Genomic DNA, 142,240 nt, shown 5'->3' on the forward strand with positions numbered 1-142,240 from the left:
TAAGTGACAACGAATTACACATTTTATTTAAGAGCGGGCACAAGGAACAGTGCAATTCCCTATAGACTAATGGTGCATTTCTCCTCACAGACAGCCAATTAAATATTTAATCAGCACAATAGCCGGTTAAGTATTGTATATGGACATAAATACAACCCAATACATTTCCACGCCACATTAAGCTGAAGCTTGTAGACACTTGTCTCCCCAGCATCAGGCACGACAGCTCGGTCAATGCATCCTTCGAAAGCAGATTCTATTTATTTTCTGTCGTATTAAGTAGGCATCATTTCTATCCTGTCCCAGCCAAGTGTATTAACTCTTCTGCAGCACCGTATGAATAATCTGCATCAAATTGTGGATTAGGGGAAGATTACCGCCTTCCTGCTCAGCAGCTCTCTGTGAGCTGACTGCAAATTTCCACGAATAATTTCTCTTTGGGTCGCATCCTGGAGCTGTAGCAGCGGCTGGAGGGCCATTGTGCTCCGCGCTCCTCAGATGCTTTAGAAGAGATGGAAGATTTAGCAATTAAAGACACAAGCTAGAGAAAAAGGGGAAAGAAAAGAATTCTGCTTCTCCTCCTTTAATGGAGAGGTCTGAGGTTAAAAAGATATTCAAAATCAGGTTTTCAGACAGGGCATTGCCACAGGGAGGGAGGGACGGGGCTTACAGCACCCTCCAGGGCCTCACTGGAGCACTCAGCATGGGCTCTGGGCTGCGGCCGTGGGCACGCGTGGGGTTCCCTATGGACAGCAGAGCTGGCCCCAAAGGAGGGCAGTGCTGGATCCGTGCGTGCAGGGCTGCGCCCAGTGGGGTGTACAGAGAGGGAAACATTCATTCCATTTTCCTACCGTCTCGGAGATGTATTCGTTCCACAAGTGTCTTCTTTTGGGCTTGATTTCTATTCAGCTTGCTTTCAGCCTCCACTTCCCAAGCTCTCATCTGCTCGATTATAACTGTAAGAATAAATCTATTTACAGTGCATTGTTGCAAAATGAATCAATAAACCCAAAGCAAACACAAGGCCAAGTCCTCAACAGCTCGAGCAGGCGGTTTTGTGTCTGCTGCAGCGGGTGCTGCCTCCCGCACCCCCCTGTGTTTCTCAGGTAAGTGCCGTTTGCAAACGCAAGGGTCCTTCCCGGTACAGAAAGTTAAGCGTGATGGATTATTGACAGCTGATTTTCTTTTCTGGCTTCTGAGCAACTTCAGATACGAGTCAAAACCCTCTTCTCAATTCTGCAAGCCATGGTGATCGGTGCTGGTAAAGCGACGAGAGGAATATGAGCCCCCGCTTGCAGACATAAACTGCTCTTGGAAGAGGGGTCTTTGCTTGATTTTAAGACGAGCACGTCACACAGGGCATGCTTTGATACAGCATCTAAACACAGCAGAGACTGAGCAAGAATGGGATGAGGTGTCAGACAGCATCTTCCCTGTTCAAAGCATTTCTAGGGCTTTGCAAAGCACCGAGACAGCGTAATGCAGGCAGGGGGGAGCGGACGCCAACTGCCCCGCGCTAGGACGGAGCTCCCAAACACCAGGGACCATTTAACTAGAGGGGCACCGGGGTAAATCCTGCAAAGTGTTGCTGTAAAAAGAGGCTTTTCAAGGTTTGTGGACCGCCCTTTGGAGAGCTAGAGGCTGAAAGGGTGGTGTGTAGGGAAAGATCAAACTATGGGAGGTACACCAGGTTTTGGTTAATTTTGCCTATCTTAGAATAGTTTCTGTAGCAATCTGTTATGTTACATAAAGGTTTGGGGAAAGTGATGGCTGCACAGCTTGCTGAAGACTGACAAACAGGCTGGGCACCCCAGCACCATCCTGGCCCGTGACCAGGCTGATGGGCTTGGCCAGGCTGAGCAGGTTCACACCTTCCCAGTGAGCTGTGGTGGCCAGCCGGGGCCGTGATAACAGGCTTCATGACCTCACGGTGCTTTAATCTAACATGGTATTTCATCCTCAGCCAGACTATGAGCATGCTTGTGCTGATTACATCATCTCGGCTGAAGCATAGTGAGGCTTTAAGCCACATGAATGCCCTCGGTGATGTGCCTGTTGCTTTAATTACAACCTGAATTTCATCAAAGGTTAATTTGATCCTAGACATGGGGAGCGACAGAGCTGGGAATCTGCCTCCAAGTACCCCCAGCCACCCCCATCAGCTTCCTGCTAATAAATCTCCTTCCATTAGGAAATGACAGGCAAGTGCTAAGGGTGACTTCCACTTTTCTATCTCTGTTGCTCTTAGTTCAACCTCTGCAACAGCTGCCAGGCGCCATAAATCACCGAGCACAATCCTGGAGCTGGGGATCACTGTCTTGTAAAACAAATATCTTCCAGATTTTCTAGTGTCTGATGCTGGTTACAAACTGTTGGTTGTTGGGTTCTTCCTCCTCTCTTCCATTTATTTCCCAGCCCCGTGTCTCTGCTACTCCTTGTCTGCTATATATCTCCCGTTTATTGTTATTTCTTTCCTCCCTTTGTTTTAATAACTCTTTTAGTGTGGATTCTTGTAAAAACAGCTGCTCTAGCCAGTAAAAAAAAAAAAAAAAAGAATATCTGGAAACAGATGCCCTGGCATTGCTTCAGCTGTAATCTGCTAGATTTATAATTCCTCTTCGGTTCAATATTGATTCAGAATAAAGCAACTCAAAACGCACTGGCAGCTCACAGCTTTTTGTAGTCGTCTTCTATCTTTCTTCTCTGCCATGACATTTCTTTTCTCTTCATCCACACAACTAAAACATACGAAGGAACAAATGAATGCAAGCTGATGAGAGACACCCAGGTGCCTGTAGAGCAGAGGGTTTATGTCTGGGGAAGCTCAAAGGAATGTTGTCATCTGCTTTTTTTATTGTTTTAATTTCGTTCCTCTTGTCTAGCATTATCTACCTCCTCTCAGCATCCCCCCTTAAGTCACTTCCCTGCGTTTTAGGGACTTACAGAGTCCCTGAGGCTCACACGGAGGTGGTGGCAGCCCGGCAGCCCTGGGATGGGGCACAGTACCTGCCGTGGGATGCGGTTGTGCCTGTCCCCCTCGGGTTCTGGGTATGGGAGCCTGGGGGCTGGGCACTGCGGCTCCTTCTCAGCCCGTCTGCCGCTGAATGGCTGTGCAGCGGTTAGCGAGTCCCTGGACATCATGTAGAAATGGAAATAATAGCATTTCCCTTTGGAAAAGTACCTTGAGAGCCCTCAGAGAAGGGCAGAAGAAAGTTATTTAGCACACTTCTTTCAGGTCTGAAAAAAGCCATTTATGACATTTAGGATGCATGTACTAAATAGACAGCTTATACCCCCACCGACAGGCACAGGCACCAGGAGTCCCTGCAGCCTGCCTGTATGTGGCTCGAGGGCCATACCATCCATCCACCAGCATGCAGATTTCTTCTGACTTACCCCATGCCAATGAGACTGCACCTAAGTGCAGAGCAGAAGGCTTGTTTGGAGCGTAAAAGAGGAATCTGCTCCTTTGAACACTTTCCCGCACCTCAGACAGTGCCATCTCTCTCTTACATCTCAGTTTCTCTCAGGGCTATTTGGTTTGAATGGTTTGGACTATTTATGCCTGACTCTTCTCTTCCAAGCCCAATCCCCCTTTGCTTCCTCCTGACAAAGCTCTGCCAGCCCCACAAGCTGTGTCTTCCCGGCAGAGCTCTCATTTGGGTACCGTAAATTAGACTATTGATTTCTTCTTCAGCAGAGGAGGTAGCCTGGGCTCTCTTTAGCTTGTGAAACCCCAGGTGGTCTCCAGTTATCACATCTCACCCAGATACAGTACCACCTGCACTCTCCACGTCCAGCGTAGCCTTTTGGGTTCCCCCCAGGTTTGTCCTCGGGCTCCCCCTGCCCCCCCAGCTGCCTTTGCCTCCAGGAAGATGGGACCAGCTCAAGGGCAGCACATGAAGCCCAGCAGGTGGGCTTGGTGCTTACCTACAGCCAGGCACTAAGAGGCACAAATTTAGGAAGTGGAAGTAAAGGATCAGTCCTACAATATGGTGAGAAACATCGCTCCTAGCAGAGCTACACTGCTGCAGGGCATTTGACTTGGGGAAACAAGCTCCAGCCCTCCCCACCAACAGCCAGGCTGGCTGTCTCAGGCAAAAAGTTCACTGATTCCACAGGCTCTGCCATGTGTCAGCCTGGGGCTGGGAAATCCTCAAGCGATCATTTACATCTCTGTGCCTGGGACAGCGGAGATGCTCCTAGAGATGCTCCCAAAGGCTCTACATCAGCAGAAAAGCTGCTCTTCGTGCTGTCTGCCCATGCACTGGGGTGTCCTGTCCTCCCCCCACATGGGACCCCATGCTGGGGTGGGTGATTTTTCCAGCAGGCAGGAGGGATGGGAAGGCGCATGGTTTTAGCAAGCTCAAAAGCCATCTTTGGCATGATGGTCCAACCTGGAATATGTGCTACCCGGGGGAAAATGTCACAGGCAGGGATGGCTTTCTGTACCAAGAGTCCCTGCAGTCCCCAGCCAAACGTCAGACAGAGCCTGCTGTAACCAAACAGCAGGCATCTCCCGCTCTCTGCACCGTCTGCAGCCCAGCAGAGCACACAGGCGATCCAGGAAAGTCATCAGAGAACAGCAACAGTGAAATAACCGAGTGCTTCCCCCAAAGCATCTTGGGGGGTAGACATGGTTGTGTGTCTGGGGGCGCACCAGTGCATCAGCGTATTTTGAACACATAGTTGTGTGACACCAGGAATGCCTCCTGGCTCTGTACTCAGTCTCGACAACAGTGGTGGGTTTTGCAGCTTCAGTGTATCGCATTTCCTTTGCCACACCCTCCTTCCCGTCCGAACAGCCCCAGGATTGAGCCTATATGTGAGGTCCGAGGTCCCCCTACTTTGGGAGGGGGAGAAAGGTGGGGTCCATCACCTGTCTGAGGTTTGTCACAGCGTCCTTGAAATCTGCTTGTCCAAAATGACTGGGATTTAACAAATTGGCAATCTCTGAGGGGAAAAAAAAAAGTTCTTTTGAAGCATTTCCAAACAGCTCTGTGGTCACCGTATTTTTCTTTCAAGAACTGATGTGTTGGCAGAGATGCACTCTGCATGCGTGGTCCTCTGGGGTGGCCCCTCTCTCCTGTGTCCCTCCCTCCTCTCTAACTCATTTCCATCGTTATTCCCTGCTGCAGTCCGTCACCGTTGCTCTGGCTGTTAGTTACACTGACAGTCGGCATTTCCAGGAATGCGCAAGCAGGCAGTCTTTCCTACACGGTCCCCGATGTTGATGGCAGGGACCAGCCGCATCCCAGCCTGGGGAGGGACCGGGTCCCACGGGGAGCGGGGCAGCATAGGGAGGGCTGCTCCGCCCCGACAGCCACCATGCCAGGAGCTGGCAGACCTGCTGCCAACCGATCTGGGGTCGTCCTAATTTGATTATTTGTCATCTGCCTTGAGGGTGCTGGAGGACGATGTACTCAGCCAAGACACGCACATGGGTTCATGACAGAGATTCATTAGGCTTATTGCATAACCTGTTAGACACAGTTATGAGAGCAAGTGGCTCTGACACAGCTCTCTAGGAAGATTTGCAGTCGCACTGCTCTTTCTCAGTCTGTCTTTATTTATTTATGGGAGGGAAGGGGGAGCTGGACATGACAGTGGCTGCAGAAACAGCCTGCGTAAGTCCATAGGACAGTCCATGCTGCTGTAATCCTGGTGTGAGGAGCAGGGAAACGTGATTTCCCAGCTGAGAGCATCTCTTCTCCAGTGCTGGACACATTTACTGTGTGTTTGTGAGGTCCTGCTTTGTCGGCAGCAGGTAGAACACCCTCCAGAAGAAGGAAAGGCAGATCTCTCTGGCTCTGTGTTGGCAGGAGTGAGCAGTGCTGGGTCTCTGCTGGCAGCTGGTGGGCACCCAGGGCGGCTCTCGAACCTGATAAATCACAGCAATTCTTCTCCCCTTCTCGGACTGCCCAGCAGCAAAGCAAGATGCTGCTCCCTGAACTCTGGTTCACCCGGTTCCTCCCTCCCTCACTCTCCTGGGCAAACCCACGTGTCAGCTCCAGGCTGAAATCTGGGAGTCCCGGAATTGACCTTTTTTTTTTTCCCAGTTTCCAACAAATTAAGCAAGCAACCACCAGACCTGCAGCTGGGCATGCTGGGGTACAGCAGACCGTGAACACTTCCTCTTTACCTCTACCTTGTTAATAGGGGGACCCCTGATACCACCCCTCCGACCCCAGCTCGCTGTGCCGGTGACCACACAGCTCAAGCCAAGGGACTTTTGTAGCTGTTATTTCCCCTCTTCGTCATACAGGCAGGGCTCAGCCTCAGGTCTCCCTGGAAGGATGAATTTTCCTGACGCCTTTGAAGCTTTTAGGTGTGTTTCCCAGGAGGGAGAGTCTGGGGGAACCCCATGGGAAGTGCTCTGTCTTGCAGTGCTATGTACTGCAAGATGATGGTTATTAGCACACTCGAAGAAGCTGCCAGTTATCTTTCATCCTGCTGTATCCCCTGGGAATAAGGCAGAAACCTCTGCACAGCACCTTGTTCAACAGGCTCGAGTCTTAACCATGGGGTCCTTTGGGCTTATGAATTACAAATTAACCATGGGGCTGCTCAATTACGAATCCTCAGCAATAGCAACAGCGATGTGATGCGATAACCATAGCCTGGGATGCCTCTGGTGTCTTGTGTCAGCCCTGCAGACTCACCTTCTGAGAAACACGGGTATGGGACAAGTGGAATTTTGCTTCCCAGGCTTCCCTCAAAGGCAGATTCAACCCTCCTCCCTTCCCACCCCCACCCCAGCTCCCTGCTGGTGCCTCCATGTCCTCTCCCTGCAGAAGGAGCCGGGGAGGGCAGGCAGATTGCCAGCACTGAGAGCTTGTCACAGCCAGTTTTCCTGACGGTCCCAGGTTAATCACTGCCTTGCACGCAGGCAGCCACTTAAGGTTGTTCTTTGCTGCCCCAGGAGACTCGTGACCAGCTGGGCTGCCTCACAGGGCAGGAGGAGGGGAAGGAGGAGGAGGATGGTGGGAGGGATGGACTGCAGACTGCGGGAGGGGGGAGAAGGAAGGATGTTTGGAACCTTCGGGATGAAGGCAGCACTCTGCATGCTGAGCTTCAGCTCTCCAAGTGCAAACATCTGGTGCAAGCGAGTCACCGCAGCATCTTTTGTAGTCAAAGAAGGGAAAAACACCTCCAAAGGAGCGTCTGGCTGATAGAAACGCCTGTCAGGACGAGGCCTTCCAGGGAGACAACTGCCTCTTCATTAACCTCCAGATAGTCTGTGTGTACTGCCATATAGTAGAGTTAAAGAATAATGGGATTTCAGTTGAACTACAAGGTTCAGCTGATGGGAGGGGAGCTGTACAATCCCTTACACAATGCCTTTGTGTGTTTCAGAGGCCAGAAGTGTTAGCAGATTCTGAAGCAATCTGTGATATTGATAGAGAGAATGAGAGAAACCCTGGGGACACTGGGCAGGAGAAAGGAAACAGGAGGGTATCTATCCAAAGCTCCAGCTTTACACTATGTGTTCACCTCTAAAAGATAAAAAAATGGGAAAATACAACGAACAGGTGCGCAACTCCACCACTGACTGACGGCTACCTGGAGCCATGCGGCAGCCTGGAGCTGTGAAGCTACTTGGAGATGCGGAGGGCAACGCCTTTGAGACACAGCAGAGATGCTGACCTGAGCCAGTACAACTCACCCCCGCGGGCCTGAGCAGCAAGTTCCCAGTGGCACAGAGCCCTCGGCTCTCACGGTGCATCACCATGGGTCAGCACCACAACGCCGGCAGATGCCTGCCCGCCCAATCTCATCCTCTTGTCCCATCCCGCACCGCATCTGCCTTGCTTTTCTGCTTCTCAAGTGCTCTTTTTTCCACGTTTCTTTTTAGAGACAGAAAATAAAGAACAAAGGACCGGGTTGCCTTCTGGCTCTTGAACACAAGAGCCTTTGGAGAGGACCTATTTTAAGAAAGGAGAGCCTTCCCCCCCAACTGGAAAAGTGGCTCAGCAAGGGCAGGCTCAGTGCCGTGCTCTCCAGTTGGGCACTTGAGACACCTGCTAGCAGCCACTTCAGCCGCCAAATACTCATCCGGCAGCAGCAGAAACCAATGTCTGCAAGACGTGCTCCACCAGGATGCATGGGGAAGGTGGGGAGATTCATATCCTGGGGAGAAGCCCCCACCACACACCCCCTGCACTGGCTCACTGCTGGGTTGGCAGCAATGCCATCTTCTCCCTGAGGTGGGGCACCCCATGGGCAATGGGCAAGGGCACCTGCCAGGTGGCTCGGATCCCCTTCAAGGCTGAACATCTCACACTTTCAGTCCATGGGGCTGGAGAAGCAGAGGGTTCCCATGAGAAGAGCTGCCAGGCTCCCCTCACAGCTGGCAATCACTTTTTTGTTCAGTATGAAAAATCCTGAAGCTGATTTTATGTCTGATGCAGAAAGCAGAGCAGGATCCCGCAAAGGCCATTTGGCACATCTCACTCCGTGCTTAGCCCCAGGGACACATCTCACTTTGGAAAGCCCCGACATGTCCACTCCAGCCTTGCCTGGCAGGTCATTCTCTGCTTTTTTGATTCTCCACTTGGGAAGGTGCTTCTTGACATCTGTTCTGAATTTCATTCTCCTCTATTTACATTTTATTGCCCTTGCTCCTCTCCCCTTGGTGGGTCTGAGTGCAGTAACTCAAGATGATATTATCCGTATTGCTTAAGTTTTTATGCACTTCACTTAAATTTTCTCATAACCAGCTTTATTTTTCCCTTTCTCCTGGCTGTCTTCAGCATTAGGTATTTTAGTGCTGTGTTAAGCATCTTTATCCTTCTTTCCCCTTTCTGTAAGGCTATTTTTTAATGGTGTAAGCAGAGTTTATCACACTTAACAAATGACCTGGTAAAGGAGAGCTTGAGTACATAAGTGTTCTTGATACACTGCAGATCCACCCTGAAGAAGACCTCGGACTCAAGCGATGCTCCTCTAATTCCAGAGTGCATTCAGCATCCTCCAGGCTCAGCTCAGTGATGCACAAACTACTCATGTTCATAGGAAAGCAGCAAACTTCCCTCAAAATCAGTTCTGCGTTGCTCTCATATGTGCACTGGAGAATCTGCTTTAAGTTCCTCCTTACTAAAACCATGCGAGCCCATGGTGAGCCCATTTCGAAAGCCGATACCTGTTCCAAGCACCAACGGCTGTTATGAGAACAGTCAGCAAAGTGAGGCTGAAGGCTAAGATGTTCAAAGCTGCCTTAATTATTAGAGCGTGAGCTTCCAAGTCCCTCGAGAAGCACAGAAAACGTTGGCCTCAAAATTCACGGTATGCTCAGAGAAGCGGGAGCCAGGGAGTTTTGGGGACATCTTGACTGCAGTCTGCCTGGCTGGCTCCGCCGGACTTGGAATCAGTCCGATTCATTGCAGCAGTTCTGAATTCAGAGCAGAGGGAGCAGACAAGGCTCATTGCCTATTCTAGCCAGAGAGACTGCAACAAGAGTTGCGGTTTTCATTTTTTAAAAAAATAAGGTTACTTGAGTAGACGGCCAGGAATAGACCCTCTGTCTCCTCATCCCCAAAGTGAGCCCCGCTGATAATTATGCACAAATTGTCAGCGCTGCTTTGGGAAACCAGCACTAGGACTAAAGCAGCCTGATATGGCTTCGTGCAAGGCTTTGCCTGGAGAATCAGGGTCCTCAACGACCACCAAAGCCTGGAGGCAAGAGCAGGGACCATTCAGTCCCTGCAAAGTGCAGCAAGGGCTTTTTCTCCTCCACCACTAATGGTCCTGCTGGTCAGACAGCCGGGCACAGAGGTGGGCAAGGGATTCGGGTTGCTCCTGAGAAAAAGCACGTTCCAATGCAAAGCAAATCTCTGGATATGTCGGTGCAACCGTTTGCAATGTGTAATGGATGAGGCTCACATCCCTCCTTGCTTCACGCTCTGTTCCAGTATTTATCCTCCCAGCAAACCACTGCTGCCTCGTCTTCCAGGACTGTGCTTCAACTTAGACATCAGCAATTTCCCCTGCCACAGGCAATCAGTGAAATTACCCACCTGATTTAAGGCCAGGGGAGTTAAAAGAGTGTTACACTCTGGGAAACTCTTCCAATTGTTTGGTTGCTTTTGCACCTCTCCAGGCTCCAGACAGACCTGGCTGCTCCCTTCACTTTGCACGAGGCTGGAGAAGCAACCGCTGGCGATGGCACCACTTTCGAAGCAAGGCACTGAGCATCCTCAACCAGCATCCAGCTTCAGCTGCCTTCTCTCGTCCCACACTGCTGGGCTCTGTTTGTCCAAAGTAAATGCAGGCAGATTTCCCTGTTGACTGTGGAGATTTTGGTTGCTCAGGTGGATCCACTAGGAATATCAGCATTTTTATTTATTTTTCTGCTAAAAGCGGTGCATAGGTCTGTCCTACACAGATAAATGCCCAGGTCAGTCACACCACAGATAGCTCCCTATTTTGCTTCCTGGCCAGGGGACAAGACTTCATGGATGTTGGTGCTGTCTCTCCATCCCTGGGAGGGATGAGGAAAGAGCTGGATGCCTCCTGCAGTGCCAGTGCTTGCAATTTCTTTTTAAAAGCCTGTAATCATCCTCACTTCTGTGAGCTATTCAAGCATTTGCATTGTTTCACAGCATCTCAAGTGCTGTCTGGAAGCAGCTCCAGGTTTCGGAGGAGCCCAGCAGGATCGCTGTGGGGGTCTGTGCTGGCAGGCACCCCACTGCTGAGCAGCAGAGGAGGGCTGTGCTCCTGCCAACAGGTGAGCCGGTTCCTGGGCATTGCCTTTTATTGGGAAAGAAAAAGGGGGAAAAAAACCCAACAAATCAATTCTGTTCACATGAGATTTGGGTTGAACTTCAACCAATAAACACTGAAGGATAAAGAAATGCTGTGGAAAAAAAAGTCCTGTTGTGACACAGCCACGGCTGAGCTTCATTCATTTTTTAAAGATTGTTTTTCCTTTACTCCTCCTGGTTAAAAATGAGATTTGCAGAAAAGAGAAAGCATCACCAGCATACAAACATCTATCCAAAAACCCACCCAAAGGATAAGTGGAGGAGTTGACTTTCCCTACAGGTGCAGCCATTTGACACAGGGCACAGTGTGGAAATGGAGACCTGGACCGGAGTTTCCCACTCCATCCCCCGTAGTGGCAACATGTACCTGCAGCATCTGTGAACCCAAGAAAAAACTAACAGGCTCTGTGTGGTATTTTGGTTCCCATTACCCCATTGGTATTAGAGGCAGATATGCCATCCCTCCAGCAGTATTTTCTCCCCCATGCCGTTAGGCTGGCACAGCAGCTGGGGGCATGGAAAACCGGGTCTTGTCTCACTCATGACCACTTAGCAGGAGAGAGAGGATCCCATAACTGCTTAGCTGTCTTGCGGGGATGCAAAGGACCTACTGCTTTCCATTGCCCACCCCTGCAGGCGTCCCAAGGTCAGAATCCACCCCTTCACACGAGTCAGTCCTTGCCCTGAGGAGCTGCAGCCAACGGACACCAGAAGGCAGGAGAGCACTGATTCCCTACGTCTTTGCCATGTCGTTTCCATGCTGTCATGCCATCCGTGGGCTTTATCCCAGGAACTCCTGTCACATCCACTCCCGTGAGCATTTTGCAATGCTCTCTTCCCCTCTCCCAGCATCTGCTGACCAAATCCCTCTGGTCACCTCTGCCTTCATCCAAGGCTTCATGATGCCACTACCCACTTTTTCTGCACTCTGCCCTGCAGCATCTCAACACACGAGCTGCAAACCGGGCAACCCAGGTCACTAGCAAAGAGAGCTTCCAAATGGGAATTGAGCTGCTATTAATTTATCCTATATTTGTTTTGAAAAGATGCCTGGGGAAGGTACATCATTTCCCTTTCCAGTTAGAGGCTTAACAGCCACAGGCTTTCTTCTTTCTCAGAAACATAAATCCGTGTTTATTTTGCATGTACCCAATTACTACCCAAGGCATTGCATTCAACAGGCCAAAATCAGAGCTCCATCTCCACCAAAACACTTCAGGAGAAAGAGAAGAGGGAGAAATGCCGGACCTTTAATAGAAGAAACACATCTATTTATTTGGGACCAAGGCAGCTGCATGGGGTATAAATTATTTTAGTGGGTAACCCTAACAGGATTCACTTCTTACAGTGGGAAGGAAAGACCTGGAGCATCCATTTCCAGTGTGATCAACGAGGAGCAGCCACACTTCAATTGCTATGACGCTCTTCAGAGGGTTTGATCATTCAGGATGCTCTGAAATACAAAATACTGATCTACCTGCAGCACCAGCCATATTCTGTTCCCAGTTAAAATTTGTGTAACTCTGCCGAAGTCAATTTACGAGGCAAACATTTAATTTAGCAAGCAGGCTCACAATCCTAAATTTAAACATATGTCAAGCCAGCTAGTAGCTTTGTTTTAATTAACTCTCAAACTTTGTGGCTGTCATTTCTTTATATAAATGAGGATATTCTGCCAAGGGCAGACTGTAATCCTATGTGCATACCTATGAAACCGCCTGCTATTTCACAACCACTTTTTGAAGAGCTCTTGCAGAGACAAGGGGATGTGGATGTTATTATAAGGGTCCATATGGCAGTACGCTGGCACTGCAGTATTAAATCAGAGGTATTGTACCTTTCCAGCCTAGATTCTCACAGTACCAGGTAACGTATATGTAGCTTTATTGTTGTACAATTTTAGTGGCTATGCATTATTCAACAGCGGCCAAAGCCTCTGCGCTGCCAGAGATGATTCAGTGATGATAAAGGGAATACGTTTGGCTCTAAAGGCAGAAGCAAAGGGATTTCATGGGTCGGTATCTTCTCCATCCATGGTGGAATCATGGAATCATTAACATTTCTAGTAAGGAAATCAGCTGGTGACAAATTCTCATCGATAATTAAAATGAAAGTACAAGCTGTCTTAACATGTAGTTAGACTTAGGAACTGTAACCTGCTCTCTAAATTAAATGCTTTCCTTGATAATTTGGCTCTCACAGCAGGCACTGAAATCTGCTGGAAGATGCCATCTAGTGGGTTATGGAAGTTTATTTAAGTTTAAATCCGCTTGCTGGTGTGGGGTGAGGGTGGCAAGAACCGCAAATGCTGGAGCGTGTAACGGTTTTCATAGACTTTCTGTTGTTGCTATTCCAGGAAATAAAAATTTCCCTGCGGGGTTTTACATTGGAAGAGACCTAATATTTACTTTGCCAGTCCCCCCAGCAGGGCACTGGGTTGTCACAGCTTTGCTATTGACATTAGCGGAGCCCACGGCTGGTCCACTGGCCGGGCATCTTCCTAATCGCCAGGGCTGTTTGCTCTTCATTTGAGAAACGAATCCACTCCTCATTTTTGGAAAAGCTGTACCGCTGTTCTTAAAGAAAAGCACCACCCTGTGCCTATAAATTATCTAGTTTACGGTACGGTAGAAGCCACTTAATTGGTACCCGAGTGAACAACGCTCCTTGCTAACGGGAGCCGTCGCCGGGGAGTTGATTTGGAGCCATCCCGCCTGCGGTACGGCCAGGCGAGGGCACGGATGGCATCTCCAGCCACGGAGCGCTGTGGACGGCAGCCTTGTCCCCCAGCTGCCGTGTGTCCGTGGGGCGAGCTGCAGCCGTCTGGGGAGCCCCCGCACCCCTCCAGGCTGCTCTGCTCCCCCCTGCCCCAGCAAGGTCCAGACCCTGCTCCGCGTTTAACCCCGGGCCCAGATTCCTTCTCCCCGTTCCCTCTCGCCGGTCTCCGGTGCCGGCCCCGTGCCGACGCGCTCCATGCCTTGCACGCCGCCTCTTTTCAGGGAGAGCGGTAACGAGCGCTGCGCGCCCGGCCGGACCCAGCCCCGGGGGCCACGGCTCAGCGGCCGCGGGTGCTGCCGCCGGGCTGCCAACGCCGAGCCCCTCCGAAGCGATTCAGCACCCCACCGACGGCCGGCTCGGAGCCCGCTCCCCGCCCGCTCCCACCCGGGTGCCCGCCGGTGCCACGGCATCCTTCGCGAGTGGTTATTAGGGGGTCATTAGGGAGAGTCATTAGTGGGCAGTGAGCGGGGGTGGGGAGTGGGGCGCGGGCTCGGCGGGGCGGGGCCGCCCTCCGGCGGCGGTGGGCGGGGCCGCAGAGGCCACGCCTCCCCCGCGCGCGGAGCAGAGCGGAAGTGCCGGAGTTGCCGCCCGCCGCTGCCGCCGCGCGCGCCGGGGAAAGTTGGTCTCCCTCAGGGCGGCGGCGGGGGCGGCCGGGCCGCGCTCCCTCTCTCCCTCCCTTCTCCTCCTCCGTTTCCTCCTCCCCGGCGGCGGCTCCGATGCGGCGGAAGCAGAAGCGGTTGCTGCAGGCGGTGGCGCTGGTGCTGGTCGCCCTCGTCTTCTTACCCAACGTGGGGCTCTGGTCCCTGTACCGCGAGCGGCAGCTGGAGGGCGGCGGGGCGGCCGGCGGGGAGGGGGCCGCCGCCGCGGGGCCGCCGGGGGCAGCGGCCGGCGAAGCGCCGGTGAGTGGTGGCAGAGGGTGGGGGGACACAGGGTGTGGGGTCTGAGCGGTCCCCTGTGTGCGTGGCGGGGGAGGCGGCAGCCGCTGGGTGAGGGACGCGGGGCGAGTGGGGCTGCGGGGTGGCTCCCGTGGGAGTGGGGGCAGCCGCCTTCGCGTGAGGTGAGGGCAGAGAGGGGGGGCGTAGGGGATGGGTGCGTCCTGCTCCCTTGTCACAAGAGGGAAGTCTCGGCAGTGGCTGTGGGGGGAGGCGAGAAGCAGCAGCCGCCGCCGTTATAGAGGAGGCGGTGAGGGAGAGGAGTGCAAGAGGTGGGCTCCTGTGCCCCTGAGGAAGGAGCTGCTTTTCTTTAGCCTGTGTCTAGGTTGGAGGGGGAACACGAGGGCTTTCTTGGCAGTTTGTGGATGCGAGGACCCGAGGGTCTGCTTGCCTTTTCTGGCTGAGCTTGGTATGGGAATAATGCAAGGTCTTGTCTCCTTGCTCCGAGGAGTAAGGAAGGGGAGCTTGTCCCATCCTTGCATAGAAAAGGACAGTAATTCTGTCTCCCGAGGGTGCACCTTTTAGTCCCATTTCTCTTTACCTGCCTTGGAAAGGTACAGGGAATGAGCATCACCTGTTACCTCTGGGTCCCCACAGAGCCTAAGGCAAGGGCTAGCAGAAAGTACCAGGTGGAGCTTGAAGATCATGTCTGTATACTGATCCTCCTTTGGGAAAAGAGCAGTGGATAACTCTTCCTGAGAGAGGCAGAGGATGCCTGCTGGATACGTGGCCTGACGATATTGCAGCACATGACTGCATTCCTTTCTTGTCCCACTGGTGTAGTAGTAAATTTAACAGACAAACCCTTCTGCTTATTGTGCGAGACAGGAAGGGTAGATCACCCAAATTAGACGTTTGGAAGCTGGGTTCAGCTGCATTTACTTTTGGCTATGTAATTGCTTTATCCTCTTCTGGGTTTGGCTTTGTACCGTTAAGAATGCTTGGGACTTGAAAGCTTGAAATATCAGTGTGTAACTATCAGTTCAGCTGCCGCCCTACAAGGCTCTGCTTGTTTAAAACCACTTAAAACTCTTAGTTGTCTAAATCTTTCCCTCCTTGGAGACTTGGCACTGTGACTGCACTGTAAAGGTGGAGAAACCTACTGTGGCAATTTCTGCTCTGAGGGAGAGAAGGCTCTCAAAAAGAGCTGTAGTCAAACTGAGGCTGAGCTCTTCCTGCCCAGAAGAAATATTTTTTCAAATTCAGGCATTTAGTGCAAGTTTAGGTATAACCATGATCACATCCTGGTAATGTCCCATGCCGGTGGGGAAAGGGGTCAGCTGCTACCTGCCATAACACATAAATTTGTAGCTGATCCTCAAACCTGCGCAGAAATCCCTTTAAAGTACACAGTGAGCGTTACGTGCCTGGAGCTCCTGATGTTACTGCCTTATGCTTGTGTTTCTGTTGGATGCAGGAAATCTATTTTGCATGACTGCCAAAAATCGAGCCCTGTAGTCCGCTGCTCCATACCTTCACATTGTATGGTGTTATGGCAAAATGAAGACGTGTAAAATCATGTGTCTTCCAGAGGTTATGAAGAGAAAGTAGTAACTATTCTTAGGAGGCTTCAAAGTTCCTTGTTGGAGGTAGCAGTTAATTCTGGTTAAATCTGTAAGAGCTGAAAAGACAATGACATTGTCATTGATATTTTTGTTCTTCCAAAACCATCCTTGTCGTGTGGGCTTTGGGTAGCTGTAAGCCAGGCAGTTCCTATGGTGCAGTGCATCCCTGCTGGTTTCTGTGTATGTTGAGTATTCTCGGTATTTAGATATCCTGTATTGCCTGTGTTGTACAGAATGTTGACTCTATTTTTCTTTATGTCTCTTTAAAGTATGGCAGCTGTCAGTAAATTGAGACCTGCTTTTACTTTGATGGTATGTTGAGCTGGGCAGGAAACATCTGTGCAGCTTACAGGAGAATTTGCAATAAAACCTTTCTGTGCTGGTGTAAATCAGTTACTGGGTTTTAGGCTGAAGGCTTCATCTTCCGGTTTAATTAACATGGAGTTACAGGCTGCAGTGGGTCTGTGAGTGAAGATATAATTGTATCATATGCCCACTTTTTGAATGATTAGGCCCTAAAATGATAGCTCCTGTTACACTGAGCAAGGAAAAACATACCCTAAAGGACAACTGCCTATCTTGATAAAAATAGTTTCAGATGAAGCAGAATAAAGACAAACCAAATGTTTTGGGTTTTTTACTGTTGTCATAGAGTTATCTGCCAGCTGACTGCAGAGAGTTTTTTGGGCATCCTCAGATTCAATGGTTACAGCCTCTCTTCCTTGGTCCTGATGAGCATTCATGGGTTTTGTACTTACTAATCAACTTCCAGCTTGTAAATGAATATGCTGTTTGTCTGCTTGTTCATGAAGCCATTTGGAAGAGCTGACTACTTAATACCAAAACTCTAGATGATAGGAGGCTATATCATAAAAATGATATTCATAGCAGTCAGAAAGGATTTTCTTCTGTTTCTGGCTGTAATTTGCCTTTTTGTGCAGGCTAATCTTTGAATTGAGGACATTTCAGATGTGATACAGAATTGAGCTTTTCAATGAAATCTCTGTCCAGGCTCATTCTTTCTCTTTAAATGGTGTCTGCTGTTTCAATCAGTAATTTTATCTTACAGAGTAACAGCAAAAGGGGGGAAAAGGGTTTTAAGAAACAGCTGAATTAAAGCTATAAAGCAATTCCTAGAACATAGATTTGTGATGGCAAGATTTGGAAGTTTAAAACCTGCTAGGAGTTTGTTTTGTTGTCTGTCTTGTGCTGCATGTTACTTTCAAAATGGCAATGTATCAGTGTAGGTGATTTTTACCTTATTTAATCTTTCTAGTGCCTGAAACAAACATGTCAGAAAATTAAGCAATTGGAACCCATGTAAATATTATGCTAAATGGTTTCTGCAGAAGTGCCTAGGCAGCTAATTGCTTCTGTATTTACATGTTCAGGGGAAACATTATGGTGGCTGAAAATAACGTATTGCTTTAATAAATTGGATTAGGTCTGTGTTCTTTGCTTCTGCCTTTGGGTTTGTTCTTCTGCAGCTCTGTTGGGTGCTTCTTGCTCCGTAGAGAAGGGATGGCCTTAAGTTATCAAGGTCTTGGCCTCAAGGTCGTGCTGCAGATCTCTTTAGAAAAGCTGATGCATTGAGTTCCTCTTCACTACAGCTGCATGCTCAGAAGTGTCCTTTATCAGTGTGTATCTACAGTCACTCAGCACATGATATGAACTAGGATGTCCTTTTTTCATGGTGTGTGTAACGGGTTTGGCTAGTGTCGTGGCTTTACATGGGGACAATAGTATCGAGGTACTGAAGTATTTCTGCTGACAGCGAAGCTATTAGCTTAGAAGCTTCTTATACTTCGTGATTGTACCTTTTTGCTCACCAGTATGTGTGTATTGGTGTGCTCATGTAATGCAGATTGACTCTTGTGTAGTTCATCTTTTTCTTTTTTTAACAACTATCCAATAAATAAAAAACATATGATATGTAGGTGTGGGGGTAGGAAAAAGCAAGAGAAATGCAGCTATTCCTTTTGTCTTGTGATTCTCCACTGTCTACTTCAGGCTACTGGGCATCCTCAGCTGAAACTGCGGAGTGGTCCTGCAGTACATAAACCAAAGATGAGTTAGTTTGTGGGCTAGTGGTTTATGCTTGGGCTAATACAAGTATTTACGTGATTTCTAATACTCTGCACAGATACTACTCTGTACTTGTCTGGTCAGGCTTGGAGACCTGCACTCTGCGTGACACCTGCTGTTACGGGAATGTGCCATTTGAACTCTGAGAGATATTAAGCTTGAACATCTTTCTTTGAATTACCGACTAAAAGCATTGTGGCAAATTAGCTGCCTTTCATTGCATACATTTTTATCTGATATGATGCTTTATGGAGTCACCCTGTAGCTTGTTGTAGTAGTAATTTGTGCTCTATAAATTCACTTGCGAGCATGATGGAAGTATATAAATCACATAGGTGATTGTGTGGTGCCCTCTGCTGCCAGCCAGCTGGATTGAAGGGGATGTACCTGCCTGCTGGTACGTTGTGAATGAGAAACCAACTGCGAACTTGGGATTGAAAAATGGTTTGTGAGAATGGTCGTCTTGAAAGTTTGAGGTCATAAACTTTGCCTTTAGTGCAATTAAGCTTAAAGTTTCCAGCCAGTATTACTGAAAATGTAGCCTTAATGATGAGCTGAGTGGGGAGCGATGCTGTGCTGCCTTCCAGGCTGCTGCTGGCATCCTCCTCAGCAGACAAAGATGATCGGCTTTGCCATTCTGACCTGAGGGCAGCTATGAAGCTGTCAGGGATTGTCGGCTTCATGTTGCAGTTGGCAAAAGCTAGTAAGGAAGAGGGTGGTTTAGCAGACTCTGTGCTGCCAAGGCTGGGGAGGGAGGAGAAGGGCTTGGGAAGAGTGAGAGGAAAACCTTTCTGCTCTCTGCCAGCCAGAGGGAAATAGAACAACTGACTTGACTTCTGAGGCAGATTTCTTTGGCATTTGGACTGGCCATGCCTTAGATCTTGCTACTGCTGTTGAACTTTAGGGCTTGGTTCCTCACAGACCTCTTGGAGACTGCTGTGTTGGCAGTTGCATTTGTTAGTCGCTGATACAAAAGCAAACTTTGAAAAGCTTATTGTGATAAGCATTGTGTAAAACAGTTGGCTTCTGAGGACTGAAGTGCAAGGGCTAGAGCTGAACAAACCTGGTTTAATTCAGTGACTAATTTCCAGTATGGACTACTCTAAAGTTGATCACTTCAGTGTTTGTGGAACAGGTTTTCCTGGACCAGATAAGTGTGGACTGTACTTCTGATTAGCAAAGTGAGATGAAGTGAACATGAAGTGGCTAAACCATCTCACAACTATGAAGTGCAAAGTAAAATTTGGAAAAGATTCTTATTAAGAAACTGGAGCTTTCAGTGATCTTCACTCAGGATCTTCTTATTTCTTCTGGTGATCTTCGTGGCAGCATGGAGCTGAATGAACAAATGGGCTGTATTCTAGGTCTCCTATGCTGTGTGAAAATAAAAGGTTTATTATATTTGCTGATCTTTAGGGGAAGCTATCTCTATCATAGAGCGGGTGCTTCTGTTATTGGACAAGTAGTTCTGTGTTTTGCCATTCAAACATGCTCATTATGCAGTTCTTAATAGCTGCAATGGTTACCTTTCTTTGTGGAAGGAAGAATTAAGCAGGAAAACCTTTTGGGTCCTGACATCTGGACTACTTTTTAGGTCACTGGTGAAAACCATGATCGTACAGTGATCTCCAGAGCTGTGTGAACATGGATCAAAATCATGAGAGACTGCAAGATTTATGAGCAACTATAGTTACAAATTTCCTGGCAGATAACTGCCATGTATTTGACTAAGTGGACTGAAAAACTAAGGGAAAGTTTCTTACCACCAGTGAGGAGTGTTGGTGAAATTAGGGAGAAAAATGCTATGCTATAAACCAGGGTTTGTTATACAGTATCATACATCATTCCACTCCCTGTTTAAATACAGTTACAAGCATCGCTATCAAAATACAAAGAACTGCAGTTAATATTCCTGTCACTCTTGTATTTGCTTCCTTGTGGAGCCAGCCTTACTTATATTGCATAAAAACAATAACTTAAACTTTGAGGAAATTGTTATCCTGGTGTAAAAGCAATCTGCACACTGCTCCTGTTTCTTTGCAACCTTTTCCTATACCATGTGACACAGGCAGGTAGCCTTCAGCTTCCTTATGGAAAGTAAAGAGTTGTTGGGGTGCGTTAGGGGTTTGAAGAAGGTATTCCACTGTGTGCCTGAAATATCACTAGAAAAATTCATTTTGATACCTGCTTGCTTGGTATCACGTTGACTTTAGCAGAACTGTTGTTGGTAGGTTGCAGAAATTCGTTTTGATACCTGCTTGCTTGGTATCACGTTGACTTTAGCAGAACTGTTGTTGGTAGGTTGCAGAAATTCGTTTTGATACCTGCTTGCTTGGTATCATGTTGACTTTAGCAGAACTGTTGTTGGTAGGTTTTTATGGAGTGTGCCTTAACTGGAGTGCACTGTGCTGAGTTTCATGGTACTTCAGGATGGTGTGAATGCTTATGTAAAGAAAGCTGCTGTGATATTTACCATCAGAGGACTCTGTTTCTCTCTAGTGTCCATCATACTTCATGTGTTCCATCCTGTTAACTCTGTAGAGTAACCTGAGTTACACTGCTTTAAGTTGTGTGATAGCACCATGAATAATGTGTGACACTGTAGACACGGGGATAGAGATGACTTCAGTGACTTTGTACACATGAAATGTTTTAAGTAACCTGAGTGTATGTGTAGATCTTCTCCTGGATCACCTTTACTAGAAAACTGGAAAGCAATGGATTAAAAACTGGCTATTCTGATGGGATATACTGCAATGGCAAGCAGGCATTTATGATTATTTAAATAATCATTCATTTAAATATTAAAAGTTACTTAAATCAGACTGAGGTAGATTAGGTTAAAGATGAATAGGTTTTTTTTTTTGTTAACCTTATATCTATCTGTTCCTATTCTGGAATCAAATCGGGAATAGCCTTTCTGCCCTATATTTGCACTTTGTCTTGACCTGAGCTAATGTCTGTGGACAGAATGGTTTTGGTCAGTCCTAGTGCAGTTTGGCCACCCACATATTCTTTCTAGATACAACTTGGCCTGGGATTCCTCTGCTTCTAGAGAGAAGTATAAAAGACACTCTGACTTGACTTCAGGTCCCAGATTGTTTGCAAAACTGATAGCTGTCGGTGGGGATTTTTAGCAGTTAACAGAAAGTGTGAATCTGTTTATCCGATGTCACAGACTCCTGAACAAATCCTGATGCTCGAGTCACTTTCAGTATAACAGCATGATGCTTTATTTCCAAATCCAGGGATAATAGCCCCCCCTTTCTAATTTTAAATTTTTATGTTTTACTTTTGGACTGCCTTTCATCTTGTTTGTGATGAATAAACTTTCAAATTCTCCGTTATCTCTTTTAGACTTTACTTGTGGTTTTTACCTTCAGATCTGACATGCTGCTCATGACTTCTTACAACCTAGAGAGCTAGGAAGTGTTACTGGTCCTGCTTTATTCAACATGAAGTACAACCTCTCAGTGGTAATGGTATCTTTTCTATCAGTGTAACCCAAACTTGTGGTGGTATTTCCTGTGTTTTGTGTTACCCTGGCTAGATGATGGATAGGTAACAAGGATGGGAGTGTTTATCTACGCAGCTTTGTTAAGAATATAAGTAGTACTGGATATCAAATTATGGCTGACTTGTCAGACTGTGCCTCTTTTGTGAGATTTAAAGGGTCTGGCAAACCAACTGAAGAAAGCTACAGATAAGTAAATCAATATGTAGCACAGTAAGTTGCCAGGCAGCCTTCCTTTTCAAATGCCTGGGTAGAAGAGTAACTTCTACTGTGTCTGGGAGCTGCTGGCAGCTTGGCATCCAAAGTCCTGTGCACCCCCTAAAATATAAGAAATATGTCACTTGACATGTCGTCTTATTGTTCATAAACTTGATAAAGCTTTAAATCGCAGCTTCAAAGAAGGGAGGTCTACCATTTCTTGGTCCTTAAGTTGGCTTTTCTTTCTAAATAATTAGCTCTTTTCTCTGCCCTTTTACAGTTCCTCTATTTTCTCTAATCTTAGCTCCAGGGTTAAAAGAGAGCTCTCTAGAGCATATATCTATAATTAAGGCTTTTTAACCACAGTTACAGTGGAGTATAAGCAATGTTCCAGTGTTGCAGATACCCAGGGCGAAAACTTGCTTCAGTAGAAAAACTGTTGATGTTGTTATGACTGAACTCTGTTATCCCAGTCATGGAGTTTCCCCTGATACTGCTTCATGCCTTCACATTTTGATGTTATCTTTCTAAGGTTGATATCCATTCATGGCATATATTCTGTAGCTCACAAGAATAAAAATATTTATTCTGCCTGTCACTTTCTTGGAAACACAGGCTGCCAGCTATTGGTAGTAGCATCCCTCATGAGTATATTCAGAAAGCTTGAGGAAATGTCATCCAGCTCGTTTCTGAGGTCTGACTTCTTTGGGTCTTACTGTAACTCTGTCCTGGCATCTGAACTAAAACATAGCTTTCATTAACTGTACTGGTAGTTAGTGGTGTTCAGCAGACTTTCCTCTTTTTTGTAGGTCATAATATAAACACATGAACATGTTGCCACCAGCTTGAGTCAGGGATGAAATTCCTTGCTTAGTCTAGGTATTCTCAGAGGACTTACAACTACAGTGGACAAGAGTGCACTTGGAGGCAATGACTAAACAGTAGCCGATGGCTTAAAATTTGCACCTTACAAAACTTGGTTTATATTACTATATCCTTTGCTTTTCTGTACTACTGAGTCAAACTGAAATGATAAGTAGTTTAAACATACTGAAGGTTTAAAATGGAAACCCTGTTTTAAGCGAGTTGGTGTAACTCTTGTATTACAATTCTTTCCTTGGCCAGAAATAGAAAGCAAAGGAAGGGGAGGAGGGTGGAGTCAGCAAGGGCTTGAATGCATAGCACCTCCCAGTCTGGTGGAGAAGTTCAGTCTTAACGTTTATTTGGTCACTGTATCTTTCAGTCTCAACTCCTTATTAATTTTTGAACTGTAATACTTTTTTCTTCCCAATTAGCACAGTAAGTAGCAGAAAGCAACTTCTAAAAACTGTCTTTCAAAACAGTGAATGCCGGCGTCTTTCCCTGTAAAGCTGAGCATTTCTTCTGCTGCAAGGTAACAAATTTCTGTTCAAAGTGTCTCCCCTTAATGCTAATATGTATTTTTCACATGTATGTCATGTGTAGCTGATGTAGCAGTGACCTGACATGTTTCCCTGATGTAGCTTTCAAATAGAGAACTTGGCCCATTCTGTGTGGTTGTGGTTCACAAGGTGGCTGCTGAAGTCAAGCTTCCAAAAGGCGTTTCAGTGTATTTTTTTAAATGCACAGAAACTGCAGCTGTTTACTGAAATAATGACCAACCAAGGGTTAAAATGTTGAAGGGTGATTTTCCAGGTACAAATATTTGAACGTGTGTCTTAAACTTGGATGTCTGTAAATGAACTCTGTCTTCCTGCTGTAGAGCTATTTGGTAATAAAAATAAAGGATTTGCAGAATAACAGTAAATCAGTCTGTCTCCTGCATGGACTTTCTGGATGCATGAAATCTTCGTTCTGTTTGACTACTCTCCCTTTCCAAAAATCTGATTAGAATCCCATTTTGTCTTTGTTAGTCAAAGTCTGGTGATGTTTTAGGGCTTTATCAGATCTTATCTGGAAACATTGTCAGCTGTCCCTCCTACACACACAGCTGCTTTGCTTCTGCCCTCTTGAACAACTGTTTTTACAAGATTAAGTTGTTATGAAAAGTTCTGCTCTGCTTGATCTCTAAAGCCTGAAATCGCTTGCAGTTATGTGTGCAAGGTAAGGTGACTTTTCAAAGGGAAGTCATCCTTTTCTCCATCTTTGCATATGATTATTCAGAAGATCTAAAATTTAAAACCTCTAGTAGACAGTCTTGTTTTTTCTCAGTGGAAGATCGTGTAGCTTGTCTTTGTATAAGTTACCTTTACTTGCGTTCACATTCATTTGGGAAGTTATCCAGTTCATGACACTAGCAACAAAACAAATTTTCTCCATGATGGAAAGAGGTAGGTTTTTTCTTGAGCTTACCTAACATTTCTCAGCCTTCAGATGAAGTCCAAAGAAAAAAAAATTCACAGACTAGTAAGCATGAGCTGCTGCTTAATAAATAGAACAGGTGAAACAGAGTTTGAGTGTTCTTAATATTTAGACCAAAGTTTTCAAAGATGTCTTAGAGTGTGATGTTCCTTTGAAAAAGTAAGAGTCTCAGTGACTTTGATCTAGGGTATGATACAAAAATAGCCACATAACCAGGTCTGGCATCCCATAAGACTTTTTTTTGTTTTCTTTTTTTATATTATTATTTTTAAAAGAGCAAGTAGCTTCCTCACTTCTTCTCAGACTGACTTTAATCTTAACTTGCTTCCTTGAAAGTGGCTCTCTTTAGAGACTGTACTTTCAGCTCAGATAAGTAAAAGCAAAATACATTCCCTCACTAAAGAAAATCAGAACCCCAAAAGCTAGATAAAATACAGACATAAGTATGTTGTAAAGGGCTTCAGTTAGGCAAGTAAGTTATTTCCTGTAACATTACAGAAGGTCACTTAAATTTAGCCCAACTGTCAGTTCATGTTAGCCACTACATAACAGGATTATTCTGGATCTCAAAAAGAAGTGAACCCTGTGATTATCTTCTGTCTTCTCATTTATCTTCCAGGTGGCCTGTTGCCAGGGTTTAGTGTGTGATAGCCAAGTAATAAGGAATAACCCTTTTTTTCCACTCCTGTGTATGTTATTTTTGCTGATCCACCAAATGTTCTGGACTGCACTTTCCTGATTCTCAGCCTGTGGTTTACTGTGTTGGAAATATCTAAAACTCTTGTTGATGTTTTACTGTTGCATGCTGCCTAATTTTTTGTGTGTGTCTGTTTTGGAATCTGATTCAAGGTACTAATTTAGCCTGGGGGAAAAAAAATCTCCCTTCAGAAAACCAGCATCTGTTCCCAGGTCTTGTTCACAGCAGCAAGGAAGTTATATTGGTACAATTAAAGTGCTTGGAATTAGACTTCTCAAAATTATTTTGCTTGCCTGGTTTCTGAGGGCATGGAAGTAAGCTGCAAAAACATCTGCAAAGAATTGGAAGACCTGGGATTTTGATATGGAAACTGGCAGAAGGGTATCTGTGGAGATCAGAGGACTATCCAAGTTATCACTGTTGCCATTTTCCTGCTATTGCTGCCGATTCTTTAGAAGTGTGGTTCTTTCCCCATTCTGCCCCAGACTGTTTCTGATCTTCAGATATGGGTTGTGTGCTTTGCAGGCAGGGATGTGGAAGTGTTATCTGCAACGTGTGAAGGTCCTACTTGTGTTGTCCTTGATTTTTGATTGCCGCAGAGTATCTGTGTATAAAAGATAATAGGTTTTCTTTCACCATGGTAGCGTATTTTCTGCAAATAGGAACTTGAGCCAGCTGATTACAGCAAAGGAGTCCTTGGCAAAGCAATTACAAACTAAGAAGAAAGTGTTTCAAACCTCAATCTGTGCCAAGACCCTTTTCCTTGCATTTTGGCCAAAGCTGTTATCAGCATAAAATAATACTGGTTACCACGGGTGAAAGGCCTAAGCTTTGGAAACAAGTGATGTCTTGTGGTTTTCCAAGTGCTGATATTTTTATAATAAGAGGCTGTTCATACTACAAATGCATCTGAGAAGCTGTAAATTGATGCACATGAACAGAGAGCACTGGTGTTGCCGATTAAACTAGCAGGGAATTTTCAGTCGTGTAAAAGAACTCAAAATATTGGCTTAACCCGAAATTGTTAAGTGAAATATAAAACTACAGATTTTCTCTCTGGATATTTGAAAACAATAACAAGTCATCTGAAAATGTGTTTTTTAAAATTATTTCTAGAGGGTATGAGTTTTCAAGCCTAATGCAGAGAAGTCTATTTTTATAGTCCTTGAAAACAAAACCTGACAGACCATATTTGCCAGCACTTATATTGCTCTGGTGACAGTGCTGCTTTTTAAAGCATGCCAGAGGAAATGCTCTGTGCTGGAGCATATGTCAGTGATTAGTGGGACCAGTGCTGCAGGATAAAGTGGAGAAATATGGTTGTGTGTAGAAAAAGCTGAATGGACAGAACATGAGAAATGTAGCAGTTTATGGATTAGTTTTACAGTAGGAATGGAAAATAGTTATTTTTAGGGTTATCTGGAAGATATGTGTCAGTTACATACAAATCAGTTGATGTTTAACTGTGAGGACAACTGGTGCTTTTCTCTGTGTATTTTCCTTAATTTCTTCATTTACAAACCTGTTTGCCCTTCCTATCTCTCACTGTTTATACAATGCAGGTATTTGCATGCTTTGTTTTATGGCAGAGTGAACTGAAAGCCTGAGGAAGTGAGACTTCAGTACCCAACTCTTTTTGTGGATTTAGGCCGAAGTGGATTTAAGGGCTTGGGCGGAGAGTGATCCTCAGAAACCAGTCGATCCTCTCCAGACCTGACATCTAGATCCAGAGTTCTTGCCAGTCAAGCCCCCGGGGTGCATGCTCACAGTTTTGCTTCTGAGTCACTGTTGTTGCTGCTTTCTCCTCCCTAAAGCCCAGCAGCCATCCTTAGCATTGACCACCTCTTGTCAAGGACGCTGAGTCAGAGCACACCTCTCAGACCTGAGTTCTGCACGAGCTGTGTGGGACTCTGGGTACTTGCATTTGAAGCCCTGGGGTGGATGGGAGAGGAGGACAGTGCCCTGCTACCCTTCCACAAGGATTGTTGATGGCTTTTACTCAAGAGTTCCAGTGCATGAGCTCCAGCACTCCATCAACTTTGCCTCCCTGCTTTGACCGTGCAAAATAACCCATTCTCTGTTTGAGAAGAGCAGCTCAAGCATGAAAACGTGCAAACAGGTACAAGCATTTGATTCTTAGGCGATACAGAGGCAACCTCGTACGCAAGGGCCGCGTACCTGAGACCTGGAGAAATCAGAGGTCAAATGTCTGTCTTACCCAGTTGTTTTGAATTTGATCCTGAAGGTGCCTACAGACCTTAACTCAAGGACACACCCCCCAGTGCGGGAATAGCAAAGCTGGAAGTTGAGTAGCAAGATGCACAGCATTGCAATATCAGTTTCTTGTGGATTTAGCCCTTGACATCATAGATGTAGTCGTCACTCAAGTGCTGTAAAAGATGTTCTCCTGCCTTGAGCCCTATCTTCCTATCTTGTCAGTTATGTTGGAGTATGCCAGAAATTTTTTACTGAATATAAATGAGAGCAAAATGAAAATGCTCAGCTCCCTTTATCACAATTGACATCTGTATTTGAACTTTGCCAGTATTTGTTTATGAAAACTGCTTGTTTTCCCCTCTGAAATATTTTTGTCAGAGCAGCTCAATACAACTTGGGTTAAGGGAAGTCACAAGAGGTTAGAGAATCCCTGAAAACTAGAAAAAAGAACGTATTAGACTGTTGCATGGCATTACCCTACTAGTATCAAAATTAGACTGCTACTTTTTGTACAGTAGACATTTGGTTATTAATATTTAAAGAAATAATGCAAGAAGCCAAGCTATTTCCAATTAAATCCAAGTCAAGAAATAATCGTCTTGAGCTCACTACCACTGTGACTTACCTGTCTTACGCTTTTCTGTGTAGACTTTTTTTTCCTCACATTTAAGAATTTTTAAAGCTGCTTTAGGTCTGATTTTTGCTAGTCTGTAAAGTTCTTGCTTTTGAGTAACTCTTGAGATAATTAGAAAAACAGAATTAAATTCTTTGGACCTTTTAGGGAAAAGTGATAGCTTCATGACGATTGATTTGTACTTCTATAGCACACAGGAGGCCCAGTCAGAAATCTGCAAGGAGAAAGTAAAACACCCAAAGGAATACTGCTTCCCATAAAGTAACATCAACTGAAAGTAAATTTACTTTCCTTCCATAAAGTTCCTCTATAGAAAATTCCTTGAAAATGAGATTGTTTGCTGGTCCTTGTACTGAAAAAAGCAGCTTCTCATCAGTGCAATAATTTGGTCTTTTGATGTGTGGTGTCTCCTTAGATTTTTTTGATGGCTTCATACTTGAATCTGACTCAGGCATGAGATTCTGGATCCAGTATGTTCTTCCTTAGCTTGTCAGAGCTGTGAAAGGATCTGACTTTGAAACCTTGATTATTTTTAATCTCTTTTTAATTCTTTAAAACTGTTAAAGGTCTAAACATTTAAGAGGAGCACTGGCTTACCTCATTTGTGAGTCACACCTTCACAATAACAGGATGTCTTCGGCAAAATGTTTTCAACCTCATTGAAGTTGGATCCATTAGTAATGGGTTCATGTGGGTTTTTGGCTGCATCTGCAGGTGCAGTCTGGGGTTTTTTTGCAGAAATATGTGTACAAGTGGCACTTTGAAAAGCTGGTGTTTCTGGGTAGCAAAGGAAAGGCAATGGCTCTGACTGGAAGATCTGCAGTGAGACACGGAGTTCATACCTCCTCTTCTGGTGGAAGCTTATTGAAAACTGTCTGTGTATCTTGCTTGTGAAGTGTCCTGACGCACTGTTAAGGTAAACTTGTGCATAGCACCCAGTGATCTCCTCTCTTCAGGAGGTGGAAAAGAAGACCAAAGAAATTTTTTTTTCCGTTCTATTTATAAACTTTGTCAGCCTAACGTGAATTAGTTTGGGCATGTGTTCAGTGCTGCTGGATTATGCAGTTAGGATTCTGTTCTGGCTTCCTAAATGAGAACAATGTGTAACACATCACCATTCAGCATGTGCATAATCTGTTCTTGGTTGTATGCTGTGCACAGTTAGCAAGAAGGGTTAGGAATTAAATAAAGAGGAGATCAGTTCATATACCTGCATCTTGTTTGAAATCACAGGGTACAAAGCTTCTAAAGCCTCTAAAAACTCTCAACGGCTCCTCAGAAGAGGAAGCTGGTTGGCAGAGGAGACCCTGAGAGCTGCTTGGTTATATAGAATACTCTTAAAATTTAATGAAATACAATCAAACATTTTAATTGTATGTCTGGGCTTATGAATTTAATGTTGACTTTAGCAATTCTGCTTGGTACCTAATGGGGCTAAACTCTTTGTGTAACAATGAATCTCCTCCAAAAGATCTTAATCTTAAGAAATAGTAATACTTGAAAAAGCAGGGAGGGAGAGACAGCAGTTGTAAATATATCCCCTGGTTTCTTGAAGCTCCTCAAGTTTTAAGTTTCTTCTGTGGTTCAAAGCAATCTTGGCTTTAGCTTATGTTATGAAAATTTCCTCCTTACTAGTCTGCAGAATAGCTTGGGCAACCTACAGTGAGTATGCAAGAGATTACTGTGATCTGCAGCCAAAATGGTGGAAGCATTAAACAATGCTCCTTAGCAAAAGAACTGCAGAACAGCTTTCCAAAGGGATTTCTTGTAGCTCAACTAGTAGCCACAAATGCTGGCTTGTGTCCCTGGAACACTGAATGTTTGAGAAATGGCACAGTTTGCAGCAGGAGTTAGTCAAGATTTAGCTTAGGTACATCCATGCCACATAATGCTGTACCATCAGTTAGTGCTGCAATATTACATGTTTTTACTTTGCTGTTGGCTTCTGCTTTTACCAACTCTGAGAGGTGACAATAAGAGAACACAAGGAATGCTGCCGAGCCATTTATCCTCTGACTGCTGCACATGAGATCTTCATAATTCATCTGTTTGGGATTGAAAGGGTAGGCAGGGAATGTTGTGTTATTCCTTGGATAGTCAAACTGTTACAGTTTTTCTCTTACACCTTTCGTGTATAGCTGTGTGCCCAGTCTGAACTGAGATGCTACTTTAGTGATTCTTCCTCTTCCTGGTGGTTTATGTTCAAGCCCAACATAGGCCAGTAAGAGAACTGATGTAGTTCTTGCCAGTTGCATATTCCCTGACCACAGGAGAGTCGCTCACTGTTCCCGTTGCCACCTGCATAGACTGATGTGGGAATGAGACCGAATGTGCTTCTCTGGAGCAGTGGACTTCAAGGAGAAGAGGAAGTAAATGTCCATTTCTTCATCTTGTCCTCGGACAACATCCCATCCCAAACCCAGCTCACAGAATGGACTGCACTGGGCAAAACACTTGGCACTAACTCTAGCAAGAGTGACAATTTGGTAGTACTAGACAGTTGGCATCCCATGGATCTGACACAGTGCTTGACATAACTATTAATCTATGTTAACGGCATTGCCTGAATGGCCTTAATTTTTCATCGTGGAGTCAGCAAGGTGGATGCTTCAAGTCTGTGGGACTGAATGTGCCCGCCCAAGGGCACAGCTCAAAGGTGGGAGCCGTGTTCTGGTGCAGCAGGTTAACGTGCAGCTGACGCAGGAAGTGCTTGCACTAACGTGACAGTCTTGGAGGTGATGGATTGTGTGTCCTCTCTTGCTTTCATGTGTAAGAATAGCTCTGGTTTCTCTAGTGGTCTACAGCTTGAGATTGAAAGAAAAAGTCTATCATGTAAACACTTATGTATACATAACAAACTGTAAATGTGAAGGTGTTTTGCTATCTTCCAGTGTAATAGACCATCTAGAAACAGAGTGGTGTTGGTTGGATGGGCAGCTTTCAGAAAGAAAGGTGTCTCTGCTGTGGCTTTTGCTGCTCCATCTTTGAGTTTCTATCGCTAGAAGGAGACCTGCTGTACTTTGGAAAGGTTATAGTTGAAAGAAGTCATAAAACAGCACCCCAGCAGGGCATAAACTCTTCAAAGTAATCTCTTGGGAACTGCACGTACTTGATAGACATTTCAAGGCATAATCCTTCTCTAAAGAGTAAAGGAAAGTTCATTGGTATCCAGACAAAGACCCTTTGGCAATCTGGACTTGACTTAGATGTCTACTGCTTGCTTGTGGGTGAGGAAGTACTGTCTGAGCTGTGGATATAAGGTGCTATGCAACATATTTCAGTAGTGCTTAAGCTCCCTTGACCTACTTTGCTTGCTTTTTTACCAGAGCACAGATTAGCAGTGGCTTGCTAGTGTAAAAGTAAGCAGCAATTAATTCTTGTAAGTCAAGTCCTGTATGACGGTAACTTGGGTAATGCCATCTTTTTGGAAAAAAAATGGAGCAAACTCCTCTACTGAGTGTGTTAAAGGATAGGCAGGAGTGATCCTGGTGCCAAATACTGACATGGCAGGCAAATTGCGTGGTAAGACTTGGATGGTGCTACTTCTGACTGCTGCTTTCCCTCTATGAGTCACAACTGATCTCAGCTCTTAGCCAGAGCAAGCGTCCTTGGAGGCCTTAACGCATTCCACAGGATTCCAGATTGTTCTGAAAATGCTTTCTAAATGCTGTCTTAATTAAAGATTTCTTTAAGTCAGAATTAAGTTATTAAAATGTTCCAGGCATTTTCTAGAAGTCTTTGAAAGCTGACTGTACATTCCTTTCAAAGTTGATCTACTGCCTGTTATGGGTTACAAAGTAATATTGTGCTGCTTGTAGGTTACAGATAAGTTCAAGTAAGTGTATGTTTTTGGTGGGGTTATTTTAATTGCAGCAGTTTGCCTTTTTGTGAACTGACACTGCCATTGAGTCACTCTTTAGGATTTTGCAATTGTGCAGTCGTGGTCCTTTAGCAGTAATGGAAAAAAAAGTCTAGTATTCCTGGGAGGGCATTTCCAAAATCCCTAGGTATGTCAGACTAGATAGTGCTGCATAAGACAACAGACTAACAGCCATCTAAAATGCTTTTGTTTTGTTTTGCAGAACCTGTGGCTGCTTCTAAAATACTGGGTAATCATACATGATAGGTTTTGTACTTCACAGAAAAATTGCGTTGTGTGGAGTTGTTGGCAGCTCACACAGCGGTGGTGCTGCAAGTGTTTATGCTGTTTAGGTATTACAAGTGCTTAAGAGATGTGCCTTTAAACACAAGTTGCACTGTCATGGGTATGTCCCTACCAAGATCTGTGACAAGAGGTGGTTCTCTGCCACTAAAATAGTGATTAGAGCTTCAAACCTAGACCATGTCATGACTTCTTTAGATATGCATACCAACATGGATTGAGTGTTTCTATTGGACTGTGCTCCCGTTTTGGGTTTTTAATTAGAGTTTTAGGATTTTAAAGGCATACTCCAACTAGCTGTATTCTGTGTATCTAATGGAAAAGGCAGTGTATTGGAGGGAAGCGAATTTCTGTAACAGTAAATCATAGAATTGTTAAGGTTGGAAAAGACCTCTAAGATCATGAAGTCCAACCATCAACCCACCACCACCATGCTTACTAAACTGTGTCCCAAAGTGCCACGTCTACACATTTTTTTGAACGCTTCCAGGGATGGTGACTCCACCACCTTTCTGGGCAGCCTGTTCCAATGCTTGAAAGCAGACTTCTAAGCTTAAAAGGTGTGTTTGTAAGAGCTGTGGATCTGCTCTCTTTCCAAATTCATTTTCTTCATAAATTATATTCTTCCTTGCATTTTACAGGTAGTTTGGAGGAGCTAGTGGCTTCAGTAGAGTTGTCACCCTTTCCTGGTGAGTGCAGTTAACTTCTGCAGATGATATTCCATCTTTCCTTACTCAACCAGCGTTAGGAAAACTTGGCCGTTGGCTCAAAAATGAAGTCAATGCAGAGTTCTCATTCTGAGCTTGCAGTTGGCCTTTGACATTTTGGAACCTTGTCGGTTCATGTTGCTTCTGCTGGGACACACGAGCAGCTATGAAACCGCTTATCAAGTTGATGTTCAGATTCTGACTGGAAACTGCAAGAGCATGTCAGACTAGAACTCAGCCCGAAAACAAATGTGTGGTTATAGAGAGCGCTATTGTCATGTACATAATCCCAAATTTTTTTACAATAAGTGAAATGTTAATTCTTTTCTATTTGCTTTGCAATCTTCTGATACATCAAAAGCCATGTAATTATCCTTATTAAAGGTTCTGCAATGGGAATGGATGATTGTCTCTGTATTTGCTGCGCAATTACTGTTAAGTAACAGGGAAGCCTGGTAAGTGGTCAGTCAGCAAAAGCATTACTGGGAAACCATGGGGCTATTTAGCGCTTAAAAGCTGAAGACAAATTTTGAAGTGTCTTCTGTGATCTGAAAGAAGGATGGGAGGTAGTGCTTACAAACTTTGCGCTGAGATCAGAGACTAAGCAGCAAAGGCAGTAAGTGAGTGCATTAATCTATGGGGCTGAGAAAAACATTTTTTCCTAAGAGAACAAAGTATGACAGGGCTGTTTATCTCCTTTAAGTTTCCCAGGAGATGTGAACCCAAAATATGTTGGGCTCAGCCTCTTTATCACTCTACTAGATAATTTCTTTGTAAAACATCTTATGCAGAGAGGTCAGTTTTCTAGCACCAGCCTTGCTCCTCTGTGTCTGCTCTGTTCTTGAAAGCATTTTGCAGATTTGCCTGGCTTGAGAGAGGTGTTTCCTTCAGAGCAGCGTGGGTAAAAAAAGGTTTATTGCTGCTTGCGTTAAAGACATGGCAATAACATAGTTGTGTGACAGTTGCTTCTCTCTGACCCACAAAACAACGTATATTAGGAAGGTGTGGTTGGAGAAGGTTTACATAGTTTTTGGACCCCTTCACTGCAATCTGAAGCGCATATTATGTGTTTATTCAGGGCATTTCCACTTGCAGTATATCATTCTCTGTTCTCTCACTCTGGATCTGGTTGGTGGACTGTACTCAGGGGTGTGGGGTTCTTTGCTCACAGACCATGAGGCTGTGCTGAATATTTGCTACTTAAGTTGGACACGCCTGCCTGCCTGTTGGGCAAGTTGTTTCAGTTGGCTTCAACCTTCCCATACAGGAATGTCTGTTTGGCCCATAGGAACAGCTGAAATAGCTGGTTTTCCAGAATGTTCTGCTTCAGTTGTCTCTAAAGCCAAAGCTACGGAAAGCTTTTTAACACAGTAATTTGGCGTGAGCAAATGCAAAGTTAGGCAAAGCACGTGTAGCTGGTGGCAGCTGAAGGCTTGTATAGAAGCGGTCCATAAAGGAAGGGAGAGGCTTGCCAGCGTGCCCTATGAGCAGCTGGTTGCATGCACAGTGGTGACACTTTGCCCTTGTTGTATTGCTGGGAGCGAGTCCGCAGCCCTGTAAGTCTCAGCTATACCTGTGATCCAAGTTGTTGTGCTTCTCCAGCCAGTGTTTGTGTACCTTATATCTATGCTTATTTATATAGCTCAAGAACCTTTGGAGCAGGAAAACACTATCACTTTGTTTGAATGACTTTTGTTTGGAGGGAATGGAAGACCTGGGTCAAAATTGAGTTTCTGACTGGATTAAAATCTCTGCTCTCATTCACTTCATTTAAAGTAGTAAGCTGCTGTTTATCTGAGATGGAGTTTAAATTTAAAAACCACAATGTAAATTGCTCAGGAAGGGATATCATTTTGTGTACCCACAGTGGTGGTTTCCTGTGATTGTTTTATCCAGGTTACTTATTTCTAGGTGGAGGAGTGAAGGGAGGTATTCTGGGCATGGCAAATTTATGATAACTTCTGAACCTTACACCTCTTACCAGAAAGATTTTGGATGTTTGACTGGTACAATCAAAACCAGCTGGCTTATGGGAATTTGAAGGGGGTTTTTTTAAAGCATTTTTTAAAAAACCCAAGAAGTCCAATTAGTAGAATTCAATTCATAGGAGTTTAAAAATTAATGGTAAGTTACCTTATAAAATATAGATCACTTGAGACTGAACTAAGAGCAGGCATATGGGTTTGATTTTTTTTTTTCTTCAAACACTGGCATGGTACTGAGGCCAGACAACTTTATTTTCCTGATGCATTATAACCAGCTGCAGATGTTTTAGACATTATCGCTTCTAAATGGGCTTTGACAAATGTCTCCTGAAAGCCAGCAGCTCTAAGTATTACATGCAGTCTATTCTGAGGAAATGTTGAAAATAAAGTTTTAGGAATTAAACGTTCAATGTCTGACTCAAGAAAATTTACTTTCTGTCCCTGTCAGGGGATTTGCTAGCTGAAAACATTCTTTTGCAAGACGTGCACAGATGTTAGGACACATACAGAGACTGGAATAAATATAGCCATGGATGGTCTTGCATGATATGTTATTTACTGGCCCTCTATTGCTAATACTGAAAGGTGGATGCTTGTTTGAAAGGGTACTTTGACATATATCTAAATGCTGAATTGAAATTTATAACAAGTATGCAACTTTTCAGCATTAAGGCAAAAAAAAAATTGAAGTATGTATTTGAACATACGGAAATGTGGTTTGTGCATCAGTGACAACAGCATGGCCCTTTACTACAGAGACCTTTGTGATAGTTCAGTTACTCTGTAAAGGATTAAAGAACTTTAAACGAAGATCTTTTTGTGCTTTTTGTCTTTGCTGCATAGCTTTGAATTGAATGCTTGCCCAGAAGGGCATCTTCATATATGTATGTGTGTATGTATGTATTAGAATATGTTGCTTGCATGTTCAAATGTATGGCTTTGAAGTGGGGGACTATATGATTATTGTCATGGTAATTGCATCAGGTGTCCTTGATTTCCAAAATTGAGACAGCTTGATTCATCACTACATAAACCATTCACTCATTTTTCCATACCCTGAGAGAGGTTGGGAAAATATCTGTGCTTTGCTGTAGACACCTCCTTAAAATGTGATTCAGCGTGCAGCACCCTGAGTTCTCAGTTTGGTCACTGCAGGAGAGAGAGGAGGCTGTGCACCTAAAGGCTGAATGCTCAAAACTAGGTAGTGGAAGTACCCCCTTAGGCAGGGATGTGCCAAACAGGCAATACATCTGATAAGAATTGTTTATATGTTAGCAGTTTGTCAAGTAATGGTAGTTCTAACAGTTTGAAATTGTTGGGGGGTTTGCCAAAAATCTTTATAGAGAGTTTTAAAGGGAAATGGGGATTACTTACGTGTTATTGATAGCTTTTTGGTAAAATCGGACCTTTTTTGGTAAAAAGGTATTTCAGAACAAGATATATACCTTTGTATATAAAGGTTAACGATGCATCTAGTTTGTACCATACCAGGTAACCAAAGGGAATATCCTTGCCTGTCTGTGTTACCCCTAAAGAGCCTTCGTCCAGCTTTGGACCAGTTTAATATAAGCCAGCTTGTGTTCATTGAAATCCCTAGAGTCTGCCTGGCACTGTGGAGCAATTCCAAGAGAAGATTAGAGATGGCAAGCATCAATGGGTAACTACTTGAGCAGGGACCTGCATGCTTTGCCTGATGGGACATGGCGCGCTGCCCTGCAGCGGGGAGCCGAATCAAGCAAATGCAAGTCTAATGATTTGGATTTTGCTACTGCACATTAGTGTTTAAAACTGCTTAGATATAATCCTCCTAGCAAATCTCTCCATGCTTTGAGATGGCAAACATTCACTGCTGCACACTGATTTTTTTTAAGTATGAACTGGTTATACTGAATTATTGTGCAGCTGAACAAAGGCACTCACTGATGCCTGTCAAAGAGAAGTTTTCGTGTCTGATTCTGTTTGTACAGGAGCATAAAATGGTTCTTTGTATCGATGGGCTATAACAAATGAAACATTCAGCCAAAGGTTGATTTTGATACTTCTCAGTTGTGTAGTGACTCTGGAAAATGTATATATCAAATACTTGGGGGGGGGGTGGGGGGGGGGGGGCGGTGATTCTACTAAGTTGTTGTAGAGTTACTGGTTGCATGTGTTTAGTTGAACATGTTTTCTTGTCTTACAAATTATTGTTAAGAAAGTTTGTTGAAGATTGCTGTTCATAGTAAGAGTATTTTCTTAGTCATTGCTCACCTGAGCCACAAAGAAGTTTTTTTCCCCAGACACCCAGGATGTTTCCACTACCGCTACAGCTTGCTCTGATTTCTTGTCATGACTTCTTCAGAAAAATCTCGAAGATATTATGTGCCCCTCAGCTGCAGCCATCTTAACGTACTTAATGCTCAGAGGTTCCGTTCTCTGTACTGTGTATGGAGCCCAAAGTCCTTGCATTTCTGATTAGAAGACAAGCCACAGTTCATTTTCTGAGACATCAATCAAAAGAATGCAGGATTTTTATGCAGCACTCGAAAGATTGATCTGAATACCTGGAAGTCTGTAGTAGCTATGAACTTTGGCTTGCATCTTACAAGGAAAAGAAAATGATCCTACCTTTAATGGAAAGTAGCAGAAAGTTGGCTTCTATTTAACTTTAAGGAATTTGGGGTGGTTTCTCCTCCCTGTGGTCGAAGTGGAATATCTTGGCTTTTCCAAAACAACTGCTGCTTTTTGAAAATACGCTTAAAGAAATTGTGGAGGTTTAAGTATTTGATTTTCCCACATCACCACCCTGTACTATAGTTTCTTCATACCTTCCCTTCTTGGATAAACTGTTTAGCTTACTGTAATGAGAGCTGCTACATAAATTGTTCCAGACAGACTAGTTCTTACTGAGAATGAAGGATTAAGTGATGAAGGCTTTTAACTACATGAGCATTGGGGGGTTTTTTGCATGCAGTGATCTTTCTGAAGCTTGCAAAGGAGATTACTTTAACAGACTGGTGTTGCAGTGGAGTCATTGTTTAATCAGGATCTTCTTTGGCTGTCACCGAGATTAAAATGTTAGCATGGGCTTGATGCAGTTCTGAAAACTAAAGCAAGTGCCTGGTTCAAGTTTTATATGGGGAAGGTGGTTTAAATTGCAGCAACCAATTAGATTCACCTGTCTGGAGATATTAATAAGCAACCAAAAATGTGTTGAATTTCCCACCTACTAGTAAGCATTTATTGATTCCTTTAAGGCTGGCACTGAGGTTCCCCTTTTTTTTTTTTTTTTTACATAAGTAGCTTTCTATTTTGAAAGGTCTTTAACCTCTGTAGTTCAGTAAGCCTGAAGGTTGGGGGAGAGTGGAGATCAATGCGTGTTCTGTATAAGGGGGTATGACAGTGTGAATTTGAGTTTGAGTGGTAGAGATAGAAAGACGAATAGTATATTAATTGCTTGAATATGCTCTCCTGCCTGACAAATAGTGATCCAGTAACCAAACAGTGTGTGCTACAGAAGGCTTTGACACGAGTTGTCTCAGCCATAGAGGTGATCTGATGCTCATTTTGCAGTTTACTTCCCCCTCCATTGTGCTGGTATGGCTCTGGATGGGGACCTACTGTAAACTAGATTGATGAGATGAGCTGGATTTGAAACAAGAGAAGAGCCTTTTAACCGAGCTTAGCTCCCAAAGATGATGAGTATAGCATAGCGGTGTAATTCAGCAAACTGTTTTTGCTGAGGTGTGTAGAGGAAAGAGGCAAGGATTTACTTCAGACTGTGGACAAAAGTGTCAGGATCTATCAGTCTAAGATTAGTTTTGCTTCAAAGTACATAGCAACCTTGATTTTGTTTTGTTATGAAAATTGAAAGTAATTCTGCTAAATTGCATGCATTAAGAATCTTATTTTTTACTTTTGGCATGATTGACATCTCATCCTTACAGTAAGTGTTATGGTCCTTCCTCCTCCTAATGTAATTTGTGAAAATCCAGTCCTACGTAGGCTGCTTCTGAGCAGCTGTCCTAAATGGGATTACTGAAATGTTGACATTTATCTGAGCTTTTTACTTTTATAATTCATAATAGCCAACTGCTCTGGCTTATGCTTTTTGGGATGGTGAACTTGTCTTGCCTCTTTGCCCAGTGGAAATACATAAATATTTCCTAATCTGGGAGCATCATATGAACACTTAAATCTTGAAGTCTCTTTGCTTGTTACTTAAAGTTTCAAGAGATGTTCTTAGAAGTAAAAAGGACTAGTTCACTTAACATGTGGCCTCTAAAGTATTTTATAACATGAGACATGGGAAAATAGGTCTAGTTGAAGGCATCTGTGAAGTGATACTGGAGACAAGTAAAAGCTTGAGGAGAGGTGAAAGTATTTCATTGCTCTGTATGCACGTTGAAGTGAATTTAGATGCATCTGAAAGACCACTCTATTGCTATGCAATACCAAGGCTGACTTTTAGTATGTGTTATATATGAATTATGAAGTGATCTGAGTCCATATTCAGTGTGCATCTCTTAATAGCATAAAATTATTCAAAGTTGAGTTGTTTCCTAGCATTAAATGCCTGGCATATTTATAGATTCTCTTGCCTTTCAGGCAAAGGTGGTAACTTTCACATGTAGCATTTTACTTGCATTTTATATTGCCTTAAAATATGTAGCTTGTCTCCTAGCAGTCTTGCATGTGCTGACATCCAAAGCTAGAACTGTATCTATTTAATGGATTTAGTTTGGGATTCTTGGACAAAAAAAGCTTGCCATGTAGCATCATTTTCCGTGATCTTATGGGGAGAGATTGCTCACAGGTTTAGGTGTGGCTGACTTTGGGCTGAATCATCTATCTACTTTTTTACTGCTAGTTTTGATAATCAGCATGGTGTTTTGTTTTGGTTTTTTTTTTTTCCTGAAGCTTGATAACCAGCCTTCCTCTTGCAGTTCCACTTTTACTTAAAAAGTCATCTTTCTTACCACAGCCTTTATCTTCCATGCATCTTTTCCCTAAGAGTAGCACTGCGGAGATGACGTTTTCCACAACAGGTTAGTTGATTAAATGTTATGACAAATTACAGCTACTTGAAAGCAGTTGCTGTTGTCTTTAATTTTACAGTGTCAGGTTACTCTGTTTTAAGTAAGTGCCAAAACTCTCCATCTCCCTTTTGTAGAGGTCACTATACGTGGCTGACCTGTAAACGTGTCATCCCCGTGTGTCCTCTCCTTTGTGGCGGCGAGAACAGATGTTGCTGCCTACCAAAAGATGCTTCAGGCACTTGCTGCAGGAGATGGTCACCAGGCTGTCAAAAGCAATCTTTATGGGCAGGCTGGTCTTTCACAAGGAGATGTGTTTACAGAGCATGAAATTAACATTTTTGCACAGAGGCAAATAATTGCTTACAACGGAGGCTTTAGTGGCAGATTTGAAGCTCGAATGATTATTAGTAAGGTCAGATGGAGCACACAGTGATGTCCACCTCCTGAGCAAAGTCATTCAGGACTTTTTAGCTGTTCATTTATGCTGAAAGGTTTTACGATGTTGTAATGTTCATGCCTTGAGCTTGTCACTTTTGATAAAAACTTGTAATAAGCTGCGTTGCTGTATCTGTATATGTGGTATGATTCCTTCAAAATCATTCTTGAATGGAAAATTATTTTTTGACTTGCAGAAAAAGGGGCGAAACCCCTTTCCCATTATCTTAGTCTTGAGTTGTTATCTAGTAGTACCCTAGCAATGGCAGGGTTTTTAAGAGACTTTGCAGGAAGTGCCTGTGAAACAGGTCTTTGTCCCAGTCAAAAGGGATCTCTGAAAGCTTTTTGTGGTCAGGAGATGGGGCTAAAGGGCCAATAGGTCTCGGATGATGTTGGCCACCCTAAGCTGCTGTGGTTAATGCTCTCACTCATCAGGTCAGGGCTTTTTCTTGAGCAGTGATGAAAAACTGTTTCCGAAGAATGGATATTGGCAAAATTAATCAGATTGATTCCTCACGTATGACACGGATCAAGTCTTGAACTTCAGTCTTTTACGGTAATAAGACCAGTTCATCATCACTAATTGCATCTCTTCATTCCCAGTTTCCTCAGCCTGCTTACTCCCTCAAGGTGACTTCCCCACTCAACAGATGTGCATGTCTGACAGAACATGTAAAAACCACTGAGCTTGAAGTAGATGAACTTTTTGTAAAGGAAATTCTGTCCCATTGCAATTAACCACATCACGGAATTTAGTAGGTCTGACTAATGTTAAATGTGTCTACTTAAGTAGCTTTTCCTCTCTGCACGCCACAGTTGTAAATGGTGCTTAAGGCTTGGAGCACTCCATTTTCAAAATGTTCGTGCTTCTTTGGGAAGGGGGGAAAAAGGTAATCAACATCACAAAGGCCATTCAGAAAATCTTTTTAAAATGCTGCATGTTACACCCATGATCTTCCCGTTGCTTTTCTGTAGGACAGCATTCTTTGGTGGCGGTGGGACTTATTGCTTATTTCATGTTGTGCTGAACAGCCCTAACCACAACACCTTTCAGTAGTTACCCTTGTCTGTACTGAAAGCCAGTGCACGTAGCTCTTAAAAGGAACATCACCTGAATACTCCCTGGAACAACTGTCCTCATGTTCTGGGAACACCCAAAATCTAGGATACAGGATATGTCTCACTCCCTGCTCCTATTAAAAGAAGGCTTTAAAATAGTTTAAGCTACTTCTCTACAAGACTAAACAGAGACTCACATTCAAAATTCCTCCAAAGAGGTGAAACAGAGCTCAGTGTTTCTGCGTGCTTTGTGTAAGCTGTGCAGTAGCACTGCTTTGCCAGCACTGTTTTTGCCATGAGGTGTTACACCATAAATTTTCAGAGGACACAAGAGAGATCGTGCATACAATGAATTACTCGGATGCTCTGTAACAAGACCTGCTAATAGCCTACCCTCTTTGAAACAGTCCTAGCAATGTGAACTTTTTTTTGCCTGTTTAATAAGACTTGGTAAAACAAACACCTAACCAAATGCAAGGAGTTCGTATCGGTCATCCTCTGGTGTATCTTATGTACAACCATGCATTTTATTTATGGATTTTTCTTTTTTTGTCAATGTTTAAACAGTATTCTTTAATATGAAGACTCATAAAATACTAGATATAATGTGTTCAAGTCAAATTGGGTACTTTATTCTGGTACGACAAGCTTCAAAAGCTCTATTTCAGAGAATGTCCTGCCATGCAGCAATTTTTCTCAATCCCATGGAGCTTCATTATAGCGAGGTCAGACTATGCGCCTTAGAGAAGAGAATTTATATTTTATCATAGGGCTAACTGCTATGCTCTTGTAATGACCCTGAAGGACAGTAAATGCTCCAAATAATTCAGTTTATTTGGAATATAGTTCTACTGTGCTACAGGAGCTAGAGTAGATCTAGCAAAGTAGAAAATGTTTTAGTATCTTTTAATGTGATTCCTACTGGATGGTTGTGAGACTGTTAAGCTGCCATAGTCCTCACTTATTTTAAACTTCCAGAAAGTGGACAGTGAAGATTGCTGGGATTCAATGTTTTCAGTGTACTGTCAAGGGAGAGACCTCCCTGAAGACTCTTGTGGTAAAATAAGATTCCTCAAAGTCTAATTGCCTCTTGGCCCAAGATGGAACATACTAGTTTCTCATGCAGTTGAAATGCCTCCTCCATAATTTCCTGTGTTGTACTTTTAATTTCATGTCTTTCCATTTTCTTCTTTGTAGCAGTGTGGAAAAGTGTGAGGACTACTTGTAATACTTGCCCCTCCTTTCTGCCCAGTCACCTCTGCCCTAGTCAGTTACTGCGCATTTTTCTGTGTATGATGTTTCTGTAAATATCTCAGAGTGAAACTTGCTTTTTTCTAACAGTAGGACATGGATTCATACAGTCTGTGATCTGTCATCACCCAGAAATGATAAAACAGCTGCTGATCAGCTGCATCAGAAGTCACTCAAGTCTTGTGTTTGTACAGTTAATGCCTTCTTTACTCACCTTTTGAATTGTATCCGTTATTTTTTATGCTTTCTTCTATCAGGACTGCTTTTGAATTTTAATCTTGTTCTCCACTTAGCTGGCAACATCAGCAGATTTAACAAGCATGCTTTTCATTCCAGTATTGAAATCGATAGATAATTTTACAGGGTCTGGAAGGATTCTGATAAAGATCGTTTTGACACATGACCTGAATGTTTGCATCAAAATGTGTAAGTTTTGATTAGATTAGAGTGAATTCCCACTTGAATATTAACAATAACAAGACTTGGTATACTCAGGTTGGCGTCAGTGAGTGGAGTGATGCATCTCTTCTCTCTCCTGTCTACCCAGTTCTTAGCTGTCCCAGAAAGAAGCTGCTTGTTTCTTAGTTTTCAATCCTGACGCTGCTGTAGTTAGTAGCAGTTTGTCACTCTTAAGGTGACACCTAAAAGTGATTTGTCACCTTTTAGGCATGTACAATGTTTTGGTATCTGCATTCCCAGCCCTGCTCTTCCTCAATTCCCTAGGAGTGTTTGTCATCTTTCAGTTCTTGGAAATCTCATCTGTCTTCCACAGGCACTTGGACATAATGAGACTGTCAAGCAGCTTCTTCCCTGACCCAATCAATTTATCTTACCAGTTTCTATTTTTTTCTCTGTTCTGCCCTCTTGCTATGCTGGCACTATGAGTGATCTGGTAGTTTCTTGCCATATTACAACTTGCAGCTGCCCATGTCAAGTGGTGATCACTACTAGAGAGCTTCTCTAGGAGGGACCACCATACCTACGCAGGATCTAGCCTCTAGATTCAACATTTCAGCGTAGATTACTTGATCCTTTCCTGGCCTTGGGTCAGCCTCATCTCAGCCCAGGGTGAAGGCGTGGACAATTAAAAGCCTTGGGATGGCATAAAGATGCGTGGCGTGAACTTCATGCTGTATTCAGAAGGGGTAGAAGCAGACCTCTTGAGCAACTTGCATAGGAGAGAAGTATTAAAGCTGGGAAGTGTGATCAGATGGCACATGCAGTACACACGAGTACTGCAGGGAGTTCTGCCAATGCTTTCCTTGTGGAGGGAGGAGTGGCGAAAGGATGGTAGACGCTCTCTTGATGGGTGTGCGTACTTGGCACTTCAGCTTTTAACTGGTGAGAAGTGTCTATCTGTTATTGTAAATGCAATTTATTTTTAAGGTGCCCAGAACTTTGCATGGGATAACCTTCCCCATATGGTTCCATGGTGGGGTTTTAGTCCTTGATCTTGTGATGTGCATGTTCTGCAAGTCATCTTTGCAACTCATCAGTGGTGACTTGGTTTCCTAGAAGAGATTGAAGACTGAAGTTGGGATTTTTGTGCTCGGCTTTTTCTTCCCAGTGGAATAATGCAGCTTGTGCCTGGACTCAAGGAGCGGCTCGTGCTTCCTGATGAGAAGAACTGCTTACAGGAACACCGTAACGGTACAAGAGTCTCCTACGGCTCTTACCCAGCTGCTCTGCACTGCAGTGTACAGCAGGACTGCTCCTCACCGTTGAGGGCAGTAATTCTGTGTGCTGCCTTCTGTACAAGGAGAATCTGGAGATGCAAACAAAGCACAAGTACATCAAATAAACTGACAGCATAAACAAGGGGAAATTGGAGATAGCATGGCTCAAATGTTTTTGAGTAACTGGGGTAATAGCAGTAAGTTTGATTTTGAGAGGAGTGAGATTAATCCTGGCATAGATTTGTGTGCTTGCTGTTGCTGGGTGCAATGTACTAGTTGTCTGAGCAGCAGTTAAATAACTTCTTGGGAAGAAGAGAGGTGTTAAATGTTGCTTTTTAGTGCTGATGTTTTCAGTTTAACATAGCACTGTCAAGAAGCATCAAGTCTGCCAGGAAGTTGGTAGAGAATTTACTTTAAAATCCTTAAAATAGCTACAAGGAAAATAGTGGTATTCTGTTGCTGAAAACCAGAAAAATGTGGGTTTGCTGCATTGCTGCTAACAAAAAGCTGTGCTAAGATGGATACTAACAGTGTGAATCAGGAAGAAAAGCAAAAGGTAGGCTCCTTCAGAGCACCACCTGAAGTAATAGTAAATGTTTAATTGAAAACAATTATTTTTATTTTTTTCATAAACCAAAGCTGTGACAGTGATTGTTTTGGGTACTGTTGGTGGCTTAGTGAGTGGAAGGCGAGTGAGCAGTGTCAGCACTGAAGGTATGGAGTGAAGAGTGTGGAAAATAAAATAGAAAAATGCTTGTGATTCTCATTGCTTTATTTGAGTTAGCAGGAACTGCTTTGTTCAAGTGATGTTTAAGTATTACATGAGCATGGTATTGTTCCTGGTAGCAGGAGATAGATAACTTGGGGGGGAAAAGTAGTCTCTGAAAATACCTGTAAGCATCTTGATGTCTTAAGTTCTCCTTAGAATCCTTTTGGCCTGGGTCTTTATTCAGCAGGGGAGGGGTGTGGGGGGGGGTCCTGTCACCCAGCCACGCTTCCAGAGACAGTTTATTGTTAGACTGCAGCTGTGATCCGCTGAGCAAGATGAGCTGGTGTAGTGTGTCCGGGGATTATTTCCTGTACTAGCAGGTGAATGCCACTGGTAGGTGATTTGACATCTTCTGGTTTGGGGTCTGACTTTTTGGCAGATGAGGTGGTCGTTCTCGGTTAGATTGTGCCTCCTTTTGAATTTCTGATAGGAGATATTTCTATAATTTTGTGTGTAACTCCTAATGATGGATAAGGGCTCAAGAAAAAAGCTAAAATACAGATTTTTATTTTTTCCCCAAGTATCTTTCAAAATTCATTAGGGAAAAAGCAATTTATAAGCTTGATATGCGGCTTGCTATGAGAAGCACTCTGTCTGCTGACATAAACCACAAAATCTCAGTACCTGGCACACAACTAAATGGGAATTATGTTTCTCATTCCAGTTTTTGAGTCATATGTCACATAGTTTTGTTTGGATTGAATGTAGTTTTCAATAGCAGTAAATGTTGGGGTATTTTTACCTTTTTGGAGCCTTTCAGAACAGTGGCATTAACTTTTCTGAATCCAGTGTACTCTGCATGCTGACAAATCTTTTGCCCCCCACCAGGGCATCAAACTTCTGTAATGTGCCCTTGAATTTTGCTTGCAAAAGTTTGGCATCAGCCCAGTTTCTGTGAAGAAAGGTAAATACCTGATCTACGCTGCCAGCTGTTGCGAAGACTGCCACAGCTCTGCAAGGCTTATGGATACCTTGCAGTGCTCTACTTGCTTTTCCGGGCAAAATCCAGCTCACTTCTGCTTACTGTTATGAACTATCACTGTTGGCAAGCTTTCAAACTGCCTTGCTCATCTTACCTCAGGAAACATGTTTTAATGCAGTCTCTTGTCTTACTTGTGCCTTTCTCTATCGCAAAGTACAAGGCATCCTGGTTGTATAGTTTGCACATTGGTAAGTCCCAAAATTGAATGGTTTTCTCTTGATTTGACTGTCTCTATGAAAAATACTTAGACTACTTTCTTTGGGTGTCTAGCAGGTAGGTTTTGTCCTGTCCTTGCTTCAAAGATTGTTGGAGCATTAGCAACCATCTCTTTGGTTTGTTTCTTTTATACCAGCTTATAGCAGGAGTTGTACCAGAGTTTCCCAAGGACCCAGTGCCCATCCAAGTAGATGACTATTGTTATAGTTCTTTCATCATTCAAACAGTTACAAGTGCTGTAACTTTTTTTGTAAACTGAACAAAATCAAATTTGGGGTTACACGTTTGCCAGGTCCACCTACGTGCAGCACCAAGCCCAGTTGTAATTTTGTATTGGTTCTCTGAGTGCTGTGAATTTCACTGCTGTGTAGTATTTCTGTGTTGAGGATATATGGGATGTTTGTTGTGGTGTGTCTTTAATGAGATTTCTGCTAGTATGATATATGGTTTGATTCTCTGCTAGTATTCAAAATATTTGGAAGTTGTGTTCATCTGAGCAGTCCTTGATTGGCTTAACATTCCTATAATCTGATCAGGAGTTTATAGCTCAAGTACAGGGAATTCATGGAAATGATGGAATTAATAGGTTTGTGTCCTGCATTTTTATTAAGTCTTAATGCAGATTATTCAAGTGTTTCTGCATATGCAGCATAATTTAACTGGTAAGTCAGATTTCAGAAACAGTGCTCTGAAGTGTGTCTTTATAGGAAACCACTACAGCTTGTGTGCCGTTTGCTCCTGTTAAATGGAGCGTGGATATATGCAGACATCTGGAGGGTTCTGCTTCAAATGTCCGTTTCTCAAATTGATCTCCAAACCAGCTTGTTCACTCTTCTTTCTTCCTTTGACTATAAAGCTTCTTGTATTTAAAACAGCTTCAGATAGCACTAAATGCTGCGAACGACAAAGTACATCTCTGTGGATTTCATACCCATAGCTTCTGCCAGAAGTTGCAGTCAAGAACCAGCTCTTGGACACATGATAAAATACGTGCATGTTGGTTCCTTGGGAGAGCTCACCTAGTTTTAAGTTTCTAGAAAGCATGTAAAGCAGGAAGGGAAGGTGGGAGGGGTGGGAAGTCTTTCATCCCATTTGGAATGGCAATTCAGAGATGACTTTTGCCTACATCTTTGTCCGTCGTGTATTTGCTGTCAAAGCCCCTCCTGGCTGTCGTACCTCGCGCAGGGTGAGTAATGGTTTGTGTCTCCCGTCTTGACTGGAGGGTAGCCCAGGGAGTGACATCTTGTTTGGGAATTTTATAACGTGTTGCTGTATGTTAAAACAAGGTCAGAGAATTGTGCTTATTGCTTGAGGGGGAATATGAGGAGGTTTCTGATGCAACTTAATGCCTGCAGGAGCTTATTCCACAGCTTTGAGCAGATCCCTGAGACATGCTACTATGTGGGAAATTGAGCATTTCTGTAGATGGGAAGGGCTGTAAGCGTTTCAGTGGACAGAAGAGATGAGAAAGGTGTTGTGGGCAAATTAAAGCAACAAGTCTTGTTCTGAAGTCTAAAACTAGGCCAGCTGGGGTTTTAACAGCTGAAAGAAAAGTCTAAGAGTGAAACTGCTGTGCTATCACAAGGTGTGCTAAAAGCCGGGGAAGAACTCGCTGCTTGGTGCTCTGCGCTGACTTTGGAAAGGTGCTGTGCATTTGGAGGCCTGGATTGAATTAGTCAAACAGTAAGTTTAGAACAGCAAACACTGCAAGACCGTAATATTATTTCTAAGGGGAAGTGAAGAACAGAGTGTAAGGTGTTTGGTAGAGATCGATGACTAAGCTAGATATCATATCGCTGTCCTCAGCGGCTGTCTTTAGACTTTAATTGGCTGATGAACCAGGACTTTTTGCTAGATAAAATTTGGTTTATGCTAAGGGATTTTTCAGCAATTGAGGTTGAATAAAACTTGTTAAGAAATTTAAAGAGGGAGGGGGGAAGTTTCAGTTCAAGTGAGTACTGTTCTAGCACTTTATACAAAAAGCTTTGCATTAAAAAGTAGTCAGCTAAAATTGGGTAATGCTTAAGCAGTAGGCTGTCCTGTCCAAGAAGGAGCTGCATACCTGGTGTTTTGCAAGGAACATATTTCTTTCGTATCTCTACAAGCAGTTACCGAGTGTCCCTGGGTGTTCTGCAGAAAAGGCTCTGCTTTGTGTCTGTCACACTGATCCATTCGGCTGGGTCTGGTCCAGCTGTGGTTTAGTTAGCTGACAGGGGGTGAGGGCTGATCCAGGAGTGCCCACAGTATTTGTGTCTCTACTTTCTGAAGGAAGCAGGCAGGTTATTTCCATACCCCAAAGTATAGCTTTCTCAAAAGCACAAATCTGAACATGTGGATTTCAATATTACTGGTGTTTCAGGTGGGAAAGAGGAGCGTGATGGCCAAATAGTAGCATCCTGCAGGAAATTTCGGTCTGGTTTGAACCTGTTGCTTGGATCTGAGTCACAACGCAGCTGTGAAGATGTACTTGGCTTTTTTGTCTTTGAAAACATTAAATCATTCCACATGATGTGCTGCCATTTAGTCCTGTGTTGCCTTTTAATAGTTCCTGAAATGTTGAAGGTATGGATTATGTTAATGTAGCTTTTAAATTTTTGATGGACTGAAATAGCTTCAAAAATTAACCTTTTGAAAACACTTGGGTAGATTGCACGACAGGCTTTTAGCAGATTTCTTTTTCTAGTAGTATGCTATCTCCTGTTCCAGTAAATGAAGAGCTTTGAGGTTATGCTCAGCTTCTGACCCAGAGTGAATGCCTCCAGCTGATGTTGGAGATACTTTTATTTTTCATTAGATCATTTGAAAATCTCAGCTGTTTTCATGCCAGTACAAAGGATGGAGGCTGTTTGTGCTGCGTGGGTGTTGTACCAATTTGTTGTTCAACACATGCTAATAGATCTCTGACAAACCAAAAAAGAATTTGATTTCTTCATGGTGCAGTAAGACTTGATACCTATTTATGAAAGAGTTACCTACATTTAGCGTGGATGGTCCCACAATCGTTAAAACCTGGACTTCTCGCTGCAGTGAGAGGGAGGATTCATCCTGGTTTCTGCCAGACCTGGTTTCTTGCACATTTCTTGCCTTCCGAAACCCCTTGGATACTCTAGGTTTTGGAAGGCTGAAGAGGAGCTGCCTATAGAAGTTTCTTATTTCTGCTTTGCTGTGGCACACGTCGTGACAACTGGGTTGTACCCAAAGCGCACGCTCTTGAGTCTTCCACTGAATTCACCTAATAGGTGAGGAATGGTTTCTATTTGCTCTGTCTTTTCCTGTTGTTTTTCTGGATTGTTTTGTCATCTTTGGCATCTTGCTGTAGCATATAAATGCAGGATATACTTGCTGAGGTGCTGGGATAAATGAAGAGACTTGGGATAGAACAGGTGGCCCCCTTTAGTACTATCTCCAAAGATCATAGCTTCTTGGGTCTGATCATGGCTCCTTGGCTTAAAAAAAAAAAAAGTTTGAATAGGGTTTGAGATCTGTACAGCATTGATTAGCATATGCACTTCAGCAAGTCTTTTTTCCTTGTGTACAGGAAACTCTTGGCTTATGTCTCCATCCACCCTTCTTTTATTCTGGCTGGAGCCAGGCGCACTAAATAGTGATTAAACAAAAGATTAAAATTCCATTTTTGTGCATTTGGCGTTTGAATGCTGATCAATTGCTTTGGCGACGTGTTAAGTAACAGCATGGTAGACAACAGAAGGGGCTTATTTACAGCAATCTGTCTAAATCCATTTTCAATGTATTGCTTAATATGCCTTTCTACTTTAATTCATTTTCAGTTTTTAAAAAATGAAGGGTGGAAACAGGCAGGAGATTAGCTAAAGATATTGCTGGAGACGTAATCACTCCTTAGTGGTAAACAAATTCCATTTCTTAAGGAAAATAAAATGTGCTTGAGCTGAAATAGAACTTACGGGCTTGCTGTAGGAGTTAATGGATAAAATTCAATGGCTTGTGCACTTACATAGCTTGACTAGATGATCATAATGAACCCTTCATGCTTTGAAATCTCCTTTTTGCATTGCTGTTTACAACTGACCATTTCCAGAAGGAAGAGATTTTTGCAAAATAAGAAGCTAAGGTAAAGCAAAACAGAAAATTGCAAAGGCTATATAGCCTTGCTGACCTGTTTTATAGGGACAGAAATCCAGATCTGTAATGCCAATTTACCCTAACAGCGCAGCACTGATAGCTGCAATGTTCAAACAATGGTCACTGTGTTCCACAGTTAAAATGCAGATAAGGGGTGATGTGTTGATGCAGTTTAGACAAAAATGTTATGCCTCCTGCTATGCAGTTAGAATTAATGAGAAATTAGGGTAAAAGTGGAAATTGACATGAAATACAGCATTACAGGTAAGACATAGCTCCCTGCAAATGAGATGCTTGTTTAATAGTTAAAGCAGTAGTCAGTCCTAGGAAACTTGCTGTGTTTTGCAGATTGCTTGGATATCACAGTCTAGAGCGTCTGTTGAAGGGGTATCATCAAGTTATGTAATTTGCATAATTGAGTCAAATCCCATGCAGCATCCCTGAAGGAAGCCACTAAAAAAAGCAACATTCTGGTCCCTGTGTGCTGTGTCTGGATTTCTAGAGCTCAGACATCTTTTACAAAGAAGAAAAAAAAAAGAAAAGGGAAAAATAAGAAGCTTCTAAAATAATATCGATGTCTGCGACCTGCCCATTTTCATACTGAGAGAGACTTTGAGTGTGTATATGCATATCTTCCCTCTGCCCATGATGGTATGCTGCCCGCAACTTTACACACTGCCTTGCTAATAGCGATGACATGAACATAAAAATTGCAGTTGAGGGAAGGAAGGCAATGTTTTATTGTTCACACTGACTTTTTTTGGTAGTCTGCTGAAATTAAGTTGGTCTTGAAAGTGTGATTCTTAACAAGAAATATGATGCTAATCAGCCTGCCGCAGCTACACCTTCCCTTAGGGGCTGTGCGTGTCGCAGGTGCTGGCAAGGTCACTGAAGCAAAGACACTGATATTAATTTTCTAGCACTGAAAGTCAGTTCAAAATTAATGTTCAGGCGTTATTGACAGAACTTGTTGGTGGCTCACAGCACACTTCTCAGATATGGTGTTTTAATAGTGACCTGCAAAACCAATGCAAGCATTGCGTGTTTGCTTGCAAGGGATGTAGTTAGAAATATTCTGACCTCCTAACATTTACTCAAGTTGAATTAAATTTAATGAAGCATTTCTGAATTGGATTGATGAATGTAACTTCTGTGCCCAAGACCAAAAAAGCTCCAGAATGCAGCATGTCTGCCATGACCATCTGCAGCTATGTCTACCCTTCAAGATTTTAAAAGCCACTTAGAGAGGTATGTCGATCCAAAAGAGATCAATGTCGTGTTTATCTTGTGCAAATCTCGTTTGGCTCTAGTTGTACAGGGTAGTAACATTATGAGCACTGCAGGCAGAGGAACAGATAATGAGTCACCCTACACAGTCCTCATTTTACTTTGCTGGTGCCAAAATGAAGAAAAGCCAGTCCTTGTAAGTCTCCAAGACAGAGAGCTGTACAGGCCCTGTTCCTCAGGACTTAAGGATCAATAACTCTTATTCTGTGTGCCTCCAAAGTCCTACACTCGAGCTCAGAAAGGTTTAAATAACTGATGCGTGTATTCCATATTTTCCCCTCTTGCTTAATCTAAAGTTTACAAATTACTGAAGTTTTTCTCTTGACGTGCGTGGCCTTGATAGGGTTTAGCTTGTACAGCTCAAAGACATTTTCGTGTGTAAATTTATTTGGGATTGAGAGAAGTAACACATCTATCTACTAGACTTTCTGCTGTCCACCTGCCTCATTTGAGCTCTACATAGTACAGTGGCAGTCTCTGTGACTTCTTTTTTCCTTTGTTTAACAGCACTGGAGGATGGTGTGCTACTGCCTGCTTTCACTCAGTATCATAGCGATTAAATTGCTTGCATCAGGTTGTTGCTTGCTCTGAGGGTATTTAAACGCATGTTGCTGAGTCCTCTGAAGAATGACTTGAAGCTGTGTAGAAAATTTACTTCCCTGTTCACATTATCCTGTATGGAGTGCACAAACACAAGGGTGACTCCAGCGCAGAGCCTGGGGGTGCTCACCCTGAGCAGGGATGGCTGTAACTGCTTTTTAATGACTTTTAGGTTGCTGCTTGGCCTGATGAGCATTGGCTGCTTCGGTGGTACAGCTTTGTAATGGCTTGAGATGCCCCTCCTGAATCAGCTGATAGCCCAGTGGTGTGGCTTCCTTCTGGAGGATGCTGGAGGTGTTGGTGTGAATCCCTTGGGGTACACTTTGAACTCATCTCCCATCTCCTGAGGGCTGTTGTGGAGGGCAGCTCAAGATCCATCATCTTAGCATATTTCAGAAGGAGAGCATCCACACAGTTACCTGCAGCAGTGAACGGGTGTCTTTTAAGGGACAATTTCAGACTAGAGTTGAGATGGAAGGTGGGTTCCTCTGCAATTCTGCTTTAAGTTGCCTGAGTCCCAAGGAGTCATGAGATTTAAAACACTCTTACCAGTGTCCTGTTAGGCAGTTTGGATGTCTTTTTGCTGGTGGGTGTCCTTTTTCCTCTTTTTCCCCAGCGTGTCTGACTTCCCCTGGTCACCTGGTAGGGACTTGGCACAGGGTGCTGGGTTACCATGTGCAGAGTGGGTGTCGTGAGGCTCAGAGTTGTACTATTTCTCCTTTTAGATCTAGTCCCTAGACACTGTTACAATGCTCTTCTCTTCAGTGGTGGGTGGATTTCTGGTGTAACTGCTGGGAAGGGGTTTACATATGTTGAATGGCTGCAAATGGCAGAATGGGTAGTGGTGTTGTAAATGATCCTCCTGGTGTGCTTATTCAGTCCAGAGTGCTATAAACAAGAGAGACTTAAAATATTGATGTTTCAGACTTGCCAGTTGTTCCTGTGCCCAGTATGACACTTGTGCTCAAGCTTAGCGCTCAGAAAGTTGGCAAAACTCTCCTGGCAAGGAGACGCTCTGATCTGCGAGAGCTTTCCAGGGCTTTTCCTGGCAGGGGAGTATCCTGGAGAGGAAACTGGCCGGTGAGTAGGCCTGGCAAAGCAGGGATCTTGCAAAACAGAGGCAAAAATTTCACAGAGCAACAGCGTGCTCTGTGGGTTATTTAGTGGGGATGATCAGGCGGGCAGCATGTTGTCTGAATAGTTAGAAACCACTATGGTGGGCCAGACAAGTAGACATGCTGGACTGTTGCAGTAGCACAGGGTGGCTGCTTCATGGTGCTGAAAATTTGATCCATTTTACACCAAAAATAACCAAGCGGCCACTTCTACTGTCTGTCACATAGCTGTCATCCAGACCTGCTCACATTGTGATGTGAGGTAGTGAAAGTCAGGCATAGTTTTCATAAAGTATTTGTGTGAACATTTGGTCGGACAGAGCCACGGGTAGATGCTGGAGCTGGGTTTGCCTGTGCCTCGCCCAGGCCGTGCCCTGGCTCACCACACCCTGAGGAAGCATCTCAAACCATCTCTGCGTGCACCCTCTATGCAAAAGCAGCAGCAACCTCCTGCAGTGCAGCAAACATGAGGTTTCTGACTGGTGTTGGCATATACCCTGTATGTTTTTCAAGATGCTCTTGTGATCACACTGCTGACATCAGTGTCAGATTGACCCAAGGACTAGGTGCACGCTTCATTTTCCCCAGAAGTGCTGTTGTCCACTGCGTTCAGTTTGCGCTCCCAGTGCTTTCTTACATGTTTGGTTCCTGGCTCACACGTTCATCTTGACACTTAGAGGTACTTTCTCATTATCAGCAGGTAGAAATTCACATGAGAACAGTGGTATTTAATGGATGGCTTGAAAACCACAAGGCAGTTTAAGCAATTTAGTTTGATATTTATATCTGATGAGTTCAGGGGTGGTTAGAAGCCCCCCCCAGAAGAGGGGAGAGTGGTTCTTCACCACAGCTCTGCTGCTCTGGAGCTGCGCTTGCCTGTTCCTGCGTGATGGGAATCGGTGAGGCTTTTGCAGTGCCTCTCATGAAACCTCTGTCCCTCAGCAAATGCAAGTCTTCAACACATGTAGTCAGAAGTGAACTGAAGACATTGGATTGCTGGTGGTGATCTTCATTTTATGTTCTCATATGTGCAGAGTGAAATTCAGGAAGGTACACTCCCAGTTTCTGTGTAACTGTCCTTTTCTGGCAGTTGTCTGGTTTTCAGCAGTTATTCACATCCTGTAGTGTGGTCATGCTCTTCCTGTGCCACCCTGAGAATTCCTCTCCCTCCATCTTCCTGCATCATAAATATTTTTCATAGAATATTCTTGTTAGCTCCAGGTAGCACAAGTGGAAGTTCCTTTATACTTGTTCACGTCATGAACCAGCTGCGTGACTGACTTGTCCATCTTGAATGCCCATCAGCTCTTCTTCAGTGAAAATAAAATTAAATTGCAGGGAGCAGGGAGGGGAATGCTCTGAGTATTGATATTAGTTAATTGAAATGTGTAACTGAGTGTCTGGTTTCATGGATGAAACTTGATTTCTGCCAGGTATGTTACCATCTACAAAACGTCTTGTCAGATAGTCGAGAAGCTGAGTATAAATCATTTTATGATCCTTGATTGAAAGGATCTAGAATAATTCAAAATCTCTTACATGGAAAAAAAAAAATCCAAGCCCACAAATAAGTTCTAATAGTTCACAGGCCAGCTTTTAAATCAGACTGAGCTCTATTAGTTTTAGACCACTGGTTTATTATACTTTGGCACGGTAATGCAACCAGCACAACGCAAGGTTTTCATGCAGTTCCTTTGCTAAGAGTTACCATCTGTAACAGAGCAGGCGAAGCAGAGCAGGCACCTGCATTTGGCCGCTCTTGTTCACTTTGACATCTTAGCTGAAACCTGTCTTCACTGATGGCTTTGTAAGCTAATACACAGGGCTCTGAGCTGGAGTGGAAAAGCACCAGCAAGTGTTCCCTTCCTGCTGACTCTTGTAGAAGAGGGGTGATGTGATGGGGATAATCTGCTAAACCTTCACAGTAGGGTTCACCAGAGCTCATCTGTCAAACTGCAGTGAGGTGACCTCCGTCAGGCTGAAGTCTAGTGTCTTGGAATAGCAAGTGAAACGTCCAAATGTCCTATTTTCCCAAGACAAATTTAAGCATGAAAATAAAGAGTTCGTAATTTAACTAGTCAGGCAAATGATGTCTGTGTCCCAGATGCCAAAGATGCCTGATAACCCTGCAAGGTTACTATGCCAACCGTTGCTTTTTGGTGGTTATTTGGTTTGATTGACCCATTAGTGAGACTTTAAACCTCTTGCCCTCCAGGGAGGGAAGCTTTTTTTTTTTCCTTTCTAGGAAGTTCTAGCGTGTGGAGTTCTCTCTGCAGTCACAAGAAATTAAAAGGGAAAAACCTTTAAGTTCTTTGTGTAACTATTTCTGCAATAATAATGCTACAAATGACTTGCACTTATACTCTACCAGCATATTACAACATAATTGAAAACTCATTCTCAGAGAAGATGTTCTCTTCTTGACCCTAAACCCTGCTTAAATATATCATATCTATATTTCCCTTGGATTTGGGGGATGTCAGTGTTTGAGATGTATCATGGTTTTCTTTCCACACACCATAGTCTCTTTGATCCTGAATTCACCCTATCTTTCATTCGCTAACTTGTTCCCAAAGCACTCATTGCTTTTGAATTTCAGGAACAACATCATGAAAAGAGGAGCTCTAATTGGGTTCAGCGCAGGCTCATGCCTTATGTAAAATTTGCTTTTAAGTTGAGCAGCAAGACTTTTAATAAATGACCTTTTAAATCTTATTTTGATTTTATTCAGGTATAGTAGTGTGCTCGTTAATAATGATCCTGCAATAGGTCTCCCATTACAGCTTTATTGTTAATTAAATAGGATGTAAGATGTATTGGATGTTTTCAAAATGAAAATGGGGGGTTTTAATAGATTCCCTGATTAAGAATACTGGTCTGCATACATGATGGTGCCCTGAAAAAAAAAAATAAAAAAATCACTTAACACTATAGATAAAGTACTGTTCTGAGGCAAGCAAAACTGGCTTCCTCCCTCACCCCTTTCAGAGTAAAAACTATTTGTGATGGCCTTACCTTAAGGAGGATATTTAATCTCCCCTTACAGGAAGGGAAGGCTTTTAGGGAAAGGTTTCACATGTTGTCTATTTAATATATCTAATCTTTTGTTTAAAAGGCATCATACGTGAGACAAAAGAAGGACCCTTACTTTGGTGATGGAGAAAGGAAAAAGGACTGGCATAACAAAGAAGCTATAAGGAGGGACTCTGAGCGTGTAGGTATGTAAGATTACTATAAAAATGTTTTAATACAAATTGTAATTTAGTTTATTTGGTAGGCTGAGTGCAGAACAGCATGCTCAACTTCAGGGTCAAGAACGATGTTCTTGCCATGGTGCAACAGTTACTGTGTGTTAATCCCAGTTAAACTCTCTTCCCCCAACTTCACAATAACAATTTTTTCAACCAGGTGAAAATGTTGGTAACATCTTGGTATTTTTAGGATAGGTGCAGTATTGATTTTTAAAAAGTTTACCAAAAAATGTGTGCCTGTACCTCTCCCAAAGGTGGGAGATCCAGAAAGGAAGAGGAGAGATAAGAAAAATGTTCTACATCATAACACTCATGCAAGTTTTATTCCATAGTTCTGGATTTTATCTTGAATCACATAAAAGGGCCCATTTTGAACATCACAGCTTTACACTGGTGTGTCTGCAAGGGCTCTACCTCCTCTGTGCAAGAGCTCAGGTTGTTAAATATACATATCCATCTGTGCTGAAAAACAACAGCGATGAGGTATTCAAACCATATGTATTCTTCCTGCAGTGAAACAAAAAAACATTCTGTAGATCCTCCCCAGCGTTGCCATAGCCCCTTCATCTGTTTCTGATGTTGGAAGGAAGACATTTAACTTCCACAGTTTGCACAGCTGAGTGGTTTGTAGCAAAACTGCTTATGAAATAAAATTGTTATGTTGACATGGTTGACCCAGTGCTAAATATGACATAGAGCACAAAACTAATGAAGGGATTTTTCAAAGGTCTGTAAGATGACTGCTCTCCTTTTGATATATGGATTAGTTTCTGGTCAGTTAAGCACCAATTAGTAGTAATGATGCATGTTTACTTTCTGTCTGTAGGAAATGGAGAACAGGGAAAACCTTACCCAATGACTGACGCAGAGCGAGTGGACCAGGCATACAGGGAAAATGGCTTTAATATCTTTGTGAGTGATAAAATTTCTCTGAATCGTTCCCTTCCAGACATCAGACATCCAAAGTGAGTATATAGCTTGCATTTCTACGAGTGAAAGCCCTAAATTACCACTTCTGCAGGAGTGTGCTCTCTTTTTGTTATTACGGACTCTCATACCTTTGTTCATCAAACATAGTCCTTTCACAGCTGGGTCCTGCTGTCTCCTTATTAAAGGACAGTGTATAGTAATTACAATCGGAAATAGAGGAAACCAAATCTGGGAAACAAGTCCCCTTTTGATTCCAGAAGATTTAAAATTACTGGAAAAGTACAACCCTGCGCAGAAGAGATCTTGAACTTCACCCAGAGGTGGCTCCTTCCTTCACCTCTTGCAACATGACAGCTCAGTTCCTGAGCCCACTGATGTAGCCAACAACTTCTAGCAATTAATAAGGTGGAGCTATTTCTTTCTGTAGTGGAAACTGATGTAAATATTGGACTCGGTTGACAAATGCCCTAAGTGATGACTTTGTCACTAAACACTCTGTCAGTTCTTATGTTGGCTGCTAGCTGGAAATGGCCATGAAATGCTCAGGAGCAGAACAAGATTTGAGTAGCTCCACTCAACTATGTATGAAGAGTTTTGTTAGAAATCCTTCTGATTTATGAATTAGTTTTAGACATCTTCCTCATAAAAACCTCATCAGGGTTTACGAGTAGAAACTAGTTCCAATTGAATGCTGGCTTTTGAGTTCATCTATTTTTGGACATTATTCCTTAGGATGGTGTCAAACTGGATTTTATGCAAGCCAGAAGGAGTTTTTCATTAGCAAAAGTGCTTCACTTAAGTCTTAACCCTTGTTTATACAAAGCAAAGAGGTTTTTAAATATTATCTGTGCAGTTCTTAATCTGAAAGCATTGTTAGACTTTTGAATGAAAGCTTGTTTTGTGTAAAGCCATTTTTATCACAATTTCGTGAATCTGAATTCAACATCTACTTTATTCATTAAATATTATTTCCAGAAGTCGGGCTTTATAATTTGTTAGATGCACATTTGAGAGATTACCTCTTCAGCTGTCACAGCAAACTAATCAAATACACTGGCTTGACACCCTTTCTCAATATATACTCATAAACCAGAGTAGTGAGTATAGCTCCATAAATATTTTAGGCATGCAGCTGAAATGTTTAAACATAGAGATAAATCGGGTAACTGAAGATGCTTGTTGATCAGCCTGTACTCAAGTTCTAGGAAATACAGTTTGAGTTTGCTAACCTAAATTATGCCTGGTTTCCACTTACAGAGGATGCCATGACCTCTGAGAATTTAAACTTCAGACAATGCCAGTATTTCCTCTTCTGAGGATTTAATAATTACCTCATGTTCCCCATTGTTTCCCAAAGTGGCTGACTCCTCATTGATAATCCTGCTCTTTAAACTTTTTTAAAATGTGAAACTTCTAACTCCAGTCCCCAGTGAAAATTAATAAGTGACTGGGTCACCAACACCTTAAGCTGTGATTAATGAGACTGCTGTAGCTGGTTTGCTTATTGCTTGACACATCCTTTTCCCCCAGTGTAGTGAGCCAGCCAGAAGGACCTTGACAGGTTTGAGGGATGGGCCCGTGTGAACTTCATAAAGTTCAACAAGGCCAAGAGCAAGCTCCTGCACATGGATCAGGGCAATCTCAAGGACAGATATGGGCTGGGCAGAGAATGGATTGAGAGCAGCCCCGAGGAGAAGGACTTGAGGGTGGATGAGAAGCTCAACGTGACCCAGCAATGTGTGCTTGCAGCCCAGAAAGACAACTGTATCAAAACCAGTATGACCAACAGGTCAAAGGAGGTGATTCTCTGCCTCTGCTCTGGTGAGACCCCACCTGGAGTACTGCATCCAGCTTTGGGGTCCCCAGTAAAAGAAAGACATGGAGCTGTTGGAGTGAGTCCAGAGGAGGCCACAAAGGTGATGAGAGGGCTGGAGCACCTCTCCTGTGCAGACAGGCTGAGAGAGTTGGGGTTGTTCAGCCTGGAGAAGACTCTGGGGAGACTTTACAGCACCTTCCAGTACATAAAAGGGCCTGCAGGAAAGCTGGAGAGGGGCTGTTTACAAGAGCATGGAGTGATAGGACAAGGGGTGATGGCCTTAAGCTGAAGGAGGGGAGATTTAGATGAGATATTAGGAAGAAATTCTTCTCTATGAGGGTGGAGAGGCACTGGAACAGGTTGCCCAGAGAAGCTGTGGAAGCCCCCTCCCTGGAAGTGTTCAAGGCCAGGTCGGATGGGGCTCTGGGCAATCTGGTCTAGTGGAGGGTGTCCCTGCCCATGGCAGCAGGGGTGGAACTAGATGATATTTAAGGTCCCTTCCAACCCAAACTATTCTGTGATTCTATGATAATTGCAAAAGTCTCAAGGAGAGGATAAACAGTGTGTATGTGGGTGCTAGGATTAGCTGGGCAAGGAGTGGGGTTATATATAATGGAGATTTGCAGTAAAGGAATTCATGACTGAAAAGGTCTCTTGTGCATTCCCTGTGCCTACTAAAAAAGATATCCTTGAAATGGTATGGTTTGTGTTATTTGGGAGCTTGATGAAGGAGATTTATAACAAAGTTTGGCTGAGACGAAGTCCATAAAGAGCATTATAGAAAGAAGTGAGCTGTGTTTTAGAGCACTTACTTTACCTGGCTGTTTACACATGGTAAGAGATAATAGAGACTTTGTTGTTTGGAGATGTGCCTGCAGACAGCGGGGAATGTGAGAAGAACTGGGGAAAAATGCAGCATCTATCCTGTCCTAAGCTTTGGGGCCACAGTTGGGGTTCTCCCCACCGCTGGCCTGAGTGGGGAAGGACAAAGCAGCAGCAAATGTGTTTGCTCACTTCTGAGATGGTTTGTGTGAACCTTTATATACCAAATAGTGTCACCTCTGCTTTCTGTTACTCATGGGAATCGAGGGGTTGAGGGAGGGCATGTACTGGATCTACCTGGTGCAAGCATACAGTTGTTTGTTTCAACAGTTGTGTCTTCCCCTGCTAACATTTCCTTTAAGTGCTTCTGGGTTTTTTTAATATTAAATACTAATTTTGCAGGTCTTGTAAAGCAATTGTAGATGTGGTAGCTGGAGGGAAACAATTTCTCTCCATGCTTAATGGTTAAACTTAATAGCTAAAGTTTGCCACTTGTTAAAGTTAGAAAATGAGAATTCCAGTTTAAGAAGAGTGAGAGATTTGGGGGCTCTTGTTTCATATTGGAACAGAATTATAGCTAGTAGCTATCTCGGAAGAAGGTTAAGATTGTAGTGCCAAGGATGGGATGAAAGCAGTCCATGCAGCTTTATTTTGCATTTTGCATCTGTTCATTGCAGCCATAGCCTGCAAGCTCTTGGCAGAACCCCAAGACAATTCATTAGACCCAGAATAAGCTACTGTCCTTTCATGCAGGCACCGCAGTCACTTCCTGTAATCACAGATTTATTGAGCTTGTATAACATAGGTGCATCCTCCTCCCTTCCCTGGGAAAGGTACCAGGAAAAAGCTGCCACTGCCAGAGCTGCTTTCATTCCCATCTGCCCTTCCTGGGAACAGGGAGGGAATTACCTGCGTGCAGGCACTGCATTGTGCCCGTAGTGAAAGCCTCACCAAGTGCCTGGGAGGAGGGAGCCTGCACGTCAGCTCTGGCGCACGCTGTGCGGGAGGTCCGGCATTGTGGCAGGGCAGGGAGCGGACTATGGCCTCCCATCCATGGAAGTGCGAAGAGGGCAGCCTGCCCTGCTGGCAATGTCATTAATAAATTCTAAAAATCTCTGTTCACGTAGCCACCTCTGTTTTGCACTGGACATGTGGTGTTCTGGGAATGAAATCGATTTTTGTCCTCTACTGAACAGTTCCTGGATATTTTTTAACTACAATTGTTTATTGTATGGCCTTAGATCTTACCTGTTCAACAATGTTTAAAGTCTACTGTTAGGGCCACGCCTGCAGGAAAATAAACACTGCACTGCTTGCTGCAGTTTGACTTTTCTTCATAGAACTACCTTGAAAACACTCCACAAGGCAAGAGAGCATTACCCCTATTACAAAATTAAGAAGGTTAATGCTGTGGAGAAATACCCCCAAATTCAAGGGGCCCATATGGGGACTCTGCAGAGCTGACTCTCCAGCCTTACCCAAGTTCTGCAGTGCTTTGTGTTCAAAGCCCAGCTTTCTTGCCTTCTGTCTGCAGAACTGATCCCAGGTGTCAAACTAGACCTGCTGAAAAATGAAGACGACAAGATTGATTGGTTAGGAAAAATATGATTTGAATAATTTGTCCAGCATGACAAAGGAAGCCTTTGGTAGGGGTTGGCAGTTGATATATTGCTGAAGGAGGTGGGTTTGTTTATGTAGCAGTTCTTACCATGCAATTATTCGGTCTCTTCTATCTATCGTTCACAAAAGCTTGAACTTCTGGGACTGTTTAGGGAAGGTGCTGTCATACAAAATCCTTACTTCTGCACATTTCATTAAAAATTTTTGGATGGCAGTTAAACATATGATTAGAGTGATTTGCTTCTCTGAAAACGAGGAGTAAGCAAGCTAAGCCAATGTACTGATAGTGCCTAGAACAGATACATTCAACTTCTGACACAGCTTTGTAGAAACTCCTCCTCCTCATGATCTTTGAGGTGTAAGGACAGGAAAAACAAGTATTTTTGAGAATTCTGTATCCTAAGTTACACCTGCAGTTTCAGCACCTAATAGATCCCTCTGTGTCACTAAGTGTCACTTACTGGCCATGAACAGTCCCCACTTCATATAGAATGGTGTTGTTTTGGCCAGGTAGACTAGGTCAGGTCAACACTGGCTTGATAAGTGGGGCTTTTTCAGGCACTTTGCATCAATTTGACGAGTAAAGAATGAACCAAGTTACTTAATGGTAATTAATATGGAAGTGCTGGTGTTTTTTGGCACTGCCTTTTAACCTTCCTCTATCTATGTCCAGCTGCAAGAATAAGCTATACCTGGAGAAGCTTCCAAACACTAGCGTGATAATACCGTTCCACAACGAAGGATGGTCCTCTCTCCTCCGGACAGTGCACAGCGTCCTAAACCGCTCCCCTCCTGAGCTGATAGCAGAGATAGTGCTGGTGGATGACTTCAGTGACAGAGGTACGATAATTCGTATGTAACGCTCCACCTATGTTTACCTACCTACGGGATCAGTGAACTTGCAAATATGTGTATAATGAGGTTTTTTGCTTGCCAGCAGCAGAGCTCTGGTGAACCTTGCTTCAGTACATTTGAAAGGCCAAAAGTCTAGCAAAAAACCTCATGTTCCATGTTCAGTTTGTGCTGGTTTAGCTGCTGATGGCATGGGCTGGCCTGTGTTTTGGACAATGAATAAATAGGGAAGCTGGATTTAATATCCTGCTAAGGGCCTATGTAGTCCTTAACATTTAACCTCAGGGTTAAATATCTGATGTTTGGAATACAAAAAAAACCCAACCAAACAAAAAAACACCAAGAATAGCTCACTCCTCATGTTCTGCTTTTTTTTCTTTCTAGACACAGAAAATGGTAAAAGAAGTCTTGATAAAAGGTTTCCGTCTTGGACTGCCTATGATTTGGCTTTTCTCCTGAATCTTGTGCTCCTGAAAAGTAGAACTGCAACATCCAAAACTTTGACTGCTCTCACTTGCTGACTTGCTTGCAACTACACTTTTTATTTTGTACTGCATTGCCAGGAGCAGTTATTTTGGATTGGGTTTAAGTGCTACATGCAAAGACGTATAGTCAGTGGCATAACGCATCACCACAAATGGAATAACTGCTTGTAATTGCAGCAGCAATATGTAGATGTAGTTGCTGAATTTGCTTGTTCTGTAGCAGAAAGGCAAGGGATCTTTTTCTCTCAACCATTTAAATGCTATGTGATATAAATCAAGCTAGACTTTGTCTTGTAGTTTGTACTCCTGCTATGGTGGAAAAGGCAATTAAGTGAAGGAGGAATGAATGCCTCTATCATGTAGACACTGCATAGTTCGGAAGATCGCATGGGAAGTTCTCTGAAGGAGTTGGTGTTCTCCTGTGTTGAAGAGGATAGAATGACTTTAAAGGGGTATGATCAGATCTAGCAACTCTATTTTCTCCTTTAAAATTACTTAGACTATTTAGTTTTATGAGCTGCAGAGTTCAAGAGTTCTACCACTGAAATTACTCAACTGGGGGAACAGAGCTCTCTACCAGATACTAAAGGATACACCTCCAAAAGTCTGACACACAGGAAGCTCCTAAAATGAGCTTGGAAACAAGCTTGTGAGTATTTGGTGTTCTGACCTATACTGACTTTCAAATAAGCACTACCCAACAGCTATAGTATTTGTTCTAAAGTACCTCTCTAATTAGTTTGCAAGCAAGGCATGCTGGTTTGAACAAATCAATGTTATATGAAATAAGTATTTCTTTAGAGGATTTTCAGACTAAGCTGGGGAGAAAAAAAACACCACCCTCCTAACAAGGTCTCTTTATTGCTACTCAGTCTAGAAGCAAATTAGACAAGCTCATGCTGTAACCACAGCTGAATTGTACAAACAAGTTTCTTTGGAGAGAAGTGGAAGTAATGAAATCTGGTTTCCTGTGGGTCTATTTTCCTTGTTCTCTAGATGTGCCCTTCTGACCAGGCGAAAGAGAGCACTCTGGCTCTCCCGCCCCTGCTCCTCATCAGTCTGTACACGTGCTGTTTGTCTGGCTCATTCTTGCTCTGTTCCACCTGCCTCTGATAAGATGCAAGCTCTTCTCTGTCAGTCATCCATCTTTCATACAAAGGTTGCAAGAAGTAGCTGAGATTAATTTGTGCACAGCATCTCTCCGTATAAGACTAGTGGTGTTGGACAGTGAGCTAAATTGTCAAGGGAAGAGAACAGCACACAGGCAAAGAAACTGCTAATAAAAACTGGTTTTTTTCCAACTGGTGTTTTCCTGCTAGCTCAGTTGATCTATGCGTGTTGGGACAGTTACTGGTTAGGATGAAACACTTTTCCTTTGCTACTGTCAGTTCTGTATTTGTACTGTAGCGTTTCCTGCTGGCTACTGCACCTTTTCCAGCAGTCAGCGTTCCTCCTTAACCATGCTGGGCTTGACTTCCACATCTATCCTTGGGTTTAAATAGATCCTCAGTCCTTAGAAGGATCCTAAACGCGTGATCCTCGACTTGAAAGGCTGCTGGTTACAAGTTTCTGGTTTTAATTTATCCATTGTATGTATTTAAAAAAACCCCCCAACAAACACTTCAACCCAATGCCTGAGAATTGATAATGTAACATGTCAAACAGAACTGCATGAAGGAACGGAGGGTCTAGGAAAAACTTTTACTTCCCATGTTGTATGTTTGAAGAGGGTGCATTCTTGGATTTGGACTGTTAAGCCACTGCTCTGGTTATCTGTTTCTCATGATTAAATTGGGCAGCTGATAAAAACCCTGTGTCCAAGCTGATGATCGTCACTGCTGTGCCACAGAACCAATGAGCAGTAAAAAGAATGAGGAAAGATTTCTTGATTTTCTTTGAAAATCATAAATGATTAGTCCTCTGTATTGTCTGCAAGGTGGAATGCTGTGCTTGTTTCAAACACTAGTCTCATAAATTTGTAATGGAAGCTTTCTTCTAAAACTACAGAATCACTGTTGGACACAGTGATAGTAGAGGCCACATTTGAGATCAGAGAGGCATAGTATGAACAGTAAATGTCAGCTTCTTCCCAAAGAGATCAGTAAACAGTCATCATAAACTCCAGTGAAAAGCAAAAGATGAAAAGGATAATCGCTCAATAAAAATCTATTATTAATTTTTTTTATCGAGAGGTTACCCTTACAAGATAAAATATCAGATATATTCTGCTGTATCTCATGATGGCCTTTCACTTGAGGGTTGTCTAAACAGACCTCTAGCACTTCAATAACTCTTTAAAAAGACTAACCTTGAAGAACTTGGCTTTCCCTGGCAAGGAGACTATATCCCTCTCGCTAGCATGTCTTGTGTACTGACCTGCGTTGGGGTTAAACATGCTGGACTTTGCCGAGCTGCCCTTGAGGTTCTCTTAGAGTTGCGCTCTCATTCTGCTATTGCACTGATTTCTGAGGTGGTGATGATAGTGCAAATCCATTGGCCTCTTTCATCTGTGTGTCTCATACACAGATAATCTTTGCTTCGCATAAGTAAAGAGGACTTTGCTAATAATAGAAATAGTAAGTATGGAAACCTGGCTCTTGCACACATCAGTGTTTTTTCTGACAGATGTTACTTCATATGTTTTTCATTGGTTTTTAAGCTTGGGAGTGAGGAATTTTTGATGTGACTATGAGGATGGTTTTGAGGAGTTGGTTGGTGGCTGCTGTGGTCTGCAGCATACCTGAGAGGCAGCTGTGTGGCTTTGCATTATTGGAGCTCTTGGACAGATGAATCATCATCTGGAAGTGTCAACAGCCATTTATTTCTTAATTTATTTGAGAGACAATTCTATGACCTTTAGCAATAAACATTTTTCAACCAAAAAAGGCTGTCCTGATGACAGCAAATCTTAACAGCGAGCAGCAAAAGCTTTGAGTTGTGTTTTTTAAATGTTTTCTTTGCTTTGTATTTGAAAAATCAAAATGTGCTGGAACAACTTGCTGGTTGGAATTTTATTTTTTGTATGCCTGTAATATAATGCAAATGACCAAAATCCAGCCTTACTTCAAACAAATTTAGTGCTGGATTCCACATCAGCTGTAGTGTCCTGGGAAAGGCTTCCACTCAGTGGGATCAGTCTAATGCAGTACAGTGGTAGCATCCGGTTTGCCTTGAGCTGCGGTCCATGTTCTCACCTCCAGCAGCTGTCTTTGCTGACACTTGAACCTTTCTTTATGGGGATTCCCTTGTTAGGTTGAGCTAGTTTAAAAGGAGCTGCTTTCCAGCATGGTCACACCAAAGTAAATATTGAGGGGATGTTTTTCACTCTAACAGTCTCTAGTATCAGCATGACATTGCCAGTAAGACTGTGATAGCTTATGCTTTTTCCCCTCACAAACTTACTTGGGATGCTTGTGATGTAAGGACTTTCTTCTCCTGATCATAAGCATTTCAAAACAATTGTAGGGATTTAATGTGTGGAAGAATATAGGTTATATTGAAGAGGGAGACACACCCATTTAGCAGACTTGGAGAATCAGAATTAACCTGCCCAGTGTTGTGTGCCTCATCCTGCGTTGCTACCGAGAACTGCTAAAGACCCAAAGACTGACCTCCTCAGATTAACCTCAGCTATTTCAGGGTGGTCCAGAATAACGCCTACCCTTCTGGGTAAGCGGAAATCAGAATGCAATACATGTGAATTATGACTTTAGAATTCCTCATCATAAAAACGCTTAGCTGTGGCAGTCCTGTGTGGATTTGTGGCTTCACTTTTAATTTCTATAGCTATTCTTTAGTCCTGATCTCAGTTAAATTAAGCCTTTTCATATGCTGGCTTGCAGGGTACTAATTATATCCCTCTGAGCTTGTTGTTACCAGAATGGCCCTAAGTAAACTAAAATGCTTTTTTCATGTATATCAGTTTTCTCCTGGGGGCTGTCAGATGTGAAATTTGTTTGCTTTTTGATTATTTAATTACAATGCTGCTGAGTGGTAATGGGTTCCATTATATCATAGAAATGGGAAGAGAGGAAGAGAAGTTGAAATGCAGGTCAGTTTGTAATACTGCAGGGTTTTGTATTGGCTCTGATGGCATTTTATTATTGATAGCAGGTGACTAATAATAGACAGGCAGTTCATGATTCTTCAGGGTCTGCTTCAGTCCCTAGACCTACAGTGTGAATCTGACTGTGGTTGTGAGAAATCAAGCCGTTCATCTTTAGTGACTGCCTTGTACAAAAAGGATGCTGGTCTCCATCTAATTCTTGTAGCTTGTGGACACCTCTGCTGTGTATAAGCTATCTCTAAGTGTGCATAAACAAATGTAAAACTGTTCTCTGTCTCTTGCTAGATAAATGAACAGCCTTAAGCTGAAGGAGCAGAGGATAGCACATTTTCTCTTTGCAGGGTGCTTGCCTAAATGTTCTTTGCTTTTCACCTGATAGATATTTGGTAGCTCTGTACAGCAGTGGGACATCAAGTATATACTACTGCTGGGTGAAAGGCAGAAGTCAAACTCTCCTCTCTTCTGTCCATTTTGGAGATGAGATCTCTTTCAGGTGGGGGCTGGACTGGAACACATAGAGAATCACAAATAGTCGAAGTTGGAGTGGATGTCTGGAGATCACCTAACCCAACCCCTCGGCTCAGCTACAGTAGTTTTCTCAAGATTTTATTCACTCAAGTTTTGAAAATCTCCAAGGATGGAGACTCCATAATGTCTCTGGGGAACCTGTTCTGCTGTTCAGTCACTCTTACAGTAACTTAGTTTGAAAAAAAAAAAATAAAAGTTCTCATGTTTAAGCAGTATTTCCTGTACTTCAATTTGTACCCAAAGACGCCCAGGTCCTCTTCTGCAAAGCTCCTTTCCAGCTGCTGGGTCCCCAGTCAGTATTGGCGCACGAGGTTACTCCTCCCTAGGTGCAGGAATTTGCGTTTCCCTTTGTTGAACTTCACAAGGTTCCTGTTGACCCATTTCTTTTGTCAAAGTCCTCCCAGGCTTGTATCATCCACAAACCTTCTGAGTGCGCACTCAGTCCCGTCATCCAGGTCTTGAATGAAGATGTGCAGTGGTATTAGCCCTGATGTTGGCCCCTGGGGTGCACAGCTAGTGATAGTCCAGGCCTCCAGCTTGGCTTTGTACTGCTGATCACAACCCTTAGAGCTCAGCTGGTTTTCTGTCTACCTCGCTGTCTGCTTATCTAGGCCAGATTTCCTCAATTTGTCCATGAGGAGTTATAGGGAGGCAGTGTTGAAAGTCAAGATGCCTTTTATAGGTAAGAAAAACTTAAGAATGAGGGATTCCAAACATATCAGAAGAGTAGATCTAATAAAGTGGGCATCCTGTATGCCCCAATGCCTTAGTTCCCTTGTCAAGTCACCAAAAGATATAACTGTTTAGGGAACACTAATACCTCTGAAACTTAAAGTAATTTTTTGCATTTGTGTGTTTATCTGGAACAAACTGGCATCGTGTATTTTTTCAGCCCTTCCTTTATTGTAAAACATGGTAAGGTTTTTACCTTTTCACCCTTTGCAGCAATCAAAAATTTTGAATTATTCAAGACATTGTAAACTTACTGTATGCTAGAAGGCTGTGACTTAATTGCTGAATATCGTTTAAAAGAAACATCTTGCCGTGTACTTGGGCTAACTATGTGCAGAGAGGAAAATGTACGTGCCACACAGGTGGTTCAGAAATATTTTGAGTATATCTTATTTTATGGCTTAGCTTGACAGAATCAGTGATTGTGGCTAAGTGCTTAAATTTCATGTAAAAGTCACGTTTCAGCATTGTTATTTGCATATTGACTGACAGCCTGTTCTTACTCATTTTAAGACTACTTTTGTATAAATGACAGTGTTTTAGAACAAGTGTTGTCCCTTGTTGAAGAATAAGAACCACAGCGTCAGTCATCTATAAAGCATGCGTTATAGGCAAAGCACTGTGATACAGTAATAAAGTTGAATGTGGCAGCGCTGAAAATATACTGCAGTCTCCAAACATCAGAATTGTTCTGGAAGTGTTAACCCAGCTGGGCTGTCTGCCTTACGGCATTGTGTGCCTGTATGGTGGCAGTACATGAAGACTTAACATCCTTCTTGCAGTAACCAGTCAAAATCTGCACCTGTGACCGGGAGGCAGTAACAGTTTCAGCTGAAGTACTTGAATATATTTAACCCAATATGACAGTGACATTTGCAAAGTCAACCTTCTGGCTTTTAGCTTAAACACGGTATATTTTAGGATGTGGTTATCCCAGAGGCATGCATACTTGGCTATTTTTGATTTTGAGGAGAAAATTTTGTTACAAGCAAGGTGTATGGGATCTCATTTTCCCTTGGCGGGGGTCATTAGGGAGATTCTGGATTTCAGCTTTGTCTGTCTTCCAAGACTACCATGTTTCCTCCAGCCTTATTTTAATTTCTGAAAATTATATCTATTTGGGAGTCCTGAAAAAATTTATTTGTTCGGCCATTTTTAGATTTTTCTTATTCTTTCCCCACTTTTACTCAATTTTTTCTTAGTTGTGTGTTTGCAGCAGGACTTTGTACTTTAAGAATTCGAGCTACTCTTTGACGTTTGGGAGACAGCGAAACGTTACAAGCCCAGGCTCTGGCACATGGCCACTGCTCATCTTTGAAAGGCAGCAAGAGGCTTTTAGGCCTTTTAATAAAGGAGTCCAAGGAGTGTTTTCCCCAAGCAGTGTCATCTCAGCCTTTGGTCTTGACCAACATTTTCCCTTTTGTTTGCTCTCTCCCCTCATGTAGGGCTGGTCATCTTCCTTTGTGCCCATGTGCTGTCTCCATGCCATCCTGTGGCTTCCTTGAACGTTTACTGGCAGGGGAGTCTCGGAGCCTATCCATTCACTGAATGTCAGAGAGCGCCGCAACCAAATCCCTGTTTTCCCCTTTAAAGATAAATCCCTGTGACTTTTTAAATCTGTCTTTATATTGCAGTACAAGTAATCCTGGAGGGAGATGTATGGGATAATCTGAATGGAAAAACAAATGTGTGTAAGGCTACTTGGCCGAACCACATGCAGCATAATTTGGTCTGAAGGGCAGAAGTCACTAAGTAGTGTACTGAAGGGGAAGGCAAGGAGTGATTAATGTGTCATTTGGTGCAGCATCAGGTATGTAGCAAATACAACTCTGTTCTATTAACCACATCTGTCAGGCCTTAATTGAAATAAATCATGTTCTTAGTCTCTGAAATAGAAAAGGGTTTAATACTTGAATTCTTTTTGATCTTTAAATGGAACAGTAAAGGATTTATGCAGCTAAAGATATTATCTTTTCATCTAGGCACATGCATTGTAAAAGTTTTTTCTCTTAAATGTGCTATAGTGCATCTGGTTAGTACATCTCTGAATATGGAGTGACTGTGCTTAGGACAAAGTGGTGAAAGCCTTTCTTACTGAATTTTGAATATGATTCTTTTAAAGCTTTTTACCTTAACATATTTACAAAAAAAGAAAAAGCTACGCTTTTCTTAGGCACCTACAGTTTTCCCACAACCTTTTATTAAATATTGCTTTCAAGGTCTCTTGTAGAAGTTGTGGTAACTATTGTCTTAACTGATAAAAGGATTATTTTTGTAAATTAAGTCACAGAATAAAGAGGTAGGGTTTTTTCCTTGTTAGAATCCATTGCAGACCATCTCAGGTCTGTTTAGATTCTCATAAGGGCTTTGAAGTAACTGTCAGCGAGATCTCACTTGGGTAAGTGGAAGAAGGTTGATCCTTCTATGTGGAGAGACTTGGAAGTCTGACAAAACAAATACACGCTTTCATTAGATGAAATTGTCTGTCATAAAACATACTCATTTTGAGATTTAGAGAAACAGATATCAGGTTCTTGGTGATGCTCAGTTTGTGGGCCTGGTCATTTGTCTGCTGATTTAACACTACCAGCTGTGTAAAGTCACAGTTGAGCAGTTCTCAGGCTACTGTCAAGTTCTAAGATTTTCACTATTAAAATGCTTCTGACAGAAGCCAATACCAATGTAATTTTTCCGTGTAGAATGTGACTTGGCTTTGGTGACTATCACTGATTCTGGTAGTGACACAAATATTATGAAGTGAAATGGGCTTCAAAGTTAGTTAAGTGGTTGTGACCTACAGTCTAGATGTGATGTTTGTTCCCCAAACTCCGGTGTGACTTAGATAGCACAGCAGAGCATTTCTACTGGTGTAGGAGTGAATTTGTGAACTCACCAACACACTGTTCGGTAGTAAGCACCAAATGGAGTGAAGCAATAAAATAAAACCTGTTGCAGATGTCCAGTTTTTGGCTTATGCAGAGTCATTTGTTGTTCTCCATTTCCGACAATGTCTTGTGGGTGTGGGATACTTCAGACAACTGTTAGTGACAGAGCTTGCTTTGGATCCATAGTGAAATGGGGATGGGATTCGATTTTGTTTTCCTTTTTTGAGTATTCATTTTTAATGCATCTTTCAACACCATTTCTGTACTTGTGTATACCTTTCAAAAAGGGATATCTAAAACCTGCATTGTTCATTAGACAATGGCTGGAGAGTATTAAAAATATATTCTCTAGTGTTTCAAGGGACCTGAGGGCCCATTGTAGTTGTTTACTTCAGCTTTTTTTGTGACAGCCTAAATTAACTAACCAGTTTACTTTTCATCATCTTGTATTTATTACTCTAAGATCAGTTGCTATGGCTGAAAGATTCTTCTAGAAAGGAGATAAGGTGGCTTTAAAAGGTCCGGTTTACTATGACCTCTTTCTTGGCTAATTATTGTGTAGTGAAGGATGTCTGGCAAACTAAAGCTTAAAAAAATAATTGAGGAGCAGGGTTTCCATTACAGCTCATTAAATAACTCTAACTGCATTGCTTGCTACTAAGAAACCCTATGCATGCACCTTCTATTAGTGGAATTTTGCAGGAAAACAAGCTTTTTATTCTCCTCACCTTGAAGTACATGTCCTCGTCTGCTAGGAGTCAAAAATCTAGATATCTGCCAGCTGCAGTGCAAATCAGCATTTTAATGCTTTACAGCTGCTTCTGTATAGAAGTTAATTAGAAATGTGATTCAAACACCCTCTGCCAGTACTCATATATGATGTCTGTTATTGGTAATCATATTTTCTGCTATTTAAGCATGTATTTTGGGTGGTATTGACAAAGCAGCTGTTCCTACATAGGGACTTTGATAAAGGTGGAAACTTCTTCACTTGGAGAAAATTGGCAGGTAACACTACTGCAATTTAAAAATAAAAGTGGATAATCTAAACCACATTCCTTTTCTCCATAGTTTTAATTGCAGTGATATTTTCTTAGTAAAGAAATGCCACCCATTCTCTTCCTATAGCATCTATTCATAAATGTCATGAGGACCACTGTTGCCTACTACCCACAAGAAAAGTATGCTTTGATGTCTCCAGTGAAGACAGCAGTTTACCATGCTGAACAGTGGAAGCCGAGGCTCAAGATTTAAAAGCAGAGTACCTTCAGCTATTGGTACTACCCTCTCTCATCCAGCTAGAATAAACGTGTCAGTCGAGAACAATATTGCCTGTGAGAGGGTTTAGTTTTGCTATCAGTACAGCCGTGAACAGTCTTGGGTTTGTGCTTCAGGATTTAATAGATTTATTGACCTTTCTGGCAGATGTCACTTATTGTGATAGTTGCATTTCTTGCCAATGAAGTAAACAAGAGCATTGGGAACTGATGGTGAAGATGTCTAGAAGAAGAGTAAAGTCTGAGTTTGTAAAATAAACTTCTAACATGCCAGAGTTTTTTTTTTTTTTTACTACAAGTCAAATGCGTCTGTATTTTTCCTGCAGCTGTATTGGTAATTTTTTCATTTGCCAAATACTTCATTTTCTGTTCTCTGACATACTGACTACAAGACAAACGTGTTTTTGCTTTGTCGTTCATGGTTATTAATGTATGAGCATTATTGTAGTAATGAAGGATTATCAGTTAGTTTTCCAGTATTCCATATGTCTGCAACCCCAGACCAAAAATGTTGTAGGTCTGTGCTGTTAATTTTAGGCTTCGCAGTTGTTCTTTCTCACTTAAACACCTGAGATCAAAGCCTTTGGACTCCAAAGGAATATGTTCCTACCAAATCAAAGCAACTTTCAGGTGGATTACATCTTGGACCTAATGAGACAAAAGTACGGAGTAGAGTTTTCTGTTAATTCTTGTACTCTTTCTGGAATCCTTCCTTTTTTGTTGATTTGCACAGAGCAAATACTTTCAGGCCAAGAAGCTCTTTGAACATGAGTACTGCTGATAAAGGCAAAGCTGAATCTCTGAGGATTGGTTTGTTATGGGTTGGTATTTTTATTTTTTTGCTTTTTTTCCCCAGCAAAACTCAGTGACTTTTAAGGCTTTAATCTCGCAGCTTTGATATGTTCCAAAATGTTTCAGCATGAAATTTCCAAACTTTTCATCTGCCTGCATCTCACCAAATGATGACAAGTTTTGTCTTGCTGTCCGTCATAGGCTTTAGGTTTGTGTCATGATATACTATGCAGTATATCACTATCAACAGTGAATGTATACTAACACGCTCACCAGAAGCAGACACAGCTAACCCCTCTAGCACAGCAGCTTGTTCTGGCTCAGTCTGTGTGCACCCACTATGTTCTGAAGCCTGCGGGTTGCAGAGGAGTCCTGTTCAATTAGGTTTGTTCTGTCCTGTGAGCAAACTTCTGAAATGCTTTTGCACCCCTGCTTGTCTCTCCAGTGCTCAGAAGGCGGACGACGATGTAGATTAAAGGCCATTAAAGACTAATCTGGTCTCTCAATTTTTAAGTCTAGTATGGAAAGTGGAGTATAAATTCGCAGGATCCTGAACCACTGTGTGGTGTGTGTATTACCCTCAGACTGCTGGGAGTGATGATGCCATTGGTATGGTGGCTTGTCTTAATGTTTTTCAGTGGTTTTGCTTGCCCGTATAGTGTTTATCAATTTAGTAGAAGAGTGTTAGCATTGAGCAGCAGTGCAGACATTCCCTTGGTTAAACAACTGGATAATCAAAAACACTTATTTGGCCTTAAGATGAGGGCACGGATTCCCCAGATTGAAGGCAGTATTTGGGACAGTAATGCCCTTCCTGCTAGTCACCATGGCTACATCAAGCTTGAGCTGAATATTAAGTGTGCTGCAAGGAGTTCACTCCTGTTTCAGCGACTACACAGGCAAAAAACTGCAGCTAGTTTGTACGTCAGCAAAGCAGTCTCTCTGATGTTAAAAGCAATCAACAAGGAAATCTGAGAGTCCCCAAATCACCTCTTTAGATCAAATGTAGTCAACCGAAGAGGAAAAAACCTAAGTGGGTGCTTTAATCTTGATACATATTTGATGAAATAGGAAGGGAGAAGAGTAAACTAGAATGACTGTTCCCCCTGGGAAAGATGGGTTATGGCACAGGAGGAAAAATTGATATTGTGGGTTGATCAGGGAGTTAGTACACAGGACTTAAGAACTGATGCATACACCACAGGTTGGCTTCACTGCTCCCCTCGAACAAAAGGTGCTTAAACCTTACAGCATGAAGGAAGGATGAGTAAATGGGTTTTTCTGGATTCCCTCAGGAAGAAACAGTTGAAAAAGACTTCCTTTACAAATGAAACTTTCCTGAAAGATTAAGAGGTTACGCTGTAGCTAAGATGATTATTCCCTGTGTATTTCCCTGCTTTGGAAATGCAGCCTACTAAACTTTCCCTAGGGTCTAGGTGTATTTATATGCTAATGCCAGTAAATGTGAATTTTCTTATTTTAAGATTACACCTTTGTCTCTGCGTTCAGTACTTGTATCTCCTGAAGCCATAACTGCTCAGGGTCTGGATGTCTTCTGTAGGGTGGAAGAAACTATGAGAAAGTTCCCTTTGCAGATTCGGGAAGTAATTGCTGATAGAGGCAAGGCAGCAGAAGTTTATGCACTTGAGTTTATCGAAGCACACAGCACAGGCTTGCACAAGTGGTCTTTGCCACAGCAACTTGCAGACAAGCTTATTTCTTAGGCCTCACACTTCCATTTGTGTGCACTTTATTGTACCTAAAATGGAAGCTTGGTTTTAAAACATTTGGAAGGAGAGCATAGTCAATAAGATTACCAGAAACCTCACTCTTTTAATCTTTGTTACAATCTAACCAGTGACAACTGCTGTATTAGCAAGTGGAGTGGTACACTTTCAGGTATTGTCCCATGCACAGAAACCCTTTTCCCTCCCCAGTTTTTGTTTCTAAAGATGTGCTGAGACCTGACAGTGATGCAGGATGGGCAGTGGAAACTAGGCCCCCTCCTCGTTAAGAGTCTACCACAGAACTGTAATGAGTGAAGCAACAGATATTAATTTTCTCCCTTCCCAAGGCCTTTTCTTCTTTGTTTGTAAGAAGATTCAGCTTGGAAAGCTGTGATCAGCTTAATCAGTTTGCTGTTACTGGGACTAGTGTTCACAGTACAATTTATTAAATCAGTTTATTATCCTCCCAACCAACTTCAGTGATCAGAGGGTGAAAACATTGAAAGAAAATTAAAACTAGTGTAAGTGCTGCCTGTTTGGATAACAGCACATTTTGCTATTTAAAAGGATTACTCATCTGCACCAAAACAGAGAGAGAAGTTAATTTCAATGATGTAGAGCTTTCTATTTCAGGGAGGCCTGGCTTGTACATTGTGATAGATTCAGGAAGAAGTATAATCCATTCTTAAATTGTTAAACAGCACATTAGGGCTGAGTATCTAAGTAAAGATGAATGGATTAATTTGTAATCTTAAACAAGCATGTCTGCATGTGGGAGGGTAGGACGGGAGGCTGGGATAACCTGTAAACAACTGCCAGATGAACAGTTGTACTTCAGGTTTTGGTGGTTGGAAAGTAGCCAAAATAACCTGCAGGAAGGGAAACCAGCCCTGTGTGCTTAGAAGGGAATTCTGCAGATCCTCCAGTCCTCCTCTTGTGCCATGTGCCCTTCAGGAGGAGGGGGAAAGTTCCCTGAATTTCCAGAGTGCAATGGCTCTCCTGTCTTCGTGATATTTTCAGCCTTCTGAGTGTAAACTGAAGCAAAGCACCCCGGCAGGAGGCAGGATATGATACTGTCATTTGCAGAGGATAGTTAGCCAGAGTGAAAGTAAAGGATTTGCTTGCAGCTCCTTTGAGTTCAAACCTCTGTGAAAATAAAGGTTTTGTGGGATGGGACCAAAAATTCTACTGTCTTTTCAACCCTGGGACCAATTTAAATGACCTTGGCACCTCAAAAGTCTGAGCAATGGCCACATTATTTGAAACATTCAACCTGAATCCTCCAAAGTACAGAAAGTGAATATATGTTGAGCACCTCTCAGTTGCACCTACCCATGATTCACTGCAGTCAGAGGTGGAGGTCGTCGTAATCATCTGAGCTCTGGGGAGTCCCAAAGTGCCACCAGACCATGAGTTTGCTCGAAAAGAGCCCAATGACTTTCTCAAAGCAGCACCCATCTTTGTGCCTCAGTAGAGAATGACCTGAGTCATCAGCTCCATGGCTTTCAAGCAGCATCTCCTGCTTAAGCAAAACAAACTCTCAAGAACTCAGCAAGCCTGATGCAACTACTTTTCTTTAACTCTACTGACCTACTGGGAAGCAGCCTTGCATGTTTGACTAGCAAGGGAGGTATGCACTAGTTGCATGTAGCAGTGGGTTTTGTAGGTGTCTGGGGAAGGTAACCACCTGATATGCAATCGCCTCTAAACGGATGCTTCAGATCTTGATGTGTGATTTGGGGAAAGGAAAAGGGCACAAAACAGGCCAGTCTTCATCCATGAGCTGGTACTACAGTGGGCTGCTGCTGTCTGCAACACTGAGCTGCGTGGGCTCAAGAGAATGAGGTTCCTTTGTACTGCAGGGCAGCTCTTGAGGCGAATAGCTGTTGAATTTAAAGCATGCAGGCAAGATGTTAGAAACTTGAGAACTGCTGGATCTCCTCCACTGATTTCTGTGGGAAAATTACTTTGGTCTGAGCCAAATCAATTCAAAATAGGCTACAAACCTACTGGTGATTTTGCACAAGCCTTCGTGAAAACACAGCTGAGGCAATGGGATGTGAAAGAGGTGGGGAGGATCCAGACACTGCTGAGTGGAGACAGACTGTGGGGTTTGCCGGGAGGGGATGTATTGAGTTAATGTATGCTTTGACTTGAACAGTTGAGTCCCATGGACCCTGCAACTGCAGTGCTATTTAAGCTGTTCCGTTCCTGTAGATCCATCTCTAAGTTGCCTTGTTTCTCATGTATTTGCCTCTTTAAGCTGTAAAAAAAAAAAAAATAAAATCCTTGGGCTCTTCTGTTCCTCCTCCAGCTTCTGCATATGTTTGATTTGAAGTTGTGAAGTTTCTTAGGTGCCTGTTTGATTGGCAGGCGTGCGGTGGCTGGAATTGAAAACTCAACTGGACATAAGAAGTTCCTGTCTTGGAAAGTCCTTGCCATGCTACAAGTGGTCACCGGACTAATGGCAACCTCTGCTTGGATGGTGAGGCCAGAGGGAAGAATTGCAATAAGGCCACCACAGGAATCTGACCTAGGAAAAAAAGGAAGTCTTATTTTGGAAAGCTTTAGGACTGCTTATGTTTAGCAGGCCTGCTGTTGAAGCTTCTCTGCTATCTTCACACAGTTTTATTTACAGCTCAAAATAAAGAAAGCAGTAGTTCTTGACTGGTACTGTTAATGTATACTCTGTATATCAAGTTTATTGCAAAGTCTGTTAGCAAGCTACCAGCTTAGTTTTTAAGCTGCAGATAATCTTACTCTCATTTGTATGTTTGGGCTGTGTTGCTTTGCCCAGCGTAGGCACAGCCATTGGAATCCATCCAGATCACCTAACAACTTTCATTAAAGAAAATTGCCCTTGTAATAAAGATTACTCAATGTGACAAGATTCCATAATATATTTTTTAAAGCCTCATAAAATTTTGTAGCAGTTAATGCCACTTGTTTGTTTTTTTGAGATTTTTCTTTAAAAGCAAAAATTGACTTAATTGTGACAATATTTGTAATAGAATGAAATAACTATTTTCTGTTTGGGCGTATAGGAGCTAGGCTGGGTGGCAGGAATAGCACAGGGATAAGGAAATAAGAAAACTTTGTCTTTGAAAAGTACGTTTTATTGCATTTTGTACGTTGTTTGTGAAGTTGCTTGAAAGTCTGTGACCCTTCAGTAAGGGAAAGTAGATACAATAAAGTCTCCTCACTTGCAGTTCATGATACCTAAGTCTTAACCTTATAAAATGCAATGATCAAACATAGATTTTTCTGCAGCAGTCAAATCTGATCATCATCCCTCCTGGCTCCAAGGACAGCATTTGGTATGTGTGTCCCGCACATCAGTGAGAATACATGGGTGCTGGTGGAGACCCTGTAGCTTTTCCTTGCTTCATCCAGCCATCAGACATAAGAAGATTGCGTGAGACATTTCTTAGCAATGCAGCATAGAGCAGGCTACTTGCTGCAGGCATGAAATGCTTTGGTGTTTTTTCCTATGGAAATGTAGTGAAGTGCTAAAGAACTAAACGTAGCATTTGGGAATGGAATGGGGAGCAAGTGGATTAGCTTCCTGCTGTCTCTTTGCAGAGTACTCTCCTGGGAAAATTGTGTCTCCTATGCCTTCTTTTCTCCTGTTACGCTATAAAAATGGGGAAATCTCTCAGTTCTTACCTGCTTGTTCATTAACAGATATAAATCAACCTGCCTTCAGTTAGTCTGTAGCAAAGCAGCCATCATCACGGCCACAAATATGGCCAAATCCAGTGACTTTTTGTTCATTTGCCGGTGTGAGACAAGATCCAAAAGCACGCCAGTGTTTCTTGGTAGCAGACTCAGCTGAGCTACACTCATACCCCAGAGGAATCAGTTAGGCTGCCTTCAGGTATCACTGCAGATGAAATTGCACAACAAACCAGGACAGTTCAGAAAGGTAAATGATGCCAAAATGTGAAATGGTGGAAGACAAACCTCTTAGATCTTTCACAGTCTCATTTGCTTGTTTCTATCAAAATAAAGAGTTGGAGAAAGTCTACGTATATTTTCCATCGTTGTGGAGATTTGGATTTTTTAAGACTTTACAGTGCTTTATAGGTCTGGTTTAGAAAATGTAAATATTGTGGGGTCTGGTCTTGCAAGTGCTACAGTATCTGTGGCTACTGTTAGGGGAATCGGACCCAGAGCTTCTGTGTGATGGTTACCTCTGTTACACTGAGCACCGGCAGGCACTCTCATGTTTATCTTGTCTTGGGTAGATCACCTAAGGTGTACCTCCTGGCTTGGGCTTCACTGATTTATGCTTGAAGTGAGGATTGATTGTTCTCTCTTCTGATGAACGAATCTTTTGTGATAAACAAACAATGGCAAGGGATGAGCTGTGATGTTAAACAGTGGTGGTGGCTTTTTTTTTCTTTTTTTCTCTTGGCTTTTTAAGTCTACCTGCTGCCTCATGAGGAAGGCAGCTGCACTAATAATATATCTAGTCTCTATGGAAGGCCCTTATTTGAAATATCTGTAATTGAGTGGACAAAATTTCTGGTTGCTTGAGAGGATCTATTCAGAAGAGACTTGAAAAGGAAGAGGGGAAAAGCACGCTAGACGGCAAGAAGTACTAAGGGAAACCTGTGTAGATATTGTGGGACAATTAGACTTGTCAGGCAAAACACTAAAATGCATTTGTGAGCAAAAAAACCTGGGGAATGTTAAATAAAGCTTTGAAAAGGGCAAAGAGGTTGCTAGGAATACCTCAAAAGCAAAGTTGATTTGGGTGATCTTTGAAGGAAGGCAGGTGATGGCTGCTTCAAAGAGAGGGTGCAGAACATGTGTTAGTCATAGGGATTTTGCCTATTTTTTTTCTTCAGTACCTAAAACCCTGAAGCACAATTGCTGGGTCAGCACCATGGGGGAGAGCTCATAACTTACTTAAGTTTATTTGCCCCTTTCCTCTTTCTAGAGAGCTATTCCAATACCCATCTTCCCTGGTGCCCTGTTCAGGGGCACTTTCACACTGTCTGCCTTTTCAGCCCCCACCTTTCATGCCTGCTTTGGAAGCCAAGGAAGATTCTGCTGTACAGAATGGAGTGGATGTGTTCCCTATAGTCAAGGCAAATAAACCTGCAAGGTTATTTGTATTTGAATGATTGCCTCTCTTTGAGTTTTGTTGTGTGAGATTTTAAGATTAGTTAATTGCTTAGATTTGACAAATAAGCTTTTGTCTAGCGGGGCTTGTTGCCTTGATCGGTTGTTGATGGCGGTGGATAGTACAGTGCATTAATGAACAGTCCCTGGCACACTGTGAATAAGGTTTGCTGTCAAGTAAGTCAAAACTTCAGATGCCTAAAGATCAACCCGTTTGTGATTAGGCCAGCGTCAGCTCTTTGCCTATTTTTAGGTTTTTCTTTGGTGCTTCACTCTTTGATGTAAAGACAGCTGTGTGCCCCTCACTCTTTATGTAGACCAAGCTTTTTATTTCCGCATCTAAACAAGCTATCTGTTGTTTTCATCATTCAGTAATCTTTTTCTGCAGCTTTCCAATTTGAATTCTTGTTAATCATAGTGACCATAAGTGTCTGTGCTAATTCAGATGTGGCTCCAGTCCATATTCGGTAGCATAAATATTTCCATATTTAAATGCAAATATCTCCTCTCATAAGCATTTTATGTAATCATCCAAATACAGTGGCTATGCCTGCCTTGCCAGCTTGGGAGGATGTCTGACTGGGCCTTTTGCTGGTTTTTATTCATGCATGAGTGGTTGGTCATGTTTTGTGTTTTGAAGAAACCAAACACGACTTAAATGCACTGGGTGCAGTTTACTTCTGAAGGTAAATTGTCATGGTTCTCTTCTAAGCTGCACTAGTTTTCTGAAAAAGTGCCCAAGAATCCCTGCAGTCTGCTCTGATAAAGTTCTCCCAGAGATCTGCTAGCCGGCTTTTTATTCCTTTTCACCATCCTCTGCTGTTTTGTTTATTGTCCTGCACTCCTCCATCTTCTCCTAGTTCCTCTTATTTTTTTTTTATTGCTCCTGAGGTTTTGGAAAATCTTCATAAGTCTTGGTGAAGAAGTTATGTTTAAACATTGGATTTAAATGAAATTATTACTTCCTTTTTCCTGTTATTGCATTTGTTAACTGTTCAGGACCTACTTCCAAAGACGACGTCTTCTGGTAAAGAAGGAACTGTGTTTTTAAGAAACTAGTTGTTGCAGTGTTTAAATTTCTCATTTTCATACAGAACACCTGAAGAAACGCCTGGAAGATTATATGGCCCAGTTCCCAAATGTAAGAATCCTCCGAACCAAAAAGAGAGAAGGACTGATAAGAACACGAATGCTGGGGGCCTCTGTGGCGATAGGGGACGTCATCACCTTCTTGGATTCCCATTGCGAGGCCAACGTGAACTGGTTGCCACCTCTGTTAGGTAAGTGTGGGGTGCTGTCCGTGGCTGAAAACTGAACTGCCGACAGATGTTGGTGCTGAATTTGTTTTATTTCCACCTGCTCCTTTCACCTCATGATGTAAGTGGACTAAAGGAAGATGGAATTAAGGGAAAACAAATAAAAAACAACCAACCACAAGACTCAGGTGAATTGCTGGCAACTTGTAGCCTTTCACACAAGAATTTTTTTCTGTTCTAGAGTCCTGCACAGTACAATAACCCTATCATATGCTTTGCTTAATTAAAGAGCAGAGATCATATTCTTCTGTATCCTCACTAAATGAAATCTTAAATAATTTACAGCTTGCTAGATGAGTAAACTATCGCATGGTCATTCAGCAGCTTGCAGAGAGGAATGGCTTTATGATAGAGAAAAGATCTTTACATACAGTTTTTAAGTAGCTTTTAGGGTTTTTTTTTCTCCTATATAGCTATATTTAACTTCATAGTCTGCAAGCCTGTGGAAAATACTTCCTGTGAATGACAGCTGCTGGTATGTATTTGTAGAACATGTGCAGTCCTTTCCAAGGCAATGCTTCATCTTTAAGAAGGCATCAGTTTTACAATGTCAGTTCTTTTCAAAGATGATTAATTGGAAGGACACTGCCTTCTGTTTCTGGTACCTGTATGCCTCTGGCCAGTACCAAGCTCCTTTACAACCCTATTGCCAGTGACCTGTCAAAGCTTTCTCTGAGGTGTGACTTTGTTGAATAAACTGTGGCAACAGTAGTCGAGTGGAGATTTAAGAAAAACCAGTCAGAGTTGTCAGCAGGATTGTTGGATGGTAATGCTGTTGCTTTCACTACAGTTTGTATCTGGTAATAGTGTAAAACATTTGCAGCTTCATGAGCCCCGGGGAGGGACGACAAAATTAGCTCAAGTGCCATTTAAATGAGAACACGTAGAGTATGCTTTAATTTTAAAGCATAGAAAGGATTTCTGTTCAATGCGCGTTGGAAGCTGAAACATCGTTTGTCGCCTCTGCTCTGAAAGTTAACTTCCAACAAGAGACCATCTCAGTAATAAAGTATTTAAGAAGTTCCAGATGTTTATGCAGGAATTAATCCTGTCTTGTATTATTTGATTGGAAGAAAAGGTTGAGGGGAGGAGGTACACTTGCATTTCTTGAGCCTGCTGAGAGTAGTTATGCCATTAGTCTGAATTGCTTCCTGCCAGATTCTGGCATAGCAATTAAACCTAGGTGGTACAATGGGTTATTGCCCTGGCTTTGAATCAGCGCAGAAAGGGTTCATGTCCCGGTCGCTCGTTAAAATAAGGACTCTTCACTAAATACATGATTGTCTGGTTTTAGCTTGGTGGTTTTTAGGTATCTGTGGTAGTGTGGCTGTGTCTTTCTATTCTGCTTCCGGGTGGTGGTCACTGTAGCCTGAGTGTCTGGTGGTTTTATCTCGATAGTTCTAGCATGAATATCTCAATTATTGCGGAAATACCAGATAAATTGATAGATATTGGAGCATCTGCCCAAAAGAGCACTAACGGGAAGCTATGTTGCTCTTCAACACTTCATATTTTGATGCTCTCTTCTGTAATTTCATGGTCAATGGAACCAACTGGTGCAGGTTTTCTAACATGTTTCTCCAATCTTCAGATCGCATTGCCCGAAACCGCAAGACTATCGTTTGCCCTATGATTGATGTTATTGATCATGACCACTTTGGATATGAGACTCAGGCTGGAGACGCAATGCGAGGTGCATTTGACTGGGAGATGTATTACAAGAGGATCCCTATTCCTCCTGAGTTACAGAAACTTGATCCCAGTGATCCCTTTGAGTAAGTTATTGAAATCCAGTGTGCTAAGAGCTGGCTAACAAAATAACGCCCTGTTACAGGGTTGGTTTACACCTCCGTGTAGTAGAAGTCAGAAGCTGGTGTTAAGCTACTTGCAGCTGTTTGTTGGTTTAAAAGAAATGCATTGTGTAGTAGCTGTGAACACTCTCCTTTTCATTGCTATTTTTTGCCACCTTAATTCCCACAGAAGTTAACATTTCATTTAAAACTGTAATGTGTAACATTTAATGTGGTCATTTATTACTGAGATCTTTCAAACATAACTTAGTATCCCTAATTCTCTGCCAAAAACAACAAACCAATGGTGGCTTATATGTCATTCCCAGGTGGGGGGGGAAGAAAACCTAGCAGAATAATTACAGCAATTTTGATGATTGCAGTGTATTGCACAGAAGTAAATCTGTGATCAAGTTATGTTCTGCTGTTGCTGTGCTTGCCAACATTGAGACAGTTCTGCTGTCCTTTATACTTCTGCAGTGTTCCAAAAAACCCCAACAAAACACCTTTTGAGGTCATGCTCGACGACTTGATCATATTACTGAGACAGAGCACCACATGTGCAGCGTATGGGTCCCTCCAGGAGAGGTTATATCCTGTTGCTTAATGGAGAACTCCTTTGCCTGTTTAGAGGAGAAACATTGACTGGTTCTGAAGGGAGCCTAGTCTGGTCCTCCTCATTTGCAAGTGGGAAATTAGTAGATAATCCAAAACCAACTGTTTGATGCTCCAACAGGGCTGCAGAGGCACCAGGAACACCGGGTGGTGAAAAGAATATTTATCAACTCTTGCTTTGTTTTTTAAATGTTTAGCTAGACATCTGTGTCTTTGAATGTGTTTGTAATATGGAGTCTGGTTTTTTCTTAAGGTCTCCTGTAATGGCTGGAGGACTGTTTGCAGTCGATAGAAAGTGGTTCTGGGAGCTGGGAGGGTATGATGCAGGTCTGGAGATATGGGGAGGAGAGCAGTATGAAATATCCTTTAAGGTGAGCTATGTTCTCTGGAAATTACTTTTTTTTTTTTTTTTAAAGCAAGAATTGTTCTGAGGCACAGAATGTGAATGATCCATCTTGTCCTTGCTTTTTGCGTGTGACTAAAGGTGAAAGAGCTGGGAGTTGTAAGGTAGTACACAGAAGAAACAGCGATGATGTGACCAGTCATTTGTGAGGGTTAGTTATGGAGCAGGATTAGCTGAGGTGTACCCTCTTCTGTGATCACAGCTTCAGATGCATGTGCTCTTCCCAGCAAGGGTAAGTCAGCTGGCATGGAGCTCGCTCTGACTGTTAGGCTTCTTAGTACTCACCCTGGCAAGAAGATTAAATACTCTGCTTCTTAAGGGAAGGAAGATTCAGCAGGATCTCAGTGTTTGCCCATTGAGTACCTCAGTCCTGAACTTGAGTTCCCAAAGATGAGAGTAACTTACTGGCTATAGTCAATCCATCTGACTCCTGGCTGCAAGGAACTGAGACTATTAATTACCCTGTAAGAAATCCTCAACAATTGGAATAATAACGCTGTTGCTGGCAATGACTTCAGATCATTATCTGCCTGGCTCAGGGACAATTCTGTTGCTGATCAACCAAGCTGTTCAGTTGAGGGCTTTAAAATAAGAGTTAGCCAGCTGACCAGAACCACACACTAACAGTAACGAGTCACCGTGACCCATGAAGACCGCTGGTACCTGGTTATCTTGGAATACGGCACTCTGAAATCCATTCTAGGAAACCCACTGGCACATCCCAGACCACTGAAGGCAGGTGGCTATTCTTCTCTTCAGTGGTGGAAATCCTTTCCATAGCCTGCAGCAAATCAAGTGAAGATTTCTATGTTAAACTCTATTTGAGTCACTAGTTGAATATATAACCTTATAGGTATCTGAATGCCACTCAACTAAGCTAGTTGGCCTTAGCATGAGGCTAGAAGATAGTAGCGCTGCTAATGCAGTGCACAGTTTAGCTTTGGAGGCTAAAATTCCTCATTTGTCTCCCCAACAAACAAGTCATGGCAGATCTCTCACAAAATGGATTGCTAATTCTTGATGCGGCTGTGCAATTCAAAGGCATATCAAACTATGTTCAGCAAGCCATATTACCATACATACATGTTGTGTACTACCGTACAGCAAACAATGGAAGAAAAGACATTGTTTTCAAGACAATGTCTTTTCTTCCATTGTTTGCTTACAAAAAACCCTAAGTAATGAAGTCACATCAGAGGTCCCTTGTCCTCTGTAACAGTAGCAGGAAGGACAGGGTGGGGGGCATCCTCTTTGGAGATGTCATTATGGTTAGAGCCCTTTATTCTTTGTGTTGCGTGTAATGAAATTGTGTAACAATGTCATTCTCTGCAGGAGGGGCGGTGGCAGTATTCATTCTCTTTTCCTTGGCCCATTTTGAAAATGCTGGTTTCCAAGAGTGATGACAGTGGCTGGGCAAGCCCTTTGTCTCCAGTGCCACAGCAGACAGTCACACTGCTTGAGCTGCAGGAAATAAGACTACTTCATTCATCTGTTTGCTTATCCTCTCTGAAACACACTGTGTTTTATTTCAGTCCAGAGATGGTAATTTATGGAGGGATAAATTTGCTTTAATTAATCTCTGCAAAGACCCCCTTTTTTCTTTTGTTGTGCAACAGAAAAATGAAGTTTTAACTGAAAGAGGCTCAGTGTATTTTCAGAAATTAAGATAAATTGATACATTCATCTGTGCCTGATAGATTTAATAATTCTGCTGGAATTGCAAGAATAGAAGGTTTGTTCATAGAATTTATGAAGCTATGACATTTCCTGGCGAGCTTGGAGCTATGTTTTTACCTTTAGAAGCAGACTGAGATTTTGTAGTTAAAGGGGCACTGTCAAATAATTTAAAGCTCTGGGTTTAGATGTGGGGTACCTGCTTTCACATTATTTATTATCTAATGGGAATTCAGATTCTAAGTGTGCCAAATTTACAGCCCGGCTTTAACAAAGAATCCATTTCTGTGCCTGGGAGTTGTGTGTGCACATGCTCTTTTGTACTGCTGGTCTTTGATCCATTGCATCAGATCTGGCCTTCTCAAGCCTCACCAGGAGCAGATTATTTTTTTTTTTTTTCCTTAAGCATGTTCTTTTTTGGCCATGTATGGACAGTGCTTTACAGTTTTTTGCCTTTATTTTAAAATCCAGGGCTTTGTTGCTGAGAGACTGGAAATAAACAAGTTTGTTTAGGAGTTTCTTGCCTTTCTGTTTTGAGATCATATGTATTTCTGTCATCAGCTGTTTCTGCTTCCTTCTGAGAAGGAACTCTCAGGCTAAAGAGAAGCCAGCAGAGAAGCCATCAGTGTTTAGCACCTCAGAAGAAATTTAGCCAGAGAATGGATCAAAGTCTATTAATAGAAGCCTTGTTCCTTGGATGAAATCTGTATACCAAACATCACTAGAAAACATGGCATACTGGGGTACAAAAAAATTTGGGTGAACTTTTAATTAGAAACAAACTTTCTAACCCTAACTTCTGGTTTGCAGTTTTCTGGGTCTTCTCAATCCCTTAAACCAGAAATTTCTAGATTAGAAATGAAGGAGTCAATCTATCCGTTTCATATTCAAGCAGAAAACACATGCTTCTTCCTTCTCTTCTGTATATCCAGAATAGCTCAGTGCCTTTAACCGAGTACTTCCACAGATGAGGAGTCTTACTATTTCAGGTCATCATCAGATCCAACAGGAAGATTGCAGTCTTGAATTTTAGGTGCAGGCATTACACCTGTTCAAATGAGCTTTATTTTTGAGTGAAATTGGCTTGCAGAACGCTCCAGGCAGACTGCTCTGCAGATCTGTGTGGTGTAAGAGCCATTCTCTATCTCAGTGGATCACCAGATGCTGACCTTTGAGCGCATTCTTGTATTTTGGAAAAAGGGTGAACAAGCACACACAGCTATTTAAGTGCGGCACTTGTTACCTTTCCTTTCTGTGCCCCTGACTCTACAGCCCCAGTTTCTCTGTTCAGTGGACTTTCTTGAGGGCTTTTTTTTTCTTTTTGGGAGTCACTTCCATACCTCTGTCCTTTATAGGCGTTCCTAGTCTTTTGTATCTTTCTGCAATGCTTGAAAGTTCAGTTCAAGTATTCAAAATTGAATAGTTTACTCAAAGTGACAATGTGTCTTTCCTCTTCTAAACACAACTTAATAGCTCTGATTTTCTGAATGCTCCTGCGTTCTCAACAAATACCTACATTCTGCTGCGTACGTAACCACTTCATTTTCTTTGAGATTAATGTATTTAATTTGGAGCAGTATATATGAAGCATTTAAACTGTTCCTTTCTGCAAATGCTACTTTGTACAGCACTTACGCTCATGTCGTGGTTTCACCCCGTGGTTGGTGCAAACAAGCCATATGGACAGTTGTCCTGAAAAGAACAATTAAGGGAGACAAAAGAGATGAGCAGTACTCACTGCCTTTGCTCCTTGCTTCAGCAATAGGAAACATCCACTGCACTTGTGCAATGATCTCTGATCACCAGAATTTTTCCAGATCCTTTTTCCAAAGCATCAACAGGGATTGCTTCTCCTGATTTCCATAGCATAAAACATGTTGCATGTTTTCCAACAAATCCAAGTGCTCCATGGCTTCTGTTCGCATATCTAAGGCATGCATCTCCTTTGCCACATGTCAGCAGCACATTTCTGATTCACATTTTGCCACTGGCCTCCTGGCAGGTGCATGGTCAGGGTGCAGCTGCCAAGGCATCACTTCTGACAGCATTGCTAGTTGTATCACTGAAGTTAGTGTCGATTGTGAGCCACCCCTGCTTATTCCAGGCACATACTCACACCACTTTCCAGCAGCTCACGTTTGCCCACACTGAAACAGGCCGGGCATTCTGCTGCTTTTTTTGTGCTTTTTGGTTTTGGGGGTTTTTTTAAGCCAGCACATGCTGCTTAATTCTAAGGCTCTCAGCTGCAGTACAGGGTGGCCTTTTTCTCCCTTGCTATCTGGCGATGCAGAGATCAGTTTCAGACCGTTGACTTGAATTTTTGGCCTCTGTTCACCTTATGTGCTTGGTTCAGGTTCCAGAGTAGCCTCCCACCAAGCAGCAGCAGGAAAGTGGACCCCCCACATTCTGAAACGTGATTATTGGAAAGTGCGATCATTCCTCTAAAATGCTCCAGACAGTAAGGAGGGGCCATGCTGATGTATGCTGTGTGAGAAGGCATTGTGCAAACACATAGATCCCAGTGCCTTTTGAGCTACCTTAATCTTTTATAGAGTGGTAAGACCCAGCTGCAACAGCAGCTGATGCTTACAATACAGAGGATTATGATTTTCCGGAATTATTGGTTGTCCTTGCTTTCATCCTTTCGCCTACCCTGTTATGCAGAGAACCCCCTTGACTTATCCACTGTGTCCTTTTCTTCCCACCTTTCAGTCTGTGCTCAATCAGCTCCATTGATCCATCCCATGGTCTTTATTTCTGTTGCGGCTTGCAGAAGCAGCTTTCTCTTCAAGGCTTGACTCTTTCCTTTGTGTTTTTTCCCTCTCCTGGGAAGCATTGGCTCATCATGGTGCAGTCTTTGGAAACCACAAACCTTGTATACCCAAATGACTTGTGTTCACACACCAATTGTGGTATTGTATTGTGTGTTTGAGAGGAGAGGTTCAGCTGTCTTACGTGACATTGTTTTCTGAAATAGCAGAAAGGGAATTGGATCAGCATAACATTCCCATGCAGAGAATAGGTGGCATATTATCTTGTGCTTTCATAGCACGCTAGCTGAGTCAAAGGCTCTTGAGTCACTTAATGAATATGGAGTTACAGCTCTCCAGGCCACTGGGAAGATAGAAATTATCACCAGTGTTGTTATTTTACTTCTCCTGTATATGGTTTTATTATTAAGGTGAGATTGTGGCCTTAGAAAAATCTGTTGCAGTATGCCCATTGACCTCAGTGTAGCCAGGTTTTCTCTTAATTCCAGCAGATCTGTCAGCTGCTAGATTCCTAGCTTAAAATGTAGATTGGTAAAATTCTGCTTGAGGAGGAAGAGAAATTTCCTGTTCTCTCCTAATGAGATCTGATTAGATCATTGTACAAAGCACTGCCTGCCTGACCAGCTTTAATTCTTGTTCTTATGGCATTCTAGTAAATGGCTGATTGAAATTAAGTGCATCAAGTTCAGACTCTGATGTTTACTGTCGTGTCAGCCAGGGAGATGAGGCACTATCTCACCCTTCCATAAAACAACAGCAGCAAGAAGAAACTGGCTCCCCTGGCCCAAGTGACAGTCGGTGTCACCATGAAGGCACAAGGTGCTCCCCCACAGAACGGCGTTGTATTTTTAGCAGTGTATCATGCCTGTACCCTGGTTTAAAAACAGCCAAATATCGCTATCAGAGTGAAAGCGTTCTCTCAGCATGCAGCTATTTTGGGTTTGCTTCACTTGCAGTTATTCCTTGACAGACCCTTGGATGTGATTCCCGTGACCTTTAACTCCAACTTCCTAACACTTTTGTTAGCTGTGTTTTACTGATGCTCGTCACGGTCTTTCCCTCTCCCCCTTCTTCCAGTTTTATAGATAAGGACTGGTAATTGTCTTTATGGAGGTTGTAATGAGTTCTGTCACCACACAAAGCAGCTCACTAATAAAATAAATCAAAGCAGCAATGAATGAATGGAAAGCGTGCTTTTAAAATTAGATTTGTACTGCAAGTGCCACGCTGTCACTTGCAGCATGAGACAATATTAAAAAGGCACTGAGTTGGCAAAGTACCTTGAAAGGGTCACTGAGCTCTGCTAGTAGGAATTAGGAAGCTTTCCATTGCCTCTATGCAGCACTGGTAATTGCAGCATCGTTTGGGATAAAGCATGATAAGGAAAAGAGCACGTAAAACTGATCTTAGATTTTACTTGTTCAGTAACTCAGTTAAGTAGCTTTTCTAATCATACCATTACATGTGTTTATATAATGTTGTGTTCTGTGTCTGGAGTCGTGTACCAGCTCAGAACTCTTGGCCCAGTGTATCGTCGGTTCTGTCTAGCTTCCCATACCCCCTGCCTTGCCAATGTACCACTCAGTGGATAAGTGCTGTCTGTATTACCGCTTCACAAGATCCGCAGTGCAAGGACAGTCAGTGCTCTTCTCTCTGGCTGCATATTGACTGCAGAGCTCTGTTCCTCACCTTACTTAGGGAAGTTGTGTTTTCAGAGGAGACGTCTATTCACAGTGGCCTGACTGAAGGCCTTTCTTTAGAGATCAGGGGCAGGTGAGGCATCCTGTGAGCAGGCAGCAAGGATCACGAGCTGGTGTGTTCATTCAGGCTTGTGTTACACCAAAATGCAGCTGCTTGTGAAGCGCTAGGGCTTTCATGATACAGGATGCAGTGCACAGGGTAAGAATATGGGTTGTTGAGGAGCGTGTGTGTCTGTGCAACTGAGCCGTAGTTGTCTTCAGCTGTTCCTGCAGTTTTTTTATTGTTCCCAGATCTGTTGCCGCTCTTACAGCCTTACACAAACCGTTTCTGTCATAGAAACATAAAACATCCCCAAATTCTTGTTTTCTCAGTCTACCTGTTAATTTCCTAGCAGCAAAATTACACTGTGGCCTGCTGCAGCAAGAAGCACAGCAGCTACAGAATAAGAACCATTTTCAATTCCTCTAGAAACTTCACAGAAGATGAGTGCTAGTTTCTTTTTTCATCTTCATCTTTTCTGTATCAGCCTCTCAAGACACAGCAGGGACAAAAGGAATGAAACTCTGTAGAAGGAGTGTTTGTCAACTTTCTTCTTGTCTCTCTCACCATAACGACATGTAATTAAGTACCTTGAACTTTAGAAGTTGCTTGTGAAAAATATTCCTCTGACTGAGAGCAACCAACCTCCATTAAGTTATACACAGTCAGCAAATGACTGTAATTATTAGGGCCAGTAGACAGAGCTGAAACTCCAGAGGACTTTAGTGTCAGAGCTAATAATTATGCAGCAGCCTTGGCCAAATATTTCTCTTCCAAGCTAAGTATTTAATATTGTCACTGTAGAATATTAATGGAATTGCCTGCTATGTGTGAAGCTGTTGACTAAGCTCATTGTACAGTGAACTGCGGTGGCTCAAATTAGCTACTGTGAATGGAGGGATCAAGAACACTGCATCAGCCTGCAGCACCAGCGGACCTTCTTAAATATCGCTGCCTTCAGGGCATTAACATAAGATCTGGGGACAAAGTGAAGGGCAAGACAGTGTCGTGCTTCGAGAATTCAGAAAGTCATTTGTTTTGCATACTGAAGGGTACTTTTTCTTTAAGTATTGATTAGATATCTCTGGGAAGCACATATGAATATATTTCTTAAAGCTAATGAAGTAGATTGGCCAGTTCAGAAAACATCTCCTTTGGTTTCACTGAGACAAAATGATTACATCCGTGCTATAAATAAGGAATAAAAGAAAGTTGTTGCAGAGTGTTGGCACAGACTGAAATCTTCCCAGATGGGGAAAGAAACTTCTGGGCCTAATCTAGACATTAACCAAGCATTCAAGGTGGTCTTCTTCAACTAGCAGTGTGTTCCATTGACTTCCTGAAGGCTTTTTTAAAGCTAATTATGGTTTCACTAGGCATGGATTTCTACTTCATTGTAAGGCTGCAAAAGCAATGAGTGCATGTCAGCAATGAAACTGTATGAGAGCAGTGATAACCATGGGAAAAAAGTAGCAGTTTCTTCTGGTTTCCAGCACTTGAACAGACTCACGAATTCTCTGGAGTGTTTTGTGTAACACATGACAGAGATGACCTCCCTTTTACAGCAATGTTACACAACCTACACCCAGGTCTTATCTGACAGTCCAGTTTAACTATGGTAGTTACTATTGCTGTAATAAAATATATCAATTTAAAGCGTGCTGTTCTCTGTGTGCTTGGGGGTTTTTTTCCTTGTTCTTTTTCCTAAAGAATGCAAAATTGAACTGTGCCATTGAGCTTGATAGTACTTGTGCTAAATTGAGGCTTGCTGCATGGCTCTAAGCGAGTAGTTATAGGATTTTAGACTAAGTCAAGGAGGGGAGGGTATTTGGGAGACAGCATACTTTAAAGTAAAAAATCTGGGTTAGGCTTTTTGATGACTTGAAAGCCTTTCTTTTTTTTTCTTCTTCATTTTTCTCTATATAACCAAGAGTGAATCGGTATCTCTGCTGTTCCACAGGTTTGGATGTGTGGGGGTCGCATGGAGGACATCCCTTGCTCTAGAGTTGGTCATATCTACAGAAAATACGTTCCATACAAGGTTCCAACAGGAGTCAGCCTGGCAAGAGTAAGTGGCAATGGCATTCCCCATGACAGATGTCTGACTGCAGTGTGACCATGCTGTTGTCTCCTCTCACCCCACAATGGGAGGCAAATGTAGGCTTTGTAGTCCATAAATTTTACTTGTACAGTGGTCAAATTGAGCAGTTTTGCAGTGGGGGATGTGTAGCACAAAGGGAAGAGAGCCTAGGAGACTCATGTGTGCACAGCTGCCATGCTCCAGACATCAGCCGTTGCTAGGTGTTGGGAAGAGACTTTGCGATCAGGCGCTGACTATAGAATCACCAATAAAAACAAGATATGGCTTTATTTGTATAGTACTTCAGTCATTTTATAGCTGTGCTGTCCAAGACCAGCAGGCTTCAGTGTGGTGATTGTGTTTTGGTGATTGAAAGACCTCTCAACTTCAAGCATCGCAGACCACTGAATGGGCAAGCTGTAATTTTCCATGATGGACCGTTCTGTGCCATCTTATTTCTTAATCTAGTGTAGCCCAAAGAGGAAAGAGCTTTTGCCTATCGTGCACTAGCTTTCTCCACTTAATTTCCAAATTGAGAAGGGATTGCATTGCCCTCTGGTGGGAGAAAAAAATCATAGGAGCAGGAAGGCTGCAAAACTACAAAACACAAAAAGGTACCCTGCTGTTCTGCAGTCTTATGGCTTGCACAGTGTTAAAATGTTTCCCAGTTTAACAGCATTGCCCTAGTTATAGATTTGGATTTATTACTCAGCCCAGCAATGACCTGTCAGAGCGATAGAGTGCTCTCCTGTTGGTGCCATCTCTTCAGGAAGGAGCTATATTTCTTTTGATTCAGTATTTGGCTCTTGCATACTCCCACAGTGCTGGAAGGAGATGGCAGACAGGTGTAGCGAAGGCTGTTTCTCAACATCTAAGATTGTACAGTCACCTTGAGAGGAACACCTCCTCTTGTTATGTGTAGGCTGCGTTTGGGGCAGTGTCACCACACTGCTCATTCTTAATGTCCTAATTTTTTTAGCAGTAAATGGCCACTGCTGGACTGGCACCTTCACACAAGGTGGGCAGTGCTGTTGGGTCACTGAAGTCATGACAGCACATGGCACGTTATTGTGTGGCATCAAGAATGTACCTGATGTTGCCATAGAACAGTCCAAGGTCCAACAGTTGCTTGAGTGTGCTGTAATCAGCAGCAGGGCAAGTATCTCAAGAGGGTGGTGTTCATTGCTGTCTTGGAATTGCACAGTGGATTAAGCTTTACAGTGATACGTGAAATATATTGCTGCCAGGAAGTAAACCCTTTGCTTCTATTCTGAAGTGTAATAACCTGAAAGTTCTGTATTCCTGCAGTATCTTGGAGTTTCTTTTAGATGGCTTTTTGCCCCAGAAAACAGAAAAATAGTGGTTAGAACCAATATTGTGAACTGAAGCTTTCCAGAAGGGAGTACTGCAAATCCCATACCTAGATGGATATAAAAGATGCAATAAGAAGGATTTAAGAAAGCAGCTTTTTGTCAGAGACCTTTGAATGTCCAGTGGTATTTACCAGCATCATTTTCTGACTAGCTTCTTTACAGAAAAAAAGGAAGAAAAACCAACTTTTGATTAATGCTGTTTTTCTTAGCCACAAAGAACTAGATATAATGGCCAACTGCCAGGATTCTGTTTTGACCTCAACTGAAAATATCTTTCTAAAAGTCCCTTGGAACTAGAGAATAATAAAAATAATCTTCATCCTGAAGCTGGAGAGAAAGAGTGGATGTGAATGAAAATCCTTTCTGAGCAAAAACATGAGAGCTGTTCTGAATGCTAATGTCAGTAGTTTGCGCAGAGTGTTCTCAGGTGTTTTTCCTTCTCATTTTCACACGTGGCTGTTACCCACACAGAACTTGAAGCGGGTGGCTGAGGTGTGGATGGACGAATACGCGGAGTACATATACCAGCGTAGACCAGAGTACCGGCATCTTTCTGCGGGGGACGTCGCAGCTCAGAAGGAACTTCGCAACAACCTCAATTGCAAAAGCTTCAAGTGGTTTATGAACGAGGTCGCCTGGGACTTGCCAAAGTTTTACCCGCCAGTGGAGCCTCCAGCAGCTGCTTGGGGAGAGGCAAGTTTGCGCTCTGAAATCTGCAGCGGGCAAACAGGTTGTGGTTTGGGTGTTTTAAAGTTGCTTTATCCACGTGCTCCAGTACCAGTTTTCTGTGAGTAAGGTGGCAAGCGAGTGTTTAAAGGTCTGCTTGAAATGTTTCAAAGACCAGAACTCCTCTACTGTTATATTGGCCTGATCAAAGGCGGCAGTTAGGAGCCGTTTCTATTAGTGCACAGCTACAAAGAGAATAGAGACTTGGCTTGTTCTGCATGTTGCGTATTTAGTAGAAGACAGAATGTGCCAACAGGGAGGACTAGGGAGAGGCGGCAGCTGAGCAACAGCAGAAATCTTGTATTTCCAAAGGGCTACACAACTGTGGTGAGCTGCTCTGCTCCTTAGCTTTCCCATCTGAAAGCCAGGCAAACCATCCCTGGTTTTGAAAGTCTGCTGTGTTCTGGGAAACACCACCCCAGGAGTGAAATCATGGATTGTTACACGCAACACAGTGGGCTGTGCAGTCCTGTAGCTAGTGGGTTTTGCTGTGTCCTGGAGGGTATTGTACAGCTGGCGATGGCTCCCATTGTGGGTTCCTGTGCTTTCTTCTAGCTGTTACCTGCCAGCTCAGATACATAGTTAAGTGAGGAATCTTAAAACTGTCTTTATACAAATACTGCCATTATTTGAGGCAGTTTAAGCCTTTTTTCCTGTCACTTGGTAAGAGCAGGAGATTCAGTGACTAATTTACTATTTCAGATACGCAATGTAGGAACTGGACTGTGTGTGGATACTAAGCATGGAGCCCTGGGATCCCCACTGAGGCTGGAAAACTGTGTGAAGGACAGAGGAGAGGCAGCATGGAACAACGTGCAGGTAACAGTCCCTCTGATAAATCATCACCCCCTGAATAAATTTGGGGAGGGAGAAGTTATAAGAACAAATGTTTGAGAAGGAAGGCCATCACAGAACTCTGAGGTGAACAGAGGTTGCTGTGCACCCCAAGGCTCATGTGCTCATATTTGATGGGCTTGTAGCAGGATGTGGCTTGTGCATGTGGTGGGGCTGGAGCCTGGCAGACTTTGTGCAGAGCTTTTACCTCTGCTTTGAAGTTTTCAGAGTGAACAAAAGAAAGCACAAGAAAACAATATGCCAAAATAATAAAAGAAACCAGTAACAAGGCAGCTGTAATATGTAACAAAGTGAATATTAACTTCAAAGGTTGTGCTGGAAGAAGTGATAGAGGAGCATCATGCATATTAATGAACCTGCAGAAGCATTCAATAACCGCTTACTATCATCCTTCTGACAGGAGGCAAATGCATTATAAACACCCAACCATTGCTGGAGAGAGATGAAACCGGCCAGGCTATAGATTCACCCTCTCAACATATAAGGTGCCAGAAACGACAGCTTTATTGTAACAGAAGGGAAGGAAATATTAGTTTGTCTAAACTGTAGCAGCTGAGCTGAGAAAAGATCAAGAAAACAATGCCTCTATTACAGAGCCATGCATAACTCTTCAGGGGATTGGCTTCAGTAGTAGGAGACAGAGGGTTGTTGCATATCAATTTTGATGCATGAAAACTAGAAACAAAACCAATTTACTCAGGCACAGTCCAAAACTAAGCTTCTGTTGTGTCAGGAGGATCTTGAACAATTAGTGTTGGCTTATATTTAGGAGGAGAATGTGTTTTCAACTTCTGTCTAGCATTGAGCCTAAATGATTGTGGTAATTTCTTTCTCAAGAGAGGCTTAAAAGAGAGACAGAAACAAAGTGGCTTATTTGTGGAAAAGTTTTTGGCCACGCTGCTTCAAATAGTAGCACCCTGCTAATTCGTGGTCTGACTGCCCCGTGAGATCTCTCTGAAGAGAGGACCATTCCTCCACCTGGCTCCAAAAGGACCCCACAGAACAGCCCTTCCTCTCGGGGACTGAGAGGCTAGTAGCCCTGCAAAATGATGTTGTCTAGGGCTGGTCACAGAGGACACTTGCACCCTTGCCAGAGACACTGTCCTTGTCAAAGCAGAAAACAAAAGCTTGACAGCAGTGCCTGCCTTTCAACAAGTTTATCTTCTGTGAGATTCAGTCCTGCGATGCTTAAAACATGTCCTAAAGCAAGCCATGATCATCAGACTGAAGATGCAGCTTGACCATGCTACTGTCTGGAGCTGTGGCCTAAAGCAAATGCCACAGGGGCAGTGCAAGGAACAGAGCATGTGGGTGGTGGTACTTCCACCGACTGTTCTCCTGTGGTCCAGTCCCATGGCTCAGGGACTTCCAGACCACATGTGTTGGCATCCAGTAGCTTTCATCAAGGCCACAGCATTACCAGGCATTAGTAGGTTGTGCCTAGTTACTACGGCTAAAACCCTTTCTCTTCTTTTTTGTAGTATCCCGTCTTTTCATTTCACCCGAAAGTGCTAAGAGATCATTGCAGGGTCAGTAGAAGAGAGCAGCAGGAAGCATTGCCCTAGTAATTGCCCTTCCGACACTCCTGGGGAGCTGTGGTCTCCTGGTCTCTTGTCCCAGAGGGTGTGGGACAGAGACTTCTCAAGGTGACTGCAGTCTGCCTGTGCAGACTCGGGTGTTTACTGGCAGGTTAACTTGGAGCTCCCGTAGCGCTCTGCCTTTTGTGCTAGCTGTGAAGTGCTGTAACTGGTCAGCTGCTCACTTAATCCATGATGTATGTCTGCATTGCAGACATTCAAGGCTGCTATTAGTACCTACGCTAACAAGCATGGCTGTTTGCAGCAGCACAGTCTCACTTAGCATGCTGTGTGGCAGTCCACGGGGTAGCTGTTACGGACTCCCCTGGTCAGCAGTCCTTGTCCCCAGAGGTGGAAGTAGGTTTTCTCTAGAAGATGTTGTCCTTTCCCTGAAGCCATCCCCACCCATCCTGTGGGCAAAGAAGGGAACATTGTTCTGCTGGTGACAGCACGGTGCCCAGTACCAGCCATCCTGAGGGGTCTGTTTGTCCTGGCAGGTATTCACGTTCAGCTGGAGAGAAGACATCCGTCCCGGGGATCCTCAGCATACCAAGAAGTTTTGTTTTGATGCCATTTCCCACAGCAGCCCTGTGACCCTCTATGACTGTCATGGAATGAAGGGGAACCAGCTCTGGAGATACCGAAAAGTGAGTGTGTGTGTGTGTGTGTGTGTGTGTGTGTGCACTTGCATATGTGTATTCTCATTTAATGTGTCAAATTGCCTGTAGGCACTTAAGTTTCCTTAAAATGTTTTATTCCTTCTCTTCATGTAGCTGTGATAAGAGAATCTGCAGACAATCTATTGTCATTGTGTCATTAATTACCCTTGATTAGAAAGAGGTGACTCCCCTGTTCCACCTGTTAGAAGTGGTGAGGACTGCTTCTCCAGAGCTTGCTAAGCAGAAGGACACTCTCCTTGCAGTCCTGTTCACAGCTGGCAGTGAGGTGATGCAACACCCTTGCAAAACCTGTTTGCAGTGAGGTGTGCTGTGTTTATTGGTTTGTTCCAAATACTAGAAGATCATGCCAAAAGTAGATGAGGATTTATTCATCCTCCTGCTAAGCAATGCTTTTGTGGCCAACAGGTTAGTAAATTTTCGACTGAACGTCCTGTCCTAGTCCTTGCAACCCGCATGCACAGTGCTGCGGAGTGACTGTGGCAGGATGTGAGCTGTGACTGGAGAGCCTGGCTCTGGACGCACATTTAGAGCTTCCCAGCGCAGATGTGAGGATTGGGCTGGATACTGTGCCAAGGGCTGGGAATGGACCCTGACACTTCCCAACCAGTGAAGCGTGGAACAACTTCAGATACATCCAAGTGACAAAATAGCTTGCCTTGGTTTTTAAGACTTCTTTCTGTTAGTTTTAAACCAGCTTTGCTTCTCTGCTTAGCAACCTCACGTCAAATTTCTCTTCTCCAGGACAAGACCCTCTACCATCCAGTAAGCAGCAGCTGTATGGACTGCAGTGAGAGTGACCGAAAGATCTTTATGAACAGCTGCAATCCTTCATCTCCAACACAGCAGTGGATATTTGAACACACAAACTCAACCGTCTTGGAAAAATTTAACAGAAATCTTGATCTTTAAAAGACTGAGAAAAAAAAAATATATATTTTACAATTATAGTTTTTACTGGGGAGGGTTACAGAAAATTTTTTTAAGAATACTTTTTTTTAAACAGTTAATGAAGGTAAAAGGGAGAATCTCAGGAGAAGGTTAACTAGCAGGCTAGTCTTTATTGTGAAGATGCTGCATCCTTCTCTTCTGGGGATGGTGGAATTTTAAAGGCTTTGCCAGAGCCACTTCTGTGCTGAGACTGGAACAGAAACTCTGTTTTTAGAGGAGTCTGAATGTGATTCAAACTGCTTTTTTTTTTTTTGCTTTTGTTTTTTGACTATTTTGTTTCCCACCTGGGTCTGATGTTAAATGATTTTATCCGGGACTCTCCAGGACTTTCTGTAGCTGCTATACCACCCACTGAAGCATTCCCACATGCGTGTTTTATCTTCCAAAGTCCATCTAAGTAAAATCTTGAATACAAGATTTAATCCTGTGATCAAAAAAAAAAAAAAGCCATCAAAATGTAAAATGAATTTTTTTTTTTTTTTGCCCTAAACCAAAATATATTTCAAACAGGTATTATGACTTTCCAAATCATAGCTCTGATAGAGGAATGAGCTCTAGTGGAAGTGCAGCAAGGTGAGAGGAATATCGCTGTAGTTATTAGTGACAAGGAATCTGGGTTTCTGGTCCATTCACTTTGCAGTCACTTTGTCACTCACTGTTGAATCTTCAAGGTGAAAGATTAGCAGAGGGTTTCTAAGTAAGCACAGTTCTTACAGGTGAAGATTTTTGCTAAGAGCCTTTAGAAATTGGGTTCCAAATTTACTTCTTATTCAGAATCTTTTTAGCACGGACACCCCTAGGGTTTTTCAGAGTTAAATCTACTACATGAAGGCAACTTCCATTTTTCCTTTAGAGGTGTGAAGGCTAACTTAATTCACAGTTGATGTGAGCAGATTAATTCAGGATAATTAAGTCAGAGCTGAGATTAGCCATTGGTCTTTATCTATTTGTTCATCAGTCATGAGTTCTGTGATCAGTAGTGTTCTAGCCTTGTGGGAATGTGCTATTAATCTCTTTTCCTTTCCCAACATCCACAGCACTGTACAGTTTATTGTGACTGGAAATCTGTTTGCTTAAGCAGACGTGTGGGATCGATGGGCCAGTTTCACTAGTGCCCTGTCCCTTGTGCAGTCAGTTAGCAGTGCAAGGTATCACCCTTCTGGTTTGTCTGCAGGATCTGCCAGACACTGAACCAGAATTGTCTCATCCCAGGAGCTGGAAAAAAGTAGTGATGCTAAAGGATGAATGGAGAACCATTGGTTTCAAGTCTATCTGAAGCAAGTGTTTAAAAAAAACCCACACTGGTTTAAAATTAAGTTGTTGCAAAAACAGATTTAATAGTTCAGCCCACTTAGTCTTATACTGAAGGCAGCAGTGGCATTTTCTCGTAAAAGCTGTGAATGACGGTGCAGTTAACCTTTTGCAAAGATGCTGTGTAAATCAATAAAACCAGCCCTTTTCCAGTAATTGCCCTGCTCCACAGTTTGTCCAGCTGAGGAGGTAGTGTGCAGCCAGCTCTGAGAGTGGAAGACTGGAACACTCAGGGTAGGAGCAGGGCACCCCTCTGGGACTCTTGATGAGCACAATTGATGGCCTTCCCCTCCTTGGAGGGGCAGGGAAGCTCTGCTCTGAGGTGGCTTGCTTTCCTGTGAAGGCAAGGAGATTTTTGCCTAGTGTCACGAAACAAGCAGGCTGGCTTCCTCTGCAGAGCTCCAGAAGTAAGAAGCCCTTTCTGATGTTGCCAGTTGTGGGATCATTGCCCATGTTTCAGACGTCTGTGAGGCCATGTAGTGCTGTGTCTGTCACCTGGGAGCAGACTAGGACACAACTAGCTGCCTCTCAAGCCTGATGTGTTGACTATGAGGCTCAAAGTCATTTCCACCTCTCTTATCCTCGCAGCTGAGGCCCCGTCTGACCTGTTTTGCCAACTTACCTTGCCCATGCAGTCAGGAAGCAAGGGAAACACAGGCACTGCATTGCAGCTGGGACCGGGCTTGCCAAATGTGTTAGTGTCTGGAGTAAAGAAAGAAAAAAGCTCTAGGCTTTCCTTGTGACAGTTTTGCAGCAGTATCGCTAAGGAAGTGAGACCAGTGTCAAACAGAGATGACATCTTATGTTCTCAGTAACTACAATATGTCTGTCATTAAGGATCCCTTTTCATTTCTGTGGGAGACAGAGCCCCTTTCCAGTGCATTGTGTCTGACCGTTGCTTTCCTTAAGTTATTAATGCTCTCATTAGTCTAGTAGTGCTGACTGTGGATGGCTAGATGGCCTGACTAGATGTCTTTATGAATGTTTTAATACCTGTGGAACAAGAAGCTGTTTGTCCATGAACAGTGCTAGTTTTTTATAATTGGGACACAATCAGCAAATGATATAAATGGACTGTAGGTCATTCTGCTTGCAGCTTGCAACTTTGTGTGTCTTAGTTTTCCAATGAGAGAATTAGCTTCTGTTTCTAAAATGCATGGCTTGCTTTGTACTTGGGCTCACCTTGTGTAGAGAGTCCTAGCTGCTTGGCTTGCTGGAGGCTGGCTTCAGAGAGAACTGCAGTAACGAACAGGTCTTTTACCACTTAATGATCTTAATTTGGAGCAAAAGGACAGCTCTTAGCAGTGTGCAACAAAAGATTAAGTAATTGTTGAGGCAATTCCTGTTTGACAACCCACCACCAGTATGTGGAAACTGGAGCTTTGGTGTGAGTGGTCCTACTGGGTCCTTCTCTAGTATGGTTGACCTGTTTTCTGAAGGTTCGGGATCTGAGTGTGATCAGTGCCCCACAAATTCTGTACAATTCTGACTGGCTCGCTGGGCTTAGAGCTATTAATTTATTTACATCAATTATACTTTTCAATACCCTAGAGGCTTTGCTAACTAATGAGAAGACTTAATATAGCCAACCATCCACTGATTGAGAAATAGAAGCTGTATTTCATCATCTACATCTTTAATTGAGCCTTTGCTGGGCAATCTGGTTAATTATTCCAATTACTTTTGGTTATTTGTAAGCAAAATTGCTAAAGCATGAATACATAAGCAAATCTTCACATCTGCATGCAAGTCAAGACTGGAGATTAAATACCAGTGATTAACTAATGCAAAATAAATGTTTTCATATTTTTTCCCCAAAAATATTCAAACAAACCTTCTCTCCAAGGCTGCATAAATTCTGCTGCTTTTAAGTTTCAGAATCCCAGACAACAGGGGGATCCCTGGATGTGTTTTATGTCGCATAATACTACTTTGATTAGCTCTTGAAGCTCTTGTTGATTTATACTGGTGCTAATCTCTAAGGCCTACAAACAGAGTAATAGGTTTGGGGCTCGTATATGTGCAAGATGTCTTTTTTCATGCCTGGGAAATTAACTTTCTTTTCCACACCATAATAGAGGAAAGTGTGGGCCTTACTGAAAGGGGAATACAGCATCATTAAAATAAAGATGTGCCTTTTTAAATGTAAATGTACAGCAAATGCTTAAACTTGAACCATTTTCTAGTGCCTTGCTGGACAAGAGAAGAGGGGAAGGGATTGGGAGATAAGGATGTAAGAGAAAGCTTGACGTGCAGTGTTTGTGTTTGTGTGTGTTTTTTAAAATGTCTGACTTGGGTGCAAAATTTATGTCAGTAATTCAGAAGCTCCTGGGTTTCCTCTGTTAAATTGATATCATTAATGACTCTGGGAGGGTTTGTCACTCCTGATAGGAAGACTTGGAAAGGACGGCACCTTCCTCGTGGTACGCTGTAACAACTAAGGCTAGACCAGAGGATGTCTTGGTTAGCTATTGGATGTTTATCTCATGGTGAAGGCTCATGCATTTGACCGGCATGCGAGATCCTGCATTTTATTTTCTAAGTATCCAAATCAGAAATCACAAATAGTCCCAAAGGGATATAAAATCTGTAGCAGAAGCATCTTTCAGAAAGCCGATGCCTTCCATCACTGGGGAACTTTTAAACAGTGTGTTCTAATCTCTAATACAGAAGTAGCAAGAAAGCAATTTCTCAGCTTAACTTTCTTCCTGGTTTGTTTTACAGTAGTCTAGGCACAGGGCTTTGCTTTCCTTTACTGCAGAGTTCCAGTCAGCAAACCTTCCTCCTCCCTGCTGCTCTGAGACATCAATGTAGTGAAAGTCAAACAGGCACCACCAGCAACCAGCATTGCAAGAGCACAGTGCTCTCACAGCTATATAAGATCATTATAGTAGCTATGCTGGCTTACATCACCAAGGGGAGAGAGATATCCTAAAAGTCATACCGGGCAATCACGTAACTGCTGAGTAAAAAGGGAGAAGCTTTTATTTTAAATTGTCTTTCAAGATATGGACAGACGCTTGAATGGTTTTGACTGGAGAGAACAGACAGCCTTTAGCAGTCAGCCTGTCACGGTTTCATTTGAAAGAGCCCTCATAAAGTTATGTCTGAAACAGTCTGGCTCTGCTAGCACAAGGGATTCAAGTGTACCTTGCATCCCACATCCGCTCCCAACTGCTGTGGTCCTTGTTCCTACTCACCTACTACATTTCTAACCACTTGCAACAAAGGAGCCTGGTAGTGCCTAAGTTGGTCCTTATCTGACAAGCGGCAATCTGGGTTTCCATTTTAACAATCCTTTAGCGTGAAAAGCTTCTTAAATAGTTAGCAAACTGTTGCCAAAATGGTGAGTAGCTCTAGGTTAATGTCAGAGTCTCTGGGGGTAGGATCAAAAGGTCTTTGACAGGATCATAGCAGAAGTCCTCTCCTGGTTTGAGTGGAGGGGAGAGATGCAGAGGGTGGAGAATGGGAAAGCTGAGCTCTGAAATTTCCATCAGCATTCAACGCACAGTTGTCAATCCATTTCATATTCCTCATTAACCAGTCAGATTGATTTATTCACATTATAAATTTAAAGTGTAACTGAAATAAACTCACCTCCTGCTCCAATTGCTCCTTTGTAGTGTCACGCTTTAACTCAGAGATCTGTATGAAACTAGCCAATGATAGATTATGGAAACCCTAATAAAAATCCTGTGTCTGTTTTTTGACTCTGCCTCTGCTAGCTGAGTATGCTCCTTTATTTGCTGCATTTTGAGCTTTCTTGATGCTTCTGTATGACCTAAAAGGCTTCAGTGATTCCAGCAGATGTGGGGGATTTGGGAGTTTTGTATAAAGCCACTGGATCTATGTGGTTTTAAATCTACTAGTTCAAGTCTAGGAAAAAAGTCCTAATCCCAGTTAGTGAGCAAGCAAATGTGAACTTCAACCACAAAACAAGATAAAAACTGATCAAGCTAATAGACTAAAATGTTAGCCCTTAAGATAACAATAACAAATAGCTTTAGCCTCTAGGGTGGAGAAGGGAATTGGTTTCAACATGCATTCTCCAGGATCTTGGTGATAAGGTCTAAGTTTGTCTATTCCTTGTACTGCATGCATTTTATCTGTAAAACTGGATGGTGCCTCTTGAATCAGTGTATATTTATTTCTGTGCATATTAGGACCAACAGCCTAATATCTGGGGGTGGTAAAGGACTTGTAGCACTTTAATGTAGTAGCTTTCATAAATTGGGAATCATTGATAGAATGCCTAGTGTTTTTAAAGTTGAATGGACTTCCTTTTATAATATATTTAAAATAAATTTTTAATGTGTTTTCTGAAACTGTGTATGCAGAAATGACTGTCCCTGCCTGTTTTGCTCCAGTGATTGATTTCCCTTCTCTCTACTTCTTAAGCTTAGTTACCCTGATCTGGTGTTTCTTCAGCATAGGCTTCCTGCCGCGTCACGCACTGCTCTCCTCCAGCCTTCCCAGGTTCCCTGTGAAGGTATTGGGTATAAACCACAGGGTTTACTGTGTTCATGCAGGAGCAGCCAACAAGCTCATGCCTGGGTGCCGTGTTGGTCGTACGTGGCAGGTTCAGGCAGCTGGGGGCTGCAGAGATGCCTGTGGGGCAGGAGCTGTGAACTCCCGTCTGTCCCTCACAGCTGCTTCCAGCCAGCTCTGAAATCAATGGGAACAACCCGCCATGCCCCAAAACTCCGGCCTGTCAGAGGGCCCTGCAGCGCTTCAGCTCCGACAAGTTTAACGAAGAGCGGCAGCCACGAAGGGAGGAGACACATGAGGAGAAATGTAAGATGTGGACAAAGCTGGAGGAGATGTGGAGGGAGATGTGTTTGTGCAAGGAGGCGCTCTGCGCCCAAGGGTGTAATCCTGTCCTGGAGGGACCATGGCCATAGTGGGTGACTTGTGCCGAGGTAGGACACCCCCAAGGGACAGTGGCCATGGACAGTCTTTGTTGGTAGGGCACGCTGGAAAGCACAGAGGAGTGGAGAAAACCCAGCACAGAGAAGTGAAGACAAACAGTTACACACTTGACCTCCTGCATCACCCGTCACCTCACTGAATGAATTGGGAGAAACTGCATGTGAGCAGCAGCAAAGGGGAGGTGAAGCTAGGAGCAGTGGAGGACAGGGGGTTGGATGAAACTTAGCCAAAGGAAGGAGGAGGAAAAGTATTTACTTGTTTGTTTTCTTTTTTTCTCAATACCCAAATCAGTGATTAGAAGTTTGTGTTAACTGCAAACTAAGTAAGTAAAAATTCCCCAGGTTGATACTGTTGCGGATGACCCAGTGCTGGAGCATCATCTACTGCAGTGACTGCTCATGGTCAAGCTACAGCTGCTTTCCACAGGGAGGAGCTTTTGAGTGTGGCTGGCTGCTACTCTGTGTGGGTGAGTACTTCAGAAGAGGGGCTGGGGTGGGACTCTTGGGCCCTCTTGTCCCCCTGACCAAACACTGCACTGCTGTTGTGTGGATGGTGACCATCGTGCTGTCCTCCCTGCCGTGCTTGGATGGTGGTGACCCTCGGCAGTCCTCGTCAGACCACGGGCCTTGCTGTCCTCTCAAGAACAGAGCCTTGCGGGTGAGGTCCTCTGCGAGCTGACACCTGGGCAGTGACCACCATGCCTGGGACACTTCCCTCCCCAAGCCTGCCATCAGCCATGTGTTCAAAGCAACACAAAAGCTTTTCTCAAAGGCAGTTTGTGTGTTACTGCTGAGATATATGGCCCTGAGAATAAAATGTTAAAATCACCCAAGCCTATACATGCATCTTGTCTGAACTACTTCTTCCTGTGCTTTGGGGCAGCTCAGCATCACACAAGTGTTACCCAGCTTAGGGCAGGATGATGCTGTCACTCTCCTTTCTCTGCGTGTCTGCCTTGAGAGCAACCACTGGTAGATCCATCCTACACCTTGGTTTTCACGGAGAGTTTTTAACAGCTCACTGCTCTTTTTGTGTTCTGTTAGGACTCTCTGCATTTTCTACTGTGACCATTTCTTTTGTGGCCTTCCCTACACTCCTTTTTACTGAACTCCACAGGGTGAAAAACAGTGAAATAAACAGAGGGGAGACAAACAATGGCATGTGTGAAAATCAGCATGTGTGAAGGAATGGAAAGGTTCATTCTTGGGGGACCAGCAGATAACTGCAAGGCATGCTCCTAAGGGAAGACTGTGCCATGATTCTTGGCCACGGGAACATTTCCCAGGGAGAGTATGTGCCAAAAGCTGTGACAGTTTAAGCATTTTAGCAGGTTCAATATGTGCCATCCTAGAAAAATGCTGAGGGGAGTGGGAGTCTGGTGGAAGGCGCTAGGGCAGAGTCTCCATTGGCCCCCAAGGTACAAAAAAATGGAAATGGTCTGATTTCTGACTGGAGCTCTAAAAAAATAAAAAGGCCTTCTTCCCGGGACACCTCTGCCACACAGACCTTTTGGAGAGTAGCATTTCTGTCCCAAGAACCCCAAATGGCTCCATTAAAACAGTAAGTTCCAGATGACAGCTACATCACAGGCTTATCTTTAGAGGGTAGTGCTGCTCCAGCTGAGATTTAAAGGCCTGTGCAGGTTCCCCTAATTTGATTAGAGGGCTGGCTTGGATGGGCAGGCTATTACAGCTTCAAAGGCACTAAAGCTGCCTGGGCGCTGATGGGTTTATGAAACATTGTTTCTCACTTCATTGCAGCTCCCACAAAGAATTATTAGATCAGGTTAGTGATAGATACCTAATAAAGAATGTCTCTATGAGGCAGTTTATTTCACAGCAAGCTAGTTCCGGACTAGCAGACTGTGAAATCTTGAGGTTCCTACGAGGATAAATATGCTGAAATAAACTGCAATTATATGAACACCTCTGTGCACTTTTTTTTTTTTTTTAAACCTGAAGAAAAAAAGTGTCATTGTGTTAGCCTGAGCTGGAGGTACTTAGCATTGAATTAGCAAACAGACAGTGACAAAAGCAGAGGGTTTTTTCCTTTTAGTAGGCATTGCAAAGCAACTTACAATCTTTTTATTTGCATGGGATGAGAGTTTGCAGCCAAAGATGAAATATGATCTGCTGGTAAGTACCAACCTGTTCTGGCACTGACGGTGCCTGTTTCTCCAGCCTCTCCCAGCTTCCCATGGAACAGTCCAGGGAGAACCTGCAGAATCTCCTCCTCACAGGGACAGGAGGAAGTCCTGCCTGTTACGATCATGTTCCCATTTATGTACTTGCTTGCTGCTATTATCATCTGTCCCTGTGCTTTCAGCTTCCCGAATGTCCTTTTGCAAGATTTCCTCAGCCTGCCATTTGATTTTTATTTGTAATGTTAGGATAAACCTAGAAAGCTTGCTGTAGGGAACTCTGAGATCACTATCAGCCTTCCGGTGTTTTCACTTTCCCCAAAACAAGGGACTATGAGTATGTTTTTTGCCAGGAGAATATTACTTCAGGCAGGCAGATCCCAGGCAATCTGGCCAGGGGCTTTTATAAGCAGTAACATCTTGCTTTTTAAATCTCTTCCTTCTTCACTAACTGCTTGATGTTCTGTGGGTAAAGTAATTTGTTTCCACCACCTTCCCATTGGAGTGGCTGCCTTCTGGGAGCGGGGTCCCCAGAGAGTGCACTGTGGTTCTCTAGTAGTCACACGGACAGACAGGAATTACTAATTGCCTGAGTGCACCGGCAATAAACTAAGACAAGAGGCAGAACTATTGAGGAAGAGCATTAAGTCCCTGCCCTCCAGATTTACTCTGAGACACGTTTGGTATTGCAAGGACTGCCTGGAAAACACGTATTTTAGTGTTTCCCAGATGTCTTGCAGGGAGCAGTCAGAACAGGCTGCAAGACGCCTGTGTCAGTGTTACGGTGGAGGAGGCTGATCTGAGGAGTCTCCTTCCTGCGAGGGCATTGTGTGTGATTCAGCACAGTTCATCCCGTGCTAACGCACATTGTTCCACGTGTGGGATTTCAGACTTTGAAGTAATTTTAGTCTATAGAACCTTTTTTTCTGTTTGTGCAAAGTCTTTTCTTGAGGAAGATGAAATAATTTTCCATTTACAGCTGCCCACACACCTTTGACAATAGCATATGCTGTCTGGTATTACAGAGGTGATAGCATTTCCAGAAGTAACATCTTTTCTGTACAGATCAGTAGGATATGTCTTTCCATCCCTCTCCCATTTTACTTTTTTTTTTTTTCCCCTAAAGATGAAATAAATGCAAAGCTTTCAGTCAGATTGGACCTGGGACAGTGTTTCCCAAATCAATTTTCTCACTATCCCTGCCTTGTAATTAGTAAAAAAACCACCATCATTTTCAATAGCATTCAACCAGGACCCCCTCACTGCACGATGGCAGGAGCCCCGGGTGGTGGTGTAGCCAAGAAGAGGCACTTGTGGAACATGTCGACACGAGTTACGTACAAGGGCCTGGGCGAGAGCTGCCGGTTCAGCCCGGCCCTTCGCTTGCTTTCGCGCTGTTATCAGAACGATGCCGGTTCAGCTTCGGTCGCTTGGAGAAACCCGGGTTAAAGCCCGTGCTCCGGCGGCTGAGGCGGGCGAGTGCCGCGGCGGGAGGCGTGTGTTTCGCTGCGCGGGTCCCGGGGCAGCAGAGCTAGCCCCAAGGCCGGCGAGGCCGGGGACGCTTTCCGCCTCCTCCCCGAGGGACAAGGCCGAGCACCCGCTCCAGCAGCGCCCGGGGCGAAGGGAGAGGCCGAGTTTGCTCAGCCCTCCTCGCAGGAAGACAGCGGCGGCCCGGCGGGGCGGCTGAGGGGACCGCGGGACTCGCCGCTCCCTGTCAGTGCCCGCCGGGGGAGGGGGGCGGGGGGGGGGGGGGGGGCACTGCGGTGCCCTGGCAACGGTGCGCGGCCCCCCCGCGCCCGCGCGCCTCTCTCCCGGCGACCTTCCGGCTGCCGTGCGAACGCAGAGGCGAGCCGGGGGCGGGCTGTGGCCTCAGACTGGCAGCGCCTCCCACCAATAGGCGAGCGGAGCGACGACAGCGCTCCCCGCCCCTCTTCCCGTCCGTCCAACCAGCGCCCCAGCTACAAGCGGAGGGGAGGGACTTCCGCCGCCGGGGAGGCGGTTTTTGTGTGTGTGTGAGTGTGTGTGTGTGTGTGTGTGTGAGTGGTGCGTGCGGGGTCCCGGCTCCCCCGCGGGCGGCGGCGCTTGGGGGGCCCGGCCCGGCCTCCGCGGTCACCGCTGAGGGGCGGCGGCGGGCGGCCCTCCCGGCGGCGCGGCCCCTTCCGCCGGCGCTGAGGGGGGTCCCCCCTTGAGGGGGCCCCAGCGAGAGTGGGGGGCCCCCGCGGGGGCGCCGGGCGGCGGGGTCCCCCCGAGAGCGCGGGGCGGCCCGGCGGCGGTGGCCACGGCGGCTGTTTCCCCGGTTCTCGGCTCCCCGGGCGGGGTGAGGGGCGGGCAGGTGGGCGATGAATGGTTTCAGCACCGAGGAGGACAGCCGGGATGGGCCTCCCGCCGCCCCCTTTTACGGCCAGAGCTGCTGCCTCATCGACGACGGGGACCGCTGCGTGCGCCCCGCCGGCAACGCGTCCTTCAGCAAGAGGATCCAGAAGAGCATCTCGCAGAAGAAGCTGAAGCTGGACATCGACAAAAGTGTGAGTTGCGGCCTCCGCTGGTCCTGCCCGCCGCCTCCGAGCCCCCTCCCCGAGGAGCCGGCCGGCCGGGCGCGCCTTGCCGTCCCCAGCCCGCCACCGCACTGCGGTCCCTGCCCGGGGAGGCCGCGCTCCCTGCGCCGCGGGCGGCGGAAAGTTGCTTATCCGCCCGGCGAGTTGAGCTTTGCGGTTGCCTTGGGGAGTTCGCTTAACCCCCACAAGCTGTGGGGAGAGGGGGGTGCGAAGAGCGATGCTTTGTGTTGCAAACTCGGCTCCTCTGGATCGCGGTTTCCCATTTTCGGTGTTGCTGCGCCAGGGTAAGAGAAGAACATGCCTGGGTAAAGATGCGGCTTTTCCTCATGGCACTGATTATCTCGTGAGGGTTAATGAAGCAGCACTAAAAACCGTGTTTGGGAGGAAAGCTCTCATGCGGTGGGGAGCAGCTGATGTTCAGGGGGAGCAAAGGAGCGGAGCCGTCTATTGCTTCGGAGGCAATAGTGCTATTTTAATTTCAGTTTCCTTTTGAAAACCGCTGATGCTGCTAGGTTAAATCAACAGTATGGGTTGCTGTTTCAGTTAGGTGTCACTGACATTATTTTTTTACTTGGTAAGAATTCATGTTCTAGCGAAGCAGATTATTAAAAATGAACTATTGCACGTAACTCAAAAGGTGAGCTGTGCAGCCCCTTAAACGGAGCACTCGTGCGCTTGTTCGCTGGTCAGCACTAAACAGCTCAATTTGCTGCTGACCGCTCAATGACGTTAAATGACAGCTGTCAGCTCAAGATAGAAACCGGTCGTTTGCCGAGTAGAGAAGTAGGTAGAGCAGAGTAGCCCGCCAAGATTACAGAAGGAATTTCTCAGAAGTGACTTGGTTAATGAAATTCTGCTCTGCATGCTGTTCTTACCTCATCTTTAAAGATTAAAACCATTAGAAACAAACAAACAAAAAAAAGGTGATGTTTTGAGTCAGTCTGTTTGGCAGCTTCCCCAGTTGGTTAAGTTCCTTTTGCACACCCAAAATACATCATGTCACAGGAAGAGAGTGACTCAATTTAAAATACAATCTTATTAAAAAACAGAGCATTTCTCCTGGTTGTAGTCCTCAGCAGATTTGGCTGGTGGTATAGTAATTTCTTTCATTTTAGAAATGATTCTTTGTTGACAGATGTAAGGCTTTAGAAATAGAAAGAGGAAATCAGACTAATGAACTCAAAATGAAGGGAAGGTATGAAGCGGGCTGCATAAAGTGATTTCAAATGTAGGATGCCTGTGTCACCTGAAGACATTTTTGCCTTACAGGTATCAAATATTTCTGATCATTTGTGGTCCTTTGTTGTATACATGCTAGTTCTAGTGAGATAATATCTGTTAAAAAGGGGGTTCCATGGCAGGATAACCTATAGGAAAGATTTTTGGTTTTGGTTTGCTTGTTTTAATTGAGGTAATTAGCCAACTTTTGTTTGATCTAGATATTGAAATACTTGCATTAATAACCTCATGTACTGTATTTAAACCAGAAAACTCACAAGAGCGGAACAGAATGATGTGTTTCTCGATAGTTACCTGGAAGTAAGTCCTGAAGCAAATGCACTTCCCCCAGACAATTACCTGTTTTTTTCTGACATGTGATTGCAACCATAAAAAAATATATATTATCTGCAGGGTTTCAGGTTCAGCTGGAGCTCTTGAGTCCTTCCTTTTCCTTGCCTTTAGTCTTTGTAATGTAAATTATCTCTAACTCAAGAGTACGATATCAGTCCTGGAGTTTAAGATTAGAAATTCTTTAATGTCATGCCAGTCATGAGGGATGCACGCCGTAATACTGGTGTCTAAGCAGTTGCTGTTGAATGCTGTTTCTACAGTACCTGTTCTGATTGCTTTTTCACCACTTCTGATTCTTAGGTGAGACATCTGTATATTTGTGATTTTCATAAGAACTTCATTCAAAGTGTCCGAAACAAAAGAAAGAGGAAGACAAGTGATGATGGAGGTGACTCTCCTGAGCATGACACGGATGTCCCGGAGGTTAGTGGGTGCCAAGTGGGTGTAGGATGATTTACCAATTTTGAGCATGTTAAATTTTGACTTGGATGTTTTCATGTATCAGGAAATATTTACATTTTAAATTGCAACTCCACTGAAACTGCTGTGGAGTTACTCTCCTTTTCCAGAAAGACTTTTTTTCTGATGTGTAATGTCCTCATTTTCTTTTTCATTCCTGTATGAATTATTTCCCTAGGTAAAGCTTTCTATGAAAAGAGGTATGATAAGGTAACTGCACAGCTTCATGTACATGCTGCTTCCAAACAGAGAGCTGTTAAAACAGTATTTGCTACTAATTCTTTTTTAAAGGTAAAAATAAGTTATTTGCAGTGGTGACTGAGGCCCCGATGCGGTTCTTTGTTACCTAGCATGCATCGTTTTGCAAATACACTAGAGAATCCAATAGGTCAGTCTCTCTATGTCTGGGTATGTGATATCGAGGGATATTAAGCTTCTCCAGACCTTCGTATATTTAGTATTTTGGCATTATTTAAAACTACCTTCAAATAATTCATAACATCTTTTTATATTCAGGAAATAGGTCTGTTTTGTGGTTTTGTTTTGGTTTTTCTTTTTCTGTGTTACAAAACTCTAGAATAATCTCTTGTCTGTGCCATTGTGTTCTGTATTTGCTTTGATGATGTTTCTGGTACTGTTGACACTGCAAAAAGTTGTGCAGAGGTGATGTTCGTGGAGGAGCTGAGCTCTGGCCACGTCAGCAGAGCCCTCTGCTGGAAATGCCACACGTATTGGCAAAAAGCATTTTATTTCTGGAAAAAGGCACCAAGAATCGTTTTGCCAGCAAAGCTGTGTCTTGACTGCAAAGCTGTGTCCACACACGTCCTGTGTGGAGGTGTTGAAAGAGTAGCGAGTTTTTTGTTTGTTTGTTTGTTTTAAGGATATTAGACATTTTGTTGTAGCTGTTTGTGTTTCCATTCTACAAAGTTCTCTGTCAAAACTTTCCCATACAGGCTTTAAGTTAGTTGCCAGGATGATTGGTGAAGACCCAGCTGGCATCTAACAGTGTTAGAGCTGTACAGCATGCAGGGTATTTGGTGGTTAAAAACTGAGGGATGCACATCACCTAACTGAACAGGCACCTCTGCAGTGTGTCAATTTTAATGTCATTTTCCTCTTGGTTTTCAGGAGAGATTCCTTTTGTCTTTGAAACATGGCATTTTCCACATGATCTTCATCTTCCTTCCTGTAACCTCTCCCACCACCACCCTTGCTTTTAAACAGTGCACTTCCCCTTGAAGTATTTGAATTTCATTTCTTCTCTGTCTCTGTACTCTGTTTTATGTCACAAGCCATTTGTTCAGTGCCTGCTAAATTGGTGTTTCATGTGTGAGCTTTTTAAACCTTCTGGGAACAAAAGGTTCCCCTTTGCTTGGAGGTTGCAGAGGTATAATTGAGAGCAGAAATTGGCCAGCAATTCTGTTGACAGCATGTGAACCAGAACAAAATTTTGTATTTCCCTGAGGCTATTTTGGTCCTTTAGCATTAACAAATACAAAATATACTTAGATTTGTCAGTAAGGCAAGTCGATGTGGTTCTGAATGCAGGCAAGGAGCAGTCCTGTTGAGGAAGAAATTGTTATTTGCCTAACAGAAGCTAAAGGTAGTGCTCATCCTCTCTTCTCTGCATCACTTCCAGGTTGACTTGTTCCAGCTCCAAGTGAATACTCTGCGACGTTACAAGAGACATTATAAGTTGCAGACTAGGCCTGGACTCAACAAGGCTCAGCTAGCAGAAGTAAGTGACAACAGAGGTAGTATCATCTCTGTTATTAAAAAACTTTTTATCTTCTCTGCTGAAGTGCACATTTCTTAGACACTAATACCGGTAAGTGACTCTCTCGCTAGTGTGTGCTGTATGCTCTGCAAAGGTTTCAAGGGATGACGCCAACAAAAAAACGTGTGTTTTCTTTCACCTGAGAAAGCCATGGAATACATGGAAGCTGGCCTTGAAAGCATGTTTTAGTAACTCGCTTTTCTCTACTTCCTTTCCCTCCTTGTTCATGGTCACAATCCGTTACCTTTAGGGAGCAGAATCAGAACCTAGTTTCCAGTGGCTGAAGATGGCTGTTGTACTGAAACTCAGACTTACACGCTACTAGTCACCTTAAGTGCCCCTGTTTGATTTCTTTCCTTACAGGCACTTGAACTGGTTGGAATTGCTTCTTATGAAAGGCAAAATCACTGACCATGACTTCAGATTCCTTATTTCCCTCCCTTGTCCTGATGTCTTATGATTCTGTGTTAAGTCAATAAAAGGCCGTTTCCTTAAGAGCCTCTACTGCTGCTTTCTCACCATATGGGGTACTTGATAAGAAAGGACTCTCTGTAACTCTTTATTATTAGGGCTAGTTGTGCTTGGTGTGCATCTGCTCTGCTCTCTTTCCTGACTTGATCTGAAGGCATTCTGTGGGAAAGTCTTCTCTAAACTTGAAAAAACTGTAGCAGTTACTGAATGGTAATGAGATTTGTTTTGTAAGCTGAGGCTTTCACAACTGTCTGCCCAAAACTCTCTGTTTTGCTTTTGCTTTAAAGAACAACAATCAGCAGACCAAAAAAGACAGCAAGACACTGTCTTGCTCTCTTTCAAAGTCAACTAGGGAATGCATATACAGAATATAGAGAGCGTGTAGTGCATGTAGGAGTAAGGTGAACAAAGCAGGGTGGGTGTACGTCCTCATTAGTAGTTCCAATTTGTCATGTTCTAACTAACCAGTTCATAGTCTCTCAGCTACCTCCTGCCGTGAAGGACCACTTGCTTAGGCAATTTACCATGAATGTGCCCAGGAGGGAAAAAAAAACCAGAAAAAAACCCCAAACTACTATGCAAGTGGAAAATAAAGGAAGCCTAACTTAAAGTTGTCACACACTTCCCAGATTTCCTGTGAAGTCTGAGCAGCTTTGACCCTACGCTGGATCCTCGTCCAGCTCCCATGCTTGAATCACTGCTGCCTGAGGCTCTTAGATTCCTGCTGCTACCCCACCGTAAGGAAAACTCAAACTTCCATAAATCTTCTTGGAGTGACTTATTGCTCAACCCGCATCAACATCCAGTTCTGGAGCCATGTTGGGTACCAAAAAAGAGCTTCTTGCATATGAGAAGCGGATCTCATCCAGCTCCATCATGTTTTCTACATTCCTTTTCTGAGGAAAAAGCAGCTAATGGTTCAAGGCTTATGCTAGTGTCAGAGAGGAGTAGCCCTAACCAAATCCTAACCCTCCCATTGCAAATCCTCTGGTGTTCCTTCCAGTGAAAACTTATCCAGTGTGTTTTCCTTTGGACTCTAAAACTTTGCTACGTCTGGTTCACACAGCAAAATGTTTCAGTATTTCTGACACTCTCCTTTAAAATACTGAGATGCAGGGAAAACTTGCTCTCCAGATAATCTCGGCGTGAAATGCCGCTTAGGAGAGGCTATGCTGCTTTGGCAGGAGGACATTCTGGTTTCCAAATTCCGCTTGTAGGTTGGCTGCAAATACTGCTGACATAGCAAGGCTATGCTATGTTCATATGCACGTTCCAGCTGTAAAGAGAGAGAGACGTAAATGAGGACTTTGACCGTTTGAATCAGTGCATGTTTGACAAAGAATATTACATTCAGTGGCCGTAAAATCTTTTTTGGAAAGTGAAGAGAAACCCTGTTCTGATTATTTCTACTTTTTAATTTCAGAATTTCTGTCTCTTTACATGTTGTCCTTCTAGACTGTCAGTCGTCACTTCAGGAATATTCCTGTGAATGAGAAAGAGACGCTTGCGTATTTCATCTATATGGTGAAGAACAACAAGAGCAGGCTGGACCAGAAATCAGAAGGTAGCAAGCAACTAGAATGAAGATTAACAAGACTTGGAGTAAGAGAGACCTTGAAGGAACAGATGGTATTGTGCATTTTAGGTATATAAAAACTGTTGAAGTATATTGTAAATTTTTTTTTAAATGCAGTAAGTCTGGATGACAGAAAAAAATACAGACATTCTTATCAGGAGAGTTTGAAAACATGCACCCTGCATGTTTCTGAAGACTTCTTCCCCTCATTTCAAAGTCGCATTGGAATAAAGAAATGAGGATAATGGGGAAACCACGTAAACCTGTAGGACTGTGGAGTTCGTCAACTTGGTGTTTTAAACCGTTTCTGGAAATCTGCATCTCAGTGCAATTCAGATCACAAGTGGATTTTTTTCACTGAATTCAGGCTGCATCAGAAACCACCATGCAGTTTTTCTTGGCACAGGACTGGAATAGTGGCAGAGATAAAATTCATTATTGAGGTGCATGGGTCAGAAGTTTGTCTGAAGCTTGCTCCCCACCTACACATGCTCTGTCTTGCTTTGATTCAGTGCTTCAAGTCCCAAACTTCTACAGATGCTCCAGCTCACCAGATATACTACAGTGAACACTACTTGACTAGTCTGAAATTGATTTTTCTTTTTTCACCATTTTTCCTCCTGCCCCCTTCCAACATGAATGCCAAACAACTCTGCAATCTCTTTTTCTAATTCCTTTTATTTAAGAACTCACTAATTAATTGTCTGTAAGCATTTAAAAACTGTGTTTCCTCAGAATATGGTATTAAGGCAAATACAGCTTATTTGCTGAGTTTGATCATGTTGGTAGAAATGCTTGTTTAATTCACTTATGGTATTTCCCTTGTATTCAAGGCTCAGTGACGGTAGGTGAAACAATGGCTTAAGACATCAGTCTCTTATGTCTGTGTCAGATCAGGTATCAATCACAAATGATGTGAATTTTATACTGAAGCTAGTCTTTAGCAGGTGTCACAAAACTGCTGTGTGGGCTCAGCACTCTTTGTTTAGTATAAAGCAGACTTACGCTGATGGGTGCAGCACCATAACCGGGGTGGTGAACTGACTGGAGCTTGATGCTTTTCATCTGTCTTTGCAATGGGCAAAAAGTATCGAAGCACTTGCCTTTTGTGAGCGTTACGTGTGCTTTTGTAAGAGCTGTGTGAGTGGAGGGTGGCATGCTGGTGCTCTCTAACTGGCCACTGTAGGAGGAGATCACTCTGATTTTGTTATTTAAAGCCAAGGTGTCCTTACAAATAACACAGTGGTTATTTTGGCAAAAGGAGCTTATAAAAGTGTTGGTCATGACTGACTGTTCTCCAGTGACCTCAAATTCTATTCAAGGGGATCTCATGATTTAAAGCACCACTCTGTTTCTTTGCTGTCCTAACCAATGTCTCCATTGTGTTACAAGATGCCAAGACTCCACATAGAGAGTATATTCTCGACAAGCCTTAATCAACGAACTGAACAGTGGAAAACTTTGGCTAGTATTTTGTCAATGGCAGGTTTTAATACTCCAAAACTGGATGAAGCTTTGTTGAAGAGCTAAACACACAGATCACAATCCCAGCTTAGTACTGCATCACGTTTTGTAAGGTGTGAAGGGTTCACAGAGAAGCTCTTGTTGAAGCTCTCCCAGGGTCTCTTTAAAAATCAAGTCACAATTTAAAGCAAGCTGTTCACATCAGCTCTGAAGTGTTTGCTAGTACTCCAAAAACATGGTCAACAAACTTCAACATGTCTAAGTCCTGTGTCATAGGCAGAAATACTCTGTTATGGTACATGTCCCATTTGTGAAGTTTTGGGGAGTGTGATTGTTTCGGCATTCCTTGTTCGATTCGGTATGGATTTTAAGAACATCAGACAAGAGGAAGGTTCAAGGAATGAGGAGAGAATGTCTTGCATTGGTATTTCATGAATGTTTAAAAATTTCCTAATTACACTGGTCCTTTCCTTATTGAAAGGATGGAGTAATTCCCACATCAGTCAACATGATCTGGCTTCTCTCATTCAGGACAGATAGCTAACGGGGTACATTCTCTGACTGCATGTTAATCTTCAAAGTACTCATGTAATCAGAGGATATTACCAAGGAAAAATGAGTTTCTGAGAGGGTAATGCCTCATTGTAACTTCTAGACCAAAACTGTAAAAATGTAGTTTGTTTGGGGTTTACTTTTTTGTTGTTGTATTTTGTTTTGTTTTATTTCAAAGAGTAAATAAATCTGTTGGGGTGTTTTAGCAGCCAGCAGCAAAATGATTCTTTTCAAGGAAATATGGTGGCAGGTTCCATCTGTTCAGGTGTATTCACTGGAATGCTTTTGTGTAGAGGTGGTATCCAGGAAACTTTTTTTTTTTTTTCTGAAAATAGTCAATTGATGTGAAATGTGATCCTTGTTGGTTTCACTCTTAAAGCAATTATACTTTTTTGAAAAAATTCTTAGTGAAGTGTGATGATAAAGAGATGTTTACCAGCCATTAGCAGTTGTTTATAAGGTGGAAAGCTTGGAGGCAAGACACCAAAGAAACAGAGGAATCTTTGGTTGTCGGACCCCATGGCCTTGTAAACCCTTGCAAATGCCTTATTACCTTGTTCTCAACTTAGCTAGAGCAGAACGCCTTGAGCAAAAGAAAGCCGATGTCTTGTTGGAAGGGTTAGCCACTTTATGGCTCCCATGCTATAAACTGAAATCACACGTCAATTCAGTAGCAATATCCATGTTCAGGGTGCCTGTGATTCTTGAAAAGCATTTAGTGTCTAATAACCAGAAAACGCAACAATGCAATTGTCGTTCTGTATAATACCATTCTGTGTATTTGATTCCTTATGCTGCATGCCAATTAAAAAAGACTTTCCAACTTTTTGTTTTAAACTTCAAAGTAAATGTGTTTGAACCTCACACTTGTGAAGCCATGAGGTGGGACGTTTTCTCAGCACTTTTAGATGGGACTTGTTGGAAAGGTGGAAGACCCAAATCACTTTGGCTGGTATGATAAGATTTCTTTTTTTTTCCTTTTACATTTTGCTTTTCACAGATGGGCCTTAAATTCTGTCTAGCTTTGAACCATGGAGCACAAGCCTTGGGGGCATGGAGGATGACAGATGTCATCTTCCATTTATAATAGTGGAAGCTTATTTCTTACAAGCCTGCATAGGTGACATTCACCCTGGGGCAGAGGAATCATCTTTGTAGCCCTCCAGCCATAATATAGCCTAATTCAATTACATAGCCTAATTCAATTCTCATTGAAGAGTTGCATTAACTTCATTAGACTTCTGAATAGATCCAAAGCCATTAGTATGAAATCCAAATAATGCGGAAACATCTCTTCTGGGGTTAATTTCATCCTGTATGCCGACCCTGTCTTTACTTTAAGGGAAGAAGAAGAAATCATTGGTGGTAGTTACTGGCTTGAGCTCAGCTGAAGTGAGTTGGAAGCATGCGAAGACTTGAGTCAGTGGCAATCTGATGGCTGAAAAGTGCAAATATATCCAAGGAGGCTGTGTTAGAATGCAGGTTGTTGGTTTTTTTAAAAAATTTCTGCATCTCAAAGAATACCATATATCAACTTGAAGTAAACAATTGCATTAAAAGCCAATGTTTCTTTTGCCAGGCACTTTAGATGCTCAGCCTGAGAAAAGCAGAGTGGGCAGATTTGTACCACTTGTCCCCAGTACTCCAGTGTCCCACTTTTCCTTAGAAATGTGGCTGTAAACCACTAGATAGCCTGGAGTGCAAGACTTGACCAAAACATATCAAGTCTGGCATTTAAAGTTAGTCTTAAGTGCAAGCTGGCTTCAGAGAGGCTTTGAAATCAAGAGCCAAAATAATCCACAGTAAGGGCGAGTTTTCAAGCGGGTCATGATGGCACAGAGAAGATGAAACAGGACATGGCCCACAGAGAGACCGAACAAAACACACTTCCACCGTTAGCAACGTGGAGGAAGATTTGTTCTGTGTTAGCTCTTGTAATGGATGTTTTATGAGAGGGGAAGAAGGGGGGAGCGGTGCACTTTACGTCTTTTGGTTGAGCCAAATGTAAATACCAATGGGAGATCTTCAGCAGTAACTGCAGTTGAAGGGGAGAGAAATGGTCTGCTGGGGGACTGTTTATTTAAATTCACAGATCGTTATACTTCCCAGGAGCACTAGAGTCACTTTGCCTCTACAGTTTAAAAGAGTGGGTAATCCAAGCTAGCCTCCTGTACAAAAGGAGTCCTTGTACTGCCCAGAGTATTGACTGAAGAGTCCCAAAGGTGAAGGAATGTTATTGATGCCTCACTCCTCTTGTCACTGATGCCCTTTAGCCATCTCTAGCTTATCAAGTTAGGAAGTTTTCATTTTCCACTTTCAAAGTGCAAATGAACCGTTACGATGTAAGATACTCCTTGCACTTTTCACAGCTATCCCTGGTCTCGTGTTTTTGACTTGCCTGTGAACGCATCTGTTTGGAATGAATTAAATGGTTGAAGAAAGTGTGGGGAGAGGGAAGGGGGCTCCTGCCTTAAACCTGAACTTTCCTTGCAAGCAACTCTGCAGGCCATCCTGTACGTCAGCAGGCTCCAGGAGCCTCTTACTTAGCTGAGCCCAAGCAGGGCTGGGTTTACTCCCATCCTAGCTCCGCAGCTAGAGTGCAGGGGAGGCGAATAGCAGGTAACTTGCAGAATGGCTTGGAGTCTTTTAGTGGGCTTACTGGGAGAGAAAAACTCTGTTCCCTCTTCTGTTTCTGGCCTCCATGTGTTGTGCTGATCTTATGCCAAATGTTTTGGACACCTTGTATTTTTAACTGTAATATAGCTGTGTATTGTTAAAGCAACTTAGTAACTTATAGCAAAAACTGTAGAACTCGTTTCTCTGAGGTGTAGGAAATGTCCTGCTTCCACTGTGTATGAGACTTTAACTCTGTACTGTCTGACAAAGATAAAATGCTGAATTTCACTTTAATAAATGATCTATCTAGCAGCAAGGCCTACATTCCCTTCTGTTGCCCTTTCTGCCCTTAGCGCTTTTGGCTCCAGAGCCCATGGAGTTTTGCTTTATGTGGATGTTTTGTGCCAGGCTTGTCCAATTCACTGTCATTTCCCACCCACCTCCCCAGGGCCCAAAATGTTGCAGACACGGAGGGGAGGATGGCACTGCTGACTAGGATATGTCAAGCCTGCAGTAGAAAGTTCAGGTGATGGGTTATTTTGTGACAAACCTGTGTGGGTTGCAGGGATGCAAATCATGGCGTCTTTCAAATGCAAGAAAAAGATGACTCACAAGAAAGATGGAGGTTGTTGGAGAGCCACGTAACCATGCATTTTGGGGAGTGTTGGGGTTTTCTATGATGGGGATACCCCTCCCCCATCATGAACAGTCAAGTGCAGCATCTCATTTGATTCATGTTTCCTAATGAATCTTCTTTGTCTAGTTCAACCCTGTGCTGCTGCTTCCTTCTCAAGTACACCCTTGGCTATGTTTCGTGCATGAATTCTAGCTCCCATTGTCTGGAGTCGAATCTGCCTGCCAAGCTGACCAGGTGGGTGCTACCCCAGAGCAATGCTGACATGCAGCATCCCAGCGTTCAATCAGTTAAGCTGCAAGATCCTTTTCCATGTCACACTTTGTTTCATTTCTTTTTCCCACATTGCTCCTCTTCTTCCTGACCGTCAGCCTTCTAGGCAAAGACGCCGCACTTTTTTTGCTGGAGTGAGTGATGCCAGAAACTGGGGCTTGAATGCTTGTTCTCCTGAACCCTGTCATGGCGTTTCCTAAGGCTCTGCTGGCACTGTGTCAGGCATACTTTAGCCTTGATTTTTAGCCAGGAAAGAGGTGGTAGTCTAACTTTTCAGACACTTGGGCTCTCATAGAGGAGGATGATAGGATGTTGAGAGTTTTACACTCAAAATACATGACCTGAATTTATCACTGTCAAATTAAATTACACTGTTGACGCGCAGTAGAGATTTGCACAGATAATTCTCTCCGAAACAATCCCGCAACATCTCCTGTATCCTTATTCCTTGGTGCTGTCCTACAGCCAACTGACCTGTCTCTTCCTCATTGTTCCATTCATGGCAAGGGCTAAAATGCCCTCTGGGAGGAGGGTGGCAGCTTTGTTGCCGCTGTATGGTGACTTCCAGCCGTGCAGAACGTGCCTATTGATACTGCCAGTGATGTATGCAGGAGGCATTGGTCCCCCCTGTCCTACACCCCAGGGAATTAACTTTCAGTAGGGGACTGCAGGGAAGAGACCTTAGAGAACTGAATCAAGTTGTGTTGGTGCTTTCGTCTGCTGTGAGAAACCATCAGCGATCAGTAGTTATGTTTGAATCTAATATTCTCTTAGCTAAAGACTGAGCTGATGCATCAGAAACAGATCCCAGTATCCTTAGTGCCTGCATTTGTGGTCGTGTCTGGAGGTCTTTGCAATGAACTGGGATCTTTTTGTGCGAGGCAATGTGTTGCCATGCTACGAGAGTGTTGTCCCTGTCTCGGGGAGCTCTCAGTTGAAGGCAGGACCAGAGGTGACACAGGTGGGTGCCACAAAACAAGGAGAAAGGGAGGATCACTTCACAGGGCATGACCTGTGTGTTGTCAAACTTTTTTAGGAGATACCAGGGAAAAGTCCTCAGGTGAGGACAAGGGCAGTATGCCCCAGTGGAAGGGCAAAAGCCATGTCATTTGCGTTTCCAAATTGGCGAGCGTGGGCTCTTCTGCCAGCACAGTGAGAAGGTGTCCTGCCCAGGGAGGAAAGGCAGAAGGGCCGAAGGAGGACAGCTGTAAGCAGCAACCTGTTGTGCAGGTGCCGTCTTTAGCATCAGAGGGGATAATGGACCCTCTGGTGATACAAATAAACTCTGCCAGCTAGTCGGTTATTTGTGTAGGCTAATGAATAATGTTGGTTAATCTCATATTTGCTCCCTGCCAAGAAAGACACAGAGGATTTCAAGCTCAAAACCAAGGAGGAATCTGCGAAGCCTTTGTAACGTATTCACGCTGAGAAGCTAAGCAACGAGCAGGTTGATCTGATGGGCCTAACCCTGCGCGTACCTCTCTGGGCTCCCTGCTGCCGTGCGAGGGCAGTGTTTGCTCAGTAACCCGGAGGTGGGTGCTCTGCAGCTGCACCTCTGAGCCCAGGGCTGGGCAGCCGGCCGGGGGGGACCAGAGTCATTCTCCTGTCCCCAAGATGCCTCCTCAGAAGGAGCTGGCTGTACTTGTCAGATACCGGAAGCAGGATTATGCTGTAGTGGGATGTGAAGATCATAAAAATGGTTTGTTTGAGATTTGGGGGTTTTTTTTCCTGGTTAGACATTGAAATTGAACACGTCCGATTCTCTGCGTGAGCTGTCCTATGGCCTCCTCGCAATGTTGATGGAAACCAGGCTTCGGTTCTCTGCTCCCCAGCAGAAAGGGCAGTGCAGAGGACTGGGGAAAAATGCGAATGTGGATTTAATGGTTTTATGTTTGAGAGATGTGTTTGAGCAAGCTGAGTGCGCAGGGGAGAGCCTTAGGGCTTGCTTTTCTTTTTTCCTTTTTTTTTATATTTCCCCTGTATCCAATAAGGACTGACTGCATGGGTCTGCCAGCACTCAATCGCACTTTGCCAGGAGCTAGAGCTGATTTCACATCTCTTATCCTTGCAGGCAGTGTTGGCTTCTTCCCTAAGTACCTCAAAGCCCCCTGATGTGCTTTTACTTAATTGGTTTTGGAACTTTCTCCAAGATCTGCTCCCTTTACGTGTTGTAGGAAGTACTCAGTGATTGCTGCGGCATCCTCAGCAGGGAGCACCAAGGTGCGTGTAGGGAAGAGCAGAGACTGCAAGACAGGGGAAGAGGGAAGTGTCAGGTGGCTGAGATGGCTCTGCTGCTTCTACCACATCAGGAATGTCAAGGGACCAGAGGGCACAGTGATGGGCACCGCATTAGCCAGCTCGCTAACCCAGTTTGTGGTCGCAAAGCAGAGACGAGGATCTGAGTGCAAGAGGTGTGTGAGCATTGCCTGTGTCTCTCCCTAGTCTTGGCGCCTGGGTGGGCAAGTCCGTCTTCAGAAAAGGGGAGGTGGTGGGTTGCATCCACTGGCCCTGGGGGCAGCTTGTTCGTAGCTCGGTTTGGTGTCTGGGTTTTCGCCAGCTCCTGCGCCTGTTGAGCAGACGGTAGGCCGCCAGCCATGGCCTGGCAGGCAGCCCTGAGCAATCTGATCCCCTGTTTGGTGGCTTGCCGGCCACACTGCCGGCCCTTCGTTGGGCTGGGGTGGGAAAGGCAGCCGCCACATCCAGCCCCTCTGTGCAGAGCTGTTGGGGAAACAACCCAGGACCTTCCCAGCTCTGCCCGGCCACAGAGGGCCACCAGGATCCCTGTAGGTGTCCCAAAACGGGACTGTTCAGTCCCATTAATTATTTTTTTCCTGGAATTTCCACTGGTTTACTGGGCATAACCCCTGGCCTTTATGTAAAAAGTGAAGTTGGGATTCAGGAGCCCTTGGTGCACTACTGCTGGCCTCAACACTCACTTCAGCCCTCCGCGTCTGCATTTTCCTGGGGATAAAAAGCAAGTTGCAAGCTCTTCATTGGCACAGTGATAGCACCATGTACAGGCACGGCTTTTCTTATTAGGCGAGCACAAAGTACAGTACCAGAGAGCTGTTTGTCCTCCTCCCTTCTCTCCTTGTCCTGATCCTGTTTTCCCCACTCCTCCCTGCTGCTCATCTGCTCCGAGTCCTTCATGCACTCCCCAAAGCAGGCTAACACAGGTATCTCCACAAGAACCTTTCCTCCTCTTTATGCCAAGTTCCTAGAAATAGGAGCCTAAAAGGGCATTGGGCATGGAATTGCGTGGGTTTAGCCCTAAGCAGCTGGCTTGGTTCCTGGACGTTTCGCAGAGTTGTTGAATGCAGCAGCCCAGGCTTGAGTTTGAGTCAAGCTGCTGAGCTTCAGTGCAAAGCCTGTCCACTCTCCATCAGACGTGGGACCAAAGTAGTGGGAGCTTAACAGCAAAGGTGAGCAGAGGAGGGAGTTTCAGGGTTGACACCAGCTTTATGTGCTAGCCCAGACTCGTAACTCCTTTCAGCTTCTCAGGTTGGGAAGGAGCTCTGGCCGAGGAAATTAAATGAGCATGCTCTGGCCCCCATGCCCCCCCAGCTGCTCCTGTGGGTCAGTTACAGGCCATGAGAATTTTGTCAAGGTAACTGCAGTCTAAGAAAAAAAATCCCTTTTCCTCTCAATTCCTCAGCTTTCAGCCACTAGTGACGCCATAAATTCCCCTACTTCTCTGGTTACTGTAAAGTCTTTCAGGGTGGTCAGGACCTGAATTCCTCACGTGAAAGAACAAGCAGGGAAAAAGGAAACTTTGCAAGCAAGGACCTTCCCCGCCTCGGGGATCCGTCGCAAGGAAATGGCGAGGCTCCAAGCGCGTGCTCTCGCCCTGCAGTCCCTCAGCTCAAGCCTCTTGCCTGTCTCGCCCTCCTCTCACCAGCAAATATCCTCCTACCTGCCCACGCTTCCTGCTTGTGCTCCAGCAGGTCCGCCTGATCTGCAGGCTCCTGCAGCTGCGTCAGCTCCAGGTTTGCTATTGCACTTTGGCTTTGGAGTAACCAGGAGGGATGGAGCTTGTCCAGCATCACACAACTGCAGAGATGGCACAGAGTCCTGCTGAGCCAAGTGCTCGACTATTCTTACCCCCTGCCCCGAGCTGTATGGCACTGATCCTTCACGAGATAGCCCCAGCTCCCAGCCAGCTTTCATCCTGGACCTTAAACCCAGCTGCTGCATGGAACACAAGTGGGCTGCTGTGCCACACACATCATCCAGCTTCACCTGAGGGCTGTGCTGAGATGTCGTGGGAGAAGCTCAGCGGGAAATTGGTGATAAAATGTTGTTGCTGCAGGAGAAGCTGCTTGCTAATGGGATTGCTCCACCACTGAGCAGGACAAGGATGGGCCATTCTGCAGAAAGCCATGGTGAGCACCTTTTCTAACCCCACACCAAGCACGTGAGTCTTGTGAAAGGAGTAAATACTCACTTCTCCCAACACCCCACGTTGGGGAAAGGGCCTTCATGGAGTGGAGCAATGAAGGTTGCCTCCGGAGAGGTAGGGGCATGGGGTGGATGGTGAGTTTGTCAGTTGTTGGAAGGATGGTCTTGGGAAGGTTGGCCCACAGTGCAGTGCTCTTGGTCTTCTCCCAGCACAGGCAGCTGCATGGAGAAATACACCCCAGGCAGAGTTCAGTACTAGCAGACCCAAACAGCGACAGTCATAGGGGTGAAAACCCAGAGAGTTTGGATTTGTTTAAAAAATAAAAGAAAAGAAAGAAAGAAAAAAATTTGGAGCCTTCATCTGCCTTGTGGCTCCAGAGTCTTCCCACGCTTGGATGTTATTTCTACAGCTATGGATTGGAAATGCCTCTTCTCTTTAGATGGGTCTCAGCATCACGTGACTCCAGAGGCATGGAGATTTGAGGAAGAACTATTGCATGTCATGAACTTTGCAGCCGAGGGGGCCTCTGTTGGACAGAAAACCTTCCCACCTGAGCGGTACTCCCAGGAGACAGTCTGACTTGGGAGCCAGCAACTGGGCTGAGAGGCTCCGAGTGTTGGGAGAGGATCAAAAAGCTCCCCTGGCAGTAAATCTTTCACCTGCCATGTTACTCACTGGGGCTTGTGGCCATTCCTCCGAGGTCGGCCCCGGGTCAGAATTTCTCCTGTCTCTTTAGCCCCCAAACCTGGAGATTTTTGTCTTATCTTTGACGCCATCTTGACACCGAAAACAAATTATGGCCCAATTACCCTTACTGAGAGGGGCTGGGGCTACCTTAAATGGCCAGAATTATCAGGCGCTTCCTTAAGAGCAAGTAATTAGAGTGGGGTGCAGGATGGGGAGGGGGACAAGGACTGGGGGGGGACCCCTGGCATGGGGCTGCCCTTGCCCCCCTGCTTGGCATGGCAGGAGGGGACGTCCCATCCAGCTCCATCCCATCCCATCCCATCCTACTCACCCTGGCCCAGCCGTGCTGCACCCTTGGGCTCTGGAGAGGCCAGAGCGGAGATGGGGCTCCCCACTGCTCCCCGCCAGCGCAGTGTCTGGGGGGGGTTCCCCCATGCCTCTCCCAGCCCTGTGTCACAGCCGGGGCCAGGCCAGAGAGGCCCCGTGACGGGAGGCAGCAGCCCTGGCCCTGGCCGTGACCTTCGGGGTGACCTTGAGCGAGTCGCTGTCGGGGCTGGGGACCAGCTGCGTGTCTCATCCCGAGCAGGGACATTTCTGTGCTCGTGCCATGAAACAGTGAACAGCAGCATCACGGCTGAACTGCTGTAACAACCCACCTGAAACTTAAAATTTCTTTTTCTTCCCCTCTTTCAGCGACATTAAAAGGCGCTCTCCCCTGCTGTGTGCCTGGGCTTTTCTTGCCCCGGATTGTGCTGTCTGCCTGAAACCAGCAGCCGTTTTGGGGGCCAACACATGCTGAGCTGGGTCCCGTCCCACAGCCTGGAGCATGTTCATCCGGGGGCTGCTGCCCGAGTCTCCCTGCCTGAGGAAGGTGGTGCTGGGTGCCGGCAGAGCCGGGTCCCCTCCAGGATCCAGCCCAGGGAGCAGGGAAGCGGGGCCATGCAGAAATATCGGACGCTCCCCTGGCCTTGCAGGTTTGCTCCAGGTACCCTCGCACTCCTGGGTGAGTGGATGGCTGGGGCTGGGTGTTTCTTTCCCTTTTTTTTTTCCCTTTTTTTTTTTTTTTGTCAGATTGGTATTTTATTTGGCTCCATACTGTCTACCGAGCTGTCCAGTGTAACCCTTCCTTTGCTGCTTCTGAGATAAGAATAGGCTCCCCTGAGATCAGATAAACAGGCCCATAAATACCTACAACAACAACAAGCATGGTCTGGGCTTGGCAGGAAGGGAGAGGGGGGAAAAAAAAAAGGCAAAAAAGGAGCCATTTCTTTGCACACCAAACCCCAGGGGTGCAGAGTGTGGGGTGGGAAGCACCCGATAGCCCCGACAGCCCAGCGCTTGCCCCTGGGCCAGGCAGGGGGGTGAGGAGCCAGGCAGGGCAGGCAGCAGGGCAGCCAGGTCCCTTTCACCGTCCCTCGTGACCGGATTCCCGCGGCAGGGGACACGGCACGTATGATGTTGCCCCGGGGCCAAGCGATCCCTGCGTGCGTGTGCTTCTGTCCGGGCAACTGCAGACCCAAGCCTGCGTGCCGGGAGCATGCTGCTTCCCAACGGCATCAAGTTCACGGCAGGGTCGAGGTGTAGGTGTGTGCGGGGCCACCAACCCTGGCTGATGAGCTAGGCTCTCAAATGCCCAAAAATTCAAAGCTGGTGGCCAAACTGTTCTTCTTCCACCCAGGTTTGGTGCAGCCGGCACCAGGAGCCCTGCTGCTGCCTGCCCGAGGCTGCCGGGACGCCTCTCCCAGCTGCTCAGATTTGCTGCCTGAGGAAGAGAGGCTGCCCCTGTGCAGGGCTCCCCCCCACCCCCCACCCCCCCCCCCCAAAGCTCCTCTCCTTTCGGGGACAAAGGGGGTGATCCCATCCCAGGCTGGACCAGGTCCTGAGCTCATTATCGACACCCTTTTCCATCCCCGCAGTGGTGGAGCTGCATGTGTGGTGCTGCGGTGGGGATGGAGCTCACTGCTTCAGATACACCCCTTCCAAAGCATGTGTTTTGGGGAGCAGTGAAGCCCCAGGGTACAGGAAATGTTTAGTGCTTTTTTTTCACCCACCCTCTCCCAAAACGTTGAGCCAGTCTCACAGGAAAATCCCTTCCTGCGCAGGGAATCCCTCTGCATTGTGGAAACGAAGAGCATTTTCATTTCCAAAATCATGAAGGAGCAAAGGAGGCTGGCACTGGGGACACCTTTCCCAGGAGTTTGCAGCCAGGTACCACCACCAGAAACTCGTGGTAAGAAAAGCAACGATTCTGCGGGTGCAGGCAGAGCATCGCCCCGGCTGTGCAGGGTGCCCCCTTCCCAGAAGCAAAGCTGGAAACCCCTAAGGAAAAAACTGCCAGAGGATTTTGGTGGGGAGGGGAGGGTCCCCAGGCTGCAGATGATGTCTCAGGTAGAGCCTGGTGTGCCCAGAGCAAGGACACGGACTGCTGTGCAGAGTCCCCTGCCTCATGCAAGCAGAGCAAGTCCCAGGTCCCCGTTTAACCCTTTCTCCCATCCGATGCCGAGGGGCGGCCCCGACGGGTGCCGTACGGATACGGGGATACGGGCTGGCACATGTAAATAGGACTGGGCTGGACACGTTAATTGGGCGCTGGATTACAGTGTTAGTGATGGTTTGGGAGCTTTTCTGTAAAAACCCAGCCCTTTAAGGGATTGTGAAACTTAGTCATAAATTGAGATATTTGGGGCTGATTTTCTGTACATTTTTTTCTTTTTTTTTTTTTTCCTTGAATGTGTTTTGTTTTAGAAGTGCCCTGTTCTAGCTTCACTCATGGACTCAGTGCCGTGCTAAACTTTTTATAGCTAGAACAAAACAATACCACTGCAGGCATTGCTCTGCTCAGGCAGTCAATTTTCATCTCAGCCTCATTCAAGAGATCAGAAAACAGATCTGGGGCTGGGAAGGCAGCCGTGCGACGGCTCCGGAGTCAGGGAAGGCTGATTCATGCAGCCTGATCGTTCAGTGAGCTTTAATTATGCCGGCCGTACCCCTCAATGTTTGTGTGTCCATCCGTCTGTATTTGTACACACGCACAAAGTGGTTATAAAACCCACGCTGCTTCCCCACGGGTGAGCTGGTGTATTTCTGGTGTGTGCAGCTGCACATGCACAAATTGATTGATGTGTCAGCGATTTATAAATGTTACATCATTATTTCTATACCTTTAGTCGCAAGAAAAAGCTTGGTTTCAAATAGAAAATTTAATGCTCCCCGCTGAGCCCTCAGATTAACCCTACAATAACGTACAACTCTTTCCCATCTCGATTTTCTTTGCCCCGAGCAGCCGGCTGAGTTTATCCTGGCGTCTCTGGGAACGGCGGCGTGGCCAGGCTGGGAAGGCAGGATCAGGCCCTGAGCCCATGCACACACATCCTGGAAGCCACCCTTCAGTATCAGAGCTCTGTGTGCACAGAATAAAGGAACGAGGATTCGGCTTTAATTATTAAGGATTATTAAGAATTTATGCCTGAGAGGTGACAGACGACTTTGAGCTGTGTGAGCGTTGCTGTGCCTGAGGCTGGCGATATCCGTCGCGTTCAGACGGCGAGGAGGGGATGTTGCTCCTTCCAAAATGTGGCCGAGGCAGCGCCTAAGAGGGGATCCCTCTGAGAAAGTGCTGCCGGTGCCAGAGCCACGCAGGGAAGCTGCCTGGGCAGGGCAGGGGAGCTGAGCCCTGGTTCTCTGTGCAGCAGCAATAAAACCGGGGCTCCACAGCTCTATGGTGCGCGTGTCATCCAGACCTGGCCTGATCCTGCCATCCTTCCCCAAGCCAAATACAAGTCCTGTCCCTCTATAGCAGGTCTCCTGGGTCAGGGGAAAAGGGGTTGTAGCGCCGGGGCAGAGTTTGTGCCCTGGGACAGACTATGGGTGCACGTTGCCAGAGCCCGGCCGTCTCCTGGGGTGCGTAAGCACGGCATAAAGAAGTCCCAAAGGATCCCATGGAGCTGCCCGAGCCCCACGGGAGGGAATTCCCTCCCACGGATCGGCCCCACAGCAGGGCACTGTCTTATGGAGAGTCCTTAATCCCGCAGCACCCCTCACCCCTGCGAGCAGGAGGGCAGGGGGCCTGGCCGCAGCAGCACGATCTCAGGAGCAGGGGAAGGTGTAAGGGTCAGACTCGAGGCTGTTTGCGTAAAGTTTAAATTTTATTTTATTTATTTTTTTTAATTATTCAGTTTTAAATACGTGGTGTGGTGCGCCCGGTCCCTCGGGAAGTGGTCATGCAGATCTGAGGTAGAAAACCCGGCACAGGAGTGTTTCCAAATGCACCTCTAGGTAGTTTCACCGCAGCCACACGTCGGTCAGGCAGCGGACGGGGACGGTGGGGGGGCTCGTATTTACAACAGCAAACGAAGCAAACCGTTTCGGCCCCGGGAGGGCAGAAGCCGCCGATCGAAGGAGCAACGAATACTGCAAACGGGGGAAGGGGCGAGGGGGGAAATGGCCCGGCTGGTCCCCGCTGCCGACGGGGCGGGCAGGATCCGGCCCCGCAAGGCGCCCTTCTCTTGTCTCCCTTGGAGCATCCACCTCGGCGGGGGGGGGGAGCCGGGCCGGGTACCCGCGTCCTGCGCCTGGATGGGCTCCGGGGGCCGGGCCGGGCTCTCTCCGACATTGCACATGGAGGGGCGAGCGGGGAGCGCCGTCGGGGCGGCGGGGCAGCCCTCAGGGGTTCAGTTCCAGAGCCCAGACCTGCTGGGGCCAACCCGTCCGGCCCTTCAGCTTCTTCTCGCCGTGGCCCAAAGGCTGCGAATAGACCTCGGGCTGCTGCGGGAGAGGAGACGGGGGGGGGGAGCGCAGAAAGGAGCGGTCAGGAGCGGAGCGGAGGTCCCGGGGAGGGCTCCCGCCGGTGGCCTGCATCTTGCGCCCGCTTCGGGGCTGCAGCCGAGCCCCGCGGCTCCGAGCGGCTTTTATCAGCCCGAGGATAAAGAGGGTTTTTTGGGAGTCGTGTTCCCCCCCGCAACTCCGCCCGCCGCAGCAAGGGGAGAACCGGCCGCCCTTGATCCGAAACGCACCCGCGCCCGCTCGTCCCTGGAAAGCGGCCGGGAGAGGAGAAGGACGGACCGGCGGGAGGCTCCGCCGCGGCCGGTCCTAGGGGTTTATCCCTCGGGGAAAGCGCCCGGAGCCCGCCCGGTCCGTCGGGAGCCCTCCGGACAAGTCGGAGCGGGCTTTTCTCCGCCGAGATCAACCCCCTGGGTGGATTTTTTTTATTAATTTTATTTTTAAGAAAAAAAAAAAAAGGCTCCAGTGGGAGCGGGTTTTTTTGTTTGTTGTTGGTTTTTTTTTTTTTTCCCCAGCCCCGGGGCTTTTCCCGCCCGCTCCCATCCCGGGGAGAGCGGGGCAGAGGGATCTCGGCCCGTCTCTTACCGTCTCCCGTTTCCTCTTGTTCTCCCTGCCGTCGGCCTTCTTGAGCTCGGCTTTGAAGCCCTCGGTGTCCCCGGGCTGGCTGTCCTTGGCCAGCACCTCCATCAGGTAGGCGATGTAGCTGGTGGCCAGGCGCAGGGTCTTGATCTTGGAGAGCTTGGTGTCGGCGGGCACGTTGGGGATGCACTCGCGGAGCTCGGCGAAGGCGCTGTTGATGCTCTCTGTCCTCCGTCGCTCTTTCTTGGGTCCCCCGACGCCTTTCCGCCGGCCCAGGCGGCCGCTGAGAGCTTCCAGCCGTCCCTGCCCGGCCGGACCGTACTCGGCGGGGCCGTAGCTAGGGCTTTGCCCGGCGAGCTCGGGGGCCACCTCGGCCGGGTTGAGCACCCAGCCGGGGAAGTAGGCGCGCTCCTGGTGGCACCGCGCCGCCGGCCCGAAGAGAAAAGGGTCGTGCAGCATGTGGTGGTGATGGTGGTGGTGGTGGTGCTGGTAGCTCCCCACCAGGTTCATGGTCCGCCCCGCTGGCCCCGGGGGCCGCGCTCAGCAGCGCACCATGGCCGCGGCGGCCGGCCGGGAAGCGCTCCCCGCCGGGCGGGCGCGGCAGGCAGCGGCGGCGGGGAGCACGGCTCCGGCTTGGGGCTGCGATAGGAGTAGCTGGCTTTGGGGGTTTGGGTTGGTGCGGTTGGGGTTTGGGGTTTTGGGGTTTTGTTGTGGTTTGGTTTTTTTTTTTTTTTTAACCCCTTCTGGAGCCTCCCAGTCCTGCCTTTATATAGGGCCGGGCCCCCCCCCTGCCGCGGAGCCAATGGGCAGGGAAGGATGCTCGGGGGCCCCGGGGGGAGCGGGGCGGCGGAGGGGGCGTGCGCCGCGCTGTTGACTCGGTTTATTTGGGCTCACACCTCCGCTGTTTGCTCTCGCCTCCCGCTTGCTCCCTGCTTGCAGGGAGAAGGGGGTGAGGAGTGACCCGAGGGGGGACCCCAGCCCCCGCCCCGTCGATCCCCTCCGCTTCCTCGTTCCCGGGCCCGGGGTGTCCGAGCCCCCACGGAGAGCCGCCGCGCCCGGCGGGGGACCAGAGGCGGCAGCGGGTGCGGGGGAGCCGCGGTTGCCCGGAGCCCCGACGGCCGGGCCGGGCCGTGTGAGCGCTCCGTGGCCGCAGTGTCCCCGGGGGGCTTTCTGCTTCCCAAGGGTCCCTGACGGGGGGAGCGCCCCATCCCGGGACGAGCTCGGCCCCGTGGGAGCGGAATGCGGGGAGCGCGGGGTGCTCGGTGCCGCACCCGGAGTCGGGGCATGAGCAGCCTCCGCCGAGGGAGCTGGATGATGGGGAGCGGAGGGGGCGAAGGCACTGGGGGGGCGGCCGGGCTGCGCGCCCCGGGCTGAGCATGGCGGGGGCAGCCGTGATGGCGGGTGGGCTCCCAGCCCACGGGGCACGTTGCTCACGCATGGTCTCTGTGCACACCCATGTTGCACAAATGCACGCTGCACACAGATGCACGCTACACACCTTCAGGCACGCTGCACATGCCCGCACTGTACAGCACACACCCATGTTATGCAAATATACACTGCACACGCATGTATGCTGCACATGCATGTGTTTACATCACACACATATGCTGCTCACACAACTACACTGGACATGTTACCTGTACATACCACAAGCATAGAGATGCTGCATACACTGTACACATATCTGTGCTGTACACACACCCACCCCACAAGTACGTTGCACACATGCACTTAGCTGCACCCATATATGTTACACACGCACACAAGCAGCACACATATGCTACACACAATGCCACTGTATATATATATTACATGCACACACATGCTGCACACACATACTGTGTATACACACATACACGTTGCATGCATTGCATATAAACACGCACACGCGTATGCTGCGCATCCATGCAGAGACTGTACAGGCATACATATAAATATATAAAAATTATACTATACATACACACAAACTTATTTACAATAGGGCAGTGGGGATGTGCCCTGAGTGTTCCTGTCCCAGCCTGGCCACAAAAGGGCTGGGGGGGGGTCCTACTGGGGCTGGGATCTTGTACTCTACTGCAGCCCCCAAACCCGAGCCCAGCGTGCGGCCCTGCAGGGGACGGCATGTCCCACTCGCCTCTGCACCCATGGGAGACAGATCCCCAGGGCGATGGTTTCCAGACCCTGTGCTTCACCTCCAGCCCGGATGGGTGATGTTGGGGCCAACCCCTGCTCTTGCTCCAGTTACTCCCAGTGAGGACAGACTGGGCACGGCGGTGGCGATCACAGCATGGCGGGGCAGGAAGGGGCTTTGGGCCCAAGGTATGTTAGCGATTAACGGCGCTTTCCAGCGATTCATCTTGCAGCGGAGGGTGGAAACGTTGGAGGGTTGTTTGCAGGCGCTTGTATTAATCATCCGGGCTAACACACCATTAACGTCCTCCTGCATTTTAAAGATGACAAATTTTATTTGACTTCTCTCAATCACGGTTCCCGGGCGGATTCGGGAGCCACTTAAATGCCTTGGATTTTCCATCGTTAGTTGTTACAAGGCGAGTTGCAAAGGCAGGAGGCCGGGGGGGCCGGGGCAGGGTGCAAGCGGGTCTCTGGGTTCTGCCGGGCCTCGGCGGCCAAGGGGGGACAGCCTTACTGGATCTGCCCAGCTTTGCCCCCCCCCCGGCTTTGTTCTTAGCTGCTGCAAAGTCCCCCCCCCTTCCCCACCCCCTTTAAACAAGCGCCCTGCAAACATTTGCTAGTGATTACTCTCCCGTTAGAGTCAGGCCTCGGATAGGGTGTCATGTCCCTGATTTCCTCCAAAACACCAGTGGCTGGGTGGGATCCTTGAGCCCTGCCTGGAGCCGTCGGGGGCCAGTGCCCACCTGGGAGAAGGACAGGGGTCCCGCTTCATGTCTTGCCCCCCCCACGTTGGCACAGCATCATCCATGGTGTCCTGCTGTGACCAACTAGCTGGGCTCCTCGCTGAGCCTCTCCCCACCCTGTAAAAGCCCTGATCCAGCAAACTGCCAGGCTAGGGTCTGTGCCACCCAACCCCATCCCTGGAAAACACCCCCCCCAGAAAATACCCCACCCAGCCCTTCCATCCCTATAGCCCTGCATTGCACAGGCCACTCACAGCTACGTCCAGCTTGGAGCCGTCACCTCGAGCCGTGCACCAGAGCCACCTCCAGCCTCCGGCCGCCAAGCCAGGTAAGCCCAGCCCAAGCCTGGGGGTTATCTTGCTTTATCCCCCCCCCACCCCCCCCGATGGAGGTCCCTGGACCCTGCGCATTTTGGAAGTGCTCAGCTGAGCAAATAGTGGGACTGGCGGGTTGATTTTCCTTTGGAAAATCGTTCTAATCTTTCGTGTTTTAATAAAATAATAAAACCGGAGCCCTTTTCACTCCGACACCTTCTAAATCAAACCAGACTGCCTTTGTCATGGCGTCCAAATTTAGCACTTCTCAAACTTTTGGTGAGTTTCTTTAATTTCACATCTCCCTGCTTGCACAGGGGGGAAACACCGAGCGGTTCGGATTAGGCGATTTATAGCTGGCATGGCGGGAGGAACCATGTTTCTCTCCACCTGTTTTCCTTCAAATCCTTCCCAGAGAAAGATTTCCTGCCCTCCTGGCCAGGCAATGGCGAGGGGGGGCTGGTGCCGCATGTCGAGGGGTGAGGTTATCCTGGGTCTCCGCAGCCCCCAGCACCCCAACCCACCAGGAGCCACCCAGCTCCGCACCCATCCCCTGCCCCGGGACGGGGGCTGCAGTTTTGGCCCTGGCCCCTCAGCCACCTCCTTATCAGCACCCAGCGAGCGGCAGCCCGGGGTGTCCTGTGACTGTGACGCCAGCTCTGCTCCCCCCCTCCGGCTCCCTTATCTAAATAGGAGTGTAAATCAGGGCCTTGGCAGATGCCCTGGCAGGACAGGGACTCCATAAAAAGGGGCTCTGCTCCAGCTCTGTTTACATTGCAGCCCCGTAAAATATTCCCCTTGTCTTTCCTGCTAGTGTCTCCCTGCAGCATCCCGGCACCCTCCTGCGCCCGCATCCCCCCCCCACCCCAGGCTCCACCACAGCCCCGGGGTGCAGCCGGGAAGGTCCCAGCCCTGACACCCCACAGCCCCCACCCATGTCCCCCCATCAGGTTATGCCCTGAGGTACCTCCACACCCAGCCGCTGCCTCCAATTCCCCCCTCCAACGGCTGCCGCAGGCACAGAGCAGGGCTGAGCCAGCTTCCCCGGGCAGCTGGGTTGTGTCTAAAGGTGCCCCTGGGTATTTATAGCACTTGCCCGAAATAATGCAATAATAATCACTCAGCACCTTCCTAACAGTTCTGCTCCTGGAGGCCTGGTGGGAACAGTTGCAAAAAGGCTTGGGAAACTGAGGCACGAGCAGAGTCTGCTTCAAGGAGAGGTACGTGGCGCTGGCTGCATGCGTGTTGCTGCGCTGGGGGGATTATTTTCCTCCTGGTGATGTGAGGAGGGAGAGAACCTGCAGAAGTGAACGAAATCAAGTCAGTTTGATCAGCAGTGAACCCAGCCCTGGGGTCACGGCCAAGGCTGGGCTGCAAGCGCATTGGCTACAAAAGCCGCTCAGGGCATCCCTGCTCCCCGAGGAGGGTTTGCCGCGTGTGTCTCGCTGTGCCAGCGTGGGTCTTGTAGGGGCTGGGGGAGCGTTGGGGCACAGGAGAGCTCACGTGTGCTGGAGCTCGTGCAGTCCTGCACCCACACACCGCCCGTGTGTCCCAAACTACATCACTGCGCTGCTTGATCCTACAACAACATCACACGCAACCCCAAGTGGGGTTCAGGCTGTCAAAGCCCCACCAAAGGAGCAGGAAGAATCGGGGATGAGCCGGGCACCCACCGTGGTGGTAGCTGTGCTGAGCCCGGATGCTCCTGTTCTCGGCAGCAATCCGTGGCATCTTCTCTGTACACACACCTCCCGCACCGCCCCTCCAGCGACATAAAGGATGACTGCAACCATTGCCTCTCAAGAAATACAATCTATTTATGGCCAAGCAGCCACTGCCCTGTCTGGATAAATCAAAAGGAAAACAAAGCTTTATGGAAAAAAGATTATTAAATTTTCCATGTGCTCCTGAAGGGATGCGCCAGGCACTCGCTGTTTATTTTTTGTCCTCTCTCCTTGCTCGTACTGTAAATGACATTGTGTTTACAAAAGTTTTTATGTCATCAGAGCAAAGTCACAGCTCAGCTTCCTCTCCTGTGTATTTTATGTAGATGGATGTGTCTGTGAGGAACATTCAAACTAAACAGAGCGCTGGTTTATAGGAAAATGTATTTATTTGAAAAATCGTAACTCACAATTTCGGCAAAACCGGGCTCCACATTTATTGCCGCTAATGGGGTGTGGCGGCCATAAATTAACCTGGAAAATTGCTGCGGCCGTATCAACAACGGCTCATTGTGCTGACGGAGCAGAGCGGAGCAGCCGCTCCCCAAAGACGGCTCATGTCAATTTGCAATTAGGTTTGGATGCAAACAATAGGCAAAGGAAAGGTAATGGCAGCCTCGCAGCTCGCCGCTGGAACCGGCCCCAAAATCATTACTCCAAGCTGGCGTGGGTGCCCCGAGTCTTACTTAAAACAGTGCAATTCCTCCATCTGATTGCCACAGAAATCAGTGGAAGGAGGCTCTACCTGCCATAAAGGGAATTTTTCGTTTATATTACATTACCTGTCATGGACACGCAATTGGAGATGATGGAAAAAACAAGTCCACGAGCTCTGACTGGCAGCCCGGGTGACCCACGTGCAGGGAGAGCTGGTGCACTTGCTCCCCAGTTGACCTCTCTTAATCCAGAAGAAACTTTTGCACTGAAGCAGGAGCGATGCTTCTGCCCTGCTTCTTTCCCCACTCAAATTCCCTGCTGAGACCAACACTGATGCCCAAAGCTCTGGGGCCAGGTGCCGACCCCGGGGCAGGAGGTGCCACCAGCCCTGTGCCCGATCCCCTGGCTTGGGACAGGGTTTGGGTGCTGACCCACAGTGGAGAAGCGGAGAAGAGCTCCAGGCTGATGCAGGTCCCTGACGAAAACCAGCGCCTTCCCCTCCTCCGTTCACTTTCCACTCCTGAAGCAAATTTACAAGGGCTCTAAAATGTCCTGCTCCAGGGCATCAGCCAACTGCTAATGGCTGGGGATTGGGAAAGACATTTCCTCTGCGCGAGAAGGATTGCATAAGCGCTTATTAAGGCAGCTCCTGGCGTCTTCATCTAAAGCATCTGGTTTGGGGCATGGCTGGAGACAAACTGCTGGATCTGGATGGAGTAGAGCTGGGCTCCCTGCTGCCAACTTTCCCCTCGTCCGGACGTGGGTGCAGGTTTCGGTCGTCTCGTATGCGCCGGTGGAGAGAAGGGAGGTGAGTCATGGGATGAGATGTGTCTTTCGGCCTCTGCTCTCCATCTCATCCTGGTGGTCCTACCACAGGGACTTGCCTTCACACCTTTTGCTCCGTTGGCTCTTGCTTTGCGATGTTCAGCAGGAGGAGGTACAGTCTGAGCTCGGGGCCCTTCCCCGGTACCACGTGCACGAGGGATTTCCCCGGTCCCTGGTCACGCTGCCATCCCACCTTCCTTGAAAGAGAAGCTTCCCTTGTGTCCATGTCTTGTGCAGGGACTGACGTGACTTGTTGGTCAGGCATTGGGTGCTTCTCCTATCTTGCACTGTGAGTGTGTAACATTGCAGGTAAAAGGAGGCCTCTGTGCTTGGCTTCATGGTGGGAGAAGGCTGGCGACAGCAGCACAGGCCACCAAAATAGGTTGGGATGCTCTAACGGGGCTCTGCTGTGCTGCAGGCTCAGCGCGGTGTGATGGCACCAGGGAGCAGCCGGAGCCAGGGTGCAGCATCCTGCCCACATTTCCCTCTTGGTGGGACCATGTCCCAGTATCCGTACTTCCCACCCTCCTCTCTGTGCAGATGCACCTCAGGTTTTTAATTCATCTTGTCTATAAGTTTGCTGGTGCAATTCCAGTTATCATCGCACAGTGCCTCGTGCCGGGTCCGGGCTATGCCAGTGCAGCCAGGTTAGGAGGGTAAGCACAATTTGTGGTGCTTTATTACCCCTGTTATCCTCAGGTCTCCCAAAATCGCAGGGCTCCTCTCCTGCAGGTGCAGGAGTTACTCAGGGGAGTAGGGGGCTGGTTTTCCTCCTCTTTCCCCCGCCGCATCCCGAGAAGTCCATGCAGCTGCTGGGCCGGCCATCAGGTTACAGGAAGAGTTGCAAGATGTTCTTTTCAAGGTTGGGTTCTTTTTCTGCAGATTGGCATGGTTTTAAAAATTAACAAGCATCTGTTAGGATTTTTTTTTGCAACTGAAAATTATTTGGGGGCTGGGGGTTTTAAATCATTTTACTGCTTTTTCTGCCCTTTTTTATAAAATGGGGGGTGCCAGAAGCAGGAGTACAGCCGGCATCAAACCAGAGCTCCAAATATTTTCCTTTTTAGGATGCAAGTTTTGGGGGGAGGAGATGGCAGGGAGCTGGGGGTCAGTTATTTGTGTTGTTTCCTTGAGTTTTGCTTTCTGACCCCTTCCAAAAAAAACAGGGAGAAGAAAGGGGAATCTGGAGATCCGCAAGGCAGCTGTTTCTTTAGTTAAAAACAACATTTTCACACGCAAAGTCGCTGCCGGCCGCGGGCCATATCCAGCCCTCTGCCTCGTCACACCGGCTTTTATAAGCACAGCCCGTGCAAGACCGTGTTGTATGGGGGAGACGGCGTGGGCTGGGAGGGGTGGTTGGGCTGCCGGCTTTTTGCCGGAGCTGCCGCCATGCCGGCGCTGGCCCATCTGTGGCTCTGGAATGTGCTCCTGAAACGCACAATCGCAAACGCCTTGCAGAGCTGCCAGCCCCGCGCCGCGCTGGGGACACCCCCAGTACCTGCCACCCTCCGTCCTTTTATAGAGCAGCACCCTCCGAGTGCGGGTGTTTTGGGGCGAGAAAACATCCTTTTGATGAAATCTTCAAAGCTGACCCATCCTGCTCCCCAACATCCGGACAGCCCCGGTTTTTGGTGGCACTTTGGCAGCCCTTCGCCTCCCCAGGGCTCATTATCCCCCACACCGAGCTGGGACCCAGCACCCGGCGCAGCTCTGCCGATGTCTGCAGGGCAGCCGTGGGTGTAGGGGAATGGTGGGGATGTTTTGGGGGGGAAGGCCCCGATGTGCCGGGTGTCCCGTGTCAGCATGGTCTGTGGTGCTGCATTGCTTTCGGGGGGTCGCAGGGTGGGGACGTGCTGTGAAAAATGGATCCATGCAGAGAATAATGACTTTATTTATTGTATGTCAATATGCGGCTCCTCCTAACATGCTCTGGAGAAAATAACTGTTTGAAATGGAGCTTATTGGAAGGAAAAAAAAATTCTCCTGTAAAAATGCTGATCCCTCCCCAATTCTCAAAACTGAAACAAAATCGTTTGCTTTGAGCTGAAGACATTTCTGCTTTTGGCTCCTTGTTTCCCAAGAAGAGCAGTGAACATGAAGGAAAAACAAGCCTTTCCCATTAAAACACACTTAAGTGAAACTCCAGTTTTCTCTTAAACTTTGCTTGGAAACATTTGGAGCAGCTTCGTGCGAACCAGTTCTGCACTTTGAGAAGCCATTAAAATAAAAAAAACCCAACCCAAAATAGTCATTTCTGCAGGAAACATCTCGTTTGGACAAAATAGGTTTGTTTTACACCGTAAATCCAAAAGCTCCCGGGAAGCGTGGTGAAACCCACCCGCCGGCGCTGGTGGTGGAGCCGCTCCAGGGATGGTTTGCAGGACACGGCCAAAGCTGGTGGGCGCTGGCAAGACGCGGGCCACCACCGGCGTTTCACCACCGGTCATCCCAGCCAGTGCAGTATCTCAGACTTCAGCAGAGTGTGTTTTCCATCAGGAGGAAGGCTTGCAGGCAGGGTGTTTTGGCAGCGAGAGATTTTGGACCAGTGTTCAGCCCCGCTCCGAGCTTGCCCTGGTGCTACTGTGGCCTCTCCAAAGGGCCCATCCCATGCAGGAGCTGAGGACACTCACCCCAGGACAAACAAAAACCCCTTTCCCAATGAGGTGTCAAGGCCCTTCATAAAGTCCTTTTTTTCCACTGACTCCATGTTACACCTAAAGCACAGAAAAAAATTCCCAGTAATTCCTAAGCCAACAATATACACCCCAACAATCCTGATACAATATTTATATATATAGAAATAAATATATATATTTGTGTATGTAAATTAAAATATATATATATATATGTTGTGTGTATATATATGGTGCTATTTTTTCTGCTGGTGGCATCAGACTGCAATTTAGGCACAAATATTTCTATCCCAGGGTCTTTGGCAATGAATTTTTGACATGCATCTGCCCCTGTTACTCAGAAAGCGCAGCCCAGTGAGACCCTGTGGGGTGCTCAGCCCAACACCCATGCAATTAGGCAAAAATTATTACTCGTGGATTGGTGCCAACCTGCCAGTTTATAAGGGGAACTGAGATCCTTCTGGACGGGCGCCCCTCCTCGCCGCGGCTCTCCCAGAGGAAGCTGTCTCAGCCTCATCCGCTCTGTGTGATGCTGAAATCGCAGGGTGGCGGGTCCCTGCAGCCGGGCAGCAGCGAGCTGCCGATGCCACGTCCTCCCCACCCCAAGAGTTGCTGCACCCTCCTTTCCTTGGGACGGGATGGGGGAGGAGGGCACGCCGCTGTGAAACTGCAGTTTTAGAGAGCGGTTGTTGTTTTCTTGAGCCGAAACGGCAAGAAACATCATGTCTAAAGATGACAGGCTTAATTTGCAGTGTCATTAACCAGAGCCGAAACCCTAGATGGGCTGGGTCTCCTGTGTGCAGCACGCTTGCTTCCCGTGCTGCAGCTGATCTGTCTCTGATTCTGCCAGATAAAGGCCTTTGTCAGTGCATTTCCCTCACTCAGACAATTTTTTTCGCATGGATGTTATTATTTAGTATATGGGACGAAGAAGTCGTTTCTCCCCCTCTCTCACGCACGCATCCATAGTGAGCGAATGTACCCCCTGTAACGCGCCGGCTCCCCCGCACGCTCGTGCTCCCCCATGTATTTGCAGGGGGTTCAAAGAAGCACAAAGCATGACCCTCGGGAAGCATCCCATCTCATCAGGAGAAAAACTCTCATTTCCAAGCTGGCCACGGCCTTGAAATCTTGTGGAAATAAGCGCCACGATCCGACGCAGGGGTAGTGTGGTGAGGCTGGTGTGAGCTGCAGGTGGGCAGCAGGACCAGAAAGACCCACAAAAAGCCTGTAATCACCCATCTCGTGGTCCCACCTGGGGTTACAAACCACTTTCCTGGTTAAAAGCAGCTGCTGAGAACCAAATGTGCTGGATGTGGAGAGCAGCCCCTGGCCGGGTGAGCTGGGCTGCAGCGTTTGGCCACGCCACTGGCTCCGCTGGGCTTAAGGACACCGGCACTTAAACACAAACCACTTTTTTGAACGAACGCGGTTGCTCTGGGCTCTGAGCAGCCCCTGCCTTGGCGAGCGGAGAGCCAGAGACGAAGGGGCTCGTGCAAAGCTTGCTGGCAAGCGAGCGGTGGAGCTGAGCGTGCCGCCTGCCTGCGCCGCGTGAGCCGGCAGGATCAGAGCACGGTAGGAAAAAATACCGCAATAGGCAAAGCATCTCCCATTTGCCCCTAAGCTCCAGCTCTTCCTGTGCTGATAACGAGCCCAGTAAATCTCCCTACAGCAGCGAGACTTTTTTTTCCCGGTCTCCTGCCCTCGCAGCAATGCCTCAGCGGAGGGAGCTGGTTGCGGGAGCTGGTTGCGGGAGCTGCGACGGGGCTGCCCTCCTTGCCTCACTGCGGGGAAATACCCCAAAGCAGTGCAGCCCCTTGAGCATCCCGACAGGCTCTGGCAGCCGCTGAGCCCTGCCCTGCCGTGCGGGAAGGCAGCTGGGTGCAGG

General features: G+C 45.1%; 3 protein-coding genes across 4 annotated transcripts; 2 read left to right on the top strand and 1 right to left on the bottom strand.

Moving 5' to 3' along the window:
* Positions 1–14,114: 14,114 nt before the first annotated feature.
* On the top strand, positions 14,115–104,166 carry GALNT10 (polypeptide N-acetylgalactosaminyltransferase 10). The gene is made up of 12 exons (XM_054841774.1): positions 14,115–14,440; positions 56,202–56,304; positions 57,164–57,302; positions 62,199–62,365; positions 81,094–81,279; positions 82,907–83,090; positions 83,974–84,091; positions 92,269–92,376; positions 94,233–94,454; positions 95,190–95,306; positions 97,417–97,566; positions 98,341–104,166. The coding sequence occupies exons 1-12, from the start codon at positions 14,258–14,260 to the stop codon at positions 98,506–98,508; spliced, it is 1,845 nt and encodes a 614-aa protein (XP_054697749.1). The 5' UTR covers positions 14,115–14,257; the 3' UTR covers positions 98,509–104,166.
* A 4,755-nt stretch (positions 104,167–108,921) lies between these two features.
* Positions 108,922–120,281, top strand: SAP30L (SAP30 like). Its single transcript, XM_054841937.1, has 4 exons — positions 108,922–109,452; positions 111,355–111,477; positions 113,153–113,251; positions 115,217–120,281. The coding sequence occupies exons 1-4, from the start codon at positions 109,267–109,269 to the stop codon at positions 115,343–115,345; spliced, it is 537 nt and encodes a 178-aa protein (XP_054697912.1). The 5' UTR covers positions 108,922–109,266; the 3' UTR covers positions 115,346–120,281.
* Positions 120,282–130,099: 9,818 nt separating this feature from the next.
* HAND1 (heart and neural crest derivatives expressed 1) lies at positions 130,100–132,629 on the bottom strand. Of its 2 annotated transcripts, none has more exons than XM_054842300.1 (2): positions 131,327–132,629; positions 130,100–130,723 (listed from the first exon to the last, which is right to left on the bottom strand). In XM_054842300.1, the coding sequence occupies exons 1-2, from the start codon at positions 131,828–131,830 to the stop codon at positions 130,625–130,627; spliced, it is 603 nt and encodes a 200-aa protein (XP_054698275.1). In that variant the 5' UTR covers positions 131,831–132,629; the 3' UTR covers positions 130,100–130,624. The 2 variants fall into 2 exon arrangements, with proteins under 2 accessions (XP_054698275.1, XP_054698274.1); XM_054842299.1 differs by having other exon boundaries at positions 130,100–130,726; positions 131,327–132,624.
* Positions 132,630–142,240: the final 9,611 nt, after the last annotated feature.

This window comes from Grus americana, chromosome 14 (genome assembly GCF_028858705.1).
Source record: "Grus americana isolate bGruAme1 chromosome 14, bGruAme1.mat, whole genome shotgun sequence".
Taxonomy (NCBI): Eukaryota; Metazoa; Chordata; class Aves; order Gruiformes; family Gruidae; genus Grus; species Grus americana.

Bases quoted from the DNA above. Each gene is read 5' to 3' on its own strand.
- GALNT10 (XM_054841774.1), top strand. From the start codon at position 14,258: ATGCGGCGGAAGCAGAAGCGGTTGCTGCAGGCGGTGGCGCTGGTGCTG. The intron at 94,455-95,189 runs GCAAGTTTGCGC...TTACTATTTCAG, and splicing joins CAGCAGCTGCTTGGGGAGAG to ATACGCAATGTAGGAACTGG. The intron at 97,567-98,340 runs GTGAGTGTGTGT...TCTCTTCTCCAG, and splicing joins AGCTCTGGAGATACCGAAAA to GACAAGACCCTCTACCATCC.
- SAP30L (XM_054841937.1), top strand. From the start codon at position 109,267: ATGAATGGTTTCAGCACCGAGGAGGACAGCCGGGATGGGCCTCCCGCC. The intron at 111,478-113,152 runs GTTAGTGGGTGC...CATCACTTCCAG, and splicing joins ATGACACGGATGTCCCGGAG to GTTGACTTGTTCCAGCTCCA. The intron at 113,252-115,216 runs GTAAGTGACAAC...TTGTCCTTCTAG, and splicing joins ACAAGGCTCAGCTAGCAGAA to ACTGTCAGTCGTCACTTCAG.
- HAND1 (XM_054842299.1), bottom strand. From the start codon at position 131,830: ATGAACCTGGTGGGGAGCTACCAGCACCACCACCACCACCATCACCAC. The intron at 130,727-131,326 runs GTAAGAGACGGG...CCTCTCCCGCAG, and splicing joins ACAAGAGGAAACGGGAGACG to CAGCCCGAGGTCTATTCGCA.